The sequence below is a fragment of the Toxorhynchites rutilus genome, chromosome 1, assembly GCF_029784135.1.
Source record: "Toxorhynchites rutilus septentrionalis strain SRP chromosome 1, ASM2978413v1, whole genome shotgun sequence".
NCBI classification, from domain to species: Eukaryota; Metazoa; Arthropoda; class Insecta; order Diptera; family Culicidae; genus Toxorhynchites; species Toxorhynchites rutilus.
Window position 1 is genome coordinate 191,574,389 of NC_073744.1, and position 144,179 is coordinate 191,718,567.

A 144,179-nucleotide genomic window follows, 5' to 3' on the forward strand; every position below is an offset into this window, starting at 1 on the left:
CAATGAGAATGATTTGCTACTCCCAAGCGTCATTCGGTGTGTTCTTTGTGCAATTTGGTTGGTTCAGGACAATCACGGAGAGCAACTACGAAGTGTACAGTCTACCCCAGCTCAAGCTCAATGAGGGAACTTCAATTGTGACTCTAGGTGAATAGGACCAGCGTATTTCATACATGTACATTAGGGTGGCAATGAATGTATGAAAAAAATTTCGTCATCGAATTTCAAAAACCGACCATGTACATTTTGTTTATCGGCCCCAAAAATGACGTTTGCTAAATTTCAGCTCTATCAGCCGAATGACTTAAAAATGCATAAAACATCGATATCTGGTGTCATCTCGAAAAAAAATTTTTGGCCGAAAATCGATCTTCTGGGACTTAGCCTGAATGGCAATGTAGGTATGGAAAAAAAAAATGATCGAATTTAAAGCCGACCATGTACGTTTTATTTATTAGCCCAGAAAAATGACCTGTGCAAAATTTCGGCTCAATCGGACATGATTTAGGGGAGCCTCAAAGCGCTCAAAGTTTTGATTTTTTGACCAGGCTCAACCTCAAAAGTCCCTTTTTTCGAAATAACACAAGATCTCGACGTTTTAGGCATTTTTAATCAATTGGAATCGAAAACATTTTTTTCGATTTCCCAAATTTCATGTAGGGTAACACGGAGTGATTTGGACCACCCCTTTATCTCAAAAAGTACGGCTCAACTTGGATTTTTTATAATGTCATTTTCTTTTATTATTGAACCGTATGTAACTTACGTAAAAAAAACTTTGATAAAATTCGACAGGTGGAAGGAAACGGTAGCATGTACACAACTAGCACTTTTTAGCACAAAAGCACTTTGATTGTCAAAAAATGTGAGTTATCCGATCGTGGTTTTAAGGTTTTTCCCGCTGATTAAACAAACTTTTCGTGTATTGTGCAGTAAAGTTCTATTCGTCTACAGAAGAGGAACAATTTGATTCAGCGAAACTGTAAGTTCGGTAACAATAAATGAAATTAATTGCATTTTAATTTTTGCATGTTGTGGGGGGTGACATGGACACGTTTCTATGGGGTGAATTGGTCCTACAGGTTTGAGACTTTTCTTTGGTCTAATTAATTCCAGATGCCACTGAATTACAAGAAGAGGATGGACAGACTACGTTGGAAGAAGGAGGAGCTTGAAAGAGCAACTCAGGCCATCAAGAACGGATTTTCTTTGAGACCAACAACGAATATGTTTGAAAATGCTCGAACAACAGTGAAAAGATTCATGCAAAATTCGAGATGGTGTCAATCCAATTTTTCTTGTCTGGAATCTGGCCAAGACACCTGGTATCGATACCAAAACACTGTTACTGATTGTAGCATTATCCCAAAATACTTTACATAAACATAAGTATGTTTTTTTCGATGAAACATACACTGGACCAAATCACCCCGCATCAAATTTAAATGTCCAAAAATCATCTCTTTTATTTTATGATATATTTGTTAGTTTGAAGCTTGATATAACAATTCAACATTATTGATTGTGAGAAAACAAGTGTAGCTCAGTATACAATGTGACATTTTTTATTTAGATCGTATTGGTTTGGAAATATTAGCGATTTGCTTAGGTGGTTCAAATCCCCCCTGTAGAGTCTTGGAGACAAGCTGTATTGACCTTGATAATGAGATACTTTGGATAGAAATAGGAGACAGAATGGGAGAGCGAGAGATACGGGGGAGAGTAGAGGGAACAGGAAAAGTGACCGGACGCAAGTGACTTCGGGAGCTAATTGAGACTGTAAAATAAAGAGTGAAAGCACATAAAAACAAGAATTTATTACTTTTATTATCCGGAATAACTTTCTATACCCCCCCTTTTCCCCTACTCTCCCCTTGGGAGATTTTCGAGGGTAAAAAATTCAAACTTTGAGCGTTTTGAGGCACCCCTAAATCATGTCCGATTGAGCTGAAACTTTGCAGATGTAATTTTTTTGGGCCAATAAGCAAAATGTACATGGTCGGTTTTTGAAATTTGACATGACCATTTTCGCTGCCACCCTAATATACAAGTTAACACCGAGATGACTTCATTATCGCGCAGCGTCAGCATAGCCACCCATAAACATCATCCCAGACAAAGTGCAGAAGATCATAAATTAGCCATCCAGCGGACAGGCGGGCGATCGAGACATAAACATTGACCAGACGGATCGGATCGAGAACGGAACTTTCCCAGGAAATCGATAGCATGATTTCATCATGCTATTTCACAACGACGCATCACCAAATCAATATAAATAGAGCAGGGCCATGATTGTAGAGTTCAGTTCTAGTTCTAGTTCTAGTTCTAGTTCTAGTTAGTTCAAGTTTAAGTAAAAAGTAGAGCATAGCTCTAAAGTAAAAATATTTTTTTTTCTTTTATCTTAGAGAAAGAAAATTAACTTACATATTATATTATTATTATTTTTAGTGCTCTCATGACCAAGTGTTTAGCGTTCCACACTATCATGACGTCGGTTCCTTTAGCATAATATTTTCCAATGTCCATTTTACCAAGTGACAGCTTAAACCACTTAAATACACATACACAATACACCTTTATCCATATGTTTTTTCAACTAATTTCAATTTTTATAGTAAAACAGTTCGTTATCTTGAACAACAATAAGCTGAGCTACAATATTCTTCGAAAAGGAACGGCATAGGGACGCATGAAAATGGCATATTTCTAAGGATGACCGAATTCGAATTGAAGATCCTTTACTTGTCTTCAAAGTATAATTTTGTACAACCAGTTGAAAACAACAAACTTTGAATATTATAAAACTGTGAATTCCAAAGATGAAGAGCCGTTTAGGCTAAATCAATTGATACGTATAACCAAATTTATAGAACATTTGTTAATGTAAATAAAAGTTATTTTACTACTACTATTCGAATTGAAATTTAAAAAATAATTGTCGAATAAGAAATCTCACTCAAACATAAGCAACCTACGATCCGAAAACCATAGCCCGGCGGTTTTTGGAAGAAATGATAAAGGTCTAAAATCATCTTGATTTGTGTCTTAGCTAAACGAAAATGACAGCATTTAAATATTCACCAATTTGTTTTCATCAACATAACCTCCGAAAAACCGATGTGAACCGCCGTCAACAAAAACTGGCGAATCATTTACGTTTCAGTGAATGAATCAATACCTTCTTCCTGTTTGTTCTCGGTATTTATCAACAGCTAGTGGTTCAAGAAGCATGTCTAAGGAAATACAGCTGTACGAACTCGCCGAACAGGACTACAATGTCCTGGAGGAAAAGATTTCGGCGAACCCGGGACTAATCACTATGAAGGATACAGTAAGTAGACACTATTATTATAGGGTGAAGTGATGATTATTGTGCATAGTGATTCAATTAAATCCATGACATTCGAACTTGTGTTTCAGAATGACCGCTTCCTGTTGCACTGGGCAGCTCTCCGAGGTCGAGAGCTGCTCGTGGAGGAACTACTGAAGAAGGCCCCCGACCAGCTGGAAGCCACTGATGATACCAATGCCACTCCTTTGATTCTGGCAACGCTAGGCGGACATCTGGGTACCGTTCGATTGCTTGCAGCGAAAGGTGCTTCGGTAAACCATAAAAATTGGCAGGGTCATTCATCTCTTCAGTACGCTTGTTCCAAAGGACACACCGAGGTGAGTGAGCTTCGGAATGAGAGTCCGACGAATCTCCATCATCTACTCAATTTTAGATTTGCAAATTTCTCGTGGAGCATGGGGCTGACATCAACATCACCGACAACCGTAGCGACACACCGTTGCATCGGGTCGCGTCACAGGGCCGGCTGGAACTGCTACGGTATCTTCTGGAGCATTCCGCTAAAGTCGATATCCAAAATGCCGAGGGAAACACACCGCTGGCTATTGCCTGCGAGGATGAGCAAAATTCTTGCGCCCTGTTGCTGGTAGACCATGGTGCTTCCGTGACGGTGCAGAATAAGGAGAAAAAGACACCGCTTGACCTGGCGAAGCCAGGTTTGCGACGCAATCTGAAGACGAAGCTCGGTATTGCGGATGATGAGTGAATGGAAATAAAAAAGCGTTTGATTTACTTTCGTTTGAGTTTTATTTTTGTCGAAGTCAACTTACAACAATTTCTTATACTCTAAGTCATTACGCAGAAATTCGATTAATAAGATAAGGGATAAAATCTTCGTCTTTTCTCTTCTAAACTGATGTCGGGAACATTATTCCTTTTAACGGTGCCTAAGCGCTACTCTTCTTTTGTTCGCTATTCTACTCATAAAAATCACAGAAAAATTTGAAACACCTACGAGTTTACTTCAAAGCAGCTCCTCCCTAAACCGGCGTCCAATGTTCCGCAGTCCAGATGAGGGCATGCATGTTGTTGGAGCGATCCTTCAGCAGTGACTCCTTAAGGCGTTTGTCCTGAGGAGTAGCCAAAGGAGTCGTAACCTGACCGGTCGTGAAATCGGTGTATCGATCGATCAACGATCGATAGCCGCGGCCAATGGTGACCAGCATCGGACAGGGTCCACCATACAGAGGAACTATGCAGCGCACATCTTCTTCGAACGGTCGGAAGATTGTGACTGGTCGTAGCGTTTGCTTCTCCACGATGATAATGCAGCCCCACGTTGTTCCGATGTAGAGTTCGCCGTTGAAAGCTGCCATTGCTGAGATCTGGAACGATGTTCAGTGGATTACATTTGCTTCAAACACAAAATCACAGAACTCACCTGACACTTGCCGGGACTAAGATGTTCATCTATGGCAATACTCTTCAAACTCTCCGAACACGGCACAAGCTTGGAACAATCCAGCCTGTTATCGATCTCCTTTTCGGTCGATTTCCACTGGTACAGAATGCATCCGGGTGCCACGTAAGAATACACACAATCTTCCGAGGCATGTAGCTGGGCAACTGTCAACCCTCGGGTCGGAATCGGCGCCTGGAAGTGTGTCAAATGATGCTGCCCGGAAACGTGAGAGTTTTTCAGCAAGAACACATTAATCGCCCCATCCGTTTCGCCACACCACAGCTCGCACTCGTTTTCGTTTTTCCACAGTGGACAGACACTGTAAAGTCGCTCACCGGAACCGAGCTCGGACAGAACGAAGCTACCTTCCGCCGAGACGGATGTGCTGGGCGTTAGCGTCGAGTCCAGCAGGAAAAGTCGACCATTCTCGAGACCCGCTGCAACACGATTAAACTTCTTGAGGTACACGAGTGCGACTACCGGCGAAGGTTGGGCCGGTTCCAGGGCGTAGGAAAATTGATGAACGCAATCGGACGCGTCGAAAGAGTAGATGTTGCCTTCGGCATCGCCAATCCAGATCGCACGCTCGACGGCACAAGCCGTGGTTAGTTTCATCTGTTTTACCTGGTGCGGAGTGGTAGGTAGCGAAGGGTAACCACCTCCACTCGCGGATTTCACTGGGGTCGAGATTTGCGGACAAAGTATTCGATGGTACTGTTGCCACCCTTTGATCGAACCCAACAGTATGTCGATGCGCGAATTGGAGCAAGCCAACCACATTTCGTACCCGGAGATAACCGTATTGTCATCGATACTGGCTATTTGACAGGCGATGCCGTCCAACACGTTTCCCATATGGTTCAGCGAGATCACATCGATGAGATGGGTGAACTCCGGAGCGCTGGCGATCGACACAATCTGACTGGCCGAAGGTCGTACCTTCGGCTGCTGATCCCAGCAAAGCACCATCAGATCCAAACAGTACGACGGGAAATGTGTTTCACGCTGCGTTAGCACTGGTCGGCCACCTTCCAGGATGCACTCCTTAACGGCCTCGTGCCCTTCGAAGGGTTGCCGCAGTGCGATCAGTTCGTAGAGGAACATCCCGAACGAAAAACAGTCCACTTTCTCGGTGTACTCTTCCTCCCCGTTGTGACGCATGATTTCCGGTGCCATGAAGCCTTCGGTGCCCCCGAAGCCCTTGGAACCGGAGGGTAGGGTGATACGGCTTATACCGTAGTCTGCCACTTTGATGTGAACCGCATTGGATGGTAGGTCATCTCTGGAATTATCATACATACTGATTAAAATAGCTAGAATAGCAAACAATCACCCCTATTCTAGGATCCGATAGAATCAGAATTATCCGAAGGGAATGCATTCTGCAATCTGATCGACTTCATTTTAGCGGGATTTGATCGGAAATGATGCGCATTCGACATTCGCAATTAGTCATCAAGTTTCGTATTCCACGCTTTTAGAAAAGTAGAAGGGTGAAGTAGCGAGACTTACGATTCAATGTTTCGCTTGTATTCAAATTGTAATCCGCTGTTACCGCATTCCGCATACCAGCCAACATATGGGTATATACACTGTATATACACTCGTTATACGATTTAATGTTTGCTGGGATGCTTGAATATTCCTTTTTGAACCTCTAAATCGGCAGCCAGTTTAGTTCAATCATTCAATAATTTTCGATACGTATTCAATATCATATCCTACAAGATAGAGGAGTGTTGAGCACAATATGATTAAACAACAACTTTTCCAAAAAAAAAATCCATCAACGTTTAACCCTTTAAACCAGGCTCTCGTCGATGCTTTGGGGATGATGAAGTGTCGCCGTCTTTCAAGTCATCTCCTTTCCTTTGATTTTGATAAGTGCTATCTGTCGACAATTGTAGAATAATTCTTAATACGCATCGACTCACCTTGTCCGTCACAAAAAATGTGAGAACAATTAAGGAAACCAGACCATGGAGTAGAGATGAGCAAAGCAGTCGACTAAGTTGCTCTTTCGTTCACCGGTATGGTGTGAATTCCAGAATGCACATTGACAACACTGCCAGCTATAACTGTCTCACCATATTCACTCATCCCACAATTCGAACATACCCCGATCACAGCATCCCGATGAGCTCAGCCTGACAGCTGATGTGAACACATCACACAGGAAATCGGCCTCTTTCTCGTTTCAGCCGCAGCAGAGGTAAGACGTGTTACCGAGTTCCGGGGCAAGATAGTATCCCCCACGGAACTCGGTCATGCACAGGTATCAATATCGGTATTAAGAACATCATTGGATGTTAACTGGATCCTAACATACATACGCAGCTTCACAGCCATTCACATCCTGGCATTGATACCGTTAGAACATTCTCTAATTTGTATGGTTTTTTTCTTAATCACGCAATTTCTCATATTTTCGGCTCGAACTCAACATAGGTTCCGCCAAAGGTCATGTTTAATAATAGTTAAACAATAGAGAAAAATAGAGAAAATATTCCGTAATGACATTCCTCAACTTACAAAAACAATCCGATCATGGTTATCGCAATAACACGTACACGCAATAGGTCAAACAATGGATCGAAACCAATGATTTCTTTTTTCGATTTCCTACTAGAACTTTCTTTGTTGACGTAGGACTACGTCTAACCGGAAGATATAGGGGGTGAAATGGAAATCTAGGCACTGAACAAGTAGGAAAAAATGCAAGATTTGGAACGCTTATAACTCGAGCATTTCTCAATAGATCGCAAAGGTTTTTGCATCAATTGAGAGGAAATATATCTACGCATCTATCATAACGAATAACATTTCATTTTTCTTGAGATAAATTATTGAATAATTGTGAAATATCAAGCATTGTCAAAATGTACTATGTGCCCATTTTTGATTGGTCCATTTTGTACTCCTCAAATCGTACCGACCAAAACGGGCAACCAGAGCAGCAGCGAAATAGAATGAAGCACGATTGGAAAGGAAAAAGAAAAAAAAATGAACGAAACATTGGTCGCAGTCTCACACATGCGTAATTCTCGAGCCAGCCAGTCAGCTTAAAAATCCCCGCTCCGCTGCCGTAACGATCATTCTCATTCAAACCGTACACCACATCGGTTCGCATCACAACACATCAACAAACCAACCCAAGCAGCCATGTCTGGACATGGTAAAGGAGGAAAAGTGAAGGGAAAGGCAAAATCCCGCTCGAACCGTGTTGATCTGGAGTTCCCCGCAAGGGTAGCTAGGCCGAGCGCGTTAGTACCAGTGCACCAGTCCACCTAGCCGGCGTTATATAGTTTCGGCCACCGAAGTGATCGAGTTAGCTGGCAAAGCTGCTCGCGACGATAAGAAAACCCGCATTCAGAACAGAACACATTCGGTTCGGTGGACATCAAGACAACAGGCAGTTGCAGCGAGTGGCGAGTGGCAAACGCAATCGCAAAACGGCATCAGGTAGCAGAAGAAAAAAGTTTGTTCTTTATACAAACTGCTTTGGTGGCAAATCCAGAACAAGGCGGCATCGAGGGCGTTCGAAATGGTTTTTTTCAAAACCACGAGTACTGAGTTTTCTAAATTGAAACCATTCCATAAAACAAGGCGCTTTTCAGGGCCATTAAACCTTCCAAAAAAGAGTTTAGGAAATACAGTTCAATGCTTTCTAAAACATTATCCAAAATAATAATAAAACACAAATTGATTTTTTCATAATTTGTTTGCCAGGATCTGATGAGTATGTGAATTTGGCAGTTGTTCTGAGCTTATTGATAGTTTGGGACTTTCCTGATTATTCAATTTTCACCAATTCTTAAATTGTTTCCAGATTGAAAGTACAGTAATTTACATTTAGCTAATTGGACGGACATGTAATGCAACTTATTTAGATGGACATTTTTGTAAACATAGAGATCCAAATTATGACCCCACATTGAAAGTTCCACTGTCATCGCAAATGTTCAATTACAGGTTAAAATTGCCTCCAATGCGACACTGAGTGGCGCTTCGGCACGTCGCATTGAATGTAATTTACTGTACAACATGTCACAAAGCTGGATGGGAAGAAATTTTCCAACTGTGAAAGCTGTGGCGAGTGGCAAATGCAATCGCTAAACAGAAAGGTTTAGCCGAACAAGATGGGGATATCGAGTGATAACAAAACAATAAACTCTTTAGATTGAAGATAATTTTGTGATCCTGAAAAGGACCCTTTTTAGCCTGCATGTGAATACAACGAGCGAACAAATCGTAATGAATGTATTTTTTTGCCATCGCTCCCTTTTAACGCTCATTCGTTCGTCTCGTTGGACTCGCCCCTCTGGCTGAGTCTGCCGATTTGTCTCTATCCTGTGAGTGTGTACCGCTAGAGTATAAAACACGCGGACCCCAGAAAAATATCTTATTTTCTTTCAAACCGTAAACCCGTGTGGTTGTACGGCATCGGCATCGTGGACGTAACAAAGGAGGACAAGTTAAGGGAAAGGCAAAGTCTCACTCGAACCGTGCAGGTCTCCAGTTCCCTGTTGGTCGCATTTACTGATTGCTCCGCAAGGGTAACTAGGCCGAACGGATTGATGCCGGAGCACCAGTATTCCTAACAGCGATTATAGAGTCTCGGCCGTCGGAGAGCTCGAGTTGGCTTGCAAAGCTGCTCACGACAATCAGAAAACCCGCATCAAGAACAGAGCAGCTTCGGTTCGGCGATCATCAAGGCAACAATTAGTTTCAGTGAGTGGCAAAGTGTTTCTCCGGCACGTCGCCTTAAATGTAATTTACTGAACAACATGTCACAAGCTGGATAGGAAGAAATTTTCCAACTGTGAAAGCTGTGGCGAGTGGCAAACGCAATAGCTAAATAGCTGAATCTCTCATCCACGCAGTTCACACAAGCAGAGCTTGATCTGCTTAACAGAGGGTTGAATTATGCGGTTTCCCCCCAGTGTGCTCCTCTTGTTGATATAGTAAACAATATCGAAAGTGCTATCCAGTTTGACCAACAAGGGTACAAATCCGCAACCCGTCATAATGTTCAGCAATGTATCTCACGAGCAGCCGATAAACAGAACACCAACATCGAGCGTCCTACTTTTAATACCTGGTGCACGATCAGAATGTTGAAAAGTCGTGATGTGATCTACTCTCGTGCCGATAAGGGGAATGCTGTTGTGATCATGGATAAGCAGGATTACGATTCACGTGTCCTAGACATGATCGATGCTGGTCCATATAAGAAAATAAATTCAAAAATGGAAAACAAAAAGATCCCCTAAACGGCATGATCGAGGAAGCAAATTTGGCGAGACATAGTGTAGCACGGCTGATGGGTGAGGACAAACTCGAACGGAAATTTCATGTCCCTAACCCGATTGTGGCACAACTGTATTGTTTACCGAAGATCCACAAAAATCCTGTTGGAATGCGACCCATCTCCTCAAACATCCGAACGCCCACGGAAAAAATGGCCGGGTGGTTGGTGGAGGAGTTGAAGAAATATCCCGTAACCCACGGGAGAAGCATTAAAAATTCCGTGGATCTTATAAAACAGCTTGAAGGATTTAAGGTAAGACGCGGGGAAATTTTAGTTTCGTTCGACGTTGCAACCCTTTTCCCTAGCGTACCCGTCGTGGAAGCTTTAAAAAGTCTACGCCGACACTTAGAACGAAGTCGTGCGCCCCATCATTGCATCGATGCTTACCTTCTTGTTGCCGAAGTGTGCATGAAACAGAATTTTTTCGCATTCAGGGGAAAAATTTACAGGCAAACGTTTGGGTTAAGCATGGGTAGCAAACTTTCACCGCTCCTAGCAAACGTCTTCATGAGTGACTTCGAGGTTGAGATTGCAAAAGATAAACTTTTCCCTCGAACATGGATACGATATGTTGATGATATTTTCGCATCGGTGAAGGAACGTTACCTAGACCGAACGCTTGCCATGCTAAACTCTCGACACGATTCTATTTCATTCACTTGTGAAAAAGAACAAGATGGAAAATTGCCTTTTCTGGATTTAGAGATCACCAGAAAAGAAGACAACACTTTAAAATTTGGAATCCACCGTAAACCAACTTCCACTAACCGCTTCATAACAAGCGATTCCAACCATTTTGGTGGACAAAAACAAGCCGCCTTCCACTCCATGGCACACCGCCTTTAAAATGTCCCCATGGAAAAAGAAGAGTTTGCCAAGGAGAAAGAACAGATTTACAAAGCGGCTACAGTAAATGGTTATGGAAAGGAATTTGTCGAGAAGATTTTCCGAAAACACAAACGCAAGAAATACACACGAGACATCACAACACTACAACCGGAGATAGACGACATAAAAAGAATAACTCTACCTTTTTACCCCAAAATCACGAACCCCATCAAAAACACGCTCAAACGGCAAGGACTACACATAGTGTACAAAAGTGGGAATACACTCCGTGATTTATTGTGTAACCTCAAGGACAAGATTCCTCCCGATGAGAAATCCGGGATCTACGAAATACCGTGCCTAGATTGCCCCGCTGTATACATCGGGCAAACTCGCAGGAAAATAAAGGTACGCATAAGGGAGCATAAAACAGCGGTGGAGAACAACAAATCGAACGAATCAGCAGTAGCGGCACACACCACCAGCCTCGACCATAAAATCAATTGAACGAAAGCAAAACTGATTAAATATGTCCAAAATTCGTCACAACTTAACGCATGGGAATCAATGTTCATCAGCAACTCCCAGAAGCCGCTGATGAATGAAGACGATCCACGTATCACATCGTGCTTGTACAACTTGACGGAGCTGAGAATTCAGTGACTTATCTCTTAAATCTTCGGACGACTACGCAACACGTACGAAGATGTAACCAGTCGGACATTGTCCCGCAGATGGGCAGCTTCGCGCCCGAAACCGGTCGACATAAGGTAAATTTTAATTCGTTTAATTAAGTAAGAACAATAAGTGTTATGTCTTGTCTCGCGTCGCGTCTTATGAGTCTCGTGAAGTTCTTACGTTGCACAGCAATTAAAAATAATAAGTAAACAGGAAGGTTTAACCGAATAAGATGGGAATATCGAGTGATAACAAAAACACAACACCAAAGATTCTTTTCAGAACCATCAACATATTCATAAAGAGTAAACAGTAAACTAATCCATTTTTCAGGTAGATAGGTAGGTATTCACGTAGGAGAAGAAAATAAAACAATATATTTAAAATATATATTTAACAAAAGCTGTCCCCTTTGTATAGTCCTACGTCACTCCGGTTATACCCCCGACATTACCCACCCGTCTTTTTATCGAAATAAATTACAAATAATTTTTTTTGTATATGGAATGAACACATAAAGATGGGATGTAGGGGAGCCGCGGGTAGCACGGACAGTAGGGATATGATGGACAGGTGGTTGATTTGTATAGTTGCATTATGAATTTCAAATTTCTATTGATGGGAACCCTTTCTACATGCTATTCTAGAATATTTAAACCACCCTATGACAATGAATACTGATAAAATATGTAATAGGGGAACAAAAACCGAAAATCAAACATGATTCCGCGTGTGGATGTGATTTTTGCGGCTTCTGTCGAGCATTTTGAGTGATTGATTGCGAAATTGAAGTCGCTGATAGTTGTATTTCGGTTTGCGATATTAGGTATCTACGGAAAAGTAAATTCTTTCGTAAGTGGTAAATTTAAATTATTGAAATAATTGCACTGTGAGGGGAATACTATTGAACTCTTTTTTATATTGCTTTCTCTTTTTGTTCTATATCAGTTACTGGACGCACAAACACTGAGAGAGAGCGAAATTATTCTTCTCGCAAGCGATAAACTTCTACGCTTTGTATATTATTGGCCTGTCCATATTCCCCCCACTACATGTCCATTATACCCGCATCGATAAAAATGTTCTACTTTTCGGCTCGTTTTAATTTCAGTAAAAAACATGAAAAAACACATTTTTATAAAACATTTGGCTAATTATTTCGAAAACCAGTATATTGAACTATAAGAAACTGTTTTTAAGTTTGAAAACATGAGCTTCCAAAGACGCAATTGAAGTTTTCCTTAACATGTCCGTCTTACCCCCATCTCCCCTACATAATTTTGAAGCTCAAACTCAAAGTTTTGGAATATTTTACGAAGAAATTTTTATCTCGGTGTGTGTAGATGTAATGGACAAAAATGTCGAGAGAAATGAAAATTCGATTTTTGTTCTGTTTATTTGAACACAATTTTTTGCCAACTAATTCAATTGCGAATCCAATTACTCTCATCAACCAGCTTTAATTTGGTTCCTAAAACGTTCCTGTAGGACCTTTCAACACAGAAATATCTTCGTTTGAATAAAACAAATCTTTTTTATCTATGATGATTTTTTTAGATAATGATCGCATCACAAATCGAAAGGCAGGTTTTTTTGCACTTTTTTGAAATTGATGCAAAAATTTCAATATTTTTTCTTCGTTAACGCAACAAACAAATTATCTATCCTCGGGGCTGAGAGCAGCCACACCAGAAAGTACAATCGTAACAATCTCAACTATTTAGACTTGTGTTTAAAAATGATACATGATGACTCTTTGTCATCATCATCACAAAACCGGTTGTATCTCGGTATTGATTAAAGGTACAAACATGTTTTTATATCAAAATGCATATTGTTCTTTTCAGAGAAAATTATTTCTTCACAATTTTGATGAATTTTCGTACTTTTCTTTGGATACCCTTCATCAAAGTTTGGACTCTTTGTCGATCAACCTCAGCGGCTTCATGTCTGCAGCAGGTATGGACAAAATCGCATCGAAATTCGTTCAACAACACTCATTCACAGATAAAACTCACCCTTCTATTCTCCGTTTATGCCTCACTTTATTTGAGACAGAAAACATTAACCTATCCTCTTCGCAAAGTTCATTCTCGATTAGAACGGAAAAATACTGTCTCGATTCCGCTCTTCTATTCTCAGAAATTTTTGCATTCCCTCATTTGCCTCATTTGCTTGAGCCAGCGAGTGTCTCTGTAAAATCATTCGTTTTTCACCCAAATAGTAATCATTGAGCCTCGATCGCGGCAGTAAAATACAGGTAGATAGTTGAAATCGAGTTGTTTCCTGTGCACTATTGCAATGACATTTTTCTGTTTCTAGTATGAAACGATCTAAGCTAACGCAAAAGACCATATTAACGCAAGTTATTGATGAGCGGGAAGGTGGATTTCATGTGCACTTGAATGCTGACAAAGGAAAGGTAGAAGCGAAAATAAATCATACATACACGCAAATTCAATCTATTTTGACTCACTTGTTATTTAGTTTCGTGCGATCCTTCAATTACAATTAACAATTGCCCAATATTATTCGATTGGACGGGGTACAACTGAAGCACCTTTCGACTGTAGTGGCAGATTGCCAAATCTGAACTTCGTGAGCCTGAATAAATGAAAGGAGATGTTTCTGCAGGCACTCTTCCCTGTACATTTTCGAGTCCATTGTCTTGTTTGTGATGAGAACCTTGGTTTTCTGTCCACAGCTTGAAAACCCTTGCCAAACCAAGAACTTCCTGAAAAATTTATCAGTGAAAACGAATGTAAATTTTCCGGGGACATCTCCTCTGGCAGTGGCCTTATAGAATTCCAGACCTGGCACGAAAATTACGATAACCTTCTCGCTTACGGATTCTCCATATGGTACTTTGATAGAGTTGTGTTTTTGGCGATGTCGTATTCCAAGGGTCCCGCGTTTGCCTTGATTGTTCTCAACACCTTCAACCTCAGCTTCCGATCATAAGTTCCACCCTGAAGCATCCTCTGATCCATTTGAACAACAATTGTACATTCACGGAAACGTTTCTGCACTTCATACACGGTCGATCTAGCCACATTCGACGATTTTGCGAATTTAGCACCTGACCACGCCGGATTTTTAATGGGGGTATCCAAAATCAAATTTCTTCTTTCGGCTACCATCCTGCACAACAAAACAAAACAAAATTTGTGGACTATTCACCATGTAGCACTATTCACAGTTCAAATTGCAAACTCAGCAATTCGTCATCCAATGGTACACAGAACATTCCTTGAAGAAGGGAACAGATTTCACAAAATGAAGAGAAATAACAAATCACTAACAATCGTTTGATAAATAATCGCGATTTTTCAAAGTTTTGGCTGGCAAAACTAAAAAAATTGCAGAGTTCTAGAAACATCAGAACACATAATAATGAACTGCTCTAAACTTGGCTCCCTTCGATAGCATTTTCAGTTTGAACAAAAACAGCCTACTGATCTGCGTAAACTGATAAATCATGAACTGCATCAAGAAGTAACAGACATTCGACAGCATTGGTGTAATTTTGATTATCGGCGTTACGGAAACCACAATCTTAAAAAAATATTTTTTTCAGTTCTTCCGTTTTCCGGAAAATGACAACAAAAAAATCTAAAAATCACCAAACAAAAACATTGGCCAAAACCTAAATTTTTGTTCCTGTAGGAGGTTCAATCCATTGGTTTTCTTCCTACATCACAATATGTGATCTTTCATAAAAAAATAATACTGTAGGAAAGTTTGCATACATTTGATTTTTATGAGGATTTGTTTTTTTTTGTTAGGTTATGTGAGTAATTTATTGCCTAATAAAGTTTTACAAAATTGAATGAAATTTATGGCAAGTGGTAGCCAATGGGCTAGGCTATCATTTGATGCCAAAACATTACCATATGGTTAATGCAAATTGCGGACAAAATTTAATTTCCAATTAAATAATGGTTTTCGATCGAATTGCAGATTATGTATTTGCGTTCCGTTTGGATAATGCTGATTCGATTCCAGGGTTCCAGAATAAGGGTAATAAACTACTTACGCATGCGGTTCAGGAAACTCCCACACCAGGATGTTCTCCGCCTTCAGGTCCCGGTAAATGACTCGTCTTCGGTGAAGATATTCCATCGCCTTGGCCGCCTGGAGAACAAGCGACTGGAAGCAGTAGGGACCAATGCGAGCGCCACTTCGTCGGAAGTGGCGAAGCACCGCATCCAGCGCTCCCTTCGGAGCCAAATCCAGCACCAACGCGAGAGGCTGGGTACAAACCCCTATCAGCGGAACAATGTTCGTGTGACGCAGCGTCAGAAGCACTGCCAGTTCTTGTCTCGCCGTGCAATATGCTTTACACGAATGTTGTAGCGGATCTCGTTCCCACTTACCGAGTGCTGCTTTGTACGCAATGATGGCACTTTGGCGGGCCCGTGGCCCGGGCGCAACCGGTTGCAACATCTTCATCGCCACCGGAATGACGGTCTTCGATCCGCGAGTTTTGCAGGTCGCTTTGAACACAAAGCCGAACGCACCTCGCCCCAGCAAGGGCCCCCGGTTCACCTCCTCCGATTTGATGAGATAGCTCTCCGAGAGATCCAAAAAATTCTGGAATCAGTTATCAGATTACATCAGATTTTAGTATTAAGCTATCCTCGACATACCACATCCGGTGTGATTCGACTCAGCTCGATCTCCCCGTGGATCGGACACGCAACCGATCGCTTATCATACGCCGCCAGTATGCACTCCTCCACCATCCACGAGTAGCTCGGGGGTCCAGGCAAATCCCCTGCGTTCACCAAAGGATGACCCTCGATCGATGTTGCCCGGGAACTGTCGGCCGACTCTTGACCCACACCCGAGTCACAGTCCGACCACCCGACCGAGTCCTGGGACTTCCGCGTAGGAACCAAATCATTCAATATACCCGGCAGTTCGTTCAGTCCACTGGATTCACCAAATTCCATTCTGCGATCGAAACTTAACCGTTTGTAGGGCGGTACAGGTCGTTGTCCACCACTCGCCGCACCTCCCATCGAGGGCCTCACTTGCGAGGGAAAATTGGGCACGTGTCGATCCTCGCAGGCACGTAGACATTTTGGACAAGGCACCAGTCGAGTCACCAGGAAACGGCCCTCGGAGGTATGAACAAAACGCGTACCCAGCGTTGGGTACCAATCTTCCAACAATAGATCGATGTGATCTACACTCAGCGCCAACAATTGCGTCACGCACTGTATGTTCGCTTCGATCTCTACCGAACTGAGCTCCGCTCCAATTTCATCCAGTTTGCGCACTTTCAGTGCGCTGCAAGGGAAATGGATCTCGAGGATGGAAGTGGAGGTGAGATCAATGTCGCACCAGATACCGTCCTGCTTGAGTTTGAAGCGGTTCATGGGGTTTCTATAGGGCGAAGTGGGACAAGCCACGGAAATCTCCCGCATCTTGAACACCAGCGTCGATCCGTAGTGGAGGGCAAGTCCCGTTTGCCAGACTGCCCAGTGCGAGGAGAGATTCAACATTTGGTTGATGTCCTGATCGGCGATGGCTTCCTTTGGGACCGGGTAGAGGTTTCGAATGGCTTCCACTACCTGATCATCGGCCAGGACTCGGGTAATCAACCGTGACCAGAAACCGGATGGAAAGTAGGACATCAGGAGGAGTCGCGAAATGGCTTGATCCGAACGAGCCTCCGTTTGAATATCGCATGCGTTGCTAAGGACCGGTGTTTGTGGCTCCGATTGGATCGGTTCATAGAATGCAAAATTGGTGTTCATTGGATTCCGTCGGGTACGCATAACCCATCCCTTGGAGCGGGTGGCAATCTGTAGGGGGAAAACGAGATATTTCAGCGGTCATATTGAGGTATGTGCACAGAAAAACTTAGCCAAAGAAAACTCGCAGTAGAAATTCATTTTAATTTATTAATTTAATCATAATGAAAAATGCATTGTTGGTATGTTTTTTAGTTATTTCTTAGTTCCTCCTCTATTTTCGTCACGTAATTGTTAGAGTAGACCCTCCACTTCAGGTTTGCCCAAAAATACTCGATGGGATAGTCTACGTCAACGTCATAGTCAACGTGCTGGTTGGAATTTAACCGGTCGTCGATCATGACAGCGAGGTATTTCACTGCTCGGCTCTAGACGATGGTTATCCTCCGACCGAGACTTCTGCCGCAGCACATCTTGCTTTATGATGTGCCATCTGGAGCTTTACAATGTACATCCAGCTGCCGATCTTGTCTACTGCCAACATTTTCACTTCCTGGAGCATCTCACGGATCACCATTGTTACAATGTTGTCCGCGAAACCTGAGATCGTAGGTTGGGTAGCCCTTGGGTAGCTTCAGCAGTAGTAGTACATCGTCGTACAACCTTGTGGAACTCCCACCGGGTGTTTTTTCACCGGGTGTAACCTTTTGCCACCGCGATGAGTTCTTCGTTGGTGACTTGTGCGTTCTCGGCATCGTTCTCACCGTACAGTGTGGGTGGCGCGTTGCGGAAAGAGTCCATTCACGATGACCTCAAGTTCTTCCGGACATCATTCCATGGGAGTCGTTGAACCACGGAATTTCGCCATCACGATTCGATTTGCTCCTACGTATCTCCCATTTCAAGGCGGCTCTGGTCGCTCAGAAGCACGCGCGGTGCTCCTCTCTTTCTACATCGGTTTGTGCCCTCTAGACTCTTCTTCTGGCTCGTAGACAGTTAGCGCGGAGGATGCTGAGTGTCTCGTTCCACCAGTAGGCTGGACGTCGTTTATTCGTCGGGTCCAGTCTTCTCGGCATCGCTGTGTCACATGCCCTCATCAATATTCCTGTCAGCTCGTCGGTGCTCAGACTAGGTGTTCTGCTGTCTATGCGTAGTGCTTCGACGAAAAGATCTTTGTCAAAAACCTTCGTCCTCCACTTCCGCTCACAGGTTCTTGTTCTCCGAATCACCGCGGGATTCCGTTGGCCGACACTACACAGAATTGCCTGGTGGTCACTATGTGTGTATCTCTCCGACACTCTTCAATTCGTGTTTGTCGCCAGTGATGGATTGCAGAAAGTTACATCGATGATAGATTCGCGGCCGTCCTTTCGGAAGGTGCTGCTGGAGCCTACGTTCAGAAGTGTGACGTCCAGTTCTGCGAAGGCTTCTAGTAGGCTGTACCCCCCGGCGTTGGTACATCTGCTTCCTCATTCCTCAGACCAAGCGTTTACTGGCTTTCGGCCGCTGACCTCATCCGTGAGTACGTCCAGCATCTCGTGAAACTGATCTGCCGACCATCTTTGGGGTGCACAACTACACATGAAGATTCCGTTGATTTCTCTATCAATTCTTGAATGGGGTACCTTCCCATCACCAGTATTGCAGCCATCCCTGCTTTATTCGCCGCCCAGTTTCCGTTATCGCGAGGAACTCAATACGGTTCTGCGATCATTGCAACGTCACACTTAGTTTCCATTATCGACATCCACAACAATTGATGTGCTATGTCGCAATGATTGAGGTTGATCGGGGTAACCTCCATTACTGTGAACTCGCCATCGCCTTTTTGTACATCGGACATTTGAAGCTACCTGTGACGTGGTCGTTTCCGTCCTTCTCATTGCACAGCATGCACCTCGGTTGTTTTGTGCAGTTTCTAGCAACGTGACTCTCCTCGCCACACTTCCTGCACAGTTCGGATCTGTCCAGACCATCGCTTTTTCTCGCCTGGTGACCGAACCCCATGCATTTAAAGCATCACTCCATTTGCTTGGTCACACAAGGGGTAGCGGACACACAGACCATCCCACTGTTACTTTACCCTTCTCCACCAGTTTGTTCGCAGCTTCTCTCGAGAACCGTATCGAGGCCGTTTGTGTCCCACTGTACGCTTTTCTCAACCGGATTGTCATCGGCACACCACCCGGGTCACAGTGTGATTGCAACGCACTTTTCAGTTCTTACACGGTCGTAATCTCGTCCTCGTCCTCGTCCATCGAGTGCCGGTATCCCACTCGATGGTTGACTCCTGGGAGAGAGCTGTCACTTTCGCCTCCTCGCCTAGCGACTTCTCTACGAGTTGTTTGAAAACAGAGCTCTTAACCGCTGGATCTTTTCTATGCTCGAAGAACATCTCGCCTTTCTGCGTGCGCCTAGTTTTCACGATGTTCTCGCCCAATGTCTGCAACTCTGGTTCTTCTCTCACTTTCCGAAGGATTGCTGCATACGACACCCCTGCTATCACTTCAACGATCAGGGCATCGCCCATGCTTCGCTCAACTCGAGGCACGAATTTCTTCTTCTCATGTTTCGCTTTCTTCTCTTTCTGTTTTTTACGTTTTTCTGTCTGGTTATCGTACGCCATCCACTGCTTTCGCCTTCTTTCGTATTACTCAGATTGTCGTTCTTGGCCTTTTTCAGGTCTTGTTCTTCTCCTGGGATGTCCCTCCTTCTCTTGTCCGATCGCGGGTTCAGAGGACTCTTCGGTGTCTCCAGTATCTTGACGGTTCTCTCATTGGTCTCGAGCAGAGTTTTTTCAGCACCCTCTGCTCTCATCTGCAGCTCCTTTTGCTCGCGTTCAGAAAACATGACGGCGGATCTGATGCTCGTCACAACCTGTTTTATTTTCAAATGGAGATTGTTTCTGTCCTTTTCGTAAAGTTCGTTGACCTTCTTTCTATGGTCCGTGATGTTGAACCTCCCAAGTTGCAGCCCTTTTTGGGATGCGCTTGAAGTCAGCGAAAACAACTGGCTTTGTACGGAGCCAAGATCTCCCTGGAGTGATTGAGCAGCAAACACTTCTTGAGGTTTTGTGTTGCTTGTACTCGTTGTGGCCACTCGAGTGACAGACCTCTGCATTCCTCCGCTTCTCACGAACACGTACTCCTCTCTACTTCTCGCTCCTCTGAACTACTTCTCTCTCTTCATGCCATCCTCCAGTAGTCAAATACAAGCGATGGGATAAGCTTAACCGAAGAGATACTTAAGTAAAAACAAATGTAGGGTTACTAATGGCGGGTTTACATTAGGGAGATCTACAGCTATAGATGGATTTATTCACGTGAAAATAGGTGTAAACGGATGAGAATAAATATGATACATTTATTCGAGGTATATATAACTTGAATAAATTCAACATATGTAAACGTTTGTGAATTTGTCACTGGTGAGAAATCACTAAAGTTGGATGCAGTTATACTTCAGGTGAATAAATTCACCGAAAATATGAATATATTTATTATAGAAGTTCACATTAGTGTAAACGGTTGATGCGATTTCTATAAATCTCATCATTTTTCTTCACATGAATATATCACTATTCTAAACCCACCCTAAGATATAGGGACAAATATAGAATAACCAGTCAAATTACTGTGGCTAAGTTTTACTGTGCACATAGCATCATTGCTTTGGGATACATACCTTGACTGTCACTAATCTCTCCGCTGAGCAGTCCTCTTCTGCGGGTAGAAGTGAAGGAATGAGTAGTGTTCGAGCATCCCACGAGAGTGCAACTTCAAATTTGTTTAACAAGCTTACAATATAACTGTAAAAATAATGTGTCGTGAAACAATATGAAAACATAATTTCTATAAAACAACTCACCCCCGATTGTCATTCGTTCCCAGACAGGAACTTTTGAACACGTGCTGCAAATCATCCATCTTCATCACTCCGGTCCGCGCGAACGGATTAATCTCCCGCACGGTGACAACGTGCGCCAGCATATCACACAGCCACTGGGGATCCAGGAAGTACAACTCTCGCAACGTGGCATCGTCGTAGTGCAGCAGCACCCCATTGTCGTGCAGAAACATCGTCGCCTGGTTCAACTCGGACCAATCGCGGAAGCCCTTAAAACCTCGAAGCTGCATCTCCTGCGTTACCATCTGTCGATAGCGCTCGGCATCCAGCACCGGATCGGCACCAAACTGTCTCAGCGTGGACGCAATCGTACCGACGACGTCTTCCAGCGCTAAATAACTCGCCGGGACACGTTGATACAGTAGCGCTTCCTTGCATCCGGGTGGACGCAGTGAAAATGCTGTGTCGTAGATTAAATTCGCTAGCAGTTTGATGTTGTGGCCAGTTTTACAACTGACCTCGATTGAGTCCAGTACTCTTGGCAAGCCTATCTTTTCCGCATCCGACACCGCGATAAATCGATCACGGATAATCTGCTGCAGCTCTTCAGCTTTCTTTGCCGGCAGAGTTTCCCCAACCGCATCGTAATGGGTTCCAACAATGATAACGGGGGAATTTGGTGCCCTAGCTTGGATGTTTCCCAACCACTGCAGAACCTCTGCCAGTCCTTTTCGACCATCAATGATCCTCCACAACACCAGGTACAAACTGCGTTTTGATAGGAAGTACTGATGAGTCGCATAGTATTCCTTCTGTCCTCCGAAATCCCACGTTCTAAACACCACCGGTCCGTGCGTTGAGTGCCCTCTAATCTTCTTCTCGCACACCCAATCCCCGATGTCCACCCCAACCGTTGACATATTGATCCCCCGACTTGTTTTCGTGTTTATATTCTTGTGTCCCATTCGCTTGGCCCAATGATCAACCTGTTTTTTGTTCCTCGAAGGTCCTTCGCTGCGCAGCTGATCCAATAAACTCGTTTTCCCAATCCCCTGCACCCCGACCACCATCAGCTTCATCCTTGCGTACGGCCGGGCATCTTCGTAGACCGACTTCAAGTAACCAATAATATCCATCGTTTTGTACTTCTTGCTGTCAATCATCGACCGGAGTGGATCCTGCAGCGAACACCCTCGGGTGTTCAAATTCCATAATCTCGACAGCAGTCCCATGTGGGGAGGCAGCTCCGTCACGTCCATATTTCCGCTGATGTTCAGCACACTCAAATTGGTCAACTCGTGAATCGACGGAGGAATCTCCTTCAACGAATTGTTGCTAATATCCAGCATCGACAGATTGGGGAAGATCAACCTGGACTTCGCCACCCCAATCAAACTCCACTCGGCATCCTCCGATTCGCCAAGGGTGGTCACATCATCGGTCGACAGTTGAATTCTCGTCAGCGAATTATCTGCCAGAACCAGCGTCCGAAGCGATTCCAGCCGAAGATGTCGCCGGTGAGCGCAGACACTCTTCAACACTGCCGTCCGGAGGGAGGTTATATTGTTGGAACTTGTGGATGTCTTCACAACGGTGACATCGTTACAGTACGATATGGTGGAGCTCCCGCTGCTGGCCACCGAGCTCTTGGAGGAATTCTTCTTCGGTTCCTGCGGGTTATAGCACATGAGATGTGGATCCGAGGCGGCGATCCGTGGAAGACTGGGCCAGCAACTAATCTCATTATGCCCCAAATCCAACTGTTTCAAGGACGCAGGATAGCTGGTGACATGACCCATCGATCGCAGACTATTGTACGACATGTTGAGCCGAGTTAGATTAACGGCAAGACACGGCAGTGCCAGTGGAATGCTGGTGAACAGATTGTTGGCAAGATTGAGACTGCTCAGTTGGGAGACGGTGTTGTCGTTTTTGGAATCGGGTAGCCGCAGCTCCTGGTCGGTGACCTCGAGCGATTTGGACCAGATGTGGTGCTTCACGATTTCCAGACTCGCCACGTGACGATTGCGGGTCAGCGAATCGGCGCCGCTGTCCTCGTAGCCCGAATAGCCATGGAAGACGCACGCTTCGGTCACGGGGGATGACATTTCGGCGGCATCTCCGGCGATTTCGGCCGCGTTGGGAAGCGAAGGGAGGTCCTTCAGGAAATTGAACGCCACGTTGAATTCCTTTAGTTTCGGTGATTTCCACAACTCGAAGGGAAGCTCTTGGAGTTTGTTGTTTGACACGTCCAGTATCGTGAGACTGGGGAGGAGGAAAAGTCGCGGTGGAATATACTGCAACCGGTTGTCCTGCAGGTAAAGCTCTTCCAGCACGGGGCAGTTGTACTCTGGTTGGGGAATTTTAGAGCCTCGACGTTTCTGTTGCTGATACACAGAGTTCGGATCGATTTCCTCCGGCAGTGGAATGCGATCGATTGTGTTCTGGGCAGCGTTAAGATATCGGAGACTGCCAAGAGTGAAAATCTCCGGAGGCAGATGGGAGAGGCAGTTGTACGAGATGTCAATACGGGTCAGAGCCGCTAGGGATAGTTGATTGCAGCGTGGATGACCTTTGAGTTTGGGATTGCACTGGAGGACAGCCTCACTAAGCCAGGACATTTTGATCGCCGGTAGATAACAATTATTGCTGTGCCAGTTAACCATTGTGGGGGTGCTGGGAAATAGAGAATTGTAGGTGAAGCTTCCCACTATCGGGAGAGAGCTGTATTCCGTCTCTTGGGCGAAGGCCTTCTTGTTGATCTTGTAGTCTGGATCGGCGTGTGCTTTGATCGAAAGAAGTCGGCAAATGATTTGTTCGTCCTCGTTTTCGATTGCCATACTAAGCGCAATTGATTGATCATCCTTGGCACCATATTTGAGTAGCAGATCAACCATGGCAAGCGACTTTTGACGGGTTGCTTCCGCTAACGGAATGTTTGAGAAGCCATAAATTTCGTCCGAGGATCTAAAAGAAACGGAGTATTAGAATATCGATTAGTGATGAAATGGGTAGTAGTTTGCGCGGATACCGGACTATGGTTACCATATCTACAGAATAATCTGTATTTATACAGATTTTTGAGATTTTTGAAGAATCTGTAATTACAGATTACAAATTTTTTGTGTTTCATACAGAATTTACAGATTTTTCAAAATAACGTTCCTATATTAGTTATAGCTTCATGTCAATATTTTTTCTCCATCTCTCCATTTCTCATCACATTAAATCGCATAACTTGGCATATACTAAGTCACATATAAAGTGAGATCGAATCAAAATCATATATAATGCCGATCAAAGGATACATTGTGTATATCTAAAATCGTATAAAATGCGAAAACCTCGATTTTATTTATCACTACATATTAGATTTCGGTGTAACAATCACCGATTTTATGATGTACACTATCGTAAAATCGATTTATACGAAATTATATATGCATATCAGAAAGTGGATGCCACGAAAACATCACCGTGGCCAGTGAAACAATATTTCTAAATGAAAATAGTTAAAAGATATCGTGGAAGATCCAACTACTACTCTTTATAAGCTCACAAAACTTTAGTCTTAAATAAAAATGGCTGCACTCAAAAAGATAATACACTGAAAATAATTCTGATTCTGCAAAAAACTATTTCTTATGAAAATCAAGACAAAGGCTAGATTGAGAAAAATTAATCAGAACGTCCCAAATAGATCTCAAAATCAGGACAGATGGTAACCCTATGTATAAACGCTAGTTAAACGATTTAATGTTTGCTGGGCAGTATCAGTTTGATGGGAAAATGACTTATTTTCATAGCGCTCAAGCAACACTTTATTTTGAAAAAAGTTATAGAGAGTAGTGTCAATGGTACTACCGCGTTGTTGACGTAAGACCATAGAAAAGTCTTATTCAATTCGCTAGTTTTTTCTCAATTCGGATATTTTTTCGAAACTAAAGGTAATTTAATTTTAACTGTGTAATATATTTTTTAATTCTGTATTATATATCTATTATTCTCTAACGGGAGTGCTGCAAAATTGCCAGTAAGCAAGCATCATCTTTGCTTTATGAGCCAGCTGTTCACTCTATTTTGCTCGGAAACGGATCCGCTTCACAACGGTTTGCCTTTTATTAGGTCGTGGTCTTTTCATATCGTGGGTAAATGTCTTTTCATATCGTCCGTCGTCGAGCAACCGGGCATGAATTCGGCATGATAACTCCTTACAAATTTGTTTCCTATTGGCGATAGACGGCGAAATAGGATCTGAGACAGAACTTTGTAGGCACCATTCAGGATCGTGATTGCACGGTAGTTCCCACAATCCAGCTTGTCACTTTTTTCATAGATGGGGCAGATTACCCCATCTTTCCACTCCTCCGGTAGCTGCTCGGTGATCACTCTGTGCATACTCTCTATAAGTTGGAGCCCACGAGGAGCTCTGCTGCTTCGGGGTTCTGAAGCTCATTAATGGCCTCCTTAATATCAGCCATCGTCGGGGGCAGTACGCCGTCGTTGGTAACTTCGCCGGTGTAGTCTTTTTCAATGCCGTATTGGTCTCCTGTCTGAGCGCTGAACAGGTGTTACCTCTAACATTCGATCACCTCGTGTTCGTTCGTCAAGATGTCTCCTTCCTTGTTCCTGCACATTTCGGCTCCCGACACAAAACCTATGTACGAGGCGTTTAATTTCTTGAAGAACTTCCGTGATTCTCGAGAACGATAAAGCAGCCCCATCTTCTCACACTCTTTTTCTTCCAGGCGGCCGAGATAATACCAGATCTGGCTTAGGCTTCCTGAAGAAATCGGATTGTCACCGCTGCTGTTGTCGATCGCGTTTGAAATATTTCGAGGCACTTCGAATATGGGGCGACTACAACCAAGTATGTAGTGCATTCCCTCGAGCGAATCTGCGTAATCCAAGTGTATTCTCTTCTCAGGGTCCATCCGCTCGCGTCCACGACTAATGTTGAAAGTGTGGTGATGACTTAGTTGTACTTGCACAGATATCGTACCGACGAACATGGTCTTGAATGTCGTTGTCGATGTTCGTCCAGCCTGACCTCGGTGAAGCTGCTTCAGAATTCGCTGATTGTAGAAATGCGGCACAGCTATGCGGTCCTTCATCATGATGCATTCGTTGACCACTGATAGAGACTCATGGCGAGAATAGGATGCTTTGAGTATTGGATCTTCGATCTTGCGAGACCATCAATGAACTGGATAACCTGTTGAAGGATTGTGTCTTTCTTGGTAGCGGCACATGACCATCTTGAAATTCACTGGCAGGGATGTGAAACATTCTTCAAGACGGCGGCGAAGACATATTCGTCCTCGAGCTTTTGATAATTGCTGATCAGCCAAGAGAGCACATCCGCGTATCTAAACTTGTTAGTAGAGATGTATTCCATATCAAACACTTTGAGGAATGGTTGATGAACCGTCTGCAACGTAAACTTTCGTCCAAGCAGCATGCGACGAAACTTCGCTACTGCAAAGACCAGGGCTAGTGCTTCTTTTTTCCACCTGCCTGTAGTTTTGTTCTGTGCCGGTCAAAGTTTTCGAAGCGTGTGCAATCGCTTTGAACTGACCGTCAGGAAAACGATGCATGATGACTGCGTCTATCCCGGTCTTCGAAGCGCTACCTGCTGCTATCAACTACAGTGATGGATTGTAGTGTGTAAGCAGTAAGTCTGACTGTAACACTGCTTTGATGGATCAGATTTGATACCGTCAGTGTTGATGAGGAAGCCCCAGTATCGGATTTCGAATTTGTAGAAATTTCACTCTTCTGGACGTAAGCAGAACCCATACTTCTGGATGCGTTTGAAAAGCTCCCCCAGAACACGATCATGCTGTTCTCTGTTTACGCTGTAGATGATGAGGTCGTCGAGAAAACTGCCGTGCGATCGTTTTGCTCATGAGCTGTTGGAATGTACCTGATGCGGTTTTCACTCTCGTAGGCAAGATGTTGAACTGAAACAGCCCACGGTGTGTGTTGATGGTTAGCATCTGCTTCGAGTCGTCGTCGACTTAGACTTGGAGATAAGCGCCCGGCAAATCGATGATACTAAACACTTCACTCCCCGACAATTTTGAAAAGAAGCCGTCGTGTATTGGAAGCGGATAGTGGGTGTTTCGAGCAATGCATTCAATCCTGTTGAGTAGTCTGCACAGACTCTAACTTATACTCCCGGATTCCTGACCGAGACGACGCCCAGTCAACATAATCCACCGGCGTGATAATATTAAGTTGTTGTAGTCGGTCGAGTTGCTCGTCGACTTTCGGTACTGATTCGATAGAATTGAAACGATCTACCTGAATATAAATGTTGGTTAGTGGTTTTGCCTATACATCGAAAGCGTTCATGAAGTTCAGACCGATCAAGTTCAGACCCTGCACTGATGTGACGTAACAGGTTCCGCGTTGTTGCTCCTGGTCAATCTGCATCGGGCAGGGCAATTTTCCGAGAAGAGGCGACTTCTCATCGGACGCTGTGTTTGCTTTGTGTTCGAGTTGCGTACAAGCAGGAGAACCACATATCTTCCATGCTTGGTCGGAATTGATGCTGATATCTGAACCACAGTCGAGCTGAAGTTTAACAGTATGACCGTTGAATCGAGTTGTCACGAGCTTCCGTCCAGTGCACAGTTGGTTAAGCGAATGGATGTTGTTTGCTTGTATTTGCTGTTTTTTTCTACTTCTGTTGTTTTTTTCATAAGCGCCATGTCATGCTTAAGATAGCCGCTAACATTCCGTGATGAGTTTCTACATTAACCTCTCTTCCAGCTCCGGACTCTAGCTTCGATAGACGCGTTCTGACCGACTCCTCTGAAGATTGCATATCACAGTACTTTGAATTGGTCAATTGTGAGATTAGTCAAATCAAAGCCTTCACACTGACGTTTCACGATTCCGGCGTTGGTGACCTTATAATCGGCATCGCTTTTCACCACCCGGAGGCAATCGTAATGTAACGTTTACTGAATAGTGATTTTTGCTACCCGAATATCAGATTCAGCTTCTAATCGGAGGTAAATTCCGGTGGGTGTTGCGGGAGAAAATAGTTGGTAAATTTCTCGCGAACTGGAACACTTAAATTATGCAGCAGCAACCGTACTTTCGCTGCGTCATCCAGTTTCCTGCCGTCCGCACTGAAGGTACCCTCGTATTTATTGAACCACCGGTCGAATGTCATTCCAGCAAAATTTCTTGATCGTCGATGACAGCGATTCGACAATCTGTTCCGCGCTCCGCTTAGCTGCCGGTGATACCTGCTGTGTGGAGAGACGCTACAGAAGAAGCAACAGACGTGTATTTTGATCCGCCATATGTTTAATCAACTCTTGTGTAGGAGTCTCCACGAAACCTGGAAAGTAAGTCTTTTCGCCACCTTCAGCCATTTGCATTACCGAAATTCACTCAAAATCATTTCAGTCGCAATCCTCGTCGCCAAATCTTTTGTGTTTGGTACAAACACAACCTATTTTTCAATGGAAACTCAAAAATCTTACGTTATGGCGTTACGACTAACGTATGTTGCAGGGCTGTGGCTAAGGGGTGGTAGCATATAAAGTAATCATACTCACTTGGGATCATTGTGATCCTCAACGGCTCGTGCCACCACATTCGGGTCGGCTCCGTTCTGCAATAGAAGTGTGACCACATCGAGAAAACTACCACGCACTGCCGCCAGGAGCGCTGTCTCCCGCGCTGCTCCACAAAGGATGTTCAGATCCAACGGACAGCTCATAACAGTGCCCTCGTTGCGATCCGTTCCACTGTCTCTCCCCATACTCAACCTGGACATGATCGACTGTATGCCGAATGAAATCCGGCGATTGGTAGGGCTGAGAGGATTCCCGGAGGGTGCAATACCCAGCTCTGGACTACGTCCATTCGACTCGTTTCCATCCCGATCAATTTCCAGAGTGTGACGGATGCATTTGACTTTCCAATTCAGCAGCAACTCCACCAGCTGCCGATTACCGAGAAGGCAGCTCACGTAAAGTGCGGTTTGACCGGTCACGTCCTGAGTATTGGGATCGAAAGCTAGACGCCACTCCAACTCGCCGCTCGGATTTCTGGAATGGGGTGATTTGGTTCTGTTGGGTTTGAAGGGTACCGAGGGGATTACGTTACGAAATGATGGAATGAGGATGATTGGAAATAAAACCGTCGGAATGAGAGAATGACAAATAAAATAATGCAATATTATTTTCACAAATTTGTATGATGAATCTACCTGTACGAGCTCATCAACTCCTCCGGATAGGTGTACTTGATGAGTAATTCCACAACCGAACAGTGCCCATTGATACAGGCCGCATGAAAGGGCAACCATCGTTCCACCGTCAGTTGCTGCACCAGCTCTGGAAACCTCTCGAGCAACAAGGAGGCGACCCTCGTGTGTCCATTGTGCACCGCCGTGTACAAAGGTGAGTATTTCGTTACCGCATGCGCTCTCCCGTCGGCACCGGCATCCAACAGCAGTCGAACGATGCGTTCCGATCCGTTCTGGGAAGCCCTACAACACACAACACATAGCAAAAAAAAAGACTCCGATTAGAGCGTATGGTGATTCCGGTAACCGTGAAGACCTACACGAAAAGCAGTGTATTTGCGCCACCCGGAGACATATTCACGATGATCTCCCGCTCCGGGCCAATGCTGTCCAGCAGAAGCTGAACGAGAGTTTCATCGGACGAAGACACCGCTTCGCGGAGATTTTTGTGCTTCTGGGATCGGATTTGCTCACGGGTATCTGTGAACAAAATAGTATCGAAATGTGATGTTAAATGTAATCATTGAAGAATAGTGAAGCCACGCTAATGAGGGGTGGGAATGTGGTACTTAATTCCATTCGTACGAAACATCACCTGTACCGGCTGTTAGCCGGTTTATTGCTATAACCTGCGTAAATGCAAGCGGTTTTCGCGGTTGACTGCCTACACGATCGGAGTCAATGGTGCGTGACTGAATTGCTATTATTAGCTGCGTTTTGTGAACAGGTTTGGGAAGAAGAGATAAATAGTTTAATTAAATATATATGAACGGAACATCTGAGTTCAGTCATAGCTAAAATGATGTGGAGCCATTATGTACAGTCTGATTTATTGCACAACACACGAGTTTAGCGTTACAGCATATCAAAAAATGTTCATATAGCAATTACTTATTTTTTAACAATCACAAAAATAGAAAACTAAATCCTGTAAAACGAACCCAAAATTCCAAGTCAATGCTTGACATGGCAGCCTTTTGCTGCATTTACGTAGTGTAGGCTTCGGTTCCTTCGACACATTCAATTTTTGGGTTGTTTGTGGGGAGATTTTCTGTCATTTTTTCATAAGAATCTCTTCTTCTTTCTTCGTTCTTCCTATTTCTACTTTTTCTTCTTTTTCGTTTTTAATCTTCTTTATTCTTATTTTCCTTCAATATACTTTTTCTTCTTCTTCTTCATTCTTCTTCATTCATCTTTTTATTCATTCTTATTTCTTCTTCATTCTTCTTTCTTTTTCATTCTTTCATCTTTCATTCTTTCATAATTCTACTTCGAGCTGCCATTGGCAACCCCAGTAGTTCGAGGGCCAGTTACTGTGATTATATGCCTTGTAAGTGGTTACTATTTTTGCATGTTCATCTTGGTTACTCGGGCGAATTGAACGATTTTTTCGTAAATCATCATATCATTTGTTTAAACATGTCCTTCTAGGTTAATTTTTTTAATCAAAAGGAAAATTGCATTCGAGGGGGAAACGCACAGTTGGGTTCCTGCTAGGTTTAGAGGTCCCTGCAGCCCTTACGAGGTAGGAGCCGATAAATGTAAGAATAAACGTCAGCACAATCAGAGCACGAGTTAAAAACCTCACGCTGATTTGGTGTTACGCGTCAACCGATGCTTCTGGTTTGCAGGAGAATGAGAGCTTTCACAAGATTCACCGGATTCACTTAGGCGACTTGAACGCGAAAACTGATTTCACTGACTTGGGACACGTCATGGGCGCCATAGCGAAGAGAAAACATAAACATAAAACAAAAACATAAAAAAAATCAAAAACAATTTAAAAAATAAAAAAAATTAGAAAAAAACACAAAAGTTTAAAAAAAGTTCTAAAATGAAGAAAAATTTAGAAAACTTTTGGAAAATTTTCAGAGAAATTAACAAAGTTTAGAAAAAACAATCGGAAAAATCAGAAAACATTAAGTTATTTTTTAGTAGAAAAATACAGTTCAGAATATAAGTTCAAAAATTCAGAAAATTCGGAAAAATCTTGAAAAATAAGGAAAAATCATAAATAAGAAGATTAAAAAAAATAGATAAACTCAGAAGAAATTCAGAAAAAATCAATAATTAAATAAAAATCATAAAAAAGAAATAGAAAAAGAAAAAAAATCGAAACATAAAATAAATCGGAATTCAGAAAATACAGAAAACTTCTAACGAACTGCAAAAGGTTTAGATGAGTTCAGAAAATAAATCAGAACAGTTCAAAAATATTTAGACGAATTCATAAAAATGCAGCAAAAAACGGGAAAATTCAGAAACTTTCCAGAAAACTACGAAAAAAAAATCGAAAAAGTTAAAAATATCAGAAAGATTTGGAGAATTTAAAAAAAAATCACGATTTCCTTTTGTTTTTGTTCTGTATGTTGACTTTATGTTGCGCGTCGTTGTATAATAATAATAATTATTATTAGATTGAAAAATCAAATCATACGTTATATTCTTTTTTACCTCATCAAGCTGCCTACTAACTTGTGTCAATAAGAGAATCAACTCTTCGCTTCCTTCAATAAACTTCAATGTGCAATTAGCAATAATAAGTTAAAATAAACAAAACTAGCCGATACTAGCAATTGGTTGACACAGTATCTATATAGTGTAATACTAATTGAAGATAGAAAAAACTAAATAAAAACTAAAAACTAAATAAAAATCTAAACTAAAAACTAAACTAAAAAAAAAACTAAAAAACTAAAAAATAATAAATAAATCGAGTATGTTCTTCTTAATACACCGCACAAAAAAATCGCACAAGAAGAGAAAATCGGATAAAAAAATCGCACAAAAGAATCGCTCAAAAACAGGTTTGACTGTAATCGTAAATGAACGAAAATCAGAAAAATAAGAAAACAATTAGAAATGAGTCAAAAAATACCGGAAAAAATCTGAGAAATTCAGAAAAATACTTAAAAAAACAAGACATTAAAAAAATAGAACAAAACAAACAAACATGAGATATACCGGAATTTAGAAAATACAGAAAACACGAAACGAACTCGAAAACGTTGAGATAAATTCAGAACAAAACACAGAAAAAGTCAGAACAATTCACAAAAAAAAAGATACACAAAACAGGAAGGTTCAGAAAAAAGTGAAAATTAAAAAAAAATCAGAAAAAATTAAACGAAATCAGAAAATTAAAAAATACAGACAAATTTAGAAAAAAAGGAAAAACCAGAAAATTACAGAAAAGCTAAGAGAAAATCCGAATAAATTAAAAATATCAGAAAAAAAATAAATTTAAAAAAATCTGACAAATCAGAAAGTTCTGAAAATTTAGAAAATTAATAAAAATATAGAAAACTTTTTTTTTTAATTAAGAAGAACCATAAAAATACAGTAAAAGAGAAAAAAAAATGATTTAAATAAATTCAGATAAATTTTAAAAAATACAGAAAAATGCGAAAAGACACAAGCAATTAAGAAATATCTAAAGAAGTTGGAAAAGTCAAAAAAATACAGAAACATTTAGAAAAGTTCATAAAAAAATATCAGAAAATTCAGAAAAATTTCAGAAAGGTTTCGTTATCTAGTTTTATTCGCAGCGCATTAATGCCCCCAATCAGAGGATGAAACATGTAGCTGCAATGCACGAAGATTGGCGACACTTTGGTACGGTTAATCTGCATTGAATAATCTATGCCTTCTGACTTACAAAATCATTAGCAGCGCAAATGGGCGTCCGAAAGGATGCCATGGGCTTCAATTTACTGCCTTCCCAAACTTACGGAAGTATTAATCGTCATCAACATCGGTGTCATTAAATTGACGTTCATGACATCCAATATGAGTTTTTTCTCTGCTGTGATCAGAGATGCCAACCTACCTGATTTTTCAGGATTTCCCAGACTTTTAAGCTCTTATCCTGATATCCTGATAGATGCTCAATTTCTTCAGATTTTTCTGAATGATCCTGATTTTTCCTGATGATTTATGATCTTTTTACTTTATCACAATAAAAAGTATTCGTTATACATATACCGGGATTCTTGTCAAAGTTTTCCTGATTGAAATGAGAGCTGTCAAAACATCCTACATAAAAAAAACTCTCCGGTCCTCACTTGTATAATGATCGCACTTTCTTTCGTTTGTTATTTATTCCGAAGCGATTTACGTTATCGGAGGTACAGTTGAAACTAAGCCTTCTGTCACGTCCAGCTGCCCGCATGGACTCTTTATATTCTCTCCCAAGGATGGCTCAATTTCAGCCTTTCTATATTAGCTAGTAAAGGAAAACACACTCTTATAGGTTACCTAACGAGACGGCGTTTATTAGCTCGATTCTGACCTACTTCCCTAGCTCCTATTTTGTATTACAGTACTCACAGGTGTATTGGGTATTGTGTCAGGGCCCACCACTGCCTCTGCATCCGCTGGACCAGTTCCAGACCGAAACGTTGCACTGGTTAGGGGTGTTCTGTATCGCCGTATCCTCCGCCTCTTCTGGACCAGTTTCTAACCGGAATATTGCCCCGGTTGGGTATAAGAATGCTCCTTCTTTCGGTTCGATATCTCCTCGAACTCTCGTTCCTTGACTGGTGCACAGGAACCGGGATGTTCCACTCGTTTTCGTTTGTCGGCACAGTTATTGCTAGCGCGTACCACAGAACTCGCGCACAAATGAACTCCGACGTTTTATCTAGTGGAGTCTGAACACAACTTTTCAGACAGCTTTATCAACGATGATGGATGGAATACGTCTATTCTCTATCTCGTGTCTCAAGCAAGTGCCATCTTCTCCGGCCGGAAATTCCTCCAACTAGCCGAGTAATAATTGGGATCGATTTATCCCGCCAGGAATCCACTCGTACCAATCGTAAAGCCTTTTTTTTGTGTTGTGTAGTGTTGTGGTTGCTGTATATAAACCCTGGTTTCGTGTAATGTTTGTTGCCTGTGCGCCGTCCTTTTAATTCTAGCTAGCTCGTCTTTTATTAATTAAATTTTTATTTCGTTTCATATAGGTTTTATTTTTATCAATTGGGTGCATAGTTTCATTTTTGTGTAAATGTCCCTAAGTAGCTTATTTATTTTTCCCATAGATGTGTGTTTTGCTTTTTTTTTCCTATATTTTAATGCCGTGGGTTGAAATAGAACCCCGAACAACATAAACGAACAGGTGACCTGTCACACAGTGTCGACATTGATTAAAGTCTGAAATTGACGTACATTTTCTATCGAATTGGCACGCTCGAATTCAGTTTCAAATCGTTATATTTCATATGAAAACCATTACTCGGTGTTAGGGGAATGCTTAAAACACGTAGCGCGTTTATTCCACCTGAAAATCCATTAATATTTTTGCTTTACAATATCAGAAAATGAAGCTCAATGTCGTCAACGTCAATTGTATAAATGAACATTAAGTATAATTTTGCGAGATATTTTTTTCTCTCACTTTAGAATCTTATGTCAAGGATTACAGATTGTTTTCGCAGCAAATAAAATCCAAATACAACAAATCGACGCATAAAAAGCAGGAGAAGTAAGAACATGTAAGGATTTTGTTAAATAAAGTGCACTCATCATTAAAAATTGCTCTATTTGTTGAAGAAAATATATGAGGTTGTTCGGAAAATTCGTGCCGCTATTGATGATGACTAAATAGCTACGTTGATTTTTTTTTTCATTCTACCTGATTTTTTAAAATAATAGTTGGTAACTCTGGCTGTGATGATATTTTTTGGTCATCAGGATCAATCTTCTAATACCATCAGCACACTAGACTTCTATGCATACTGTTGATTTTGATAACTATTTGCTGCGATACAGTCGATTGTTTCAACGGTAGAGAGGCCGTGAAGTACCTAAAATATTAGTTTTTTTTAGAGAAATTTATAGTAAAAAACTTTTACAATGTTTTCTACCAGTTGATGAAATTCATGAGTATAGCAAAGAGAAACACTTTCCTAGCGTGGTTTAGGACCACCGGTCGGTTCAGGATTGGATCGTTCGACACTAAGCCCTGAACTTCATCGAATTCTAGGAAACAGATTCGCGGTCAAAAGAATTCAAGCACTTTTTTTTATTAATCCGTTTATTTTTACAGGCTCAGTTACATAAGTTTAAAGGAGTTAAACTCTTAACTACATTTCTACTAGCATATATTAACACGTTTCCTTAATTCTATGGTTAATAAAATAGGAAACCGATTACTCGCGGTCGACTCGAGTTTAGAAGGGTGACACATTTTCATTAGGAAAAGGATGGGATGTAAGGAGATGTGTGTTCACACTCACACTCACATTCACATTCACGTTCTCATTCACACTGACACTTCACACTCAGTTCTTAAAACTATCCTTACATCTAATATGTATTTAAAATTTAACTTATTGTAATGTTAGTAGGAAGGGAATCGATAGCTCGTGAAGGACGAAAAGGAGGGGAAAAGGAGGTAAGAACAATCACACTCGAAGATCGATAGCTTCATGGAAAACATATATTTGGGACATGTAATTAAGGTCTAACCGAGCCAACACATCTCTCACCGGCACATTGGGCTGCTTTCCTCGAGCCGTCTAACGAATAGTGATTGGACATGAGTCGGGAGAAGGTGCGAATAAAGTCCCGACTCAAGTCCAGACTTTTGAACCACGGTTTGAGGCTAACCTTAGGGATAATTGAGTGGAGCCACCGACCCAATTCATCTTCGTTCCATTTGCGTTGCCGATGGTACTTTTACGGACTAAAGAATAAAATTCATTGAAGGCGATTTGACGCTGATAAATGTCGCCTTCAATCGCACCCACCTTTGCTAATGAGCCAGTCCTCTCATTACCCGGAATTGAGCAATGTGAAGGGACCCAGACAAAGGTGATGACCTGACAGCGTCTGGGTAAAGCACTCAAAATTACTCGTATTCTCTCAAGGAAGTACGGCGAACGCTTTTCTGGCCTCATTGAACGAAAAGCTTCGCCAGAGCTAAGACTATCCGTTACAATGTAATAGTGTTCAACAGGTCGTGAGGCGACGTTGTCCAGCGCCCAGTGAATCGCTGTCAATTCAGCAATATACACTGAGCATGGATTCTGAAGACTGTGGAAGGTGCTAAAAAATCGTTGAACACTCCAAATCGTGTAGACTCTTTCATAGAGGACCCATCAGTAAAGTACATATTATCACAATTGACACGCCCATACTTCGCACCGAAGATCGTTGGAACGAACCCCGATCGAAGATAATCTGGAATTTCCTGGATTTTCTCCTTCATGAACAGATCAAAATGTACAGAGGAATTGATGTAGTCAGGAAAACAAACACGGTTGGGAATATACGAAGAAGGAACAACCTGCATGGAGATGAATTCATTATATGTACTCATGAATACCAGGCGATTAGCTCGATGAGCTGTTTAAAATTTCCGATCACCTTACACGGGATGAGGAACCGAAGAGATAATAAATTGAAGCGATCTTTTAGTGGGAGTACGCCTGCCAAATCCTCGGGACTCATGAGTCGAATCAGACCCTAAGATACGTGAATGACATAGCATGAGTGATCGGTTTACCCAAAAGTTGAAGCTTTGGTTTTGCTAGTCTATGCTTCCTAGAAAAGACGACCATCTCTGTTTTCTCCGTGGAGAAATCAATTCCTAGACCAATCGCCCAGGTTAAAAAATTGTTCAAAGTATCTTGTAAGGTCCTTGCAGATTGGATTCGTTTGATCCTACGACAGACACCACTCCATCATCTGCAAGTTGTCTTAGGCTGCATTTTTGTGTAAGGCAATTGTCGATGTCGCTTACATAGAAGTTGTACAAAAGGTAAGCCATTTGAATTTCTGAAGAAAGCAACGCAAGACAATCATTCGTCCCCTTGCCCCTGCGGAACCCATACTGTGTATCTGAGAGTAGGCCATTCGTTTCAACCCATCGATCAAGGCGAAACAATATCATTTTCTCCAACAATTTCCGTTTAAAGGGTGTGTCACATCAAATTGCATCACGGAAAAAATGCTGTAGAAATTCGCCCAGTAGACCGATCCTTTTGAAAATTTTAGACAGTAAAATAAAAACTATTAAACAACTTTTGGCATTTTCTTTTTATTCATACTTCGAGCCCAAGCCCGTATGCTTGCACCTTCTTCTTTACCCCGTCCATAAGGTTCTGTACAACGTCAGGTTGTAGTTTTTTTTTGAACAGAAATCCATTTTCTCTTGAAGTCCGCCTCCGATTTGACAACTTTTGGGTTCTTCCGGAGGGCCTGCTTCATAATCACCCAATATTTCTCTATTGGGCGAAGCTCCGGCGCGTTGGGCGGGTTCATTTCCTTTGGCACGAAGGTGACCCCGTTGGCCTCGTACCACTCCAACACGTCCTTTGAATAGTGGCACGAAGCGAGATCCGGCCAGAAGATGGTCGGGCCCTCGTGCTGCTTCAATAGTGGTTGTAAGCGCTTCTGTAGGCACTCCTTAAGGTAAACCTGCCCGTTTACCGTGCCGGTCATCACGAAGGGGGGCGCTCCGCTTTCCGCAAGAGCAGATCGCTTGCCACACCATGTACTTTTTGGCAAACTTGAATAGTTTCTGCTTGCGAATCTCCTCCGGAACGCTGAATTTGTCTTCTGCGGAGAAGAACAACAGGCCCGGCAGCTGACGAAAGTCCGCTTTGACGTAGGTTTCTTCGTCCATTACCAGGCAATGCGGCTTCGTCAGCATTTCGGTGTACAGCTTCCGGGCTCGCGTCTTCCCCACCAGGTTTTACCTTTCGTCGCGGTTAGGAGCCTTCTGAACCTTGTATGTACGCAGGCCCTCCCGCTGCTTGGTCCGCTGGACGAATGAACTTGACAAATTCAGCTTATTGGCGACATCCCGGACCGAACTTCTCGGATCACGTCTAAACTGCTTAACTACGCGCTTGTGATCTTTTTCACTGACGGAGCATCCATTTTTGCCGTTCTTCACCTTCCGGTCGATGGTTAGGTTCTCGAAGTATCGTTTTAGTACTCTGCTGACCGTGGATTGGACGATTCCCAGCATCTTACCGATGTCCCGATGTGACAACTCCGGATTCTCGAAATGAGTGTACAGGATTAATTCACGACGCTCTTTTTCGTTCGACGACATTTTTCCAAATTTACGAAAAATTGACAGTGAAGCATGGCCAACGTGATCTATACACTCTTATCTGATTATAAGCGAAAGCTGAAGATATAATTCCTAAAAATTAAATTTCTACAGCGTTTTTTCCGTGATGCAATTTGATGTGACACACCCTTTACAAGACAGTATTGAAATACAAGCGCTTGTGAGATGTAATAAGTTCGGAGGAGATTCGGTCGTTCGACAAAATTCTACCGTCTACACAGTATGAAGGTCCTCGGAATATGCATGAATATTGTTAAGATCCAGACTTATTTATTACATTTAATCCCAACAAAGAACGTAATCAACGTCAAAGTATGGAATTGACCTGACATACGATCCGCTTAACCTCTTTACTTACGAAGTGGATGAAAAGTACTGAATTCAATCGGATTCGAAAGGTCCATTGAACTTTTAGCGGTATCATCTGTTATAGATCACGAATGAACGATAGAAAACCGAAATTGTTTTTCTTTTCACATGTGCACATGTGAAAAATCACTGTCATATACAAACATTTTTGACATCAATTCCGTGATCCGTGAATTTTTTATCAATTGTTGTGCGGATAATTTTTCGATACACTGTAGCTAGATTCGCTGAATTCATATTTCTCGTCGCTACCGGTTAGCTTGAGCATTACATATGGGATCAAATGCAATCATCCAAAAATGCACTAGCCCACCATCCGAATGGCCTCTAAAAGCTCTACCAATAATTGAATTCTGGCATGATGTTGGTTCATCTGCAGCTTCGTCATCTCCACACAAAAAAAAAAAACAGAAATGCACACTTTGCAATTCTGCTCGTGTGCATCTATAGAAACCGGAGCACACGAGCCTGCGACGGCAAACGAGTGTGACCTGACCGTATGGCATTGTGTCAGACGAGAAAAATCGATACTCTTCAACTCCCACTTCGTTTTGTGTCACTTGTTGGAAAATTTAATTTTCGCACCCGATAATCCTTGTTCTTTTTCATCTTATCGTTATGATTGATCAATACAATGCTGCGTTGACTGCGTGGCAGATAAGACTCTGTACCCAAGGGGGTAGACATTTTACCTGGAATTTTCCATGGTTCAATGACCTCATCCACAAAGTAATCGCAAGCATCGAGGGCTCGTTCCGCACCAGATTTTGGCACCTCACGGAACTTCCACGACATTTTTCACTTCACTTTAGTGTGCCCTGCTTCGATATAGTTCCGATCAGTAGATTGTTTAATTGAAACCGCTCCTGTTTGTGTCACACATTTGAACGCACCACTAGGTCACACCCTGGAAAACAAATTGGTGCAACTTCCAATGAGCACGTTTTTCAGGCACAATCAAAACCGTGTTCCGCGCGCGCGATTACACTTCCGTTTTTCCGATCCGATTTGCACCAGACCAGCAAACTGACTGAGCGCTGAAAAGGATCTGATGAACCGCGTCCAGCGCACGGAACACACACGGGAGAAGAAAAATCGATAATCATCATCAACCCCGACGACGATGGCGTCATCGATGCGAGTCAAACAAGCCATGCTCCACAAAAGTAACGAATTAACCCGAGCGTCCGCGTGGTGCACCGGTATCACGTGGAGAAGACACAGCGTGATCAAAACAAAAAACCACACAAACAAAGCCCCTCTCTGCGCACCTTCGGTAGGGGCACATGGAACACAAGCCGGGTGTAGGAGAAAGTTGGCATGCGCAGTCAGAGGGTTGTTTTCCTCGTCGCAGGAGGTGGGCAGTGAGCAGGCGCATAGTAGGCCACGCGGTTCCGTTGATTCTTCTTCTTCTTTTTGGTTTTAAGAGGGTTTAAACTTTTCAGTTCATTCGCCTCTACATTTCCGTTGATTGTCACTTTGTTTACAGCGCTCTTTCATTGAAGATTTTTTTCTGCTGTTTGATTCCAAGGTATCTTCTCCTTTTCGAACAATGGTAATGCGGAGGGTAATCCCTTGAGAGGACGATGCTGTGTAGTTGAGCTGAAGAATAGTGTTACTAGGACAACGGGACTAGACGGCCATTGTTGAGGTTGTGTTGTGCATTGACTGTATGAGATGAGTACGAAATTATGTTCACAGTTGCATCTACCGTTTTGACTCATATTCCGAACACCTCACTTTTAAATGTAAATTAACTGAACTATAATGTTTGAAATAATTGAATCATGAAAACCCCGACATTATTTGGGGTATACATTTCCGTACAGATTCCGTAAAAAAAAAAGCTTTGTTCAGTTTTTCATGGTCATGAACACCTCTCCATACGTTTTTTTCCATTGTTCGAAGCAGTGCTGAAACTCTTCTTTTGTGATCGCGTTCAAAAGCCGCGCCGCTCTTTCCTCCGCCTCTTCTATGGACTGAAATCGGGTACCTTTCAACACGGATTTGATCTTGAGGAATAGAAAAAAGCCGCATGGGGCTAGATCTGGCGAGTACGGGGCATGTTCGAGCACTGGAATGCCCTTATCGGCTAAAAATTGCATCACTGACTGCGCGTTATGGGCAGGTGCGCTGTTGTTCGTGTTTTTTGTCACACATGATTTCCGACGCGCACTATAAACCACGTTCCATTCAAACCACTGCTGCTCGCAAACTACTAAAACGCGTTTTCGTACGTTTATAGCAGACACTTCAAGCTACCGAACGCACTATTCGTTTATCCCCCCACCCCTCTAGGGCGTCCTCCAGTCGTGCAGTCTCGTTTTTAAATAGCCATACCTCGTATGAGCTTCAGCAATAGGTCGTATGAATTAAAAAAAAAAGTATTTACTTATTCTGCCCGTTTCCAAGTGAAGTAAACTTTCCTAGTACAGGGTTTTCCAACTTTAAATTCCGGAAGTAAATTGAAATAAAACACACTTAGAATTCGAATTTCGATGAAACTTTTATTTCAAATTAAAGTTTGGTTTATGGCTTTATGTGTAATACAACATCATTCAAATGTCCACCTAGGGCTTCCTCGCACACCTTGATCCGGAACTGGTAATTTTCGATGGCTTTTCGACACATATGGGGCGATATCTCGGTCATAACTTCACGAATGTTGTCTTTCAAATGTTCAAGAGTTTGCGGAGAGTTGGCATAGACACGGTCTTTCGCATAACCCCACAAAAAAAAGTCTAGCGGGTTCAAATCGCATGATCTGGACGGCCAATTGGCATCACCAAAACGCGAAATTATGCGTTTAGAAGGTGCATTTGCATATGAAGTAGAATTCCGATTGTATTCCGAACGTAACATGATTTATAACATTTATAACACATGCGAATTGGGGCTCTTTTGGTATCAACAAGTTCTTCCGCATAGTAACTCGATGTTGATAATTCCTTAATATTTTACTTCGTTGATCGTATTGTTTTCACATATTCACGTTCGTTGGCCGAGGCATTTTGATTGAATGTAATACTTTTCCGTTTACTGTTTTTGAAAGCATAGGCAGCCATGGCAGTGTTCCGAGCTCTGCAATACAATTTGCTTAACCAATGTTAAAGTTGCTAGAACTTACATTATAGACCCATTAAACGTAAAAATAATAATTGTATTGATATCAACACAATTTTATTCTATTGATTTTCATGACATGAAACGCTATGACTCAGGAATAACATTTTATTGAGTGGTTTTGATAGTTCTTTCCATGATGTTGTCTGGCATCAGTATCGAAAAAATAACGATGCTTTTACCTATACAAACAAAACCATTGACGAAAATTGAAAAATGAAAAGTTAACTTTCAGAGCACTAGCTCGAGTTTCCCGACGTTTTTCACAATACAGTGCGACAGCAGATGAGAATTTAATATCTTGTGAATAATCGATTAAGTTTGGTTGATATTACTTGATGGGAAGTGTGCGAAAACGATCATTTTATTCACACTGTTTCGCAAAATTATTGATTTCCGTGCGAGGGGTGAGGGAGGGAGATGAAAGAAATGAGCGCCATTGTGGCAGCCATTTGTGGCTAGCTTCCACCTTCACACCCAAAAACTCCATCATTCAATCAAATCGAGTGCGATTAGCCTCTCCTTCACTCGGCGCGACGCTTCCAACGCTTTTAACACACTTTGATAGACTCTCCTGTCTCTTCCTCTTGCGGTATCGCACCGCATACATCCCCTGCAAATGCAGCGATATCTTTTATGATCAAAATCAACCTCAAGATATCGTCTTTCCTGTTTGGCGTCCGATGATAGAATGTGGCCAAGCACCACCATCGCTCACTTAATATAGCCATATTGTTAACGTTGTAGCGACCGCCTATATTTACTCATAATCTCTTTTTCGTCCCCCACCTTCACGTTGTCCATACGTCTCGCCCGTACCCGTGGTTGCTTGTAATGAATAGCTGTTCGCTACGGGAACGCAGACAAAATGTATGGGAAAGTAGGGAATCCTTTCTTCCAATTTTTCATCAATTTGAACTTTATATGAGCCCGTAATGTGTAGCATATAAACAATTGCTGAGGATATTTCCTATCAATGTGTGTATTTGGAATCCATTCATTAATGGAGGAGGTATTAGCGTTCAAAAACTGTACACTTTTTCACACTGAAATATTGAAATGGGCCCCTATATTGAACGGTTAGACGTAGTTCTACGTCAAAAACGTGTTCATTCTGCATGAAAATCAATCAATTTTTTGATTACTATTAAACTATTAAACGAAGCTCAATGCCATCAATGCGGATTGTTAGCGTTTTTAACTTTAAGCGCAAGATAGCAGCATTAAACATAAATCGGATATGACATCAAAACGAATGAATGTTATTACAGATCTAAAGTATGCTCATGAGCACACTTGATAATTACGAAGAACTTGAAAAATGCTGTTTTATTCATACGAAATCAACCAAACATCCATTTTCGAAAAGTAAATACTTATTTGTTACTTTTATTCATACCAAACGTAGTAAAAACTTAATCTCACTGCTCGACTGCTCGATTGAAGTAAAGTAAAGCTGAATTTTGTTTTTATTCATATGTCCTAATATGTGGGACCAAGTGCTCCAGTGGCCGAGTGGTTAGCGTCATAACTAACATGCCGGGTGTTCGGGTTCGATTCCCGTTCTGGTCGGCGGAATTTTTCGTCAAAGAAATTTCCTCCGACTTGCACTGTGATCACGCGTATTCTAGAGCTTGCCACTCAGAATGCATTCAAGGCGTGTTATTTGGCATAGAAATCTCAACTAAGTACTAATAAAAATGACGCAAGTAATACTACGTTGAGACGGCGAAGTTCCTCTAGGAACGTTAGTGCCATTGAAGAAGAAGAAGATGTGGGACCAAATTCGACCGGACTTCATTTTTTGTTTGAACACACGCGCTGTGATGTCATGACAATGCATTACGTTTTGGCCTGGAAATAGCAAAGGCTGTGTCAGCGTTGCTCACGATAGCGCCTAGCAAGTGACGCTTTTGTAGATTGTATCATAGGAAATGCTGTCGTTCGTTCTCTACCTTCGCATTTCACATACATGTCAACCCTAAATTGTTGGTACAGCTCACGACCATGTCGAATCATCATATGATACACATAAAAATCCGTCGAACGTACACTCTTGTTTGTTTCATCTCCTTTAACCGCATATTCATAAATATTCAATCAAAATGAGAAATGATATTCATATTGATACATAATAATAATAGTCACGCGTATTCTAGAACTTGTCTCTCAAAACACATTCAAGGCGTATAGCTTGGCAGAGAAATCTCAACTAAGTACTAATGAAAAAATACGCAAGTAGTACTACGTTGAGAAGGTGAACGTTAGGAACGTTAATGACATTGAAGAAGAATATGGAGAGAGTCGTATCAACGGTATGTGTCATCGATGAAGACCAGATTATTGTATTTTTCATTGAATCACAATTTCTCGCGTCACTGTGCAGCCGCCTACCATGAATCCAGCAACGCTTGCGCATCGAACCTATACACGTGCTCTTCAGCTGGTGTTTTATCAGAAGCGTTTTGAAGAATTTTAATAATTCATTGTGCTCATTCATAAAGGCTTCCAGTTCGCCGGCGATACGCCTGGCTTTAGACGAATTGAGGTTACTTGCGCATGTTACATGTATCTACCATCTGTAAATTAACAGTGTAAATAAATTCGTTCTGTTTGGAAAACGAACCACGGTTAAATTATTTGAATATTGTTTAAACAAATATACTAAAATCGCGATTAAAAATAGGGAATGAGGGTTACAATTTGGGGTTATAAATATGGTTTGAAGCCAAATTAAAAAAAAATAGGCTATTGCGAAACTGTACCATTTTGTGTAATGAGCCAACAAAGCTTAAGTGTTCGGAATTTGAGACAAAACGTTATCAAAAAAATTCAAATTGCCTAATCGCCAATCGAAAAGTCCATTCAGAACCCCAAATTGCTTACATGACATTATGTAAGAATACACCATAACATGGTGTACATGTCGTATTCAGAATATATTGAACACACCGTATATCCTATTATCAAAATTGTTTGCGCAAACGAATCCCTCGATCTGAACTGGAATCGCTCTGGATTTTGCCACCACAAGAGTATATATCTCCTTTGGGTTGACGATGGTGCGGCGGTTGAAAAAGTTTTAAGATCATTCCTATGAAGTACATCACAATAACTCACCTGCTGCTTGCTTGAGCAGAACCACACACTCCTCGTGTTCACTGCGTTCAGCCAAATCCAGCGCCGTCAGTCCGTTCTTATCTTTGGCAACGAAGGAGGCTCCCGCATCTAACAGCACCTGGATATTTCTCACGTGACCATGCTCAGCACTTAAATGTAGGGCAGTCTGCAACGAAATAAACCCCCGTTAATCTCACCTTGACCAGACCCAGCCTTTCCAGTACCCACCTTATTATCGCCGCGCGGTCCACAAGTAACGTTAACATTGGCCCCAGCATTCACCAGCATCGGTAGGCAGCGTGAGTCGGCGGTTATGGCCGCCGCATGGATCGGTGCTCGGCCCCACGAGTCCAGGCAATCGATCAGGTGGACCTCCTCCTGCAGCAAATCCTCCAGCAGTTCCACATTGTCCCAGAGAGCGGCCTTTAATAGACGAAGTTTTTTGTCAATCACCAGATCTAGCAGTCGCAGCTCGTGGATTTTGCGACAGAGCAACATTGTGGGGGCTGCGTCCGGCGTCCGGCAATGGTCACCAATTCACGACTACTGCCAAGTGCCGAAACAGTGGAAATATTGACGCTATATTATCTCGAGTTTTGTGACGCCAACGGGTATCATATTACTCGCGGAACCTCAAGGGGATTAGACGAGGCACACACAGAGGAGCATGCCAGCCAAAAATCAAGTATAATGACCGGTAATGGGCAAAGGCGCTTCGGTAGGTCGATGGAATCGGAATAAGTGTTCAGATGGGGCTAAATAGGATTAGACGCTTATTTTGCGATGAAAATTCGCACATGTTGCATAATTACATAACTTCAAAGCATCAATGGATGTAAATGTACAGTTAATTCATACAGAAATGCAGTATGTGAAAGAATTTATCCTACTGTTCTTGCACATGTACTTTATTTAGTTTGAAAACTGGGATATTTATAAACTAATGTGTTTGAAATTATCCTCACCTCACCTCGTATGTGATTTTCTGAGCTGAGTCGGCAACCCTGCCGAGTTTGAAAGCTCATTTAATATTGAGTTTGGTTCATTTAATATTTTTCTTTTTCACTAAAGATTAAAACATCATTACAATTATTGAAAATCACATTATTAGATGTTCAGCATTGTTAACCGTTTTACAGGACTGAGTAGGAAAACTATTTGTTCGTTAAAAATAACGACAACAATTTTGCATTATTTCAACAGAAAAATTGTACTACATAACCTCAATCTCTAGCATCATATTTTCTTATCGAAATTAGGAATGCATTGAATTCTCTTATTGATAAAAGTATTCGAATCACTTTCGTTTGGATTCCTTCCCATTGCTCTATTCCTGGTAATGAGAAAGCGGATACACTTGCAAAAATGGGTAGTATGCAGGGCAAAGTTTTTGAAAGACAAATAGCGTATCGGAAATTCTTCTCCATTTCCCGACAGCAGTCACAAAACCAATGGAACAGAGATGACCTTGGGAGATGGCTATAATCTATTATTCCCAAAGTTTCAACGAAGGCCTGGTTTAAAGGGTTAGATCTTGACAGAAATTTTATTAGAACTATGTCCAGATTGCTGTCCAATCATTCCGCGCTAAATGCGCATCTCTTCCGCATAGGTCTTGCTACTAACAATTTATGCAATTGTGGTCAAGGATATCATGACATCGAGCACGTTGTTTGGTCATGTAATGAATTTTGCAATGAAAGAATTAAACTGGTTGCCGATTTAGAGGCTCAAGGAGTACACTCACGCATGACAGTTCGCAATATCTTAGCTACTCGCGACCCTAATTTTATGTTCCCCATATATGTCTTCCTAAGAAGCGCTAATGATATTATTTAGGTCACATCTCCTACTCCCACTGTTCATTCTCCCTTCCTTTCCTATTACACAAGCAGAACTTAGTACCCGTTGAGATAAGATCATTACAGGAGCTATTAACATAACAAGGAGGCACTCACTACCAAAGGATACCGTTGCTACATCAACTGGCGATGTAGTTGTTACGACCCATCACAGGCACTGTTCAAGACAATGATAATACCGACGAGGTAACGAAGGAATATTTTTTTTTTTTTATATATTGCACTGTAGTTTTAGCTAATTAGACTTAAGTTAATAATTATGTAGTTATAATATATTCAAATAATTTTAAAATGTATTGCTTGATGGTGGCTCTTTATCCATTTGAGCCTAATTAAATCAATAAAGGAAAAAAAACCTCAATCTCTGGAGACCCGTAAATCGGATAAGACCCACTGCCTTGTAAGACAGATATAAAAACTAACTGTATGACACAAATTTCAAAATACTTTGTACCAGCTTTGAGGCAAATAAACAGCTATCAAAACGCAGTGGATGACTTTTTTTCCTGGCCTCTCGCGACAACTTTTATTAATCTGATATCATTGTTTTATTAGGTATATATTACTTGACAAACAAAACAATGGTTTCAATTGCACTGTTTTCTGAATAGAATCTGAAAACTGATGGGAGTTTTTCTAGTGGGTCGATTTCATTCATTTTTTTATATTGGACGAATCGCCAGAACGATACCCATTCCCGTAAGCAACTGATATATGCGTTGCATTCTTCGCGACTTCACGAAAGACTTAGGTCCACTAATTGGCTTATAACTTCGGAACAGAGCATCGGACAAACCTGGGACAAAAACTACAGTGAAGTAGACAGCTCAGAGAACATTCAATTCAGAATTATTTTTTTTTTATTTTTTCAAGTTTCCATAGTGTACTACCCCCTGAAGAACGTGAAGATTTTATTCACGTTGTCAGAAAACTTCGAAAATCCCGATTGGGAAGTTGGAATTGACGGTAGTATCAATATGCAGTATCACCCTGATGTCGTCTATAGACGACGCTCGTAGCGAAAGGGTTTAAAGAGCGTCTAAATGTATCCCTGCCATTGTTTAATGTTTCACATACAGAGCTGGTGTGGGGTTCCCCCGCAATACGGACACATAGGTTCCTTATGTTTGCAAGGTTCGTCCACATCGTTGAACATCGCTCCTTGTTGACACAATGCCGTGTGACCAGGGCTCTGCATAGACATAGTCAACTGAGGATAGTCAGCTGACTATCTGACTGACTATATCCATAGTCAGTTAGTAATGACTTTTGGCTTTTTCACGCAGTTTCTCCGCCAAAACGACTGAACAGTCAGTCAAGCGTTTAGTCGCTATCTCCCTCTACCGACTCGACTATATCATGTCATTCTTCCCAGTCAAATTGTCCTCATTGCATTTTGAAGTGACTTCCCCCAAAACGAATTCGTTCCTCTCTTTTTCTCTGTCCCATGTACATGTGCATGCATCGATGTTTGAGTTCAACGTGGTTTGACATACGCTACAGGTGAGCTAGATTCTTTTGTATCGTACACGAAAATTACTTACACGTATAAAATAAGGTGCAGTATGTGTGCGCTATTTTGCACGCCTAATACTAACTAATACTAACGCGAGGACCTTCATAGCATACTTGATAAATGTCTAAGTTCGTTGGATTGAGTTCACGATGGGTAGACAATAAACCGTCCATTGATGAGATAACTTCTTTTTTACATCAGAAATCATATTTTCGTTCCTCTTTATATGGACGTAAGAATAATATTGCGTACGCGGGTATGAATTAGTGTCAGGGGGAAATGGAAGTGTGGATTGAAGTCAGTTGAATGAAGAGGCAGATTTGTATTCATTAGTCGAGTCAGTTAAAATAACCACTGACTGGACTAGTTCACCAGTCATCCTCGCAAGTCAACGCTAGTCAATTCATTTTCTAGTCAAGTCACTTTTTGTTGGCGGCGACTGCCGAAGCAGTTCTAGTCGGAGCGAAGCTGCTAAGAGTAGAGTCGGTCCTCATTTTTCACCTTCGAAGATTTCGGGCCCTGCGTGTGACACACTGACTTACAGTCAAGACATGTCATGAGTTTAGGGATAAAAAGTCTCACAGGTAGCCTCAAATTATATATCAGCACGTAGTCAGAGAGGGCAGAATCAGAGAGTTTTTATGAAAAAAGTGAACGTTTATAACTATTTTCGCTAAGAACGGATTTTGATTATTTGCCTTCCAATCGAATCGTAAATTCTCTAAAATTTGTTAAATGTGCTAAATATTGAAATTACACGATCCGTAAATGGTTGAAACAAAATTTGGAAGTAATACAATTTTCCCATACATTTACTCTCTGAATATGTGTGCTTTCATACTCGTGTAGTCAATAAAGGGCAAATAATTTAACTACTAAAGAGTGTCCACGATGAAATTGCCACACACAAAATTGATTCGCAAAATTCGAGTTTTCATCCGATTGCCATCAAATTTTCAGGGATTGAAAAATAACTATTAAACTTAATTTTACCATTTTACTCGTATTTTACTTACAGTCCATACGCAAATGCCCGCACCTTGGCCTTAACCCCGGACATAAGATTCTGCACAACCTGTGAATCAACCGTTTTTTGCATGTAAACCCATACTTTCTTCAGTTCCTCGACTGTCTTCACTACCTTAGGTCGTTTAAGAAGGTGCTGCTTCATAATCGCTCAGTACTTCTCGATGGGGCGGAACTCCGGAGTGTTGGGAGGGTTGAACATTTTCGGCACGAAATTGACCTTATTGTCCGCATACCACTTCAGCACAACCTTGGAGTAGTGGCATGAGGTCAAATCCGGCCAGAAGATTGTTGGGACGTTGCGGGCCTTCAGGAGAGGAAGCAGCCGCTTCTGGAGGCACTCTTTCATGTACACCTGTCCGTTCATCGTGTCCTGGGTCACGAAAGGTGCACTCCGCTTCCCGCACGTGCAGATGGCTTGCCAAACCAGGAATTTCTTCGCAAATTTGGACATCTTCTGAGTGCGGACATGCTCCGAAACGCTGAACTTATCCTTGGCCGTGAAAAACAGGTTGCCGGGGATTTGTTTGAAGTCGGCCTTCACATATGTTTCGTCGTCCATGATGCAGGTTGTGCAGAATCTTATGGCCGGGGTTAAGGCCAAGGTGCGGGCATTTGCGTATGGACTGTAAATAAAATACGAGTAAAATGGTAAAATGAAGTTTAATAGTTATTTTTCAATCCCTGAAAATTTGATGGCAATCGGATCAAAACTCGAATTTTGCGAATCAATTTTGTGTGTGGCAATTCCATCGTGGACACCCTTTAGGCGCAACATTCATACACCACTTACTTTGCGACGCTGAACACCAAGCGAGATCATTGCGGAGATCATTCTCAGATGCTTACTATCTTATAGAGGTTATGAACTGCAAACAAGTTCGAATGAAAGTTTGTATTCCGTTTGGGTTCGAGGAAATATGAGTTTTCCACAGCAATTAGGAATTTTTAGACTCAAATGTAAATGTAACTAACTCGATTTAAGTAAGAGAAATCTTTGATAATTAATATCTCAAAAACTATGAGTCGTATTGAAATAGTGTCTTAGAAAGAGTTATAAAGTATTGGTGTTTAAACGTGAAAAAATATACATTGAGAATAAAAACTAGTATTATTTTTTTTATTTACGAAAAAAACTGTAATTTGTAATATCTAAAATATGTATTTTTTAAATTTTCTTTCATATAAAATAGATATAAAATGAAGATTCCAAAAATGAGTCCAAGATGGAAAAACTGTTTTTGACGAACTTTATGGATTCTCGAAACATAGAATTTTTGTAATAGTACCAGTAAGTTTCTTCGTTTTATTTGATGTAGGACTACGTCTTACATTACAAATCAGACAACAGGTCACGTTTTTATGAAATAAAGTTAACGTTGATAACTATTTTTGCTATACCACACAATTCCATAATCTGCATATGATTGAAATTGACGCAAAATTGGAAGCATTCCCATTTCCCCATACATTTGTTCTGTCCATTTGTGTGCTTTCCCGAACAGAGCTGTCAATAAGGGGCAACTTATGCAGTCGCTAGAATAGAAACAACGAAGGGGGATAGCGATAAGAGAATATTTGCTATGTAAACTCTAACCTTGCATAGTAAGTAAGCTGACGCTTGCGTATAAGTATTGCATCTCTTCTGAGGAAAATTCTCAGAATCTTTCTGCGCCCGAAACAACAAAGGCTTATTCTGCTCGTTTAGTGTTTTATGTTTCCCCTCGCTAGAGGGAACGCTAGAGAATATTTCACATGAAGTGCATCTGATATTCGCAAAAAATATCCGAAATGATAAACCAACAAATTAAAATAAAAGATTGCGTAGTGCTACGTCGTAAGCGGTCGTGTCTTGGATACAGCCCCTTGATTTTTGACGTAGGATTACGTCTTTCGGGAATATATTGGGATACAAATTGAAAATCGAAAATCGAGTACATCGTGAAAATTGTCCAATTTCAAACGCTTATTGCTCAGTCATTTCATGATGAATTGATGAAATTTTTGCGTCAATCGATTTCGGCACTCCACAACATTTTTTTTATATTGAAGAAAATAATATATGTCATGAAACTAACTATCGAACAATTGAAAAGTCTCAACCCCTATCCTAACGGAAAGACCCACTTCTGATTTGTTGAAATTGACGACACATGCGGCGAGTCCCTAACAGAGACATCAAAACCAAGCTGCCTGGCGATAATTGGCATTGCAAAAACATGAAAGTAGGGGGAGCTTTCGTTCCTACACCCAAACTAGTGTTGGCAGAAAAAATTTCATCTTTGGCAGAAAAGATGCCATTTCCTGTGCATGAGTGTCAAATGCGCAAATAATGAGCTATTTTGAAATCTTAAAAATGGTTTGTATGTATGCGTGCAGACATCTCTTTCTGTTTTCTTTTCTTATTTCATTTGGGATTGCGCCAAAAAAAAAATTCCATACGATGTCAATGGGGATCGAACTTAGGCCGGCTGGAATGCAAAGCTAATTTACATGACCACGCTATCCACATGGCTAATGGTGATTAAGAAGTTGTTCAGCAAATACGTGATATTATTGCACCTGATTATAAAATAAAGTTGGGAGGTGTTTTCTAAGAGTAAAAAAGGAGCGCATGAAGGAGAACAATATCTATCTCGGTCTGGGCCGTGTATGTGGCAAAGCATGCGGAAAGCTTATTTGTCTTTTGTCTCGCTCGCTCGTATTTATCTTATATTGCTGTACCATGTATATTATACAAATGCTTACCAGTAGGACATTTTCTGTTATGTTATGTCTCATTTAATGTCATAAATTTGGATGACAAAACATGAGCTAAAAATCAATTTTTGGTGTACCGAGATGTGTTCCCTAACAGAGACATGAAAACCAAGCTGTCTGGGGGAAATTCGGCATCGCAAATATATGCAAGTCGGGGGTATTTTTATATTGCAAGTAAGGTGGGTGATACGATTAATTCTAGCAAATAAAATTTAAATTTGGAACTTTAATGTTGGTTGCTTCGTGAAATTTCATATCAATGACCGATCGTGTATTGTGAAAAATTTAGCACAAGTGTAATTGTAAAATAGTGTATGGTAGCAATTGTGTTAAAAATGACTTGATACATGGAACGATTTATTTCAATTTTCATAAATAAAAACCAAGGTGTGTTCCCGCTCGAGAACGGGTTGTTTGGTTTCAGCTGTCTGTTTTGTTCTGTTCATTTTCACCCAAGGAAAGTTTATACGGCGAGAAAAATTGGAAAAGTGAAGAAATATTAGAAAAAGTGATTTCCCATATGCTCTACATATAGTATCAATGAGGTACATATAGAGGTGGAGCAGTAGGCGAAGTGTATCTGTATTGGCAAGCCAAATATCGTGTCGTCATTATTTGCATTCAATATGGAATGTATATGGAAGAAACAAAACAATATTGAAAGTATTTACGGTTGCATGATAATTTAAGTCACAATTCTCATGAAATCATTCAACTGGTCGTTTTTTAACAGATGACAATTATATCGTGGCATATTTCGATTATTCATGTAGTAAAAAGGTCCAGAGAGCAGTCGTATGCTTAGTTCTCGAAAGCAGTAACATTTTCGGTGAAATTTTGAATAATTGGCGATTATTATCTCACAACATACACACCGACACTGAGAGTCTTCGAAACATCAACTTCATAACGGTAAAATAATGAAACTTCGTTTGTTTCTATGAACGTGGAGGAGTGAAAATGGCACATGAAAATATCACTTTTATCCGTCTTTTTCAACGTGATTTCACAAATATTCACTTCACGCTATAACATTAGCCTCATATTCAGCGGGAGCTCTACAAAAATGTACGTTTTTAATTGATAAATTTCTTCCTGAAAATATCATTTTTACATGGATGCGGTGGGCGATCAAAGATAAACACAACGACTGACGTCACTATTTGCGAAATAGTTATAGCAGCGCATGCTATGTCGCTCGAAACTCGAGCGATCTTCATTACCTCTTTTCCAGGACATTGATATAGTATTAGTTGTTGTTAGTCCAATTAAAATTCGCATTGGGTTGAATAAACACTCAAAAAGGAAAAAATTCAAAGAAAAATACCTGTTCCATTTCAATTATGTTTTCTCTACATTAAAGTAACATGTTTTTACTGATGAGAAAAAATGATAATTGTGCTCGGTATTGGTAATTATCTTATATTACATTGGTGAGTTTTTTTTTCTTTATTTCATCCAAACATACCACAGGAGGCATCTCGTCTAGGATCACTAAGTTCATCACATCTCGTTCCATTTCGGTATCTTTTATCTGATACGCACCATCCAACGACTTTTTACCATCCTTCTGTCACCATTACTCGGTAAACACTGGTGGAGTGAACAAACAATACCCAACATCTATCCAAAACGGGCCTTTTGAGGGCCACCAAATCATCATCAAAGAGTTTAACAGTGTAATTCTTCAAATATATCCAAAATCAACAGAAAACTTAACGGAATCCTACGTCAACTATGAGGTCGTGTTTTGGACACAACCCTTCTGTGACTTTTTTTCAAAAATTAATGCCTTATTCTGCAAAAATAGTTACAAATTTAATATTCAAAGTATTGCCCATCGCTAGTCACAACTTTTTTTCACATATATTCAAGTGTTTCTGAAATGTTTATCAAAGAAAAAATTAGGGAACGCAAATCAAAACAAAATAATTCTCTGAAGATGTACAAACCAAAGTACTCGAAAAATTAAGTGTTTCAAATTTCAAGCTCCAATAGCTTGTCACTCGGTCGATGTTGTCGACTATGCTCGGTATCTATAACAGTAAAACAGAGCTAACGAGTAAAATTCTTATCGATTCGATCGCTATAATAGGGTCTATTGCGTCTCTCACGAGATCGGTTGTTATGTTGATGCTTTGGGCATGAGAAAAATCGCAGCACGACTAGTGCCAAACGAGTTCAATTTTCTTCGAAAATTTCATCGCAGTTGAGTGGCTGAAAATACGCTAGAACGACCAAATTCTGATTCCACGTTCATCCAACGCATAATTATTCTCCAAATATGGCCCCGTGCTACTCTTTCCTATTTTCGAAATTCAAATTACCGCTTCGAGAGACCGTTTTTCAACAGCATTAATAACATAAAAACGAATTCGCTTCGTAAAACGGAGTTGCCCATAGTCCGATTCTGAATTCCGCCATGTAAAAACAGGAAGTGGGCTATATCTATGGTATAACCGCAAGGGTGACGTAGGACTATCGTTGATTTAGAGATCATTTGTTTGAAGTTGAATCTAAATCCATCCTGAATGAATGAATAAATAAATATTTGGGTGACTTCAAAAACGAAAGTGTTACTTTGAAGACTCAAGGTTTTATGCATCCAATATTGGATACAAAAAACCTTGTTCTGAAGAATAATCTTCAGAAGCTTTCCTGTTAACTGCACTTGATTGACCAATCACAAAACCAAATGTATGTGGTCGCAGTATTATATGGATAGAAAACATTAAAATAAACTCGCTTGAATGTAATTTTCAATTCCAAAGGGAACTGGCAGATTATTTTTCAGCAACGATCATTTCTTTCCAGGTTTCCTCTCGATAACCAGCAAACGAAAAGAGTTGCGCGCGTGTATGTGTGTGTGTGTGGCGGCTGCTTCTATGTCTTCCCGAGGAACCGTATTTCGATGCTGATACTCTCTTGGTCACCTTCTCTTCTCCTTCTGATCGATCGGCTTTTCTGCGCTCCCTCACAGTTAAAACAAACTGATTGCATTTCAGGTCAGGTCAAGCCAGGTAATGAATACCTCGATCCCTCGCCGTTCAGCTCGTTCAGTAACGATGTTGTCTTGTCGATGTCCTCAGGCGTCGTGCACAAATTACGTAACGCAAAAATCCGGATTTTGAACCTCTCCCCCTTCCGTAACGCAATTTCCTATCTCTAATAAACAGAAAGTAACGCAACATCTAACCCCTCCCCCCTTATCGCGTTACGTAATTTGTGCACGACGCCTCACGAAAAATGAATGGGTTTCACCACCAGAATATCATTTCAGTATGCTTTTCGTGCGTGATTGAATCGAGAGAAGGTGTGGTTTACGATGTCAATTTGGAAGGCAAACTAGAGGAGAATGAACTCTCTGAGTATGAAAATTTCGGCGACTGAGCAATAATCGATTGAAAATTATATAATTTTGGCGATACGAAACATTTTCCGTTTTTCATGTTATGCATCCATTATTGGATACGAAAATATCCTACTGATGGGAAAGAATAATCTTCAGAAGCTTTCCAGCTAATTACACTTGATTGAAAAATTACGAAATCAAATGTATTTGGTCGCTGTATTCGCCATATAATTAGAAAACATTAAAATAAACTCTTTCGCATGGATGTATTCTTCAATTCCCAGGGAACTGGCAGATTATTTTTCAGCAACGGTTAGATCTTTCCGGAATTTTCTCGATGCTGTATGGCATCCAAACGAAAATTCTCGTTTAAGTTTGGCCTGCAAAAAACTTTTCTGAACTCTAATCCATCAAATTTGGAGCCCTGAAAAGAGCCGTTGATTATATGCTAAGCTAATATAGCACCCTCTCCTTGGATTCGACGGGCCAGCTGAATGTCCTTGGGCATGATGTGACGCGTTTTGCATGGATAGCACACAAATTTGTATCTTCGAATAAGCCTCCTGCAGCGTCATAACCGCGGAACTTTGGAAGCGCAAGTCGGTTTTGAAGTCCTGAGCTATTCCACGATCCAAAAGCTGCAAAGGTAGCTTGCGGATCAGCAATTCGGTCGACTTCCGATAGCGATGAATTTCACGCAAAGTTCCCGGTCGATAGCGATGTGGCTTCTTCACCTATCCTGCGGCTGGTGCGCTTATCCGAGCTGCTTTCGTGTGCCTTACCACTGAAAGACTAACCTGCTATCTGCTTGGTCCCAAACAAACGAGTCGTCACGGTGCGAGAGTAGAGTAAGAAATGAACGAAAGCAAAGGAAGCGTCATTTTATAACCTGTTTTCGAAGCTATCATTAAGCTATTGAAACAATTTTCCGACTCAATAAATAGCAATCATATAACTCTTGGACATTTTATCTTTTGTATGAAATGATTATCACTGTTCCGTTGATCCGAAGCAGAATGAATCACGCTTAAAGAAGGAATGGTTTTTTTCTTGGAATTTACTCAGCAAAAATAATGCCCTTTCCCAACACTTAAAAACGACAAACGGTAAACAGTTTCATCAAAGTGATTTCTTCGATATGGGGATATATTCACTACATCATGTCATGTATTTCATATTCTTCATTATGAAATCCATATCCATGGCACCTATCGGTATCGAATTATCATCGACACCACGATTTTCGCTAAATGCTCCTTTCAGTTCGGCCTGTAATAAACTTTTCTGAACTCTAATCCATCAAATTTGGAGCCCTGAAAAGGGCCGTTGATTATATGCTAAGCTAATATAGCACGCTCTCCTCGGATACGATGGGCCAGCTGGATGTCCTTGGGCATGATGTGACGCGTTTTGCATGGATAGCACACAAATTGGTATCTTCGAATAGGACTCCTGCAGCGTCATAACCGCGGAACTTTGGAAGCGCAAGTCGGTTTTGAAGTCCTGAGCAATTCCACGAACCATATGCTGCAAAGGTAGCTTGCGGATCAGCAATTCGGTCGACTTCTGATAGCGACGAATTTCATGCGAAGTTCCCGGTCGATAGCGATGTGGCTTCTTCACGCTTCCTGCGGCTGGTGCGCTTATCCGAGCTGCTTTCGTGGTGCCTTACCACCGAAGGACTAACGAGCTGTCTGCTTAGTCCCGATGAAACGAGTCCTCACGGTGCGAGAGTAGAGTACGAAATGAACGAAAGCAAGGGAAGTGTCATTTTATAAAACATAAAAGAATCGAATGTAAACCCCACCCTCTTTATTATATAAGCTTACTGTATACTCACGAATATAATATGGGTGGGATTTAGATTCTATACTTCTATGGTTTATAAAATGACGCTTCCTTTGCTTTCGTTCATTTCTTACTCTACTCTCGCACCGTGAGGACTCGAGCTCGTTAGTCTTTCGCAGACAGCTCGTTAGTCATTCGGTGGTAAGGCACACGAAGTCAGCTCGGATAAGCGCACCAGTAGCAGGGTAGGTGGAGAAGCCACATCGCTATCGACCGGGAACTGTGCGTGAAATTCATCGCTATCAGAAGTCGACCGAATTGCTGATCCGCAGCTACCTTTGCAGCATTTGGATCGTGGAATTGCTCAGGACTTCAAAACCGACTTGCGCTTCCAAATTTCCGCGGCTATGACGCTGCAGGAGGCTTATTCGAAGATACCAATTTGTGTGCTATCCATGCAAAACGCGTCACATCATGCCCAAGGACATCCAGCTGGCCCATCGTATCCGAGGAGAGCGTGCTATATTAGCTTAGCATATAATCAACGGCCCTTTTCAGGGCTCCAAATTTGATGGATTAGAGTACAGAAAAGTTTTTTACAGGCCGAACTGAAAAGGAGCATTTAGCGAAAATCGTGGTTTCGATAATAATTCGTTACCGATAGGTGCCATGGATATGGATTTCTTAATGAAGAATATGAAATACATGACATGATGTAGTGAATATATCCGAAGAAATCACTTTGGTGAAACTGCATTATAAAATTATTTGTGTACGAATGCCGCAATCGATAGTCGACTCTAATTTGCTCTGGGTAATTTCCTCGGAGGACTCGATTCCTCCTTTGAACATTAATAATCTCTTTCTGGCAAAACGAGGTGGTATGAATCACATTATTTGAATGATAGAATGAAGAAGTTTTCTGCCAATTTCCTTCAACCTCCAAACGTATCTTTCTCCCGTTTGTCGTTTTCGCGTTCGCTAATCCTTTCTCACAACACCCATTTCTCGTTTGAGAAATTGTTGAGTAAACATTGTTTGCCAGTGCGCGTAGAGCGGGAATTCCTAAAGATTCATTGCACCTCTAATAAATTGCCGAAAGACGTGGTCTTACGTTGATCGCACTTGATTGAAAAAATCCAAAACGAAATGTATTTGGTTGCAGCATTATATGAGTAGAAAGCAAATAATCGCTCGAAAATGACTTGATTTTCGCGATGTGAAACATTTTCCGTTTTTCATGTTATGCATCCAATATTAGATACGAAAATTTCCACTGATGGGGAAAAAATATTCAGAAGCTTTCCTGTTAATTGCGATTGATTGAAAAATAACAAAACCAAATGTATTTGGTTGCAGTGTTATATGGATAGAAAACATTAAAATAAACTCTTTCGCATGAATGTATTTTTCAATTCCCAGGGGAACTGGCAGATTATTTTTCAACAACGATGATAGCAACGAGAATTCCGCGCGTGTATGTGTGTGTGTGTGTGTGTGTGTGTGTGTGTGTGTGGCGGCTGCTCCGATGTTTCAAGCGGAACCGTGGCATCACTCTCCTCCTGATGCGATTCCCTTTTGGCCTTAGGTGCACAAACAGGCTCTTGGTGACACCGTTCATCAGCGTTTTCATGATAAACGAAATTAGCTTCACAACAACAGCGACAACATGCTCCAATCGCTGTTCAATCATAACTGAGTGGGTTTACGAGCGGCGCTCGCTTATATACCGATTGGTGATTTCAATAGCCTGTTTTGAAATCAATTTTAAGACTATTGAAACAAGTTTTTGGATGAAAAAGTAACAAGTATATGACGCGTAGACATTTTATCTTTCAAATGAAGTGTTTATCATACCATTTCGTTCAGTTGTTTAAGAGCTATTAACGCTCAAAATCTCGGTCTCCAGCGTAACGCTTTCGTTCTCGAAACTTTGGTTTTACACCCCGGTATAGAAATGGAAGACGTAGTCCTACGTCAAAATATTTGCCGATTATGAATGGTGAACTCTTTTTGATTGATATCCATAATAAGATTGGGGAGGGTACATACACATCATTAATTCACCCGTTTACACCCTTGCTTATCGGTTACACCCCAATCCAAGCAGCGCGTTGATCGATTAGCTAGATAGTGAAGCTGAACCGATTCGCATGTATGTTTCGAAAATTTTTACAGAAACACTCCAACAGCACGCTCGATCAAGCAAACTTTATAACGTTGGAATGAAAATTGCGACACAAACCGGTTTCCCATAGCGGGGGCGGCTTTGTCTCTGCGATGAGAACTTAGCAATAGGTAAATGCATTGAGTTTCGGTAACGATACCATGCATCGAAGCCGTTAACCCCACGCTCATTTTATTATGATGCAAAATTTGCCGGTATATCGTATCGTATTTTCCGAAACGGAGTGTTTCCTAGGGTTGTTGGCCAATTTTCGATTTATCGAACTTGGACTTATTTGAGTGCTTCACTCGTTAAATGAGATCGCACGGTTTTGAATGTGGAATGAACATTTGTGGCATTGAAACAATTACACCAATCATCGAGATAGGAATTTTCACAGCAATTGAAGCGCGTTGATCCACTTTTTTTCTTATTTATTCCATGCAACGATCCAATGGCAATTATCTTATTATCATTTGCTTCATTCGGTGAAGCTGGCTCGTGTCTTTGGCGCCAAGCAGAGTTGCGATAGGAGAAACACTTCCTAAACATTGCTAATTGGGCACCAATTGAGGCATCTACAAAAATCAAGATCATAAAACAATTTACCGTCGAGGTTTTACGGGGGTAGACAATGATGAGAAACTAAGTGTTTTTACACAAATCATAAAGAGATTGAAGACAAACGCGCGCCTGTTTTGAGTTCAATGTTGAACGACTCAATTTGATAATATTGATTTTATGTCTTCATATGGGTTTCTGCTGTTTCCTTCCGACTTGATTATCGGATTTCCACGAAGCATACGAATTAATTTAACGCTCGGGTAGGTTTCTCGTTTCAGGGGTTGATCACTTATGAGGCTTCTTAAAATAGTACTCCCTCTCATTCGGTCTAATATAATGGCTAAAGCCTCGGAATGCTCAAGCTACAGAGTATAACAATGTATTGTTAGGTTCACACGCTGTTTCTCCTGCGTGAGTGAGTAAATTACGCCATCGATAGTGAAAACCTATCCCTCGATGCAATGAATTCCTAAATGATGTAAACAAATCACACACCTTCTTTAGCTCGCACGATTATAAACTAAGTCATGGTCAATTTATATTCGCCAATCCAATCTATTTCGAGTTGAATTCAACAGTCACCCACTCAAGGGGAGGCTTGAAAATTTACAACGCCGACAACGTAATACAGAAAATCGATAACCTCTCATCACATGGATAACGCAAAAGATGGGAGCTGTGAAAAGGTTCAAGGTCCCTCGCCCTGCGCCACTGCCACTGTCGGAAAAAGGTTCAGCCTCCCACACGTACCTGGTGCAGCAATCTTCCGGGAAAATCCTCGCTCTCGGGCGACGAAGGCGTGGAGGTCATTTTAATTTAGTACTCAGCGTTGACGATATACTGTAATCCACTTCGCGGGGAGTGTTAATCCATTATTCGCACAAACACACGGTTCTTCCCGAGCATTAACCCAGATATTATACAGAGAATCACAAACAGCAGCACGAACGCACGCAGATGTTTATCGGGCCTCCATCCTACTTGCTTCCTCGAGCATCGTACTTTGACACACAACACTGATTTGGGATGAGAACCACCGGAAGTAGTCAATTTGCGAAAACAACACGCTCCACCGACTGTCGAAGTTGATCCAAAGCACCGAGCTCGAGAATGGGTGAAAAATTGATTGTTTTCTTTCCCGTAGCTCGCGTATAGTATAATCGCTTCGAAGCCGAACTCGACGATTGCGCAGGTGTACCGAAACTGAAGCTATGCTAGCAAAACATATTGTGGGCCACAAGCATCGAGTGGGAATGCAAAATGAGGAAAATAACACCATCAAACACACAAACGAACACCATTGAAGTCCTTTCTATCGAGTGTATCTATGGATTGTTTTGACGTTTTCTGACCCAACTGATGCATTTGTGACGGCTTGAGGATTCAGATCCGCGGATAAATAACAAGCGTCGCGACACTTTACTGGATTTCATTTCGTAGATTTTATCATTGCGGAACCAGAACAAACATTCCTCGAGCTCGAACCAGAACAAACATTTATCTGCTCAAATAACGAGTTTGAGTAATTTGCAACTATTGTCGACTTGTGTTTGTGAGCAAACACCGTCAGCTGATTTTGACAGCTGGTAAGTAAACGCTGAAAAGTTCGCGTTTCACACGATAAATTGAAATGAATTAAATTTCATTTATAGCGAATTCGTTTTTGTTCAGTTTCAACCTCAGTGCCGCACTAACTGCTGTAAAAACGTTTTTTTATTCAGTCAGTTTCGCACTCAGTGTCGCACTGGTTCGCCCCGAAAGCTGTTAGGCCAGGCGCAAATTGAGAAGCGTATAGCGCTCGTAAGCGAACACGTGACTACCAACACGACTCATACGTGCCACAAACATAGCGTGGTGGAGCGCATATTGAGTCGCAGTTTGGTGTAAATAACATGCCACTCGCATACAATGACTGATTAACACAGAGTTGCGCGATATATTTATTTACTAACACAATCACCCGACCAGTACAGCCATACAGTGTCAAACCCACGGCGCTATATGATTGTTCATCAACACAACTACCACAACCGGCATGACCAGCACGAGAAACTGTGGTTCAGCCACAGCGTCGCGCGAGTCGTGTCTCACGAGCGCTCCACCATCTCGCGTCATCTGGCCAATTTGCGAAGTTCTATCTGTTTTCATTAGCCACAAAAACAGGCGCTATATCGCGCCAAGTTACTCGCGCTATATGCGTCTCAATTTGCGCCTTGCCTTAGTTTCGCACTGAGATGTTTCACGGGTAGGCACTCGGGTTCACCAATAAAACTATACCGAACTGTCAAGTTCCGAGTATATTTTGGAAAATCTAAAAATAAAAACTATGAAGATGAAAAACCTGCTGCTTTTGCTTTTGTATTATTGGAATCGTAATCCAATTCGGATTCTGATTTTGAAAGTATATTCGAGCAGACGGCATTAAGCTACGTGTGCTTTCATTGGGAGGCGAAAATAATAATGGATATTCAGGTGGAATAAACCTGCTTTCAAAATCAAAATTATGAATGAAAATTTACTTTAACGTATCGAATATTTATTTCATGCGATGAAATAAGAGGTTTTTTTTTCGATATCACAGAAACATATTGAACGAAAACTGTGGCTAATGATGATTTTATATTATAATAGTAATTATTTGTGGAAAAACCAGGAAATGCATCGACAAATGGTTAAGTAAGTGTCAGAACTACATGTTTTAAGTAATAAAACAATATGAAGTGAAAACATTCATTCAAACTTTTATATTTTTACACTGCACTTGGCCCTGCTGATCTGATAGAGAATAATTTACCTCCCAAGCATTAATATCGCCATTAGACGTCGACACTGTACATTTATCGTCGCGAATATAAACCAATCAGACTATATAACGCACACCAACAAAACACCGCATTCGTGAAACTGAAAACGTTTTTTTATTACAGAGTCAGTTTGGCACTGACTCAGTTTTAAAAACGAATTCGCTATTAATTACTTCTTTATTGTGTAACGACAATTCTCGCGTAACTTTTGAAAACGTCCTAAGTAACAAATGTAAACAAATCGAGTTCATAGATTCACACTATTAGTTATCAATCATTTAATGCATTGAGAAAACAATCGTTCAAGTATCTATCCTTTTCACCTTTTTATCGCCGATACACAAAATGACCAATGTACAGATTCGAATTTTAAGCACTCGACTGTTACTTCGGACGCCACTTCCCTCTGAGGCTCGATACATCCGAAGTAACAAAGCAACCAATACAACACGAAATCGCACTTCGGTCATTTTGAGGTTTTGTTATTTTCGGGTGTTGATATCGTTTTTAGTTCAATTCAACGAGTTATAACAATAATGATCTGCTTTTAGCACGAAGTGCAAGTATTTGGATCGTTGTTTAGTAGTTATTTTCAGATTCTCATCGTGTAACGTTATTTGTCCAATGTACAAAGCGGGCAGTCGAAACGTCCAATGTAACATTTTTCGCTCGAAGGCTTGAATTTCTAACTAAAATCACATGACAACAGTTACGATTGGTTTTTCAGAGTTATTATTGACTGCTAGTGGTAAAAGTAGTGATAAAGATCGATTCCTTTTGAAACAATATTCCGATCTTCAACTCCGTTTTTCTCGAGTTGATGTGAATGTTACATAGGACCTTTTCAAAAGTTACGCGAGAATTGTTTAAAAGTAGCAAAGAATCAGTTTTGACGTGGCACTACGTCTGTCGTTTCTGTTCCAGAGTGCAAACATTAAATCGCATAACAAGCGTATATATATAACATTATATGCCCCAAATTTTGGTTGGCATATAATGCGCCTAACTGGCATATGCATGCAAAAGTGGAGACCATATACATACATGGCAAATCCCAGCAAACATTAAATCGTATAATTTTGCACGTGCCAAGTCTTACAAGAAATCCGAATAAATCATAATCGCATATAATATCAATCAAAGTATGTATCGTGTATATTTGAAATCGCATTAAATGTAGAAACTCGATTTTATATACCATTATCAAATTAAGTCGCAATTCGGTATAATAAACATCAATTTTATGATGCACATTGTCGTAAAATATATTTAAGCCGCATCATATGCGTATATTACGCTGATGCAGTTTGTGTGTCGTATAAGCGTATAATTTAAATCGATTCAGTACTGTAGTGAATCGTGTTGCATGCTGAAGAAAATCAAGAAAACAGTGAATCATATTAGATCCTAATAAAAAACATATTACATCATATTGAAATGTCAATGAAATGCTGATGCGCTCGAAAATGTAATGGTAGTCCTACCTTGCGGTTATATCAAAGATACAACCCATTACTTGTTTTTGTGAAAAGTTTGATGAGTTTTTGGAAAAGACAAACACACTTTCAATGTGAAAATTATGAATAATAACACATTGCTGCATCAAATAAATATTATGTGAGGGGCTCAAAATGAAATTGTTGTAAGTGACATCATCGATTTCTCTACATCGACTCTCTCTTTTGGTCATCACTTAGCTGCAAACACATTCTCAGCTGTATTTCACAATGTGGAAGATAGGTCAGAACCTCATCTATCGGATTCTAAAGCAAACTCAAATTGGAACGTTTTTCCAACTGAGTTATTAACTAAAGAGAAAGTTGATGAAGAAAAATCGATCGAGTCACTTACACCCCTTTCCTTCTCAGCCCCTCATGTGTAACATTTTTTTCAGCGTAGGACTATTTTTAACAGGAAGGTGTGTTCAAAACATGATTACTTTCTTCAATTTTTTTGACGTAGAACTACATTAAACCATTACGATGTTTCGGATGGAAAAGGTGTATAGATTTTTAACGTTAATATCCCTTTAAATAATGGATGGATTATTATTGAAAATACACAACTTAGCAGGAACAAGGCAAATATAATGAAAATAGTAACTCAAGTATATAAAAATAGGAGTACCGGTAAGTTTCTTAATTTTTTTGACGTAGGACTACGTCTATACCGGGGTGTAAAATCAAAGTTTCGAAAACGAAAGCGTTACGCCGGAGACCGAGATTTTGAGCGTTAATAGCTCCTAAACAACTGAACGAAATGGTATGATAAACACTTCATTCGAAAGATAAAATGTCTACGCGTTATATACTTGTTACTTTTTTATCCAAAAACTTGTTTCAATAGTCTTAAAATTGCTTTCAAAACAGGCTATTGAAATCACCAATCGGTATATAAGCGAGCGGCGCTCGGAAATCCACTCAGTTCTAATTGAACAGCGATTGGAGCATGTTGTCGCTGTTGCGGTGAAGCTCTTTATTTATCATGAAAGCGCGGATGAACGGTGTCACCAAGAGCCTGTTTGTGCACCCTAGGCCAGAAGGGAATCTATCAGGAGGAGAGTGATGCCACAAACGGTTCCCTGGGAAGACATCACTACACACACATACACGCGCGGCTATTAACAGGTGGTTATCGAGTTGGCATAAACCACTGGTGGGCTTCCAGTATCGAGGAAAATGTGGAAATATCTAATCGTTACTGAAAATAATCTGCCAGTTCCTCTGGGAATTTTCAAAATATATTCATGTGAAAGAGTTTAATTGAATGTTTTCTATCCATGTAACACTGTGACCAAATATTTTTCAATCAAGTACTATTAACAGGTGGTTATCGAGTTAGTATTAACTGGTGGGCTTCCAGTATCGAGGAAAATGTGGAAATATCTAATCGTTACTGAAAATAATCTGCCAGTTCCTCTGGGAATTTAAAATTACATTCATGTGAAACCAAATATGTTTCAATCAAGTGCTATTAACAGGTGGTTATCGAGTTAGCATTAACCACTGGTGGGCTTCCAGTATCGAGGAAAATGTGGAAATATCTAATCGTTACTGAAAATAATCTGCCAGTTCCTCTGGGAATTTTCAAAATATATTCATGTGAAAGAGTTTAATTGAATGTTTTCTATCCATGTAACACTGTGACCAAATACATTTGGTTTTGTGGTTTTTCAATCAATCGCAATTAACAGGATAGCTTCAGAAGATTATTCTTCCCCATCAGTAGGATATTTCCGTATCCAATATTGTATGCGCCCGCAATCGATTATTGCTCAGTCGTCGAAAGTTCCGAGCTCAGAGAGTTCATTCCCCTCTAGTTTGCCTTCCAAATTGCCATCGTAAACCATCGTAAACCTTCTCTCGATTCAATCACACACAAAAAGCATACTTAAGCGATATTCTGGTGGTGAGACACATTCATTTTTCGTGAGGACATCGACAAGACAACATCGTTGCCTAACGTGCTGGAGGAGGTGGACGGCGAAGGATCGACACATACACGCGCATAATTCTTTCCGTTTGGATGCCATTCAGCATCGAGAAAGTTCCGGAAAGATCTAATCATTGCTGGGAAATAATCAGCCAGTTCCTCTGGGAATTTAAAAATACATTCATGTGAAAGAGTTTATTTGAATGTTTTCTATTCATGTAACACTGTGACCAAATATTTTTCAATCAAGTACTATTAACAGGTGGTTATCGAGTTAGTATTAACTGGTGGGCTTCCAGTATCGAGGAAAATGTGGAAATATCTAATCGTTACTGAAAATAATCTGCCAGTTCCTCTGGGAATTTAAAATTACATTCATGTGAAAGAGTTTATTTTAATGTTTTCTATCCATAAAATATCCATATAATACATTTGGGTTTGTGATTTGTCAATCAAGTACAGTTAGCAGGTTAGCTTCTGAAGATTATTCTTCAGAACAAGGTTTTTCGTATCCTATATTGGATGCATAAAACCTTGTGCCTCCAACGTAACGCTCTCGTTTTCGAAGTCTCCCAAATATTCATTTATTCATTCATTCAGAATGGATTTAGATTCAACTTCAAACAAATGATCTCTAAATCAACGATAGTCCTACGTCACCCTTGCGGTTATACCATAGATATAACCCACTTCCTGTTTTTTTTGAAAAATTAATACTTTATTCTGCAAAAATGGTTACGAATTCAATATTCAAAGTATTGTCCATCGTTAGTCACAACTTTTTCCCATCTTTCTGGCAATTCACGGATCCCTTAGCGGAAATAATCGACCGGTTTGCCGGCTAACCACAAATCAATCCAATTTTTGACTTCATCAAAATTGGAGAAGTGCTGGTCAACCAGGCCATGTTCCATCGATCGAAAAAGGTAGTAATCGGACGGAGCAATGTCTGGAGAATAAGGTGCGGGGGGGGGGGACAGCTATGGGACCTACAATTTCTGCGTTTTCAGCGTATGTTTTGACCGGTTTCGCGACTTTTATCGCGTCCTTGTCTTTGCTCGTATTGTGGCCGTTTTTCCTTCAGAGCACGGCTCAAACGCATCAATTATCGTCGGTAGAGGTCCCCCGTAATGGTTTCATTCATTTTTAGCAGCTCATAGTACACCACACCAGCTGGTCCCACCCGGGGTTGGATAGTTTCCTTCGGCAAGCGATGTTTGGATACCCATCAGGAAGCTTTCTTGGCGATTTGCTATTAAAATCACTGCTGGAGAATCACGCGACGCACTTCAGTTTTAATTTTAGGTTATGATTTCTATGCTCATGATTTTCTATGCTGGCTACAAAAAGGCGGCCATCTTAGCAATCCCTTGGTCCCTCCAAATAGACAGCATAACCTTCTGGCCGTGAATATTCCGCGTGGTCGTCGATGTTGATGCATAGCCCGGGTATCCATACGTTGACCGACGTTTAGGATTGACGTAATGGATCCACTCGCCAGTAACGATTTGTATAAAAACCCTTTCTTTTATGCCGTTGAAGCAGTGGTTTTCACGTGAAAAAAGGCGTTCGACGTCTCGTGACTTCAATTCATACGGCACCCAATGTCTTTTAAACGATCTGATATGGTTTGCTGAACAAGTGTATCTGCAAGTTCTTGTTGCGTTTGTACGGATCTTGATCGAGTAAAGCCTCCAATTCTTCATCTTCAAACTTTTTTGGCGGTCCGGAACGTTCTTCGTTTTATAAGTCAAAATTACCACCTTCAAACCATGCAAACAACGTCTGACACGTTCGCTAGTTGGAGCATGGTCACCATAAACTTCCACCAAAATACGATGACTTTCCGCAGCTTTTTTCTTCATCATTTTACTACGATGTAACACTCTCGTTGGTACGAAATTCGACATATTCGAAGAGGCAAAAACTATGTTGCTTACGCTTCAACTTTTAGACATATGCTGAAAAAGACGCGCAATGACAGTAGCTTTCCAACGATTGTCTGGAAATTTGATTTACTGGAATAATAATCAAGTTACGTCATCTGTTGTAAAACCGATAAAACTTACCGGTACGCCTAATAATAGTATAAACGAATAATATAGGTTATTTTTTTCGATTCTACTTGCCACTCACGTTCTTCCAGACAGCAGGCGTCAGCTTACATCATATGGTTTGCTTTTTCGATGTCACGTTTCATCGAGCAATACATTGTTTTACTGTGTGCTTTGATTTTTTAGCAGCAATCACGATTCGGCAGCAACCCAACTAGCAGCCAGTCAATGGCGGCGGTGAAAACGTGTCACTCAAGGTTGAGAGTTTAGGTTAAGTTTTCTAAATCGACATTTTTTAAGGTTAAAGATAATATAAAAATAATGAGATTTTGTTAGGCATATTAGGAAATTAATAGAATATGGTCTAATAAGGGTCAGGACTGTGTGTTAAACGCGTTTAAAGAACAACGATATGTTATTTTCAATAAAGTTCTATCAATTTAGAGCTGCCTCCAGACGTGTCTATTTACTTCAGTCTTACTCCACGATTTGATAGATGTTGACACTGTATCCTTGATATCGCAAATTTTACATAACGTACAGTAAATCAATATCACGCATTGATGGTAGTTTTATGAAGGTTTCTTTTATTTGCAGTGGAAAATGCATCTGATAGTCATCATTTGCTTTTGGAATCCGAATTTTCAGAATATTGAAAGCGTTACCGAAGAATACTGTTTCATCTAAAGAAGTAGTCCCGTGTATGAAGGTGATCTCGAAGAAGATACAGAGTACAATATGCGCGGTTGACGGTTACTTAAAAAGCGAAACTAATGACAGTGAACCGGTTCGGTTCAATAGTTTCATACGGAAAGCAGACGAAACGTCTTCCCTGAAATCACAGAAGAGATGCATCATCATGCTCGGCTTACTATACCTGGCATCCACTGTGTCGTTTATATGCTTACACGGAGCAACTGTGCCCATCATGCGTTATCGCTATCGTACGCAGGCTGACCGTGCTCTTCTACCACTCGGTGAACGCTTTGCACGAACCCTTCATGCGCTGTCGTATACACCTCTTCCTCAGGCAGACGAGACTGTGCTTCTACCACACGGTGAATGCTCCGTATGCACACTTTATGCTTTCGCTCATACAATCATACGGAATCACCAAAACTCAGATGTGTAAATAATGTCATAATGCGGTCGTGTTGTAGTCAAGGATTTCTGAATTTTATGTAAAATGGTTGTCTTAGTTTTGTTATTTTACTTACGTATCCAACTAAACTACAGATCAAATATGTACATGTATTGCTTACAGATAATTATTACATTACAAAATCAGTCATTCGTAACATGCGCAAATAACAAATGAGAAAAACTCGCTAAACAAAATATAGTACATTATCTTCCAACCCATCAACCACGTACTTTATCCACGTGGAATGATACGCAACGTTAGCGAATACCCCAGGACTTTCAGATCCACAGCCGATGCTCCAAGACATAAGGCCTGCCAGTGTGTAACCTCCATTCACTTCACACACCAAAGGACTCCCGCCAGATCCTTTGCAGGAATCCAGACCCGGAGTTCCTCCGGCACAAAGAACACTTTCATGCAGTTGAAATCTGCGTCCAAGAGGCGAACTTTTCTGCATCCTCGTCTGACAGTGATTCGATTCGATGAGATTCATCCCCACGAACCGCTGGATGGGCTCTTCTCGGTCGGGATTCTTTGGAGTCGCACCCCAACCCGAAAGAAGGCAGTCACTTTCTTGGAAATTATCCCCAGTGGATGGAAGGCACACCGGACCGACGTTTCTCGCGGAATCGTTGAATGAATTGTTGACTATAAGGATGGCAATATCGTTGTACAGTGACCCGGAGTAGTAGTTGTGGTGAAGAACGATCCGATCAACCGCTCGCACCTGATTGGGAAGTTTCTCCTGGCTATGGCGGCGATCCCAATCGCCTGCTGTAATTCGGAAGTTTTTCGGATGATTGCGGGCGCTGAAAAAAAGGAGAAATTGATAATGAATTTAGCCAGAGGTCGGTTATTGTCGTATGGGTATTACTTGGCGACGCAATGACCAACGGTGACAACCGCTCTGGGTGTGACCAACGCTCCACCACATTTGTACACGAAGGACCCATTGTGAACTCGTTCTTCGATGTAAACCGTCCAGGGGAACTCTCCGAAGCTGACCGCGCCACTGCGGTGCTCCTCCAGACTTTTGCCGTCATCATCCGGAAAGTAAACGCGGCTTGAAAGCGACATCTGACGGCGACCACACTTTTTCGCTTTTTGAGCTTGCGACGGTTTAGAGGTGGTGGGAGGCGTGGGTTTCGTGACCGGAGGAGAAGGACTGGCAGTGGTCGGAACTGTTGCGGGGATGGTTTCGAAGATGAATTCGGCCTCTGGCTCAAAGTGTTGCGGTTGACCCCCTGCGGTAGGGTTATTGAACTGTTGCAGGAGAGATGATATTTCGTTCAGAAGGGCCAGATCTGGAATGGCTTGCACTGGTGTAGCATTCAAAGGAAGGTTTAAGTTGATAGCAGATGCTTCGTGTTGTGCACTTCCGGCTGATGCCGAAGCATATGAAGACGAGGTGTGATGCGTGGGAATGATGAGATTACGCCTGCAACACGTGTACTCACGTCCACAGAGACCATCTCTAAAAGTAGAATGAGTTTATTTAAAATGCATTGAACATGGTGATGGGCACATTACACATTCAATATTTTTATCAATATCACCAAATATGATAGCATATGGATAGGAATAGTGATCTCGTAAGTTGTACACTGAATTTTTTTTATGCGACTGATGCGTGGGCGAAAAAAAATCGCTTCAAAAAAAATCGCGTAATTTCGAGCAGCTCGATTAAATAAAAATCGCATAATGTCGAGAGAATCACGTAAAAAAGATTGCCTCATCACTGGCACGCGCTCGTCATAACCACACTTGCCAATGCTCTCGCGCAAAATAAAATCACGCAAAAAAAAAAGAATCCAGAGTATAGAAGAGTTTCAAGAAATATAAACAAGCCGCGAGAAAAAAGAGCTTATACTTAGATTGGTGTCTAATTACGAATCTACGTTATTCTGATAAAAATCCGAGATTTGTTCATTTGTTTCATTTCTTTCTTGTTCAAAAATGTTATGATCGCAGATAATAAAAAAATTATAGGAGGTTGTGTCCAAGATACGACCGCATTGTTGACGTAGAACTACGCTGTTATATTATAAAAGTCGCTTGTTTAAACCTTGGGATATTATTCTATAATGCTGTGAAATTTTAGAAACAACTGTTTAGTAGAACAATCTCTGAAATTTTTTTTATTGTAGAATCAGTTCACGATAATTGACTGATGATTCATTCTTGCCTTCGTTGAACAATACACTGGCTGATCGTATGTCGCAATTTATTTCATGTCAATGCATTGAAAATTTACCTCGAACGCTATTCCGGTGGCTTTTTTCGCAATTGACATAGACTCGGTTACAGTCGATTATATCAATATATCTTTGGCACCGCGAGGAAACAACAACAATAACAACACTTGCAAGTATCAAATATCATGCTACATGTTATTTAGTATTGCCTCAGTGGAATTGCACCTCCAGACATCGTTCGTACAACGTAAACAAAACGCCAAAAAAGCATTCGCCATAGCATGCATACAGAGCCATACATTGGTGGCTTGAAACTACTAGGAATATAAACACTTCTCATCATTTTGCGCTATTCTCAAAAGAAACACTTGTGTTTATATTACTGGCCTCGAAAAAAGTTGCATTACTTTTGCTACTGGCAAGCGAAACCTAATCACATAGAAAATTCCTGAACGACATTCACTTTCTTGGTGATTAAACAAGCATTGTTCGATGCGAAGGCCCGGTTCAGTGCAAGCGCTTTTCACTGCACCAACATCGCGTGCATCATTAGATGACGCTTGCCTCGAAATTTTATTGCCCCCGGCCATGCGTTCGTTTTTTGCAGGGCTCGAGCCAGCCTTCCTCTTCTTCTTGCTCATCACACACTATACGAAGCGTCCAATTTATGACGCGGAAATAAAAACACACGATACGAATAACGCGAAAAACGAACTGGAAAAACCACACGACGATATCCAAGTTGAATTACCACTGGTGGGGTCCAATCTTAGATCGAAGCGCAGCGAAAGCAAAGGGAACTGGATTGCTCAACAGTCCGATGCCGAATGAAAGTTTGCCTCAGCGAGATCCAATGTTTATACTCTAGGCAAGTATTCCCCTTCATTCTTCTTCTTTTCCTTTGTTCACGGTGACTTTATATCCTAAGATTTCCCCTTCGTTGGTCGTCGATAAGTTGCTCGTTATTGACAGCTCTGTTCGGAAAAGCACACAAATGGACTGAACAAATGTATGGGAAAATAGAAACGCTTAAAGTTTTCATGAATTTTAACCATTTACAAACCAAGGGATTCTAATGTATAACATATTAAATAAATATTAGGGAATTTCCGATTCGTTTAGTAAGTAAATCGCCAAAATCCGTTCGAGGCAAAAATAGTTATTAACGTTAACTTTATTTCATAAAAACGTGACCTGTTTTCTGATTTGGCACCCTTAATGAAAGACGTAGTTCTACGTCAAAGAAAAGTTTAGCCAGATTGAACCAATATAAAAAAATGTCACCTAGAGTATTGTTGCCTCTTAAATTTTTGTCCTCCATAACCAAGTATTTCTCAATCAATACCTCCTTTTCATGCTGTGAGACTATCTTTGTTAATTTCAGATTCAGAACCTTTAATTAAGTAAAAAGACGGGTGGGTAATGTCGGGGACATAACCGGAGAGACGTAGGACTGCACCAAGGGGTGTCCATTATTCGAATATCATGGAGCACAGATCCCAGAATGAGCAGCTTTTCATGTACAAAATTACAGAAAAAAAATCAAAGGATAAAACAAAACCTCGGCCCTCAGCAAACACTCAAACGTTTAGATTCAAATACGAAAAAATCCAAATTTGTCGTGCAAATGTCGTGCGGTGCAAATGTTGTAGGAGTTATTGTTCAGCCGGCAGCGAACACACAGTTGATGGCAAGCATATCGTAATAGGAATTTACCGTCTGGTATCGTGATATAATTGGGCTTTGCACTCCTCATGAATAACTGTGTTCTACTAGTCAAGCCCTTCATTTCATACCCATATTGATGGGGTTTAGAGAAAATATGTAATCCGCCATTTTGTGGTGCCGGCCATTTTGGATTTGCATTTTTCATAAATAACTGTGTTCTACTAGTCAATCCCTTTCATTTGATACCCATATTGATGGGGCTTTGAGAAAATATGTAATCCGCCATTTTGTAGCGGTCGCCATCTTGGATTTTCAAGATCATGAAATATGCAGTTTTATAATGACTGCAGAGATAAAGGTGTATTCCAAATTTCAGATCAACCGGTCAACAGGAAGGGGTTCATATTCCAATTAATGTGGTACAGCGCTATAGACAAGCATGTTACATACAAGCATATCACAGCTAAATAAATCCGTCTGAAAACTCCAGCATTCGATCAAATCGAAAGCGATTGGCCTCTCCTGCATTCGGCGCGACGCTTCCAACGCTTTTAACACACATCGAAAAGCTTTCCTGCTCCACATCGCATAGAAACTCCTGTTTCTCCCTCTTGCGGTATCGCACCGCATTCATCCCCTGCAAATGCAGCGATATGTCTTATGCTCAAAATCAATCTCAAGATAGCGTCTTTCCTGCTTGGCGTCCGATGATAGAATGCACCACCAACGTTGTAGCGACCGCCTATATTTATCCATAATCTCCTTTTCGTCCCCCACTTTCACCTTGTCCATACGTTTCGCTCGTACCCGTGATTGTTTGTAATGAATAGCTGTTTGTTGCGGGAGTGCAGACGAAATGTATGGGAAAGTAGGGAATTCTTTCTTCCAATTTTTTATCAATTTGAACTTTATATGAGCTGAGAACCCGTAATGTGTAGCATATAAACTATTGCTGAAGATATTTCCTATCAATGTGTGTATTTGGGACCAAAATCCATTCATTAATTGAGGAGGTATTAGCGTTCAAAAACTGAACACTTTTTCACACTGAAATATTGAAATGAGCCCCTATAATGAACGGTTAGACGTAGTCCTACGTCAAAACCGTTTCACTCCATCAATAAACGGCCGATTTAAAATTATTATATCGACTGCGTTTTTTCGCAGTTTTGCCAACTGAAAACTAAGTTCCCTTTTTCGTCATGTCTCGCTCTCTGTCAGAATCGTACTGTCATCCGTTCAGTGTGAAATGAAAAGTTGTGGATAGTTAGCGTAATCGTGGAGTCTAGTGACAAAAATGAAATTTTGTTAATATTTCTTTCTCGATTCATCGATTTGTTACGCTACGATCGTACTTCATTAGCTGTTTAACTATTGTGTTTAGGTTTCAACAATGGTGAGTGCCGTTCTCAAGCCACAAATGTTGTATTAGCCGGGAATCGATTCCGATATCGAATCATGCGGTTCGTCACGATGATTTCAACCTTGAATCGTGTATTTTTTATTTGCAGCAACGACTGTTCCGGCCGGGACGCTCGGTCTTCCGCCAAGGGAAGGGCCCGGTATTGGCCAGCTGCCGGGCGCAGCAGAATGCGCCCTCTCTACATCAGTGTGCAGTGGTGAGTCCGGAAGTCGTGCAAGTGATTGCGACTGTTGTGATGTAACATCACCATCACATCACAGATTGAACTGACATAAACCCGATTATTTCCAGTGCTATTCGTCACGGCGGCCAGGCTTCCTGTCGCGAGTGATTGATAACATCAAGCAGGAGATGGACAAAAACAAAGAGATGAAGGAGAATCTGAAAAAGTTCCGCGAAGAGGCTCAAAAGCTGGAGGAATCCGAAGCACTGAAGGCGGCCCGACAAAAGTTCAACACCGTCGAGTCGGAGACGTCAACAACGGTCAAGGACAACCTGGAGAAACTTCGGGGGAAAGTGTCCGAGGTGCTGGATGAAGCTGCCAAGACAGATATCGCCCGCAAGGCGGGCAAAATTGGCGAAGAGATCGGTCGAACTGCTAAAGGGATGGGTGAAACGATAGCGGAGAAAGGTCAGGAACTGGGCAAGAGTGGGGCCTTCAAGGGGATATCGGAAGCGACGAAAGCGGTTCGGCAGGAGATCGACAGTCAGGGTATTTCGGCACGAGTTTACCGAGCGCCGGAGCGACTCCGGAAGAGAATCGAAGTCAGTATGGCCGATTCGACGAGGGTTTTCGAAGCGAACACGGAAGCGTTTGGAGTCGAGCTGCATAAAGATAGTAAATTCTATGAGAGTTGGGAGAACTTCAAGAACAACAATGCCTACGTGAATAAGGTGCTCTCGTGGAAGATAAAATATGACGAGTCGGAAAATCCGATGATTCGAGCCTCACGGTTAGTGAATGATTGAATTTCAAAATGCATTCTCAATTCAACAATGAATCATTTCAGACTCCTCACCGACAAGATGACCGATGTAATGGGGAACCTTTTCTCCAAAACCGAACTCTCGGAAACGCTCACCGAGATATGCAAAATCGATCCGAACTTCGACCAGAAGCAGTTCCTACGCGATTGCGAAAACGACATCATCCCCAACATCCTGGAGGCGATGATTCGGGGCGACTTGGAGATCCTCAAGGATTGGTGCTTCGAGAGTACGTACAACATCATTGCCACGCCAATCTCGCAGGCCCAGAAGGCGGGATACTTTCTGGACTCGAAGATTCTCGACATCGAAAATGTGGACCTGGCGATGGGGAAGGTGATGGAGCAGGGACCGGTGCTGATTATCACCTTCCAGACGCAGCAGATTATGTGCGTAAGGGACAGCAAAAACTCGGTGGTCGAGGGTGACCCGGAGAAGGTGATGCGGTGTAATTACGTGTGGGTTCTGTGCCGGGATCCGACCGATCTGAACCCGAAGTCGGCGTGGCGGTTGATGGAGCTGCAGGGAAACAGCACGGAGCAGTTTGTGTAGATAAGCGCGTTATGAGAGAGAATGAAGGCGAAGAGTTCATTCCACGGACAGTTGTTCATTGGTTTGGTCCGTGGAACTGGAACTCGCGGTCTCGTGTTCTGTGAGAGCCTCTTCAATCCTGAATTTTCGAATCATCTGCTCAGGAAAGGGAGGCTACGAATGATCGAGAATGAATGTACATTATGCTTAGTTTTATTTGATAAGTTTGTAGAGATGCTCGCTATATTGAATGTATGCGGAAGAAAAGAAACCTCCAAGAGTAGCGTAGACTCAATAAATGATAGCTACTCATTTTATCTCGAACAAATAGTTCAATATTTCGATGACAAAAAAATCCATTCATAGTAGATGCATTTCAATAGATTGTAATCGATTCAAAACATTACACGAACACATTACTGCAGACATAGTTCCGGATTCATGCGTATCCTAAAGTTTTTTCGTATATTTTTATCTAATTGTTTGTTATCGACAATCGACTCGAAAATTTGAAATCCGAAAATTCATCTTACCTTCCCAAGGTTCCCCCAGCTGAGCTCCGGCATCGGTCGCTTGGTACGCATATGCAATCTGGTGAGTCGTTCGTTGTATCCGATAATACGTTTTCGCTCAGGCGAATCGAGTCGATATCGGTTTCCTGTTTGCAACGAGAAAAAAAAACTATCATTAATGGGTCTGATCACAAACGTCACCTCACGGTGAAAACGATATGAAGTGCATTGCATACAACTCATTTCGTTTTCACCGTGAAGTGACGTTCGTGATCAGGCCCAATGCCTAAGGTTCACACGCACTGACGAAACTACCCATGCAGCATCAATCATAGGGCCCTATTATACAAATCGAGGCGATAAGAATTTTGCTCGTTAGCTCTATTTTACTATTATAGAAATCGAGCAATTCGATAGCACCGAGCGAGTGATAGCTATCGATGCAAGTGTCAGAAATTTTCGAGTTGTTTGGTTCGCTTTTTGCATATCTTCAGAGAGTTATTTTGTTTTGGTTTGCGTCCCTGATACTTTCCTTTGGGAAACATTTCAGAAACGCTTAAATATATGCAATTTTCAACACATGTTCGTTTGTTTTGATCAGTATTTATTTTACGGTGCTGCCAGAATAGTCTATACAGGGTAAGTGTTCAATACATCATTATTTATATTAATCATATTGTAAATTACAATGCAGAATTTACTTCCAGCGCATATTTCAGTGGCTGAAAATGAGTGGACAGACAAATCACCACCAGTACGACTCGTTGAACCAATGAAAGCGAATGTAAACATTGTTCGAGTTTTTCTTGGAGGCAGTTCAAATAGAATCCCTGTTAAGGAAAAGTGAGAGGAATTCAGTGAGGAGATTTTCTTTTTTATTGCTATACTATACCAAACTTTCTATACCATATGCTAAAGCTGAAATGTCTTGCAAAACAATAATGTTTTTTTTAAATTACAGATTTGGATTGATATGAGGTGAAAGGTAAAGAAAACACTAGCACACAACATGCGAAAATTTAGGGCGACAGGTGGTGGCCCAATAAAATAAAGCTATTGACGCCGCTACAACGAGAAATCGACGCTAAATGAAAATTACATGCAAAAAAATCGTTTTGCTAAAAAAAGTGGAATTCATGCGTGACTCCTTACGGAATTCCATCGACTGCAGTTGTGAAAATACATGAAAAAGTTCATTTTATAATAATAATATTTTTTGTAAAACAAATTATTCCATGAAGTCGGTTTTTAATACACATCCATGCATGCATTACACCCATTAAGCTTCATTCGTAGAGGGAATATCAGTTTTCTTCAAAACATAACCATATTAACACTTTTGGAAATATAGATATTTATAATTTTCATAGCCGATGTCCCAAAAAAAGATTTGGCATCCTTTCTATAGTGCTTTGTGGAACATTTCAAACTCGTTTCAAAATATTCCATTACTGCCACTGACATTCGAGCAGAGTAACGAATCGAGCTGTTTTCCTCGATTTCTATAATTCCAGATTTTACTCGGTGTGATAGTGATAGTGATTGTATCGAATCCTCGATTCGATTTCTATAATAGGGCCCATAGTAACCCATGAGTCAGCAGAAAAAAATGACAGCTCTATCAGTTGAACCCTAACCGCGATGGCGAAAACAGTGAAGCTACTCCGCTCAGAAGTGTGCGCGTTCAGAGAACGGTACCCCACCGCGTCGAAAACGGACATCGTGCTGCACTTTGTGGATGCCGGATACGCCCGTTCCCGCATTTACAACATCTTGGCACCATTGGATAACAATCAGAGCATCGAAAGAAAGTCCAGTTCGGGACGGCCGACGACCCTGAGCGACAAGAAGCTCCAAAGGATGCTGAAGAGGAAGTTGAAGGTAAAAGTGACTACATAGCTACGTGCGCTTGGCCGGAAAGTTGGTACAACCGGCCAAATAGTGAAAAAGTACCTGGCAAACATGGACATACATGTCAGGAAGCGGAAGTTCCGTCCACTCAGAGCTGCAGGCAATGGCACAGCGGCAGCGACTGAATAAGATGGTCAAGTCGATTTTCCCGGCGAATGATGTTTATTTCACACACCAAGTTCCCCAAGAAAGTGCTGCTGTGGCTGATAATCAGCGAGAAAAGGATGTCAAAGCCGCTCTTCTTTAGCTCCGGACTGGCAGCGAACAGGGGAATTTATAATGCGAAGTGCCTACCGGAAGTTGCGTCGTTCATCAAGAAATATCATAAGGGCGAAGACGCGGTGCTCTGGTCGGATCTGGCGTCGGCCCACTACTCGAAGCGATCGTTAGAGGAGATGGAGCGGCTGAATATCGATGTGGTACCCAAGTCGGCGAACCCGCCCAACGTCCCCCAGCAGCGTCCCATCGAGAATTTCTGGGCAAACCTGAAGCGTAAGTTCTACTCCAACAATTTTGTCGCGAAAACTGAGAAGGAATTGATGAATAAAACGAAGAAAGAACTCACAAACATGCCTACATGCATGTTTTCGTCCGCCATGGCGAATGTTCCGGTTAACTGCCGGAAGGCCGCTCGCAAGGGCGTAGATTTTTTTTGCAAGTAAGCTAATATAATTAGCTTCCTGTATGACATATATTACCGAGGAATCACCCAACGTGCTCTGAGAAGCCGAATCACCCTTTCGTTACTGTTGGTAGGTCAATGGGGAGATGCTTATTGCTGTACGACTGGATGTGAGTACCGTGCGTGTGTATGTGCATCAAGTATATGCATACATGCTGGGATATTATTGTGAGGCTTAAAAGGCGATATTGGCAAGGTTATTATTATACCTTATGGTGCCACACACTTCCATGAGAATTTTATCAAACTCAATTATCTGTCTTAGTTCCTTTCATCACCATCCGAAAAAGTCCATTTTTTTATGCAAACGTTACCAAAATCACGGTTTTATCTCTACATAATAGTCAATTAACTTTCACTTTAATGTTGAAATATTTCACTTTTGCTTGAAACAAACCATATTTAAAACATTAAAAAATTAATTCCGAACTGTATATAATCGAGTCTAAAATTGTATATAATCGAATCATATATAATCGAGTCCGACCTGTATACAGCCATTCCATGTCAAACCTATATAGTGGTTCTTAGATTTTCGTCAAAAGTGGTAATTTTGTTCTTTATCGCAAAACATTAAACCCGTATTTTGACATAGGACTATGTCTTCGATTTCTTTATAGGGGGGTGACTCTACGAAAAATGTAACGATTCATTAAGAGTTTTCAAACGCATATTACTCAAAGTTGTTATCGCGACACATGTTGTGCTTTATACCATTGGACAGCAAATTTATCCAGAATTTTTGGCAAGAGACATGAATAGTGAATATAGTAAAAAAATAGTTAACAGTTTGACAATTCAAATGGGTATGTTTGTTTTCGATTTTACTAGTCTCGTTTTCCCCCACAACGCAACGAGCAATCTTTTTGCCTCCAATTAGGCGTTAACTCATAAAGTGATTAGATACGTATTATGAATTATTCTCGATTGGCCGATAATAGGCATTTTTTGATTTGTCAGAATAAATGGAGGGATGATCTAGGAATGATCTTGAAGATGATATTGGATGATTTCACTCTATATTCCCCAAAGTTTTGACGAGAGCCTGGCTCAAAAGGCTAAGCGTCGATAGAAATTTTATTAGATTGAAGTTTAGGTTGTTGTCCAATCAATTTGTGCTCAATTCACGTTCAACGTGTAGGTCTTGCTACTAACAAATTAATGGAATTGTGGTCCAGGATGTCATTATATCGAGGATGTTTTTTGGTTATGTAAAAAAAAGCAATTAATGAATTTAACTGGCTGCTGATTTAGAAGTTCAAAAAGGTATACTCACGCATATGTTCATGACTTCCATTTGATGTATCAAAAAATACAAAAATACAGATTTTGAACAATGAAAAAACTCAATTCAAGTTCAATTACTACACACAATCACAGTCCAATGTCAAGATCGCGTCCGTCCCTCTAGGCCCAGACCCATCAACTTTTTCTAATTAGGGTGACCATTTCCATTTTAGGGTGGTCCAACAAACCAACTTTTTTTTTAAATGACTTTTTTCAAGAATTCATAACATTCGAACTACTACATTGATTTCGTCTACCGATATATCGAATTGAAAGCAATGAGCTAGTGTTCTTTGCAAAAATATTACACTTTCAAAAAATGGATTTTGTTTTCATAATTGTTGATTGTATTTGTTTTTCATAGTTTATATGTTTTCGGGACTAGGGGTGTTATATTTTTCTTGTGTATTTTTTGTTGTTTTTGAGTTATGATTTTTCAAAGTTTAGATGTTTTGGTTGCAACAGCATAACACGTTGACTGCCACGTCAGTGACCGGTGACTGACACCGAGTTTTCGCTCAGTCTGCGTCAGTCACTCCTGACTGACAGTATAACATATGACAATGAAAGTAACTAATGTAAGCATATAAGGTTATAAGCTATCCCTTTCGAACAGAAATACCTTCCACTACGATAAGGAACGATGGCCTTAATACGTTTAAAAATTTCCATAGAGTCGCTATAAAACCGTGGCACTCAACGTGTTAATGAACAGACAATGGGAACATGGGAAATATATTTTTTTTGCAGGTGTAATATTTTTCATCGTGTATCCTTCAAATGGGTTAGATGACATAACGTGGTAGAATCCGGTACCACATTCTTTTCAAAAATGTACACAAAAATAACATTACTACCCTTTTCTTCTGTTTATTCAATCAAGCAGAAGAAGACAAAGAGTCATCATGTACCATTTTTAAACACAAGTCCAAATAGTTAAGACCTACATAAATATAAGCCTTAGTCAAATCAATCTATGACTCTAAAAATATATTATACATAAAAATAGCATTATCTCCTTCGTTACCACGTTGTCCGGAACATTGTTTGTAATAACTTTATAGCCCGGTAAGATCGCGACTACTCAAGCTTTCATAATCTGATATACGTGAGTGTACCCTTTCGATCTTCTAAATCAGCAGCCAGTTCAATTCATTAATTGTATTTTTACATAACCAAACAACATGCTCGATATTATGACATCCTGGACCACAATTACATAAATTGTTAATAGCAAGCTCTACACTATAATAATGTGAATTGAGCACGAATTGATTGGCCAACATACGATACAATAACTGATAAATACCTATTATCGGTAATGGAGAATAACTCATTATACGCCTCAACTCACATTGTGAGCTAACGCCTGAATCTAGACAAACATATTGCTCGTTGCGTCGGGGAGGAAAGCGAGTGGTTAGTGCAATCGAAAGAAAACATACCAATCGTCAAATTGTTTTTTGACTATACTCACTGTTCATGTTTTAAGCAAAAAAATACTGGATAAATTTCCTTTCTAATGATATATAACACAACATATGTCGCAATAACCATTTTGAGTAATATGCGTTTGAAAACTCTTAATAATTCGTTACATTTTTCGTAGAGTGACCCCCATATATAGAAATCAAAGACATAGTCGTATGTCAAAAAATATGAAAAAATATAGGTATTTATGGTATATATAGGTACCGAAACCATAAATGATGGTAATGGCCCCGCCACCTTTTCCTGCAGAAGTTTAAGCAAGACGAGTTATCTAGAAGATTTTTTTTCTGCAGCTTTGAAAACAGTTTAACAGTTAAATCATGTAAACTAATAGCAGTACCGGTAAGTTTCTTCGTTTTCTTTCAAAAATTGATGCTTCATTCTGCAAAAATGGTTACAAATTTTATATTCAAAGTATTGCCAATCGCTAGTCACAAACTTTTTCCCATCTTTCTGGCAATTCATGGATCCCTTCGCGGAAAAAAATCGGCCGGTTTGTCGGCTAACCACGGACCGATCCAATTTTTGACTTAATCAAAATTGGAGAAGTGCTGGTAAACCAGGCCATGTTGCATTGATCGAAAAAGGTAGCAATCTGACGGAGCAATGTCTGTAGAATACGGTGGGTGGGATGGGACCTCCCATATCAGCGTTTCCAAGTATGTTTTGACCGGTTTCGCGACATGCGGTCGAGCATGTTCGTGCTGCAAAATAACTTTATCGTGTCTTTGCTCGTATTGTGACCATTTTTCCTTCAGTGCACTGCTCAAACGTATCAATTGTCGTTGGTAGAGGTCCACCGTAATGGTCTCATTCGTTTTTAGCAGCTCAAAGTACACCACACCTAGCTGGTCCCACCAAATAGACAGCATAACCATCTGGACGTGAATATTCCGCGCGGCCGTCGATGTTGATGAATGGCTGGGGTATCGATGCATTGCCCGACGTTTAGGATTGTCGTGATGGACCCACTTTTCATCGCCAGTAACGATTCGATGCAAAAAACCCTTTCTTTTATGCCGTTGGAGCAATTGTTCGCAAAAAACGGCGTTCGACGTCTCGTGACTTCAATTCATACGGCACCCAATGTTCTATCTTTCGGATCATTCCCATTGCTTTTAAACGATCTGATATGGTTTGCTGAGCTACTCCAAGTGTATCTGCAAGTTCTCGTGGCGTTTCTGACGGATCTTGATCGAGTAAAGCCTCCAATTCTTCATCTTCAAACTTTTTTAGGCGGTCCGTAACGTTCTTCGTCTTCCAAGTCAATGTTACCACTTTTAAACCGTGCAAACCACGTCTGACACGTTCGCTCGGTTGGAGTATGGTCACCATAAAGTTCCACCAAAATGCGATGACTTTTCGCAGCTTTTTTCTTCATATTGAAGTAATGAAGTAACATTCATCGCAAAAATCGTTGGTTCCAAATTCGACATACTCGAAGTGTTTACGCTTCAACTTTTTGACATATACTGAAAAAGACGCGCAATGACAGTAGATTTCCAACGAAAGTATGGATTCACTGATTCACTGGAATAATAATCAAGTTACGCCATCTGTTGTAAAACCAAAGAAACTTACCGGTGCACATATATAAAACAAATACAATCAATAATTATGAAAACAAAATTTATTTTTTATTGCAAGTGTAATTTTTTTTCAAAAAAAATATTAATGCCTTTGCCAATGCCAATGAGCCTTTAATTTGACTTATCGAATATTGAAATCGGTATAGTAGTTTAAAAGTTATGATTTTTTGAAAAAAGTCATTTTTGGAAAAAAGGAGAAAAAGTTTGTGTTTTGGACCTCCCTTAAATGGAAATACAGTCAACTCTCCCTTACTCGATGTTCTGTAACTCGATATTTTCCCTAACTCGATGAATTTCATGGCACCTTTGATTTTACATGCATTCTTCTCTCCCTAACTCGATACCTCCCTTTTACTCGATGCCTCTCTTACTCGATGTTTCATTTTTCCATGGATTTTTACCTCGCTAACTCGATTGATTTTCGCGTACTTGTTTTTGTGCGTTTCTAGCTGTCATTTCAATTGCTCTTGAAAGTGAAGACGAAGTGTTCGTATTATCAAGGATTTTTTTTTCAAGTATGGAAAACCAGGGAAAACCTTTCAAGCGAACGATTAAAACGCTAACCATAGCGCAACGTTTGAGCATCATCGAGCAGGTCGAAAAGTATGGGCGAAAGGTGTCTGAAGTTGCAAAAGATTTCAGTATTGCACAAAGTACGGTGTCAACACTATTCAAGCAAAAGGAAACATGGCATCGGATGGGAAAATTGAATGTGGACAATAAGCGTATAAGGTTGGTTGGGAACGAGAAGCTGGAACGGTCAATGGAAATTTTTGTCAATCAAGCCAGAGAGAATAATTTACCTCTCTCAGGTTCTATTCTTCGGGAGAAGGCTTGCGAATTTGCCCAGAAACTGGGAATTCCCAATTTTAAAGGAAGTTCTGGATGGCTAAGTAAATTTTTAAAACGGCAAAAGATGACATTTCGGAAGCTATGTGGCGAGAGTGCCAGTGTAGATCTCAGTGTAACGGACAACTAGATTTCGCAAACCCTACCCAGTATAATCGCCGAGTATGATGCACGTGATATCTACAATGCAGACGAATCAGGACTTTTCTACAAATGTTTGCCAGACAAAACATTTGCATTTCGATCAGAAACTTGCCACGGAGGAAAATATTCGAAACAACGTCTGACAGTCATGTGTGCAACCAACATGAACGGAAGCGATAAACTACCATTGCTGGTCATTGGAAAGAGTAAAAACCCACGGTGTTTCAAAAAGAAGAAATCATTACCAGTGATATACGAGAGTAACACCAAGGCCTGGATGACCTCTATTCTTTTTGAGAAATGGATTATGCAACTTGATGAAAGATTTTCCAAAGAAAATAGAAAGGTATTGATTCGGGAATTATGTGTAATGGGAATGTATCATACTTATATCTCTTTCTCCTCAAAGGTGGTCATGTTCGTTGATAATTGTACAGCGCACCCAAAATCTCTCCAACCAAAGCTTAAATCGATAAATTTGCAGTTTTTTCCACCAAACTCTACTTCAGTAGTTCAGCCGCTGGACTTGGGCATAATCAAGAACCTGAAACAGTACTATCGCCATGAATTAAATAGTAAAACGAAGACTGCTAGAAATGGAGGATACAACGGTATTTTTTTCCTGTTTACATTCATGTTATTCAGCACTCATACTGTATTCAAATATACTCTAGGACCCTTCAGATATATCGGTATCGGATGCAATTGAATTACTTTCACGCTCTTGGATAAACAAGGTTAAATCTGAGACTGTTCAAAATTGCTTCAGGAAAGCCGGATTTTCCATAAATGATGATGATGATATTCCGCTGGCAGAATTAATGCGTCGTGAGCTTGCTGCTGTCGACAGTGCAGTACCATTCGATTGTTCATCGTCATTCGATGAATATTGCGAAATCGATCAAAACGTTATTTGCTGTGATCTAATGACTGATACCGATATACTGGAAAGTGTTGAAGAAGCTGAAAAAAACGTTGAAAATAGTAGTCCTATGGAGTTAGAGGAGGTTCAGGAAGTTTCAGCCGAAAACTTCTTTTCGTGCTCATAACAAAAGACGAGACATACTTGATGCTAGAATTCAACGGGTACTTTACGTTCCCCAGGTAAGCGATGACGTCGAATATATCATCCACTTCAAGTTCTCGAAAAAGGTCCTTCTCTGACAGACGTGAAGGGAATGTCCAAGCCGCTCTTCTTTCGAGTCATATGGTGAACGGGTAGATATATAGTACGAAGTGCTTACTGGAAGTTGCGAAGGTGATGTGGTCACAAAAGAGACAGTCGACAGTCGACAGTCGACCACCAAAGCCACGAAAAGGTAAAAGAACGCGCTGACATACAGCTATCCATTGGTCATGGTTGAGGTTCAGGCCAACTTCCATAAGACCGCCCAGCGCTTCACTTACGATACTTCATCAACAACCCTACCTCTTCCTGTCGAGTATACACTAGTTCTTCGGACTTATATAAAACGTTAAGCCCTGACTGAGGTAGGGGACCAAAGATGAACTTTTCGTCTGACTCACGTTGATCCTTGCGGATCAATAGGGGGCTTTTATAGAAAACATTTTCCAATTTTGTTGCTGTGGCTTCCAGTTGACACTCTCTAAACAAAAAGCCCACTGTCGGTGCGATGAAGCCAGCTCAAAGTATAATTCTTTGGATGCACTCTTGAACAGTCTGCCAAATAAAAGTTTTTTATTGAGGTTCATCCATTTAAGAAAATCAACATAATCAAGTTGTAATATTGAAATATATTGATATTGTTGGACATTTTCGTTTCTTTTGCCAAATGCGGGACGTAATCTTACGCGGGACATTTTGTTGAAATGCGGGACTGTCCCGCGTAACGCGGGACGTCTGGTCAGTTTAATTATATGGGTCTGATATGGAATGACTGCAATGACGTACATATAGAGGTGGAGCAGTAGGCGCAGTATATCTGTATTGGCAAGCAAAATAGTGTGACCTTATTATTTGCATTCAATATGGAATTTATATGGATGAAACAAAACAATATTAAAAGTACTCATGGTTGCATGATAATTTGAGCCAAAATTCTCATGAAATCATTCAACTGTTTGGCGATTATTCTCTCACATCATAAACACCGACACTGAGAGCCTTCGAATCATCAACATAGCGTTAAAATAATAAAGCTTCGTTTGTTTCATGGAAGTGGGGGAGGTAAAAAGGGCACATGGAAATATCACATTTGTCCGTCTTTTTCGACTTGATTTCACAAATATTCACTGCAGGCTATCACATTAGCCTCATATTCAGCGGGTACTCTAAAAAAAATATTTTTTTAATTGACAAATTACTTCCTGAAAATAGCATTTTTACATGGATGCGGTGGGCAATCAAGGATAAACACAACGAGTGACGTCACTGTTTGAGAAATAGTTATGGCAGCGCATGCTATGTCGCTCAAAACTCTACCATCTTCATTACCTTTTTTCCAGTACATTGGAATGACTGTATACGAATCCAGAATTCACACCTTTGTAGTTTCGTACACTCATTTAAAGCGGACCTTACACGGTCAACTTTATTGACAATATGATGACATTTGAGATCATAATGAAAGCTGACCATGGCCGACGACGCAGAAATCCGGATTTTCTGATTTTCGAGCATCAATATCGTGGCATTTCATATGGATGCATGATGTTGACGTTTTACCTCACGGACTTCCAGACTGAGCTGCCAGATATGCAAGCGCACATTTAATTTTTGTTAGTCTTTTTTGCGATTGCAGTTAAAATTTATAAACTACTGAAATTGTAGGAATCATAAATGGAAGCTTTTGGTTTGGAAAACTGATACTTTGAATAGCAAAATACGGTACTTTTCACGATACAAATCAAAACTTCAAAGTAAACTGACAATGTGATGGTGAGAGAGTGGATGAAACTTAACAACGTTTTAGGAATTTTTTAACATTGAATTCGGTCATTCTTTGCGCTAGTGAGCGGGTTGTGTGTTTCTTCACACTCCGCTATAAAATTTGGAGAATGAGAAGATCTGTTAATTCAAGCTACAGTAGAATCCCGATTATCCGTGGAATAGTCGGGCAAACTCACCGCGATTAACGAAAATCGCGGATGACCCATTAAAGGACAAAAAAACGCAAACACGAAAAGAGATGTTTCAACATAAAAACTATGTTCTATCAATACAGAAATCAATCAACTATCCATCTATAAGGTCGTGTACATCAGTGGCTAAATAATGTAAAAGCCATGACCACAACAAAAGTGCATGGGCCTACCACTCACTAACAAATTCCGGAAAGGCCTATTGATTTACTATGGAACTCGCAGTCACGAATAATCCGCAGGGCGGATCACCCGCTCGCGGATAATCGGGGTTCTACTGTCATAGTCTCATTTATGGAATAAAAACATTTGCTTGCAGATAAAATAACTTGCATATATTTTCGCAAACTAAAATAATCTGGCATCTCTGAAACTGAAAGGAACAGTCTGTATTTGTGAAACGAGTATTATGATGTATTTTTGAGAAGAAAAACCGAATTCTAAAGTGTAAATTATGAATGAAAATCAACTTTTACGAATCAAATTAGTATTCTATATGAATGCAAATCACTTTTTTTCTGCAAGTGGTGAGAAAATTCCATACAAAAATTATGTCTGAAATTGACGTTATATTATAATAATACATTTTAGTAGGAATATCTGAAAATTCAGGGGAAATAGGTTAAGTTAAGGTTAGGACTACGCGCTTCAACTAATTAAATAATACCAAGTAGATATTTTCATTCAATTTTACCAATTGAAAATTGCTTTTTAGCCTTCTAATCTGATAGAGAATAGTTTGGATCCCAAACTCAAATGTCGCCACTAGCCATCGCGGATATTTTCGTTGTCTTGGGTTGAGGGCGATATTGACCGTGTAAGGTGGAAAAATATTGATTGAGGTTAGATGTTGAAAGCCTAGCTGTCACGATATTGAAGACACTTATTGTCAATCCGGTTGATCGTGTAAGGTGCCCATAAGACTCATCTGTCAACAATATCCGATTATAAATATCATAAGTTCCATGCACATTTTTGTGTGTTAAAAATGATGGATTTTGTGTCTATGTACTGTGGTTTGCGGACATAATTGATTTTCGTTTTGCTCTAAACTAACAATACGCTTCCAATTCACATAGCATTTGATAGAAGTTTACGACGAGTATGCTCTCGACAACTCGCAATGTTATGGTGGTTCAGGAAGCATAAAAGTGACCATTTTTATGTGAGGAACGAGGAACGTGCGTAACCACCGAGTGTGTTTGAAGATGCCGAGTTGCCAAATTTATTAGACTAGACGATGACCAAACAAATATTCGCAGACAAATCAAATGTTGGCCAAGCAACGATTTTATACTCCAAAAAAAAAATTCCAATATCAGAAAAAGCAAAACAAAGTGTTTTTTTTATGACAATGCTCCGTCACACCGAGCGCGACATATTTTTTTCAGTTTGGAATTGCCTGATAGATGGAGAAAATGTATAGCTTTCAACGGTACTTACTTTGAATGAAACCTTCTAGACCATTTACGGACGATAAACTTGTATTTTAAATGAAACGGTTTCAAATGCATACACCTGGTAACATCAGAATTACCGAAACTTGTACAATGAAAATGATTTGTTTCTTCCTAGCGCATTTAAGTGTGTTCAGGTCAATCAGGAAGAGCAATTACGAAGTGTAGAAACTATTCGAGGTAAAGCACAAACCCAATACCATGAAGAAGCTGATCAGCCCATGAAGGTACATTTTGAACAGCTTACAATGCCAATCAACGGGGAGAGTTCAACAAAATGCTGGACAGAAAAAATACTATTCGCGGAAGGGGAGTTTCCTTTCGAGTATTTCACGTTTTTTTGCTTTTATAAGGAAACGCTGTTTGGTAGTATCGTGGGAATCACAGCACTTCAAAGTGTGTCAAGAATCTTTCACAATAAAGCATTTATTATTATGACCAGGCGGTAGTCCTTCCCTCTCGGTGATTTACTGGTCAATGAAAAATAACATACACAGCATGAATCGCCTCTTATCGCAACTCGAATCGAAACGCCTTGATCTTGCGAGAAAGCTCAATACACTCTGCTACGCAGCATCATCGCTTGAAAGTAAAGCACTACAACAACGGTCGATTCACTCACATTGTTCACCACGATTGCCTTAACGTCCTTCTCCTCACGATAATCTTCAGCCTTCTTAATCAAATTTGAGTTCATCCACCAGAAGCTGCCATCGATTTGGGCACAAGCCGTCGGTAAACCCGATGGTCCAAATATGCTCCGACAACACATGATCAGCAGTAGGGCTTTCGAAACCTCCAACACACTTCCCATTGTTGAATTTCACTTGACCACACGCACAGAAAAATAAGAAAACAGTTAAACGTTCTCGATCTTCTTTTGGGAAATGAAGATGCACTCGCGGAAACGTTCGATTTGCACGCGCGACAAAGTAAACCTTCTTCGATCAACTGAACGGGCAGCATAGAAGAATTGCAAAATTTATTAACTATCAATTTTATGCCCCTCGCGGTCCGATCCTTCCTACCCTCCGCTCACGACGTTCGGCCGATCGAATTAAGTATACCTCCGATCGGTGAGACAGAGAGCGAGGCGCCTCGCGCCACTTCCACACGCTGGAGAACTCGCACGTTAGTAGTAACCTTCAACCGGGCACTTGACTGACTTCTTCTCGGTGACGAATTTGGAATTTGGGAATGCGCTGCTAAAGCTGCGGCGAGAATGTAGAAGATAGATACTGCACAGCAGAGAGAAAACGTAAACGACCTTGCGCAACTGCTGCTTCTTACTTACTTAGCGGGCAGAAGCCGGATTTTGAATTTCGAGCACGGAACTATTACGGCATGTCCCCGGTACGATGTTAGTCATACGCGAAAACATTCAATCAAGGAACTGGACCTAATGATGGAATAATTATTCTTGGGGATTCGAGATTCTGACTGGACTTGACTATATTTAGGTGGTAGTCAAACGTGAGTAGGATGAGATTGGTGACAAATAGATGGGTTATTTACCATTTTTCGATAAGAATTGTCTCAGCTTTGTCGGAAAGTTGCGCATGGTTTCAGAATGAAATGAAGTAATATATTCTTCATACTTTGAATACACTCAATTGATTAGAATAATCCCACTTCATTCTTTCCTCAAAATAGTTATATGTCCATCAACCTACCAAGAGGATATAGTCACGAAAAACTGCAGGCTTAGCGATCATAAAATACTTTTAATTAATTTGAAAAAAAAATCGAAAATTACTTATTATTGAGATTTGCACTGGTTTTTTCAAGAATAGTGTTCGGATAAGTTTTTAGACAGACGAAAAGACGCTTTGATAACAGCTTTTACGCAGCTTCAAAATTATAATTTTTTTTACATTCCAATTCGGCAATTAATTCAATTGCTTACTTTGCAGTGTTCCTTCTCTGAAGTTCCACCCAAAACCTGGCTATCTGACTACCTATGCCTTTCAAATCTAGCTGGAAATATTTAAGACGAATCCTGTACAATCCTGTGTGGTACAGGTCGGACTCGATTATATACAGACTCGATTATACAGTGACTCAAATCCGTAATAGTGCTCCACCATGCAGATCTATTTTCCCTACTTTTGATGGTCGAGAACAAGCTTTCGGAACATTCTATTTAGATAAAATTATAGTGTCATATATGTAAAAATCTCGTGTCACCATGTTCGTGGTCAAACTCCCTCGAAACGGCTCGACCGATTTCTGTGAAATTACGCACAAAAAACTTGGTAGACATAAGAATAGGTCGTAAACTATATATGATACAGCTAGAGTACCGATTAAAGGGTGTGTCACATCAAATTGCATCACGGAAAAAACGCTGTAGAAATTCGCCCAGTAGACCGATCCTTTTGAAAATTTTTGACAGTAAAATAAAAACTATTAAACAACTTTTGGCATTTTCTTTTTATTCAGACTTCGAGCTCAAGCCCGTATGCTCGCACTTTCCTCTTTACCCCGTCCATAAGGTTCTGTACAACGTCAGGTTGTAGTTTTTTTTTAACAGAAATCCATTTTCTCTTGAAGTCCGTCTCCGATTATACAACTTTTGGGGTCTTCCGGAGGGCCTGCTTCATAATCGCCCAATATTTCTCTATTGGGCGAAGCTCCGGCGCGTTGAGCGGGTTCATTTCCTTTGGCACGAAGGTGACCCCGTTGGCTTCGTATCACCCCAACACGTCCTTTGAATAGTGGCACGAAGCGAGATCCGGCCAGAAGATGGTCGGGCCCTCGTGCTGCTTCAATAGTGGTAGTAAGCGCTTCTGTAGGCACTCCTTAAGGTAAACCTGCCCGTTTACCGTGCCGGTCATCACGAAGGGGGCGCTCCGCTTTCCGCAAGAGCAGATCGCTTGCCACACCATGTACTTTTTGGCAAACTTGGATAGTTTCTGCTTGCGAATCTCCTCCGGAACGCTGAATTTGTCCTCTGCGGAGAAGAACAACAGCTTATTGGCGACTTCCCGGACCGAACTTCTCGGATCACGTCTAAACTGCTTAACTACGCGCTTGTGATCTTTTTCACTGACGGAGCATCCATTTTTGCCGTTCTTCACCTTCCGGTCGATGGTTAGGTTCTCGAAGTATCGTTTTAGTACTCTGTTGACCGTGGATTGGACGATTCCCAGCATCTTACCGATGCCCCGATGTGACAACTCCGGATTCTCGAAATGAGTGTACAAGATTAATTCACGACGCTCTTTTTCGTTCGACGACATTTTTCCAAATTTACGAAAAATTGACAGTGAAGCATGGCCAACGTGATCTATACACTCTTATCTGATTATGAGCGAAAGCTGAAGATATAATTCCTAAAAATTAAATTTCTACAGCGTTTTTTCCGTGATGCAATTTGATGTGACACACCCTTTACTTTACAATTAATTCCGATTAGGGTGGTTCTATGCCAAACAAAAAATTCTAAATAATTTTTTTTATTTTTGATTTTTTTTTCTTAAATTTGGCTTCAAAAATATAAATAACTTGAAATTTTCACCACGACCCCCTATTTTCAAGCGCGATTTTAGTATTTATGTATCAAAAAACAAATAATTAAATCGTCGACGAATTTATATACGTTATTAAATGACAGATGGTGCTACAACCGCTTCTTCGAGCTTTCATTCACATATTGACGTGGGACTACGTCTAACCGGAGTATATGGGGGGTAAAATGAAAACCTAAACACAGAATATGCAGGAAAAATTGAAAGATTCCTAATGCTTATAACTCGAACATTTCTTACTGGCTCAGAAAGATGTTTGCATCAATTGATAGGGAATATTTCTACGTATTTATCGCAATTAATAAAATGTTATTTTTCATTAAATAAACAATTGAATAACTGTAAAATGTTAAGCGTTATCTAATCGCCCTAACTACTTCGTTTTGATTGGCCCGATTCACAGTTTCCCCAACACAGCCATCATAACCAATCAGTCTTGGGGAAATCAGCATTTCAAATACATGGAAGTATGGGGACTCTTGTTCTCACCGAAATGTGTTCCCTAACACAGACTTCAAAACCAAGCAGTGTTGGAGAAATCGGCATTGCAAATACATGAAAGTCGGGGGTATTTTTGTTCCGACTGAAATGTGTTTCCCTAACACAAGCTTGGAATCCGTGCGTGGGGAAATTGGCATTGCAAATATATGTAAGTCAGGTGAATTGTTTTCCGACTGAAATGTATTCCCTAACACAGACATCAAATTCATGGAGCGCGGGAAAATTGGCATTCAAAATTCATGCAAGTCGGAGCCATTTTTGTTCCGACTGAAATGTGTTCCCTAACATAGATTTCAAATCCATGGAGCGTGGGGAAATTGGCATTGCAATTTCATGCAATTTTTGTTTCGACTGAAATGTATTTCATTAAGGTGAAGGTGGAAGCCAGCCACAAATGGCTCATTTCTTTCATCTCCCTCCCTCACCCCTCGCCCAAAAATCAATAATTTTGCGAAACAGTGTGAAGTAAATGATCGTTTTCGCATACTCCCCATCCAGTAATATCAACCAAATTCTAATCGATTACTCACAAGATATTAAATTTTCATCTGCTGTCGCACTGTATATTGAAAAACGTCGGAAAACTCGAGCTAGTGCTCTGATAGTTAAATTTTCATTTTTCAATCTTCGGCAATGGTTTTGTTTGTATTGGTGAAAGCATCGTTATTTTTTCGACACTGATGCCAGACAACATCATCGAAACAGCTATAAAAACCACTCAATAAAATGTTATTCTTGAGTCATAGTGTTTCATGTCATGAAAATCAATAGAAGAACATTGTGTTGATATCAATACAATTATTATTTTTACGTTTAATGGGTCTATAATGTAAGTTTTAGCAACTTTAACATTGAGTAAGAAAATTGTATTGTAGAGCTCGGAACACTGTCACGGCTGCCTATGCTTTCAAAAACAGAAAACGGAAAAGTATTATGTACATTCAATCAAAATGCCTCGGCCAACGAAGAGAAAGGTTAAGGCTCTCCAACGTGAATATGTGAAAACAATACGATCAACGAAGGGAAATATTAAGAAATTATCAACATCGAGTTACTATAAGGAGGAAATTGTTAATACCAAAAGAGCCCCAATTTGCATGTGTTATAAATTTGCTCATGTTACGCTCGCGTATAATCAGAATTTTACTTCATATGCAAATGCACCTTTTATATATATTTATATTTGCAATTGTTCATCGGAACATGTCGTTCATACATTTCACTTTAGTATTGAATTGTTATTTTTTTTTTCAAATGTATTCAAAGACTCGTGTCAGTGAAGCGCCACACAGTCTGATAAGTGAATTGATCTATTTACGTGTGCTTTGCTCTTCTCTCACAAACACTATTACCCCATTTTTACATGTAGGTTTACCTATACTACTACAATGACTAGCTTCCACCTTCACCTTAACACAGACCTTAAATCCAAGGAGCGTGGAGAAATTGGCATTGCAAACACATGTAAGTCGGAGGCATTTTTGTTCCGGCTGAAATGTGTTTCCCCAACACAGATTTCAGAACCAAGGTGTCTGAGGAAATTGGCATTGCAAATTCATGCAGGTCGAGGGTATTTTTGTACCGACTGAAATGTGTTTAACTAATACAGACTTCTAAACCTAGGTGTCTGGGGAAATCGGCAATGTAAATACATGCAATTCCCACGTCAACCTTGCGGTTATATCGTAGATATAACCCACCCATTTTTTTATCTTTAATTCGTCTAAAGCCAGGTGCATCGCCGGCAAGCTGAAAGCCTTTTTGAATGAGTACAATGAATTATTAAAAATTCTTCAAATCACACATGCTCGGATTGTAAAATGATAATCACGCTATTGATCGAATGCGCATTTTGAAAACGTTACTGGAATCATGGTAAGCATTGAAAGGAGAAACAATAATCCGGAGAATGAAATTTTTTGACGAAAAATTCCCCGGCCGTTTTGAAAAAAAAAAAAAACAGACAAAACGGATATTGCATAAACATTAAACAACGAGATCTCACCACAATTACTTCATTCATTATGAACGTTAATTCTCATTTCGAATCAATACTTATGAACATGCGGTTAGAGGAGACTAAACCAACAAGTGAGTGGGGAGTGCTCGATGGATTTTTATGTGTATTGTATGACGACTCGACGTGGTCAGGACAGCGTCATTCTACGATGTCGTGGGCCGTCGCAACAATTAATTATCGACGTTTACTCGAAGGTAGAGAGCGAACAGTTGCGATTCGTACGAAGCATTCATTCTCTTACGAGACGCTATCATGAGCAACGCCGACACAGCCTTCGTTATTGCCAGGCCAAAACGCAATGCATTTCCATGACATTATAGCACTTGTGTTCAAACAAAAAATGGTGTCTTCAATGTGCTTCATTACAATATTACACGTATTCGATCTCACACGTTGCATTCGGCTGAAAGGTAAAAGCGAGGATTGCCTCATGCACCCAATTTTAGTTTGATTTGTTGACAAAGTACGCCCAGAGGAAATGAATAATTTAATTCCATCTGGAATTCCAAATCCGTCCTACTCAAGTCCAGCCGAGTTGTGAAAATGTTGCAATTTTATCCCACAATTCGTTATAAACGACATTGAGCTTCGTGTTCCATTTCTTTGAAGCGAAAATGATGATAGATTTTCGGGTGTAACAAACACGCGATCCCGTATCAAATACGTGTTCTATGTAACAGTGTAACACATTATCTGTAATTGGGGAAAAATCTTGTACGAAAAATATTATATCATGGATTAAGTTATGACGGAAATGTGAGGCTGTTTAGAAAAATAGTTAAGTTAGTTATGCATTTCAAGTATTCTAATAACATCGAGTAACAATTCTTTACATATCTTTAGCATTTCACCTTTTACATTTAGGCCATCTACACATTACGCAACCGCAACCCGATCTATGTTGGCGATGTCAATCGGGTCTCCAACTCAGCTCTGCACATTGAGGCAACTCAAAAGTGATAAAATCGTTAAGTTTTCATCCGTCATCATGCATCACACGTCATTACGGTAGCTGAGATGTCATTTCTTCAATTACCCCAGGAAATCATATGGAAAGCGAATTATTAATAAAACAGTTTGTTTTCAAAAAATCTGTTTTGCTTAGGTTTTTCCTTAATTCGAACGAAAAGAAATAAAATCAAAAGCATCAATATATACGTAACTTTTCAACACTCTCATTGATATAAAAACGAGCAGCTTTATAGTACAACATTTGTGTAGAAAAATGCTTCCAATTCAGTCCAATATTCATATCAACTGCATGAAACAGATAATCATCATCACTACAAATTTAGTGATTGCATGAAAAAGACAACAAAATATAACGTGTTGCTCTTGGGCAGGCGACTTTAATAATATTTCACATAAAACAAAAACAAATGATGAAATTGAAACATTCATGTTGAACATTTTATCGCTAGCGAATTCGAATGTTTGTTAAATTCTCGCAGTAGTGCCGTAATGTTCTCATGTATCACCTCCGACATGATCTCGGTAGTGGTTAAATCAGCATCCATTGAAGCATCACCGGGACTGTGCTCAGCTATGGTTCTGTTCTCTCTCCCTCTATTTCATTCGTAGATCCGGTGTTAATTGAAGATGCATCATTCTAGTGAATCGTGTCATGCGGGTCTAGAAGGCAGGAAAGTTGCGAGTTATTTAATGAAACAATGTTTTTACCGGAGTGCTCTCTCGTAATTCACGATCTGATTCATTGTTTTTAAAGTGACCGACTACCCCGAATCCATACATACACACGAATGTATGAAGAGCGACCGCCACAATAACTGCGTCTTGCTCCGTAATATTTTCACCTGAAAACAATAAAACAATATATGAAATTGTATATCAAATGAGTAAAATCCTTACATTTCATTCGTGTTTTTGTATACTAGTTCAATTTTGGAAACAATGTTTGGTATTGCCACTGACAAATACCGAAACTCAACGAACGCAGAAATCGAAATGTCAACATCAATTGAACGAAAAGGTTGCCAACACACATCGCGCGCGACTCGACATGCTAGGTTGAATCGAAAAAGTTGGTCCGACCAAAGTTGCCAGTTGCCTAGTGTGTATGCTCCCATTTGATTACACATGTTCTCAACTTTTTTGACAGATTCGTTAAGTTGCTTTCCAACTTAGGTTGCCTAGTGTGTAGATGGCCTTATAGATACAATGAATTAAGACAATGAATGGTTTGTTTATTTTAATTTTCGTCTGCAGTCGTCGTCTGTAGCACTCCATTTCTCAGTATGTAAACAAACTTTCGTTCAAATCGTTTCATTCGTTCTATTTTATTGATCGCATTCGATTAATTTTATAGATCATAAAATCATTCAAAAACACTTACGATACATTAGCGACTTTTTATTTGACAACCAAAATATTCACTAGGAATAATTTATATGGCAGAACAACGTTTGCCGGGTCAGCTAGTAGTGTCATATGAGAGTTAAAAGGTTTGCTATCTGTTTTCAGAATAATTTATTTCTCTAAAAATGGCGAATGTATGTGCTGATGTATGAAAATTGACTCAATTTTCATACATCATATAAATTGACTTCACAATATCGCATATGTGAAGGAAACTTTGAGCATTTTAATAAGAACAGCTGGTAGTTCAACAGCGAATTATTTTGGCATTGTGAATGAACATTTTTCGAAGTTGTGAACCTGAATGTAGTGAGCTACGAAGAATTGGGCAAGCTCCGCAACACCATTCATCTCTAGTCACGGGCCACGTCACTTTTTGGCTTAGGGGTATATTCATTGCTTTGTTTTCGTAATAGCCTGACTCTCAAAAGTTTCAGGCAGTGTTGAAAAAAATCATCTTCGCTAAGCTCATATGCATAGATTTTCGGGCTAGGTATCGAAAACCTATATATTCCAAACGAAAATCAAAGTGATAGATCCAGACAACCAGTGAATATGACCAAATGAACTTTGCTCTTCTCTCACAAACACCATTACCCCATAAAGAACACGTGGTTTCACCTATACTACTACAATGGCTTCGTTCCATCTTCACCTTAATCCAACATGCGAAAAATGTGATGGCTGTGGCAAGATGTATAGAAGTATTACTACTAGGTGGGCCAATCTGCTAAAACCACTCTGCAGTCATCTTGAAAGTCTACTGTGTTCTGTTTACAAACAAAACACAATACGTTTTTTATAACCAAATTGCCATGCGATACGGCCATTTACATTACAGACGTCTCTTCATTGAAAACGAATGATTTCAATAGATCTTGTTGATCTTTTTTTTGACGTAGGACTACGTCTAACCGGAAGATATAGGGGGTGAAATGGAAATCTAGGCACTGAACAAGTAGGAAAAAATGCAAGATTTGGAACGCTTATAACTCGAGCATTTCTCAATAGATCGCAATGGTTTTGGCATCAATTGATAGGAAATATATCTACGCATCTATCATAATGAATAACATTTCATTTTTCTTGAGATAAATAATTGAATAATTGTGAAATATCAAGCATTGTCCAAATGCACTATGTGCCCATTTTTGATTGGTTCATTTTGTGCTCCTCAAATCGTACCGACCAAAACGGGCAACCAGAGCAGCAGCGAAATAGAATGAAGCACCATTGGAAAGGAAAAAGAAAAAAATGAACGAAACATTGGTCGCTGTCTCACACATGCGTAATTCTCGAGCCAGCCAGTCAGCCTAAAAATCCCCGCTCCGCTGCCGTAATGATCATTCTCATTCAAACCGTACACCACATCGGTTCGCATCAAAACACTTCAACAAACCAACCCAAGCAGCCATGTCTGGACATGGCAAAGGAGGAAAAGTGAAGGGAAAGGCAAAATCCCGCTCGAACCGTGTTAATCTGGAGTTCCCCGCAAGGGTAGCTAGGCCGAGCGCGTTAGTACCAGTGCACCAGTCCACCTAGCCGGCGTTATATAGTTTCGGCCGTCGAAGTGATCGAGTTGGCTGGTAAAGCTGCTCGCGACGATAAGAAAACCCGCATTCAGAACAGAACACATTCGGTTCGGTGGACATCAAGACAACAACAGGCAGTTGCAGCGAGTGGCAAACGCAATCGCAAAACGGCAGCTGGTAGCAGAAGAAAAAAGTTTGTTTTTTATACAATCTGCTTTGGTGGCAAATCCAGAATAAGGCGGCATCGAGGGCGTTCGAAATGTTTTTTTTCAAAACCACGAGTACTAAGTTTTCTAAAATTCCATAAAACACGGCGCTTATCAGGGCCATTAAACCTTTCAAAAAAGAGTTTACGAAATACAGTTCAAAGCTTTCTAAAATAATAATAAACACAAATTGCTTTTTTCATAATTTGTTTGCCAGTATATGATGAGTATGTGAATTTGGCAGTTGTTCTGAGCTTATTTATGGTTGGGGACTTTCCCGATTATTTAATATTCATCAATTTTTAAATTGCTTCTAGATTCAAAGTACAGTAATTTACATTTAGCTCGACATTCAGCTAATTGGACGGACCTGTAATGCGACATAATTAGTTGGACATTTTTGTAAACATAAAGTTCGAGGTCCAAATTATGACCCCACATCGAAAGTCGACACTGTACCACTGTCATCGCAAATGTTCAATTACAGGTTAAAATCGCCTCCAATGCGACACTGAGTGGTGTTTCGGCACGTCGCATTAAATGTAATTTACTGTACAACATGTCACAAGCTGGATGGGAAGAAATTTTCCAACTGTGAAAGCTGTGGCGAGTGGCAAACGCAATCGCTAAACAGGAAGGTTTAGCCGAACAAGATGGGGATATCGAGTGATAACAAAACAATAAACTCTTTAGATTGAAGATAATTTTGTGATCCTGAAAAGGACCCTTTTTAGCCTGCATGTGAATCCAACGAGCGAACAAATCGTAATGAATGTATTTTTTTGCCATCGCTGCCTTTTAATGCTCTTTCGTTCGTCTCGTTGGACTCGCCCCTTTGGCTTAGTCTGCTGATTTGTCTATATCCTGTGAGTGTGTACCGCTAGAGTACAAAAGGCGCGGGTCCGCTGAAAAATATATCATTCTCTTTCAAACCGTAAATCAGTGTGGTTGTGTGGCATCGTTTCACATCACATCGCATCAACGGATAGGTGCCGGAGCACCAGTATACCTAATAGCGGTTATAGAATTTCGGCCGCCGGAGTGCTCGAGTTGGCTTGCAAAGCTGCTCACAACAATAAAAAAAAACCCGCAAAACCGAACAGAACAGAGCACATTCGGTTCGGTGGCAACAACTAGTTTCAGCGAGTGGCAAACGCAATCGCAAAACGGAAGCAGTTAGAAGAAGGAAAAAGTTTGTTTATACAGACTGCTTTGGTGGCAAAACCAGCCACCGTAAAACACGGCGCTTTTCAGGGCCATTAAACCTTTCAAAGAAGAGTTATTGAAAGTTTTTCACAATACCAATGCATTCTAAAGAGATATAATATGACATATAATATAAACTGATTTATTTTGTTTATCTTGTTCTTGAACTTATTGGTGGTTGGGGTCTTTTAAATTAATCATTCAGTTTTCACAAACCCATGCATGGTTTCCGAATAAAAAATGGCTTCAAATTACAACACATTGTATGCAGGATGGCATTAACGAATTTTCTCGGTAGCAAGAACTGCTTTCTTTGGTTGATAACTGATGTTGAAAAATGAATGACGTTACATCTGCATTGTATAGAAAAATAACTAAGGAGCAACATGATGAGCAATGTATTTCCTTATTCTTCTTTCTTTGTTTTTAAGAGGCTTTGAACTTTGCAGTTCATTCGCCTCTATGTATTTCCTGCTGCTCTGTTCTTATTTTAAAGGGCTTTAATCCGAAGGTCATTCGTCCATGTATTTACTGTTGGTTTTTCAGAACGCTTATAGCTCGTTTATTTCTCGACAGATCGTAGAGTTCGTCTCCAAAACCTCAGTTCTTTTTCATTTTTATTTACTTTGTTTGCGGAGGCTACAAATCTTACAATATATTCGTCTCCGTAACACGGAAACAGTTTAAGGTACGGTAATGTGCTCAATAGTGAAATATATGATAGTGAATGAGCTGATGACCACCTATGCATCCCCTATCACAGCCATCATTTTGATTGTACGATATGTGCATACGCCGAAAGATGCCCGGCGTTGAACATTTAATAAGTACAAAGCCTTCGGAAAAAAATCAAGAATTAACTATAAGACAGCGAGAAAAAATTGAGAAAGTTTGTAAAAAAAAAACGCAAAAACACAACACCAAAGGTTCTTTTCAGAACTCCCAACATGTTCAGAGTAAACAGTAAACTAATCCATTTTTCAGGGAGATAGGTAGGTATTCACGTAGCAGAAGAAAATAAAACAATATATTTAAAATATATATTTAGCAAAAGCTGTCCCCTTTGTATAGTCCTACGTCACTCCGGTTATGTCCCCGACATTACCCACCCGTCTTTTTGTTTAATCGGGCTTTTTCAACGCATGAAAACAAAAGCACGGATAAAAAAGCAGATTCGCTGGAAATTGGAGATATAATCCCGGTTGAAGTAAGTAGTTATTGACCATCTTCGTTAATGTTTGTAATGTTTACATTTGTTTGCTCTGCAGGCATTTTCACATTCGTTTTTAGACCCGGTCCCACAACGAGTGGTGCATTCTTTTGGAGCTTCTACATATCTACAATATCTCCCGTAACGGCTCGTGATCTGCGTTTTTTAACGGAATGTTTTAGATGGACTATTACTCCGGCACTTCCACCCTCAGTGGCCAGTGGCATCCCAGAAAGACGGGTGTCGCGTCCCTGTACTGAGCCCAAATCATACGCTGAAACGCCAGATAGTGTTGCTACCAGCTAAAGCTAATGATCGTTCGTTCAATGGTGCTGCTGCTGCAGCTGCTACTGCCACTCCAGCCACAGTACTGTCCAAATATGAGGATGACCAGTGTATCGTACCAAAAATTGACAGTCGCAGAAATTTTGAAACGGGAACAAGGTTTGAAGAATCTTCAGGGAGAACTTCGCAACTGTAAGCTCACGAAGTGTGTTTCGGACGATCTCAAAAGCAAACGCTTTTATTTGGCGTTTATATCGCTTTAAGCTGTAAATATATTTCATTTTACGAATTCATTATTTTAATAATTATTAAATATTTACATTTTTCGTTCCTTCTTGGTTTTAAATTCAATTTTCTCCGTGATTTAACAAAAACAATTTTTTAATAAAATTTTGCTCGCACTCCTGTTTACTTGCTTTTTAATGATGGCTTCTATTCCGGATGTTTTTATCATTGTTGACATTCGTGACAGCTTTGGCAACGTCACTGTTACAGTCCTTAGTTAATGATGTGGCTGTGTTCTGCCCTGCGGTCTTCTCCCGCAACATCCCCCGCCCCGTATTGCTGGTGATTTGACCCAGCCATACCGTTATCCTCAATTTCAAGGACCGCCAATTTAGTAACTGGCCTCTGTAGAATACCGCTTTTAGTCTGTATATCCGCTCTACGAATGCGACCATCCTTTCCAGGATACACCCTAATCACCCGTCCTCTCGTCCAACTATTCCTCGTTGCTTCATCTACTATCAAGACTAAATCTCCCACCAATAGTGCCTTCACCTCTTCTAGCCATTTACTGCGATTAGCTATCGTTGGAAGATATTCCTTGGTCCAGCGTCTCCAGAACTGGTCGAGTAGAACCTGCACAAGATTCCAATTATTTTTAAGAGCAATACGTTCGTCGGTTGGTGGTTTTGTTGGTTGCACGACTCCTGACGAACTGAGCAGCAAAAAATGGTTTGGTGTTAGGGATTCCCCATTACATGGATCAATCGGAATATACGTAAGCGGCCTCGAGTTAACCATCGCTTCCACCTCAGTGACCACAGTGGAAAATATTTCGTCATCCGGTTTTTTTTGGCAATGAAAGAGAAGTCAATGCTATTTTCACAGTTTTCACCATGCGTTCCCATGCCCCACCCATGTGGGGGGAAGCAGGAGGGTTGAAATGCCATTGGGTAGCGGTGTTAGTAAATGTATCAGCGAGTTTTTCGTTAATACCCCGTATTTCTTTGATCAATTCATTACTTGCGCCGCGAAAATTTGTTCCTTGGTCACTATATATTTCCTGTGGAGAACCTCTTCTGGCTATAAACCGACGGATTGCAAACTTGCAGGATTCTGTAGAGAGAGAGCCTGTTATTTCTAGATGAATTGCCCTCACAGTCATACAGGTGAATAACGCTATCCATCGTTTGGTATTTGATCTACCGAGCCGAATCAGGAATGGCCCGCAATAATCTAGGCCTACAAACGTAAATGGCCTAACGTATGGTGTCAAACGGGCTGCTGGTAGTGGTGCCATTCGTGGAATTTTCGGGGTAGATTTATATACGCGACACCACATGCATTCTTTCGCCACTTTGCGAACGACCACTCGCATTTTACAAATATAGAAGTTCTGTCGCAATTCGTTCACTATTGTTTCTTTGTTATTGTGTCCGAATTTACGATGATAATAGTTGACTAGCAGCCTTGTAACATAGTGGTCCTTCGGTAGGATAACAGGCTTTCTTACTTCGTAAGGCACACATAAAGCCTCGCTGATGCGGCTATCAGATCTAATGATTCCGTCTTCGTCCAGGTACGGTGAGAGTTTGTATAGTACACTATTTTTATTCAACTGGCTCCATTTCTGCGACCCATTTCTTTGGAATTTTGTCAATTCCATGGAAAATCCTTCTGCTTGAACTTGTCTGTAAACATAAGTCTCTGCTTTTTTCAAATCCTCTTGCAACAATCCTTGAGGATGGCTTATCGACGTCGATTTTTTACAGGTGCGTGCGAAGGAGAAGACGAACGCCACTGCTCTGATCAATCGTTCGTATTTGGAGAAACGTTCGAAGGTGATAAGAGATTCAACTCTCTCGTGTTGATGTACGCGACCCATACGGATTTCCTCCTTTGTTTCTGTCACAACGTGTTTCGAACGAGGCCAGCTTTCTTCATCGTCGTACAGGAATTCAGGTGCTTTGAACCAACGAGACTCGGAACTGGACACGGAGTTCTGGTTCCATTTTGTAGCCTCATCAGCTACATTCATCTGTGATGGGACCCACCTCCATTCGGCCATGGTTGACTCGCTCAGGATTTCTCCTACTCGGACGGCAACGTACTGTTTATAACGGCGATGGTCCGAGCAAATCCAGGACAGAACAGTGCTAGAATCTGTCCAGAATGTACGACGCTTAATTTCCAGGGTGTGAGAATCTGTGATCATCTTCGCCAAACGGACTCCGATTATAGCAGCCTGCAGTTCGAGACGGGGAACGGAAAGGGATTTCACAGGAGCAACTTTGGTTTTTGACGATACCAAGGCACATCTGACTTCCCCTCGTTCCACAATTCGAAAATATGCTGCGCTTGAATAAGCTTCCTCGCTTGCATCTACGAAGACGTGGAGCTCCATATCATTGTAGTTACATCGATCGTACATGGGAAAGTAACAACGTGGAATCGTGATCAACTCTAAACATCGTAAAGAGACTAGCCAGCGTTTCCACCGAATATATATTTCGTGTGGCACTGCTTCATCCCAATCTAAACCACATTTCCATACATCTTGCAGGATAATTTTCCCTTGTATTACCAACATTGATATTAAACCAAGAGGGTCAAAGAAGCTCATAACGAAGCGAAGAATTTCCCGTTTAGTAGGCGGAGAATCGCGCTCGAAAAGAGTCTGAACTACATTGCGATCGCCGAAGGTAAATTGAAAAGCATCTTCTTCCATAATCCACTGTAGACCAAGGACTCGCCCGCATTCACTTGTTTTATCGACAGTAAATTGCTTGCATTTGTCTGTCGCATTTTCTCCCATCACTTCCATTAACTTCTTGGAGTTCGACAACCAGTTTCGCATACGAAATCCTGCCTTTTCGTGGATAGTTCTCACTTGCGTCGACACTTCCACTGCTTCGTCCACACTATCAAAGCTGCTCAGATAATCATCCATATAATGATCTTCTAGGATGGCCTTGGATGCTCTCGGGTATTGTTGTTCGAATTCTTTAGCGTTCAAGTTTTTCACGAATTGTGAACTGCAAGGGGAACACGTCGAACCGAATGTCGCTACGTTCATCTCATACACATCGATGGGAAACGAGGAATCATTCCTCCAAAGAAATCTTTGCGATTGGCGATCAGAACTGCGAATCAGGACTTGGTGGAACATTTCCTGAATGTCGCCAGTAACTGCTATTTGTCGCTGACGAAAACGAAACAGGACACCAGGTAATGATACCAGAAAATCTGGTCCTTTGAGAACCATACTGTTGAATGAAATTTGTTCTGTCTTCGCTGCTGCGTCCCATACCAGGCGTAGCTTTTCTGGCTTTTTTGGATTCACTACTATATTCAATGGCAGAAACCAAACTCGTCGGGGATCTGATAAATTTTGTTCCTCTACTGTAATCTTGTGCGCATATCCTTTTTGCAGATATTCTGCTATTTGCAGCCTCACCTTCTCATATAGCTGTGGATGCTTATTCAGTCTACTCTCCAAACAGAATAACCTGCGTTCAGCGGTCGGACGACTGTCTGGGAACTCCAAATAGTCGTATCGCCAAAGTATCCCCGTCTCGAAACGGCCTGTTTCTGTGCGCGATGTGGTTTGCTCCAAAATGACACGAGCGCGTTGATCATCCGCAGATTCCAACGTACGGACAGCGGATACTCCTGCCCCCTCAATATTGAAGAAATTTTGTACAAGGTTGTGCAGATCTTCGTCGTGTGATCGCGTGCATACGTGCACATGACGATGGTCGTGTGGATCATCACCATCTCGTATGCTTCCGTGAATAGACCACCCTAGTCTGGTCTTCGCTGCCACTGGTTCATTTGATTTCCCTTCTCGTATTTTCAAATTGGTGATGAGGTGAGTGTTGTTCAAGCCGATTAGTATAGACGGAAAAACGTTACAATAATCTTCTACTGGAAGTCCGCGCAAATGCTGGAATTGAGTTTGCATATCGCTGAACCGCAACGTTTGTTTCGGAAGTTTTAAATTAGTCACGGTATGGACATCTCTCAACGGGAACTTTTTATTGACTTCACGACCAGATATTGTTAATTGAAGAACACACGAATCGGCTTCTCTACGAGTCACATTGCCGGTCCACTGTAGACAGAGAGGATCGGCCTGACCCTCCATTCCAAGCTGATCAGCAAGCTGCTTGTCTATTAGTGTCAGCTCCGATCTATCGTCTAAAAATGCGAAGGTGTCGACGGAAATATTTCTTCCATATATTGTGACGGGGACTATTCTAAAGAGAACGCATTTTCCTTTCTCATGATGTAGGGTGACTGTTCCAGACGTTGTTGCCGGTTTGGTTTTTTCGCGCAATTTTGTTGAGTGGAGAAGTCTGTGATGCCTGTATTCACAGCCATCTATGCCGCACACAAAGCTCTTACAAGGTCGCTTTCCATGTGGCACTAAACAACGTCGACACAAATGGTTCTGCTGCACTGCTTTCCAACGACTGTCGACATCAAGTTTTTTGAATTCGAAACAATCTTTTACTTTATGTCCAATCCTCTGACATACAGGACAAGGTTTTTGTTGGTTGTCAGAATTATTGAATACATTGCTGTTTTCTTCGATGACATGCGCGTTGATGAACCTTTTCTCTTTTTGCTGTTCATTTTTGTGGGAACTTTGAAATACGGGCGGAACTATGTGGCTGACTGCTGTGACAATCGTAGACATAAACTCCCCAAACGTGGCTAGATCTGGTGATTCGAATTGGCGTTGATATAGTGCCCAATCTAACCGTATATTTGTCGGCAGTTTACCTACTAACTCATTCAGCAGCATGGGATTTTTCAAGAAATTTTCCATTCTCACTGCATTGAGATGAGCACATAAATTCTGGACTATGAGTCCGAAATTCAGCAACGTCTCCAATTTGTCCGCCTTTGGCGATGGGGTCGATCGTATTTTATTTAGAAGATTGTTTGCAATTATTTCGGGTCTCCCATTGAGCGTGTATAGGGTGGAGAGAACATTTGGGACAGTTGACGGATGTAAAAGAAAACACTTTACGGCATCGAGAGCACAGCCCTTAATGCTTCGTTGCAGCCTCATAAGGTTCTCCGAATCTGAATATCCACATATTTGCGTAGAGTTGTTGTAGCTGGTGATGAAGATTGGCCAATCGGAAGGGTCTCCACTAAATATCGGTAACTCCTTTGGAACAACTTGGCGTGCGGTAAGTTGATGGGTGCTCGGTCCAACATTGACATTAATAGGTGTACTTGCGGCTAACGATGTGGAAATAATAGGTGGTTGATTATTTAAAATAGTCATAGATGGCGTTCCGTTATGATCACAAATCGCTGCACTATGCATAGGATTGGGTGCAACGGAGGACGGGTGTTGGTGATTATGATACGCTCGAGGTGTTGTATAAGTCAATGGATGGCAATTTATTGTTTGCATTGAGTGTAATTGCGGATACATAGAATTCGATTGAACATTTTCTGTACACTGACCTGCTGGTGGCTGAACACTGGATGTCAGGCATGCTCCAAACAATGGACGCGGTAGGCTTACCTCATTCCTTATTGACGCTTGTACGTCGGTTGGGTTCGGGGGATGTGCTATAGTAGGTTGTGTAGAGTAACATAAAGATGATATGGGCTGCATCGCTGACTGCTGAACTGCATCGATGTATACCCCGCGCGGTGTCTGCTTCTGTATTTGCCACGCCTGACAAATCTCCTCCGACTGTACGGGAACTCTCTGTACATTTGCGGACGATGCCGCTCCTTGCTGCGAGTGAGTTGGATATTCACGCTGACGATACGGTTCTGATGACGTTGCATGGTGACTCTGCAATCCTGCTAATTGCGTTTGCTGAGGGAGAAGTAGCTGATTCCCTTTGGACGGAGTTAATTTAGTTGTTTGTTCGGTAGCTGGATACGTTGTGACGTCAGTTATCGGTTTGTCTGCTTGCGACGGGACAACAGTCGGGATGATTGTATTTCCGGAGACTGTTTCCGATGTCTTTATTTGCTGAACTTGTAACCACTGTTGCACCTTACCGGTACCACTCCTTGCTGATTTCACGCTTCCGCAATCACTGTCATCCAATAAACTCTGCATCATGCTGAACTTTTTGGATATAAACTCCTCCTCCATTTGCTTCTTTTCTTTCCTCTCCTTCTCCTTCCGCTCCCTTTCCTTCTGAATGGCTCGTTCCTTGAGTGCATTTTCCTTCTCTTGCAGCTCCTTCTCCTGTTGACTTTCCTCCTTAAGTAATCTTTCACGTAACCTCTTTTCCTCTTCCAACTGCTGTAGCTCGATTTGCACAGTCGCCGCTCGTTTACTGGATGACGAAGTTCTACCGGAAATAGAAGCTTTCGAGGTCAAAGCGGGACACAGTTTGCAGACAAAGTTACTCGTTTTCACGGAATCATCTACGCCAGCGCATGAGTAGTGATACCACTTGAGACACTTTTCGCATTCCACCATATCTTCCATAGAGTCTGGGTGCGAACATGAGTTGCAATTTCTCGGTGTCGATTCCAGATTAGGTTGGTTATCCTTCTTCGTTTTCGGATATGCTCCCAGCTTCATTTTATGCGTGGACATATCTTCTGTTTCCCACGGCTGAGAGTGTCAAAACGATGTGTGCAAAAGAAAAATCTTAAAGATTTGTAAGCTCACGAAGTGTGTTTCGGACGATCTCAAAAGCAAACGCTTTTATTTGGCGTTTATATCGCTTTAAGCTGTAAATATATTTCATTTTACGAATTCATTATTTTAATAATTATTAAATATTTACATTTTTCGTTCCTTCTTGGTTTTAAATTCAATTTTCTCCGTGATTTAACAAAAACAATTTTTTAATAAAATTTTGCTCGCACTCCTGTTTACTTGCTTTTTAATGATGGCTTCTATTCCGGATGTTTTTATCATTGTTGACATTCGTGACAGCTTTGGCAACGTCACTGTTACAGTCCTTAGTTAATGATGTGGCTGTGTTCTGCCCTGCGGTCTTCTCCCGCAACAGCAACGAAGAAACTATGTTGATGTTATTGAAGAAGTTGAAACAGTCTCAACACGTAATGATTATGGAAAATTTCATCGTGACTTCAAGTAATACAAACATGAACAACCCTCGAGCTTCGATACCAGTCCCCTAACGAAAGGGTTACTCAGTGCGGTCGCATTTCCAGCTCATTCGAAAAACATAATGTCAGTTAATACAAATCCAGTCAGGTAAGACTTTTTTACTTTTCGTTTTCACATTCATCCTTCCATTTCAGTCATGGGTCACCTATCAATATCGCGAAACCTCTTCAACGTTTACTTTTACTCCCGGGAGGTACTTATTATACTGCGACATATGTTACCTATTGGAGCAATCCGAACAGGGTCCAATCTAATCATCACACCGTCAGTGACGATAACTCCTACGAGCGCACCTTCGAATAGTGTAAAACTCAAAGCTGGAGAAAACCTTGCTATAGGTATAGTATTGGGTTGGTAAATGACTGGACTAAGCGTACCATCGGTACTTCGCGTACCTGCAGGCATAAAATAGACCCCATTCGTGGTCCTTAGCTTCCTGTCCAGTAACTCCTATCCCTACCTCCCCGTGGTACCGGCTGGGGTACGAGTAACCATAGTGAAGATCGGGTAACCAACCCCGGTGGGATCTTGGTCGTATGCTGACAGGGAAGGGGGCCTATCCGAGCGTCTGTTCACCATGGAGGTGCGGCTCAAAACAGCGTCTGATCCCCATGTTAGGGGCGGCTGATCACTGTCTTCGTGCCAGCGGGGACTCTAAAAAGAGCTGTGCACGACGGTCCTCCGGCGAGACAGGGGGTTGGTGCAGGCCCTGCAAGCCATCCGTAAAAATAAAACGCACAGGAAAATTCACAAAGAAATTCGAGACAGGACAATCGGACTAGACCTACGCAAAGAACACGGACTAGAGATTGGAAACTCGGAACATGGAACTGCAAGTCTCTCAATTTTCTTGCGAGTACCCGAATTCTTTCGGAAATATTGAGAGCCCGCAATTTCAACATCGTAGCGCTGCAGGAGGTGTGCTGGAAAGGTTCGATGGTGCGATCGTTCCATGGTGGATATACCATCTATCAGAGCTGCGGCAACACACACGAGCTGGTTACAGCTTTCATCGTGATGGGGGAGATGCAAAAACGGGTGATTGGTTGGTGGCCGATCAATGAAAGAATGTGCAGATTGAGGATGAGAGGCCACTTCTTCAATATCAGCATTATCAACGTTCACAGCCCCTATCTAGCTAGCACCGATGACGATAAAGAAGAATTCTACGCGCAGCTAGAGCGTGAATACGATCGCTGCCCAAAACACGACATCAAAATCGTCATCGGTGATTTGAACGCTCAGGTCGGCCAAGAGGAGGAGTTCAGACCGGTAATTGGTAGGTTCAGCGGCCATCAGCGAACCAACGAAAACGGCCTAAGACTTATCGACTTCGCTGCCTCCAAGAACAGCCTCCAATACCGTTACACCTGGAGATCACCACAGCAAACAGAAACACAAATTGACCACGTTTTGATCGACGGTCGGCACTTCTCCGATATCATCGACGTCAGAACCTATCGTGGCGCTAACATCGATTCAGACCACTACCTGGTGATGGTCAAACTGCGTTCTAAACTGTCAGTCGTCAATAACATAAGACACCAGCGCTCACCACGGTACCACCTACGACGACTACAGGAGCCGAACGTTGCTGCAACATACTCGCAGCGTCTTGAAGCTGCGTTACCGGCGGTAGACGAACTGGATGCTGTTCCCCTGGATGAATGCTGGAATCAGCAATTAGCAGCACAGCAGAGACCGTCATCGGGTATGAACAACGAGGACAACGGAACGAATGGTGTGACGACGAGTGCCGAGCGCTCCTGAACGAGAAGGATGCAGCACGCGCAGCCATGCTGCAACGAGCGACTCGACAAAACGTGGAACGATACAGACTGAAACGAAGGCAGCAAACACATCTCTTTCGGGAAAAAAGCGCCGCCTGGAAGAGAAAGAGTGTGAGGAGATGGAGCTGCTTTATCGTTCTCGAGAATCGCGGAAGTTCTTCAAGAAACTAAACGCCTCGCACAAAGGCTTTGTGCCGCGGGCCGAAATGTGCAGAAACAAGGAAGGAGGCATCTGGACGAACGAACGCGAGGTGATCGAAAGGTGGAGGCAGCACTACGATGAACACCTGAACAGCGCGCAGACAGGAGACCTAGACGGCGTTGAGGAGGACTACACCGGTGCAATGAACAACGACGACGTACCACCCCCGACGATGGGTGAAGTTAAGGAGGCCATTAATCAGCTCAAGAACCACAAAGCAGCTGGTAAGGATGGCCTCGTAGCGGAGCTCTTCAAGGGAGGTCCGAGAAAACTTGTAGAGTGTATGCACCGGTTGATAGTCAGGATCTGGGACACAGAACAGCTACCGGAGGAGTGGAAGGACGGGGTAATCTGCCCCATCTTTAAAAAAGGCGACAAGTTGGATTGTGGGAACTATCGGGCCATCACAATCCTGAATGGTGCCTTCAAAATTTTGTCTCAGATCCTCTTCCGCCGCCTATCGCCAATAGTAAGTAGATTTGTGGGAAGTTATCAGGCCGGATTCATGCCCGGTTGCTCGACGACGGACCAGATTTTTACACTGCGGCAGATCCTCCAAAAGTGCCGCGAGTATCAGGTCCCTACACACCACATCTTCGTCGACTTCAAGGCCGCATATGATACAATCGACCGACGACAGCTATGGAGGATCATGGACGAAAACGGCTTTCCCCGAAAGCTGACAAGACTGATTCAGGCAACGATGAACGTGAAGCGACCCTAATTCCTCCATATATGTATGTAGAGACGCTTGGAGAATGCTTCGCTCCATTTTTTCATATTTCATTGAAGCACACTTGCGCTTTGTCGTCAAGATCCAAAAGTGCATCACCCTTGTCGAAAATCGAACACTTCTCTAATTACATTATGTTGTTACCGAGTCTACATTTTTTTCCGTACATCAATTTTTATTTATTTTTGTTATTTTTGTACGAGTGAAACAAATCTCAAGTTTCCATTCGGTTCGTGGCAGTTCAACACACACGGGACATTTTTTGATTACTCGGCGCATAATTATTTATCGGCTGATATAGCGGGGTAACTCCAAGCGCCTCCCCAGAAATTCGAAGGTAGAAGAATTAGTTTGTAGAATTAATTTCGGAAAAATAGAAGAGTCGAGAGTTGCACGCTAAAACGATTGGTCGAGTTTTAGTTGTATGAAAGAAAGCCAAGACCGTTCAGGCAACGCTACAAACGGTGTGCGGTGCAGTGTGCGGATCTCAGGTGAGCTGTCGGAATCATTTGAGACTCACAGGGGACTTCGACAAGGCACAAGACTCTCCTGTCTGCTCTTCAACGTGGCGCTGGAAGGTGTTATGCGGAGAGCGGGCTTCAACATGCGGGGCACGATTTTCAACAAGTCTAGTCAGTTTATCTGCTTCGCCGACGACGTGGACATAATCGGAAGAACACATGCGACGGTAGCCGACTTGTATACCCGACTGAAACACGAAGCAGGGCTGATTGGGCTTGGGATCAATGCGTCTAAGACTAAATACATGCTAGCTGGAGGGACTGATCGCAACAGAGTTCTTCTTGGTAGTAGTATTGTGATCGACGGCGACGAGCTCGAGGTGGAGGAGGAATTTGTCTACCTTGGCTCGTTGATAACAACTGACAACAACAACAGCCGTGAAATTCGAAGACGCATTGTCAATGGAAGTCGTGCCTACTATGGGCTCCGCAAATCCTTGAGGTCCAACAAACTCCGACCACGTACGAAGTGTACCATGTACAAATCCCTAATTCGACCGGTTGTTCTCTATGGGCACGAAGCATGGACGATGCTTGAAGAGGACTCACAAGCGCTTGGAGTTTTCGAACGCCGAGTGCTCAGAACAATATACGGTGGTGTACAGGAAAGCGGAGTATGGAGAAGGAGAATGAACCACGAACTGGCGCAACTCTACGGCGAACCCAGCATCCAGAAAGTCCAGGCTGGACGAGTGCGATGGGCAGGGCATGTTGCAAGATTGCCGGACAGCAGCCCTGCAAAGATGGTGTTCGCATCGAATCCGGTAGGAACAAGAAGGAGAGGAGCCCAGCGAGCGAGGTGGTTGGACCAGGTGGAGCAGGACTTTGCAAGAATCGGTGCAGCCGGGAGTTGGAGAACTGCAGCCATGGATCGGGACTATTGGCGAAAAATTGTGAAGAAGATTTAATCTCTCAATGGGATGTAGTATCATTATAAATAAATAAAAAAGGTATAGTATTGATTGTATCTGATGCCACAAAGTTAATTAAAAAATCGTCCACAGATGCCACCGCTCAAACCCAAAATGCACTTCATTCCGAATGGATGCCACCGGAGGTGGCTGTTGGATGATATACAATGATTCCGTGGATCAGGCAATGAGCTATTTTAGAAGGGAACAATACGACGTGCTTATAGAAGATTACTATAATATGCTTTCCCCGGAGTTCCTTCCAGCTGTGGGGACAGAAGGTGGATGTCGTCTTTTGCACATCAATTACAATTTGTCGTTCGGATTCTGTTTCTCCTTGCGGCACGAACACATATGTAACGAAACAACGGGACCATTTCTTGAACAGTATTTCTAATAATGATTCTCTGTCCAACAGATATTTTGGTTCAACAACACATGGTTCTAAAGGACATCCGTGCAAGAACATGCAAAGCAGGGATTATTATAGTGATACACTTTCTCATTGGGAAGAGAAATTCTGTGAGTGCGCGTGCGAGTGTGGTTGTAACGAGCGCGCACCGATGAAGGGGCAATCTTTTTTTTACGCGATTCTCTTGAAATTACGCAATATTTTCACGCATTTTTTGTGAGCACATCAGTTGCGTGAAACATAATTCAGTTTACTTATTATTATCATCCTTCACTTACTAGAAGTGATACTGATAGCAACTGCATGTGTAATTACTGGAAAGGTTTGCCGACCAACAGACCTATTAGTAAACTTGAGGTATGGAAAGTATCGTGTTTGGGCATTGTGTACTTCGAGTTTGGTGTCGATTTACCACCGCTCGTGCAGAAGCGACCAAGGTTACAGTAAAACCTTCCGGAGTAAAAGGTTCATTGCACTGATTCACAACATCGTATATAACAATGAACAAAAGTTGATGGTTTAGAAAGGATACCAAGAAGGATAAGCTATGCTCTTGAGTAACATTGAATATGCTGATGTGTATGAACATCCGGATGAGGACGTTGAGGACCGGCAAATGTTTTCCGATACGGTCGAGATGCGAGCGGGAAGAATTATTGCAGAATTTATTAGAAAATTAATTTGCTATTTCGCAAAACCGATGGGTCGGAATAAGGTGATCGATGTAAAATTCAGCGGGGATGATAGTGAAGAGAAAAATCTATAGACCAGAAAAAAGAGTTAGTGAAAAAAAATGTTCATTTAAGTACGTTAAACGTTTTTAATTCGAGCAGTAACGACACTGCTTTGCTCATTGATAAATAATTGAGCTGCTATTTGGATGAATAAGTGTGAACATACTATTTCGTAAATTTATAAGTACATATTTAATAGAATTATGTATTTAAAAAGAAAACTTTAAACTTTTTTTATATAAACATTTATGTATTTCAGTATTTTGCGGAAAATCGGAACAATTATCTGAATAAATATAATTCAATTCAGAATATTCATCTTCGACATTCAAGATTTTATTTATACCGAGAGATGATTCTAGTTTAATGATTGAAAAATCTATATTTAGTTGTTCGACATTTTTCTACGTTACAATGTCTAAAAGTATTGTATTAAAATTCATCATCATAGTTTTATATAAACGATCATAGTTTTATGATTATATTAATTAAGACGTACGTTGCTATTTATAATTAATCAGTTAGAAAAAATCGTGCTTATCGCGTCTATAGTTCTTTAAAATAGCTTAAACGATTTCATTGCTTTTTTTTATACTTCATTAAAGAGCTGCTGGTATACTTGCTCTCTCAGTGGCCGAACGAGAAGAGAATGGATGGAGTTCAGACGGCTACAAACCACCCAGTGACTGTTTCCCCGACGGCGGAAAAAAATCAACTGATTGGTCATTGGCGGAGGCTATGATAAACTCAACAATATGGTAGGATGATCCGACCGACACCCGCCCGTGTTCGGAGTTACCGACGCGACTGACTTCGTGGGAACCAGATTCAGATGCCAATTGTTCAGCAGTACAATTAGAAAAAAAGGAGAAACATAGAAAAAAGCCTTCTGCATGCTCACACAAAAACCGAAAAAGGGTAGCAAACATTCTATGGTTTCATTTGTGAATATGTTATTTAGAGTATATCGATAACCAAATAGCCTTGAAGGGATAGAGTCGCTTGGTGAATAGACAAATAACATTTGAGAAAACAGACGCATATTATTATTCATTCTTCAAGCTTGTTTTATTTTCTGAACTGAATGTTTACTGCACACTACTCGGTTTTCCCGACGATTTTTAAGACCGATTGGGTCACTGCACTGAACCTGAAACGAGATGCGCAGCGTTAGGAAACCTGACGAGAAGGTATATATCTGTGCCGATTACTCAATCGGCGCTAGAAGCAAACTAATCCCTCCTAACGTTCGAAGGTATTTTTACCAAACTTGTTGACGAACGTGTCTCCAGTATAATAAACCATTCCGTATCTGTGAGTAGAAGAGGATGATGAGTTAAAAAATCGGTTCACGCTGCTTCGCGACTACTGTTACCATTCACGACTGAAGAAGAGCCGATCCAACTGGAAGGAGGTCAAATACTTCGATTACTTAATTAACGCAAATGAAATCCACGACAGTTTCAACCATCTCCCAGATGCCAGCTCCAATTACGACTCCAATTACTGCTCGCGTTGGTTGTCACCTGTACCAAATTCCATTACATGGCCGCCGTTTCACGCTGTAAATAGATCATCGTTAATCGAGAATTGAAGAAATATTTTTTGTTGATAGTTCCTCACGCTTTATTTTGTTTTCTGAATAGAACAAAACGAAATAGTTGAAAAAGTTTCGCACATATGTTCGTATGCTCATATGTATTAGTGACCCCCTTCCGCATTTTTTGTAAACAATCCCCTCTCACACTCCTCGCTACTCACCACTCCCCTCGCTAACTTACTGAAGATACGGACTCACCTTAGTAATACTTCTATACATCTTGGGCTGTGGTATGATATTGAATGTAATCCAAGGTGTCCTGATTCAAAAGTCTTACTATTTTCGACGAAAGCGCTCAGTGTGTCATTGCGTAGCTTTGACATCGTCAAGGTAGTTCATTAACCGCGGATCACGCGAATGTTTACTATGAAGATGATCAACCCGCTGAATTTACTCTTTTTAAGCGATTGCCAGAAAATGTTTATTTTCCTAGCAGTGGTTCGACAGCTGAATATACCATCAAATGTCCTCTGCCGTTCATTATCAAGTTTAAACCGCTCAACCGTTCAATTGCAATAAATAAAAACAAATGGATTTTCCACAAAGCCGGGGGGGGGGGGGAAACCCCAATGCTTCAACGCGCAAATCCAAGTGAGCGGTGCGACGAGTGCCATTCACCACCACTCGTAGCCGAGACTGAAACCACCAAACCACCGAACTGACCTAGATCAAGTGGCCGACGATGCGAATGGCATTGTTAGCCACCCCTCGCCAGGGGGATTGTTTTCAGTTCACCTTCGCCTCTTCAAATAATTGATCCCAGAAAAATGCAAACCAAACGAGAAATATAAAATAAATTCAGCCATTCAGAGTAGTGTTTCTGGCGAAAGTATTATTTCGACTTTGTGCAAAATCTACAACCCAACTGGGAGCAATTTCGGGGGGCGCACGTGGACCGGTTCCGCCGCCGTTATTCTCTTTTTTCGTGGAGGAGCGTATAAAAGCACACTTAATTATCCGAGTTTCTCGACCATCTGCGTTCGGTTTTCCAATGCAACCGAGCAGCTCCCCTCGAAGAAACACGTTCTGTGTTTCTGCACCACTGTTGTTCTTTCGTATTACGTATCGGCGATGCTGCTGGTTATGGAGGTAATGGACTCTCGCCGAACCTGCTGAACCTACCTCACAAGAGCAACTTTGCAACCAATATTTTAACCGCTGACTATTCTGACCAAGCGACCGACCGACCGACCGGTGGAGTGAAGGTCAACTCGAAAGGTGTGTCAGGATCAACACAAGCAAGGCGGCACTTTACGAGAATTGCTTTTTGCGAAGAGAATGGTTCGAACGTTGGTGTTGAGCGAAGATACGCTTTTAGGGAAATTACAATTTGATGATTCAAAAATTGGTGGGATAGTTTTTATTGTGTGTGGTTGCATTCGATCTAAAGGCCATCAAATCTATGCGCTCTAAAGGTTTGCGGAATGATAGAAATTTTCAATAGTCCACAGGACAATGGTTGAACTATAAATTTATCAATCACAACAATGCATTACTTGGTTTTATGATTATCTTGAGATCATCGTTTTCGTCTTATTTCTTTTCGCAATCAACAGTATTTCGTTTTAGCTTCAGAAAATTGGTCGGATCAAACTTCTTGGAAACCACAATGATACCATTGGTCGAATTTCTATAGAGATAGCTTGAATAGTCGAACCAGAAACGAAAAGGCAGCAACCCTTTTCTCAAGATTGAAATTTCCAGATACACACTTAAATGCTCTTTTTTTATAGTGCATTTAAGAAACTGAAACATTTTGATGAAAAAAGTCTTAAGTTTTTGTTTTTTTAATGTCTTCCGAGCTATATCTGTAATTGGTTCATTTGTTCCTAATATCTATTCACAATCGAAGCAATGAATGAAATGTTTGTTAATTTTCGCATTGAACCCATTTATTTCAATCATTCCTACCATATTATTGATCATCTTGAAATTGACAGTGTTTACCCTTTATAATATTGCCAGTCTAGCTCACCTTTTATTTGGTTTTGTGTTTCCACGAACTGTCTCCTTCGATAAAAGCCATCGTTTACGGATGAATGAACCAGACTAGTCTTGCCGTTACTTCTGGAAACAGAAGCCAATGTCAGACTACACATCGCACAACCGAAAACGTTTTGGTCTGCTTGATGGTGATCAGTCTCAGCTGCTTCAGTGGTGGGGAGTTTCGAAAGTTACTGTAATTAAATATTGATTGAAACAATCACTCTCACGGCTGTGAGGGAACGGCTTCGGTTGATGATGCCGCGGGAAGTTTTACATATCAACATTTTAATTATTTTCCACCCACCTCGTTTGAATCAATATTTTAATTTCCTCGGCGCACGTGCCCTTAGGCGCCGGCAGAACATGTGATGTTGCGATGATATCGGAGGGATACGTACGTTAGGGTATCCTTTCGATGGTATGCGGTATAGAAGCTGTCGTTTGTCGTTTGTTGTCACAGGGGAAATTAAAACGTGATTAAACCTTTGTAAACACTAACTTTGCGTGACAATTCTGACATTACATTCAATGACGCGTGAGAGATGCAATGTCATGTTGGAACAGAATTTGTCACTCAAATTGACCAACCATTCTTCGTAGCATTGTTTAACCATAAAATAATTTTATTTTTGACGTAGGACTACGTCTTTCATTTCTATACCGGGGTGTAAAATCAAAGTTTCGGAAAAAGAAACGCGAAAGCGTTACGCCGGAGACCGAGATTTTGAGCGTTAATAGCTCCTAAACAACTGAACGAAATGGTATGATAAACATTTCATTTGAAAGATATAATGTCTACGCGTTATATACTTGTTACTTTTCGATCCAAGAACTTGTTTCAATAGCTTTCAAAACAGGCGATTGAAATCACCAATCGGTATAAAGCGAGCGCCACTCGGAAATCCATTCAGTTATAATTAAACAGCAATTGCAGCGTAGCATCGCAGGAATGAATGGATGTTTCCCTAACACAGACTTCAAAACCTTGGAGCCTGGGGAAATCGGCATTGCAAAATGGATACGAGCAGCGGGTACTTTTGTACTCGTTTGCGTTTTTGCAAGTCAGAATATTTTCCTAACACAGACTTCAAAACCATGGAGCCAGAGGAAACTGGTATTGCAATGTAGATGCAAGCAGCGGATACATTCGTACTAGTTTGCGCTTTTGCAAATCGGAATGTTTCCCTAACACAGACTTCAAAACTATGGAGCCTGGGGAAATCGACATTGCAAAATAGATGCAAGCTGCTGGTACTTTTGTACTCGTTTACGCTTTTGCAAATCGGAATGTTTCCCTAACACAGATTTTAAAACCATGGAGCCTGGAGAAATCGGCATTGCAAAATAAGATGCAAGCAGCGGGTACTTTTTTACTCGTTTGCGTTTTTGCAAATCGGAATGTTTTCCTAACACAGACTTCAAAACCATAGAGCCTGGGGAAATTGGCATTGGAAATGAGATGCAAGCTGTACGCGCTTTGTACGCGCTTGCGTTTTTGCAAACCGGAATTTGTTTTCCCAACACAGATTCCGGAACCAACTTATTCTTAGAAACTTAGAAAATCGGCATTCCAGATCTCGGCAGTACTTTTTATACCCCTATGCATTTTTACACTCCGGAATGCGTTTTGCTAACACGGTATACAAAAGCGGGTACAAATGCAACGCTTTGGCTCGGTTATTCAAGACTGCATGCCCCTTCATGTCGCCAGCTCACTAAACTTCTACGCATACCGTTTGATGATTAGGCAAAATGTTGATAACTATTTGCTGCGATAACCACTACCATAATGCATGAATTGACCTAAATTGAGATTTGTATGCAATGAATGAATGCAACAATTCACGAATTCACTATTGTTTCCTTCATTCACTAGTTTAATCAATAATTTAATCAACAGCTTTGCGCAGCGGCGATATCGTACACAATGAGGAACATTCGAAGTGTGATTATTGCTTATTAAGAAAAACACAAATGATTACTAAGCCAACGGCAGTCCTACGTCAACCTTGCGGTTATATCATAGGTATAACCCATCCATAGTTTTGTTTTTTTTGATTGTTTGGATATTCTTTTCAAATACATCTCAATGTGTTTTGTGGGTGGATTGGTCCAAATTAAGACGCATATTAGTCTTGAGACAAAAGGTACTTTGTAAATTTATCGGGTAAATGCGTGTACTATGTGTATTAGGGTGGCAATGGATGTATAGGAAAAAAATAATTATCGAATTTAAAGAACCGACCATCTACATTTTGTTTATTGGTCCAAAAGAATGACCTGTGCAAAATTTCAGCTCAATAGGACATGATTTAGGGGTGCCTCAAAGCACTCAGAGTTTTGATTTTTCGATCTTCGAAAATCTTCTAAGGGAGGAGTAAAGGAAATTTAGAAAATCGATTTTTTTTCGATGCCAAATGACTTAAAAATGCCTGAAACGTCTGGTGTCATCAAAAAGTCGATTTTCGGCCAAAAATTTTTTTTCGTGATAACACCAGATCTCGACGTTTTATGCATTTTTAAGTCATTTAGCATCGAAAAAAATTTCTATTTTCTAAATTTCGTTTATTTTTCCCTTGGAAGATTTTCGAGGATGAAAAAATCAAAACTTTGAGTGCTTTTAGGCACCTCTAACCGCCATAGTTCTTTGATATTATCGAGGCATTGCCGGAGCCGCGGTTAATCTTAGGTGACTTCAACTCCCATGGAACAGCATGGGGGTCACTCTACGATGACAATCGTGCCACGTTGATTTATGATCTGTGCGACAACTTCAACATGACAGTTTTAAATACTGGGGAAGCAACTAGGATAGCCAACCCTCCTGCACGGGCAAGCATGCTAGACATATCTCTCTGCTCTTCTTCATTATCCCTGGATTGCACATGGAAGGTAATCCAAGATCCCCACGGTAGTGATCACCTACCAATAATTTTATCGATCGCCAATGAATCAAAATCTAGTGAGTCAGTCGATATTGCGTATGACCTCACGAAGAATATTGACTGGAGAAAATTTGCAGAATTAATATCTGAAGCAATCATTTCGATGCATGAACTTCCTCCCCTTGAAGAGTATAATTTTATATCAAGTTTGATTTACGATAGCGCACTTCAAGCTCAAAAGAAACGTGTACCGGCTACCACTTTCCGACGTCGTCCTCCATCACTTTGGTGGGACAGGGAGTGTTCAAAGGTCTACCTGGAAAAATCATCCGCTTTCAAAAAATTCAGGAAAACTGGATTAGTGGAATGGTTTCGAAAGTACCAAGCTCTAGAAGCCAAACTAAAAGGTCTGATTAAAGCAAAAAAGCGTGGATATTGGCGGAAATTCGTCAATGGTTTGTCAAGGGAGACCGCTATGAGTACTCTTTGGAATACGGCTAGGAGAATGCGTGGCTGGAACCATACCAATGAAAGTGAGGAATACTCTGACCGTTGGATTTTCAAATTTGCAAGGAAGGTTTGTCCCGATTCTGTTCCTGCACAAAGCGTCGTACACGATATTCCGCTCCAATGCGATTATGAGAATTTTTCGATGGTAGAATTCTCAATTGCCCTCCTCTCATGTAACAATTCAGCTCCGGGGTCGGACAAGATTAAATTCAACTTGTTGAAGAATCTTCCCGACTTGGCAAAACATCGTTTGCTGAACTTGTTCAACAAGTTTCTGGAGCTGAATATTGTCCCGCATGACTGGAGACAAGTGAGAGTGATAGCCATACGTAAACCCAACAAGCCGGCTTGCGATCACAACTCGTATAGGCCGATTGCAATGTTATCCTGTATTCGCAAATTGTTAGAGAAAATGATTCTACTTCGTTTAGACAAGTGGGTCGAAACGAACAATTTGCTGTCAAATACGCAGTTTGGCTTCCGCCGAGGTAAAGGGACGAATGATTGTCTCGCGCTGCTATCTTCTGAAATCCAAATCGCATTTGCTCGCAAAGAACAAATGGCTTCCGTTTTTCTCGATATCAAAGGGGCATTTGATTCAGTTTCCATGGAAATTCTCTCAGAGAAGCTTCATAATCGTGGACTTTCACCAATTCTGAATAATTTCCTGTACAATTTACTGTCAGAAAAGCACATGAATTTCTCTCATGGCAACTCAAAATCTTCTCGTTACAGTTTTATGGGCCTACCGCAAGGCTCCTGCCTAAGCCCCCTCTTGTACAGTTTTTACGTCAATGATATGGATGATTGTCTAACTAGAGACTGCACGCTGAGACAACTTGCAGACGATGGAGTTATTTCCATCACGGGTACTAATCCCGTCGCTCTGCAAAAGTCGTTGCAAGATACCATGAACAATCTGTTCACGTGGGCCCTCAAGCTGGGTATCGAATTCTCTACGGAGAAAACTGAAATGGTCGTTTTTTCTAGGAAGCACGAACCCGCCCAATTCCAGCTTTACCTATCCGGCAAAACGATCCAACACTCTATGTTTTTCAAATACCTGGGTGTATATTTTGATTCTAAATGTACCTGGGGGAGACACATTGCGTATTTGAAACAGAAATGCCAGCAAAGAATCAATTTTCTCCAAACAATAACCGGAACATGGTGGGGTGCCCATCCAGGAGACCTCATTCAGTTGTACAAAACAACGATATTGTCAGTGTTAGAATATGGCAGTTTTTGCTTCCGATCAGCTGCCAGGATTCATATTCTCAAGCTGGAGAGAATACAATATCGTTGCTTGCGTATAGCCATGGGGTGTTTGCATTCGACACATACGATGAGTCTCGAAGTTTTGGCAGGAGTACCCCCGCTTACTCTTCGGTTCACAGAATTATCCTACAGATTTCTCATCCGTTGCAAGATCATGAATCCATTGGTGATTGATAACTTCGAAAATCTACTCCAACTGACTCCTCAGTCAAGTTTTATGTCTTTATACCATGAGTACCTTACCCATGACGTGCACCCTTCACCAGGCATCTCCAACCAAGTTTGCTTCCCATACTTTTGCAATTCCTCTGTCATTTTTGATCTGTCCATGCGATAAAAAATCCATGGAATACCAGATCACCTACGCTCCAATGTTATTCCGTCGATATTTTCGGAAAAATATGGGAAAGTTGGATCTGATCAAATGTTCTTTACTGACGGTTCATACATAAACGGGTCCACTGGCTTCGGCATCTTCAATGAAAATTCCAGTGCCTCTTTCAAACTCAAAGATCCTTGTTCCGTGTATGTCGCAGAAATGGGTGCGATATACTATGCTCTAGGGATCATTGAAACACTGCCCATCGACCATTATTTAATTTTTTCAGACAGTCTCAATAGAGGCAATCCGCTCAATGAAAGTTGATAAACGCTCATCTTATTTCCTAACAAGAATAAGACATCTATTGAGTGTTTTGGTCGAAAAATTATTCAAGATTACCTTAGCATGGGTTCCCTCTCATTGCTCGATTCCGGGGAATGAGAAAGCGGACTCGCTAGCTAAGGTGGGCGCTTCAGAAGGCACACTTTTTGAAAGGCAAATTGCTTATAACGAATTTTTTCACATTCCTCGTCAGGACACACTCGTTAGTTGGCAGCGCATGTGAAGTGAAGATGAGTTCGGTCGCTGGTTACACACGATTATCCCTAAGGTTTCGACGAAAGCTTGGTTTAAGGGATTGAATGTCGGTCGTGATTTCATTCGCGTGATATCTCGGCTTATGTCCAATCACTACAACCTAAACGCGCATCTCTATCGCATTGGGCTCGCAGCAAACAATCTTTGTGATTGTGGCGATGGCTACCACGACATCGAGCATATTGTCTGGACGTGTATCCGGTTCCATGCTGCTCGCTCTCAGCTCTCTAGAGCACTGAGAGCAAAAGGCAGACAATCGGATATCCCCGTCCGGGATATCTTAGGTGATTCTTAGCCGTGATTCTGATCTTCTGCTTCATCTATACCTGTTCCTCAGAAACGCCGATGTCAACGTTTAATGATGTTTCCTTCGTTGTGTCCCTGTTTCGTATCCCTCCTATCTGATCTATAAACTTTTACTTAGTCGCGGCAATACATACACACACTCTTTACAGATACACGGGCCAAAGGTTGTGCAGTCCACTGATCATTCAACAAGAGCCAAAGGTTGTACCGCTCATGACAACTCACACGAGCTGATGATTGCGCCGGCTAGTGACCATTCTATCCTGGATTCCTCGAGTCGAGAAAGACGCACCACGCTAGATATGGGGTACAGACTAGGGGGGCGTCGCTGATTAATGGTCAGCTGCATCCCAATAGGAAGTATCCCGTGTCGGGCACACGTACAGAGCATTGGAGACAGCAACATCCCAATTACGAGAACACTTGTAATACTAACCTCGAGCCGACCGCGAGTAATCGGTTACATATTACTAACATAGATAATAAGAAAAACTGTCAAAATATTGAACTCCGGCCCCGTCAGGCTAACGCCATATGAGCCTTGATAAAAATATATATTTTGGAAAAAAAAAGTTGACATTTTAAACGCACTGTTATACAATCTAAGCAGCAGTATGCATTTTATAATATTTCACGGAATCGATTTTAATTATAATTGTATCTCGAGAACGGTTAGTCCTAGGATAAATCGTTATGTACAGTTTTTCATGCAGATTCCATGTTTTATGTTACTTTTCTCATATTGTAACGATATCACAAAGTACTGAAATTTCATGAATTTCCAAAAATTCATAGCTCCATTGTGGTGAGTTTGCCACGGCAGCAAAATTTGGTTGAATTGGAGGAATTTTCCAATAGATGTATACAAAATACCGTTTTGTCTTAAATTCCGAACACTTAAGCTTTGATGGCCATTAAACAGTGTCTCATTACTCAAAACGGTACCCTTTCGCGAAATTAAATTAATTTTTGGATACAATGGAGCCTTCTTTTTAAATACATATTCATGGTGAGAAATTAAAAACATGTTCAATCACTTTTGTCTCAAATTCCGAACACCATTTTTGCCACTGACGCATATTCCGAACACTTTAGTGTCAAATTTCGAGCAGCAAAGATGCATTAAAAAAAAAATCATAACTTTTGAGCTACTGGACCGATTCTCTTGATCGATATATCAAATTAAAGCCAATCAGCCTTTTTTGGAAAAATGTTATACTCACAAAAAATTATTTTGCTTTTGTAATTATTAATTGTATTTGTTTTTTATAGTTTACATGGTTTTGGGACTAAGGGCGCTATGTCGGTATCGATACCTGTAAATGATGTTAAAATGAAGTCTATAACCAAGAGAATGTCAAGGTTTTGATTATTAAATTATTTATAACATTAAAGTTCAGAAAATTCACAATGAAAAATAAAGTGTTCGCAATTTGAATCATGCGTAGAAAGTTGATTCATATTCCGAACACTAATTTTAATGAAGATTTCTGCATAAAATATCGTTTTTTTCACCCATTTATTGTAGATTCATACAAATTATAGCACTTACCATGAACACAACAAACAAAATAGTTGAAAAAACTACAACATCTGAAAAATTAACGATGCTTGTTTTTACAGAATTTGCTAACGTAAAAATTTAATCATTGGTTTTGACTGTCACTTTTTCCAAATGCTCAATATTATATATTATAAGCTGTATCGATACTGGTAAATGATGTGAAAATGAAGGCTATAACCCAAAGAATTTCAGGGTTTTGATTAGTCAGTTATTTATAACATTAAAGTTCAGTAAATTTACATTTGAAAATGAAGTGTTCATGCGTAGAAATTTGATTCATATTCCAAACACTACATCAATATTAATTTTAATGAAGATTTCTGCATAAAATATCATTTCTTTCACTCAGATATTGTAGGTTCTTACATTCTCTAGCACTTAACATGAATACAGCAATCAAAACAGTTGAAACAACTACAGAAACTGAAAAATGAACGATGCTTGTTTTCTACGGAATTTGCTAACGCAAACATTTTATCATTGGTTTTGACTACCACTTTTTTGCAAATGTCTAATATTATAAATTATAGGCTGTATTGATACCTGTAAATGATGTCAAAATGAAGCCTATACCTCAAAGAATGGCTGTGTTTTCATTTTTCAATTATTTATAATATAAAAGTTTAGTAAATTTATATTTAAAAATGAAGTGTTCAGAATATGAGACAAAACGGTAATATCGAACGAGGGATGCTTTGAGATATAAAAGCTTTAAATTTGACATAAATGTTTTAGTACAATTTTTCAAGAGTGCATTTAAAATGTTATTTCTTCTGAATAGTTCATAAATTTTTTAAAAACTTTGCAAAACATTATATTTTAATCAGATATCTGATTTTGAGTAACGATATTTTGAGAAAAGTTCAATGTTTCCGCATCTGCTCTGCTCAGTCGTAATTAGAATTTGTCATATGATAACGAAACTTATGATTCTGGATAGTTGCCATCATCTATAAAAGGTATCAAAAAAATCGAAGATGGTCGGACCCTTTATTTAACTCAATTCGCTTGTTCATCACACTTCGAATATTTATGCGATAGAGAAAACGCGTTCACCAGAGCAAGTAGAATAATGTATCTCGGCCGATAAATTCACTGACCTGAACGGGAGTCGTACCCGAAGTTTCCGGCCTGATATATGTGACCCAAGCCAGTTGGCCACGGAAGCAAAGCGCCCCCTTGTCTCATACATAATAGTAATTTATCTAGATATGTTTATTTCATTCCTGTCCAGCTATGCGTGGTACGCTAGTAGGCCGAGAAATAAATAAATCTATCCTAGAAGGCTAGTAGCAGTAGTAGTAGCTAGTAGCTACTGAAAAGAATAAGAACTGTATCGAAAAGTAATTAGTAACATTATAATGATTCAAGTCAAAAATGGGTGAACTTGTTTTAGTGTGCATGCAGGCAAAAGTTTGTTTACATGTTAACAAAAGTTTGTGCAATCGATTCATTCCGTTTAAGTTGTTCGTTTTCGCTATCACTAGAGTTGATCTTGAGACAAGAAAGAAATTCGGCACAATTGGTGTACTGAAAAGTGTGCTATCTTCATCCAAATCGCAAAACGGTTTGAAGTGCACCACATAAATGTGAAAATTATCATCTACAAGTATGACAGCGAGTTCTCCTTGAATAATATGCCTCGATCCGGTAGAAAACCTGGTTCCAGTCAGCCTATGTTTGATCGTACAGTACAGGACTTACATCAAAGGACACCGATCGGTATCAATGCGTGATTTGCCTGAATGTTTAAAACTAGCATTGGAATGATTTCAAGAATCAAGGCCAGGAACTCCTTGAAGACATACAAAAAGCGCATCTAAGAAAACCTCAGAACTACAATATCGAGCCAAACTGAGGGCACGGAAACTGTATAACCGGTTCCTGGACACCAGCAACCAGTGTATCCTGATGGACGACGAAACATACGTCAAACAGGATTCAAGAACGCTTCCAGCGCCGCAATTCAACACGAAATCGGTGGGGGAGGAGGTAGATAATGCTGAATGCACTAGCGCGCTGGGAAAATTTGGAGAGAAGGTTCTAATGTGGCAAGCTATTTGTACTTGTGGTCTGCAGTCTCCGATTTTCTTCACAAAAGGTACACTCAATGCTCATATTTACAAAGGTGAGTGCTCAAAAAAAAAGATTGCTGCCTCTCTATGAAAAGCATCAGACTTCCTCTCTCTTATTTTAGCAACAATCATTCATTATTATTTCAGCAAAAACAAATCATTCATTATTATTTCGAAGAAATTCTCTCACTTTACTGTTGACCGCTATTCTAGTGGCGCACACATCCTTGAGTAATAGTCTTAGTCAGCGGATTCCATCAATTCTTCATCTGACCGATATGACTACTCTCTCCATCTTCAGCTTTCGCTTCATTATCGCCCAATTCTTCACTAATGACTGGAACTGAAGACAATTTAGTTGAAGCTCTTTTGGGATAGACTCGATGAAATGGTATCGTTGTACCATTGTAACGTGCCCTGGCTTCAATTGCAGCTGTTTAGATCTACACAAAACGTAACTGTACCATCTTATTGAATGGTAAAATCCGTTTGTTGGGGTGTTCCCTTCTGTATACTTCCAAACGCACAATCTTATCAGTCACAAAAATGTTGGTTTTCCTTCCGAAAGAACAGATCCCTCGTCAGACCATGAAACTGTGGTAAAAATGATGAATGGTCTCCGAAAGAATACTTTCATCGCATTACATCCTGACTTTCCAATTGAACGTAAATTTTCGGAAAACTCATGGAAGGGAAACATAATATTACTTCGATTAGTTTCTCACAAATTTCATCATGATCAGATTGGCTGATTACCCACTCAAAGACGTCGGAGCAGCCCGGAAATTTCACCGTAGACAGTCATTTCCGAGCGCAAAATCCAATATTCTTCTTCCAACAAAGCAAGTCTCAAATATCACATAATCAGAAGAAGCTTCACGAGTTCCACTTGTTTACCCACCAAACCAATTAATACGATTGCATGTCGATTGCGATACTCGGAACGAAACAAATGACAAACATTCATACGCGTTTGTACAGCAGGGAGGTAAATCGGAAACGTGGAACGACAAAGCGTAAACGAGCACCAAGCTTCTCGATGTTATCGCGCCGTTTCCGTTTCCGACGCACAGAAATGGTAAATTTTTGCGTAAACAACGTGTGCGTTCCCTACCGTCTCGCTCCATATTTGTTGCGGCATTCGAACGTTGCTTGGAGAGATTAGAAGCGGGATTTAGGCTCGAGCTTTAGAACGTAACCAATTGGGTTTCAAAACGCAAACTTCGGTTTGAAATGACCATTAGTTAGTGAAGGATACAGCAAATGGCGAAAAGTCAGGCTTGCATCACTAATTATGCGTGATGTTTCGAAGGAAGGGCCGCGGGGTGGAACTTTGTGTCTCTCCATCATTTGTACTCGTAAAACTCGAAATACCAATTCAACCTTCTGTGTCGATACATAAAACCTTCTTCAACGCGTGTACACTCCACTATAACCCTCCCATCGGACGAGAAAAGCTTCTGCTTTTCTCAGCGATCAAAAGTTTATTATTTTGACTACACGTCCCGAAGGAAGTAACGAAACCGACGGACAAACAGATCCGACGCCGGGACAGGGTAGATGAGGGGGAAGCCGAAACCTATCCTATTTCCCAGATGATTTATGGCGAATACCTGAAATAACCCGACCCGTCCTCTTCCAGCACGCGGGGCCTCAGCCCTGTGAGTCGGGTTGGGGGATAATAAAATGGAAATGGCAGCTTTACATTTCGCAGGCGAAGAAAAATACGACGAGGTTATGCTTTCCGATTCGAATACATATATGAAGTGCACTGCGATTCGTGGTGTCAGAATCCGTTCCGCCGGAAGGATTCAACGTCGCTTTGGCCAGTCTTACCGATTCATTTTGGTGGAGATTTATGGATGAAATTCGGTTCACTTAGCCCGGCAGAGCTTGTGGGGCTCGCGGAGATGGAACACAAAAAATGAAACTCATCAGTTAGTAGCCGAGTTAGGTCTCAGTAATGCTTTTTTTGTCATTGGAACTGAACTCGTTCTTTTCTATGCAGGGTTCTCTTCAAATAAATTACAGCACTTAATTAAAAACCAAAAATTGGAAAATTCCTGATATTGTGCTAATTCTTTTCCCAAATCTGCATGATGGCCTTTGGTCCGAAAATGAATACAGTTTGATGTTACGCTTTTACTTGGGCAATCGTGACCTGACGATTCAATCGAAATATCCTCCGTACTTTGAATATCATTGTAAACAGTTTACCCGTACTAAAAAAATAGAGAACATTTGCGTAAAGCTTGGACCATGTAGAAAATGGACACTCGGCGATAGCTGCGCTCCCAGTGGTCGGATATCCAAATTTTTGTTCCGCCCAAAATTTATCTTTCGTTATCACATCCACGTTTTCTTACTAAGCGCTGTTCATGGGTCCAATCGCAGAATTATTCATTGATTGATCTTCTAATCTACCCTTTAAAATTACCTTTTACTATAAAATTCCTAGTACTTCTACCAAAACTCAACATTATAATATCAGATTATTTTCAGACACAAATCTCGTTCAAGATTTTTCAACCACTTGCAAACAACATGTTTCTCCGTTACGTTACATGCCAAATTTGGTTTCATTTGCTTGATTAATTCTCGAGTAATGCAGAAATTTGTGTTTCATTTGTATGGCAGCCCCCACTTAGAGAGGGAAGTGGAGAGTGTAACCATCATAGAAACATTTATTGCACCCTAAAACCCCTACATGCCAAATTTAGTTTCATTTGCTGGATTAATTCTCGAGTAAATAATGCAGAAATTTGTGTTTCGTTTGTATGGCAGCCCCCCCTTAGAGAGGAGGGTGGAGAGTGTAACCACCATACAAACAAAAATTCAGAAATGGATTGCATTGGTGTCGCAGTCGAAAATACGATCATGGTTTGTCCACTTTTTGAATGCTCTAGTTCAAAATAGTCTTTTTCATGATTCACAGTAGTTTTATAGGATACTAGCTAACCCGGCAAATTTCGTCCCGCCCATTTACTTGATTAATTCTCGAGTAATGCAGAAATTTGTGTTTTATTTGTATGGCAGCCACCCCTAAGAGAGGGGGGAGGGGTATCTAACCACCATAGAAACATTCATTGCATCCTAAAGTTTCCGTATGCCTAATTTAGTTTAATTTGCTTGATTAATTCTCGGGTAATGCAAAAATTTGTGTTTCATTTGTACGGCAGCCCCCTCTAAGAGAGGGGGAAGGAGTATCTTAACACCATAGAAACATTTATTGCATACTAAAACCTCCACATGCCAAATTTGGTTTCATTTGCTTGATTAATTCTCGAGTAATGCAGAAATTTGTGTTTCATTTGTATGGCAGCCACCCCTAAGAGAGGGGGGAGGGGTATCTAACCACCATAGAAACATTCATTGCACCCTAAAGTTTCCATATGCCTAATTTGGTTTAATTTGCTTGATTAATTCTCGGGTAATGCAAAAATTTGTGTTTCATTTGTACGGCAGCCCCCTCTAAGAGAGGGGGAAGGAGTATCTTAACACCAAAGAAACATTTATTGCATCCTAAAACCTCCACATGCCAAATTTGGTTTCATTTGCTTGATTAATTCTCGAGTAATGCAGAAATTTGTGTTTCATTTGTATGGCAGCCCCCCCTTTGAGTGGGGGAAGGACTGTCTAACCATCATAGAAACATTTATTGTACCCTAAAACTTTCACATGCCAACTTTGGTTTCGTTTGATTGATTAATTTCCGAGTAATGCAAAAAATTGTGTTTCATTTGTATGGCAGCCCCCTCTAAGAGAGGGGGAAGGAGTATCTTATCACCATAGAAACATTTATTGCATCCTAAAACCTCCACATGCCAAATTTGGTTTCATTTGCTTGATTAATTCTCGAGTAATGCAGAAATTTGTGTTTCATTTGTATGGCAGCCCCCCTTTTGAGTGGGGGAAGGACTGTCTAACCATCATAGAAACATTTATTGTACCCTAAAACTTTCACATGCCAACTTTGGTTTCGTTTGATTGATTAATTTCCGAGTAATGCAAAAAATTGTGTTTCATTTGTATGGCAGCCCCCTCTAAGAGAGGGGGAAGGAGTATCTTATCACCATAGAAACATTTATTGCATCCTAAAACCTCCACATGCCAAATTTGGTTTCATTTGCTTGATTAATTCTCGAGTAATGCAGAAATTTGTGTTTCATTTGTATGGCAGCCCCCCTTTTGAGTGGGGGAAGGACTGTCTAACCATCATAGAAACATTTATTGTACCCTAAAACTTTCACATGCCAACTTTGGTTTCTTGGTTAATTTCCGAGTAATGCAGAAATTTGTGTTTCATTTGTATGGCAGCCCCCCCTTAGAGAGGGGGGAGGGGTCTCAAAATATCACGAAAACCTTCCCCGGCCCCAAAAACCCCTACATACCAATTTTCATGTCGATCGGTTCAGTAGTTTCCGAGTCTATAAGAATCAGACAGACAGACAGACATCACTCCATTTTTATATATATATAGATTTTTACGGATTCACATGTTTTAAAGGTTTATAAAGTACACCTTCTATTGGTGTCAAAGCGCCCCTCATTTGAGCTAGCTTTTAATCAACCACCAGGTGATTATTTGGTACGTATTCAGACCTTTTCTGGATTATAACACTTACAAATATTGCTTGCACACCTTTTGGATTAGATTAAACATATTAAAAATTTTAATAATTTAAAAAATTTTAAAATATTTGGAAAATTAGATAATTTAAAAGTTCAGAAAAATTTAAAAAAAATCTGAAAATTAAAAACAAAAAGATCGAATAAATCAGAAAACTTAGAAAAAATTTGAAATTCAAAAAAATTTAGAAATGTTTAAAGCTAAGAAACTGGTAATGTAGAAGAATAAATATTCCGAAAATTTTAAATTTCAATGAAAATTTGAAAATTTCTGGATATTGAAAGAATATTTGAAAATTTCTGAATATTGAAAGAAATTAGTTGAACAAAAATAAACAAGAACTAATTGAAAGTTAAATACAGAAGTCTGAAAACTCGGAATTGGGAGTTGACCGAAAAATTGAAAAACTAAAAATTCAGAAAATTTCTAACTTCAGATAGTTTAAAATTCCAAAAATTTAAAATTAAAAGAAAGTAATCACATTGAAAGTTGAAAAAAAAAATTAATATTAAAAATCCAGAAAAGTAAAAGAAAAACAAATTACAAATCTCAAGAAAATGTCAATTTGAAAAATAGAAATTTAAAAAAAAAATAGAAAATTAATAATTCTGAAAATAGAGAGTTCAAATATTGTAAATAATGTAATAATGTAAATAATGCATCTCGATGACCTCAATTTTGATCATGGTTTGTTCAATGCGCTGATGTTTGTTTGTCCACATTGTTACTATGGCAGCCGCTTGGAGCGCTTCAGTTTGTTTGTGTTGTCCTTCGTGCGTAGCAGAAATAAAGTTTCTCTCTGTTGAGTGATGTTCACCTTTAAAATGCCCAAATTATAAATGGATCAATATGATGACAGTAAGCTCAAGCAATGAGAAATGCAACATCCTCTTGAAAATTCGAATTTCTTCATTCAAAAATAATGATTTCTAAAAACGGACAGATCATGACTGATGGGGCTTACCCGTTCCTTTTCCACCGTCTGTATGCGTCGGCCCAGAAGGATTGATGTAATGAAGATTTCACCGATGTAAATGGATTTTGATGGCTGCTTGTTGGATGGTTGTCGAATAGCTTGAATGATGTCGTCACAAAACGTAGAATTGCCAATTTTTTTATTTTTCCTGGTTCTGGTGAAAGAAAATACGTCTGACTTCTGTCGTTTTCCAAGCGAATATATATATATATATTTCATAGCCTACTTGCAGTTACAATATTAAAATGAAAATTCATGGCATACTTCAACTATGATAATTTTGCGGACAAACCATGATCAAACACTGAATAAACCATGATCATAATTTCGCTTTGAGGAAATTCTTAAAAAATCATTAATATTCTTAGCAACTAGAGACTTGTGGCATTTCAACATATCCAAACTCGTGTTGATTATATGTGATTTTCATTAAGAAAAAACGATTTGCATTTATCAATCGCGTGAAAACACCTTAAATCGGACAAATCAAAATCATTTACCCTACATGTTCTTTATTCAGACTTCCATTTACAATATTTTCTTAAGTTAAATATTATTCCTACGGTACATGTTTCTTTTTAGCTGTTTTTTATTCATTGTTGTGTCAATTAATTCGCAGTGCTGATCGTATATACGCATCATGCGATTGATAGGAGCGTTGTTTGCATAATTTGTTCTGGATATTTTGGTTAGAAACGAATAGCGTGTTCTTTGTTGACGCCCAAGTACACAGAAATTTAATTTTTCTAGTAATTCAGCTGATTGTACTCGTTGCAAAATCAGATCATTAACAAATGAAAGCATTGCAAACTTACGGCTTTACTTTAGTGCTTGGATGTTTATGAGCAGGGTTGCCACATATACAGAATATTCTGAATTTTACAGATTTTTCGCCAAATTTCAGATACAGAATCTGCATATACAGAATTACAGATTTTCAGCAAAGATACAGAATTAAGTGCATACAAAGATATCTTGATTTATAAAAATAATAAAAATAACGCAACGAGATGGTTTTCGTTGGAGACAATTGTGAAGCAAAATCTCGAGCGATTTGAGGAGCCTAAACTATTCTTTACGTTCCAATTTAAGTATGACCATAATCAATCCGTCAATCGTATATTAACTCATTTAAACGATCCTATAACTGAACCGATTATGCTGTTCCTCAACTTGGTTCTACCGCTCATCAATAACGTCAATCGCACTTTTCAATCAGAATGTTCTCAATTTTACGAACCTTAAAAAGAGACAAGAATGTTATTGTTGGTCATGTTGGGTAACATATGTTTGAAAAGCAACAATTCGTTGATGCTGACATTGATGTTAACGATTTTGAAGACTTTCTTAAAAAGCCTGAGGATGTTTACGTTGGTATCGATGCAGAAGAAACTGAAAAAGGATTGGATGCAGCTAGGAAGTTCACTTTCAAATCGGTTTGTCGTGACTTCTACATTGAAGCAGGTAATAGATAAGGCTTGGGTAACGAATTCAGGCTACTTAAGTTGAATCTTATGGTGCAAAAATTGAGGGTCTCAGATATAACTTGTTCCTAGCTGTCGGATGTCAAAAGGCATGATGGTAGATTTTTGTGTTCATTGGGGTCGTTTGTAAGACACTTTTTGATGACATTCATCAGCGTGTATTGAGCGAATATTTTCGCTTTACAATGCCAACAAAACAATGACCGGAAATCGGCTGGCTCTCACAATTATGGATTCTATTTTGAAAGCGAAGAACTATATAACGGCTCGAAGAGAGCATCAAGGATGAAATTGACGGAAAATTTTACGGCAAAGTCCACCAAAACATGTATAAACATTATATAATACAGAGGAGAAAAACTAATCTATGACTTTGTTTTATTGACACGATAAATCGTAAATAAGTTGATATAATAAGATAAGTTCAAAGTGAAAATGGTCCTTTATTTTCATTTTTTTCCATAACTTTTCGATACATATTTTTATACAGATTTTTTGACTAAAAATACAGATATAAAGATTTTTTTGCGAAAATTTTACAGAATTAAGTATGGTAACCCTGTTTATGAGCATGCAGCGTGCTTCATATGAAGGAAGTGCAAATGAGATCCAATTCAACTTACAAAGTGCAAATAAGAGAAACTGTTTCTGGACTGACTCAATGCGTTCTTCATGTACGACCATATACGGGTTCCAAACGATGTTACAGTAGTCCAGAATGGGCCTTACGTATGTGATTTACAAAAGCTTGATTGTGTATGGTTCCTGGAAGTTATGTGAGAAGCGTTTGACGATGCTTAACACACTATTTGCCTTATTGATTACAGAGTTGTAGTGTTCTATGAATGTGAGTTTACAGTCCAGGACGACGCCTAGATCTCTAACTATTTCCCTTTTCTTTACATTTTGATTTCCAAGGCGTATTATTTTATTATTATTTATTATGATTTTTTCTGCTAAATGTAATGGAGTTTCATTTTTGTACATTCAGTTTTAGTAGATTTTTATTACACCAAGTATGGAATACCAATTTCCGCGAAAAGCTTCATGTCGTCTGCATACCCAGGGGCATTTATACGCTTGAGAACGAAGGAGATGTCATTTACGTACTGGATGAAAAGAAGAGGACCAAGATGAGAGCCTTGTGGTGACTTTTACTGGATTTGAATTTTGAACAATTTGTTCACGATTTGTTTGTTAAGTATTCAGCCAATTTAAGAGTCCTTGTTTCATTCCATTTTTCTGCAACTTTAAGGGTAGTAATGGAATGTCGATGCGGTCAAATGCTTTATTGAAGTCAGTGTAAAGGGCTTCTACGTGTTTGCCATTTTCCATTGCATTCAAAATAAAAGTCACAAAATGTCAACAGATTAGTTGCAGTTGAGCGGCCTTTATCCCTCCTTTACTCGCGTGCAAAATCGTAACACGTATACTCGCGCACGGTGTGACAGACCGAAAATTTAACTTCTCTGTAATGTTGCCATTGTGTATTTTTCAAGCTTTATCGGCATTTATTTGAAGAAGAGGGTAAGATTGAATGAAAAAACTCAAAAAAATATGTTTTCTTCGTCTTTATTATGTTTTAATAGTCATCTAATTCAGCCTCCTCAAAACAGAATAATTTTTGATACTCCAACACAAATATCGAAATTCGAATTTTTCACTGTTATTGATTAAAAGTAAGCAACTGAATATAATTCATGGAAGTATAAAGAGCTATAAAATAACATTAAAACGTATTAATCGATTGTGGTTTCATTGAAGTAAGAATCAGAACATAGCATAACTGCATGCTCGAAACAAACATATTTTTTACATTTCATGCAGTTGTTGCGTGTTTTTCGGGTCTTTTATCGAAGAGAAGAATGTATAACAACCTTCTAGATAATTACCAGATGATAAAGGTTCTGGAATATAAAGTTTGCATATTTCTAATATTCTTTGTCTCTGTATTCTTGGTAAACTAAGAATTAATACCTTTTTTCAAATGGGACATAAAAAGATGATATAAAAGGATTTCTAGTAACTTCCTATTTTTTCTTGTTTTCTTGTCGATATTGTACATTATAAAAAAAAATTTCCCCGAGACTGTAATTGTTAAAAATAATTATAAGCCACCGATTAGTTTTTGAACGCATGAATCTAACGACGAATATATCGACGAATAGTTAATATATGGATCAGTTCAATCCAGTTACAAAAGGGACTGAAAACAAATAAGAATAGTCCGGTAATGATCTTATGCATTATATTCTATAAATATTCCACACGCCACTAACATTAATTTATACATTTCATTCAACAATATTCTAGAATATGAAAAAAGGCACTTGTCCAAAAAAGTTACTCCTATACTCGCGACGGTGTGTCAGACCGAAAGTGTTAAAAAAGTGGCACACGTCCCCTTTGTACCAACACATGTGATATGCTAAACGATGACGAACGACGAATAACGAAGCTAGAGAGAATCGCAAAGCCGTAGTGTTGATATTTTATGAGAAATGAACGAATTATTGATTTCTCGGTCTGACAGACCAATGCGCGAGTATAGGAGTGTTGAAGAAGCCATGTTGCATACATGTTATTCTATTCTTTACTTGTTGGAAGACTTTTTCATTCACTATTGCTTCGAATAGTTTAGGAATGCAAGAGATAATGGCAATTCCGTGATAATTACGTACGTCAGATTTAGCGCCTGATTTAAATATACACCCAAAATAGATTTTTAGCTCATGTTTTGTCATCCCGATTTATGACATTAAATGAGACATAACATAACAGAAAATGTCATGACTCACAAATACTGGTACGCATTTGTATAATATACATGGTACAGCAATATAAGATTAATACGAACGAGCGAAACAAAAGACAAATAAGCTTTCCGCATACTTTGCCACATACACGGCCCAGACCGAGATATATATTGTTCTCCTTCATGCGCTCCTTTTTTACTCCCAACTTCATTTTATAATCAGGTGCAATATTATCACGTATTTGCTGAACAACTGCTGAAGCATCATTAGCCATATGGATAGCGTGGTCGTGTAAAATAGCTTTGCATTCCAGCCGGCCTTGGTTCGATCCCCATTGACGTCGTATGGACTTTTTTTGACGTAGGATTACGTCTTTCGGGAACATATTGGGGTACAAATTGAAAAACGAATATCGATCGCATCGTGAAAAATGTTCAATTTCAAACGCGTATTGCTCAGTCATTTCATGACGGATTGATGAGATTTTTACATCAAAACATTGCGGCACTCTACAACAATTTTTCACCTTGAATAAAATAATATATATCATGTAATTAACTATCGAACAATTGAAAAATCTCAACCCCTATCCAAACGGTACTGATTGGTCGAAATTGACGTCATTGCTTTTTCGCCTGCTTCGCTTCTTTCGTTCCCCGATAAGTCAAATATTTGCATGTCGAGCGAGTGGGGGGCGCCTATTTCTCACATACCAACTGATATAAATGACAAGAGGGCGGAGGTGGTAGCGCTGGAGTAGAATAGAGTAGAGTTTTCAAACGGCCTTTCTCAAGGCTAGAGACGAATGAACTGCAAAAGTTTAAAGTCTCTATAATACAATACCTTCCTTCCTTCCTTCGATTTCTCATTCTCGTTCAACGCTCAGATCGGCAAACATCTGGGCTTCTAGTGTGCAGTGCTCTACAAATCAACCAACACCATACGGTGCGGCAAAGGAGAGGAAGCCGTCGGCAACCAACGATGGATGCGGTGCGGCAAAGGGAGCAAAGAAGAGGGAGCAGCGGAGAGCATCGAATTAAATCTAGTGTGCATTGCTGGTGCGCTCCTCTTCACATCAACAATTGGATGCGGCAAAGGAGGCAGAGGAGCGAAGTGCATTGCATCGCATCGTATCACACCCGCTATCCGTCGTTTAGCTCGTCGTGGTGGTGCCAATCAAACCCTCGCAAATCGACGCACAGAAGCCGATGGCGCCAAAGTCAAGGAAAGCATCAGCGAATCCGTAAAAGCTACCGCTCCCAAAACTAAACTGCTACATCCGACTGAAACGCAGCATATTCCGTACAACCCATTAAACCATTCCAGTCCTTCTCAGGACTATCAATTTGTTTTGAAACAAAAGAGTTTATTTTACTGTTTTCCACTTACCACAAAAACTATATAAAACCGATCAAAAATACTGTTTATTTTTACATTTTCTACTAACAACTAACATGGAACGTATCACGTCAAAAACGTTCTTTACGTTCATTCGTCTCTAGCCCTGAGAAGGGCCATTGCGAAGAAAACTTGTTCATACTCTTTCTCGACCTACCTTTAGAAAGACATTTTCATTGTCGCTCAACACTCCTCAGCAAACGAGTCTGCTTTCGGCGGCACCAAGCGACGCCATGAGCAATATTCATTTAGGGTGACAGATTAATCTCCCATCAAACTAGCAGTCCCCAAGGGAGTTTTGAATTGATAAAATTTAAATGTATTTGTTTTTTGACGTAGGATTACGTCTTTCGGGAATATATTGGGGTACAAATTGAAAACCGAAAATCGAGTACATCGTGGAAATTGTCTAATTTCAAACGCTTATTGCTCAGTAATCCCATGATGGATTGATGAAATTTTTGCGTCAATCGATTTCGGCACTCCATAACATTTTTTATATTGAAGAAAATAATATATGTCATGAAACTAACTATCGAACAATTGAAAAATCTCAACCCCTATTCTAACAGAAATACCCAGAAAAGAAATAACCAAGCTCCCCGGGGAAATCTGCATAGCAAATACATGAAAGTAGGGGGAGCTTTCGTTCGTTCCTATCGAAATGTGTTCCCTAACAGAGACATCAAAACCAAGCTGCCTGGGAGAAATCGACATTGCAAATACATGTAAGTAGGGGGAACTTTTGTTCCTACCGAAGTGTGTAGGGAGGAATTTTAATCCCACCGAAATGTGTTCCCTAACAAAGACATCAGAACCAAGCTGCCTAGGGGAAATCGGCAATTCAAAAAAGGAGAAGGGAGAACTTTTATTCCTACCGAAATGTGTTCTCTGTAATGTAATTCTTCAAACATATCCAAAATCAACAGAAAGCCTAACGGAATCCTACGTCAACTATGCGGTCGTGTCTCGGACACAACCCTCCTGTGACTTTTTTTTGCACAATCCCAAATGAAATGAGGAAAGAAAACAGAAAGAGATGTCTGCACGCATACATTGAAACCATTTTTCAGCTTTAAAACAGTTCATTATTTGCGCATTTGACTCTCCAGCCCACTCAATGGCATCATTTCTGCCAAAGATGAGATGTATTCTGCCAACGCTAGTTTGGGTGTAGATACCAAAAAAAAATTGTTTCCATTTTTCTGGGAATATTCCAGTTTGTAGTGACATATTGAAAATGCAATATAAGGGAAGGGTGAGTTCCCAGCCAGGTTCTTCAGAAACACAGGTGCTATTCCGTCAGGTCCTGGTCCTTTCGTTCCATCTAATTTCTTTAATGCATGTTATATTTCTTGTTGTGAAAGATAGTTTACCGATATGTCATTCGGATATTCCGGTGAAAATGAAAAGTAGTCCCGACAGCGATTTTCTTCGGAAAATGTGGTATATACTTCCTGAAAGAAATTTGCAAAGAGATTATAAATTTCGTTCGAAGAATGCCCTACATCTTCATTGAGATGCTTCTGTGATGGAAAGTTATTGCTTTTGAGCTTAGACTTTACGTAATTAAAGAATTTCTTCGGACATGATTTGACTTCTGTTTCGACTTTTCTATTATACTGTTCGTGTGCACTTTTAATGGCAAAGTTTAGTTCTTGGGAAATATTCTGATATTCCAGCAAATTTTGATTACTGTTGTCTATTTTGTATTTTTTGTGTGTTTTTTTTTGTTTTCTTTTCTTTAAATTTCTTATTTGAGTGGTTGAATTTCTTCGTCTTCTTTTCTTCGGCACAAATTCTGATATTATGTTATTCAGAATTTCGTGAAGAATATGTACGGATAAGTTGACATCTCGTTCGCTGTTTAATAAAGTATGCCATTCTATGGCTTGTAGGCTACATTTGATTGCTTCAAAGTTCGTCTTGTTGTATTCCGGTACTTCTTCGTACTCCCAGTCGATGGGCAATTGTCTGTTACACCCGTTACCTTCCCGTTTAAAACGATGCTACGTTGAAATAAGGTTGTAATCCGTAACTGCGGAAGAAAAAGTGACACTTCCGTAACTTCTGGAACCATGTGACCAACCATGGAAATTGATCAAAAGAGTTGTCTTCAGAAAATGGGACTCGACTGCCAGACAAGTGAGTTGATGAGCCTTGTTCGGAGAAAACTGGGATATGGTAAGGAGTGTGGCTGAAATAATGGTCTTACAACTAGCAAAAAATCCACTAATGTATACCCGATGCATTCAAAAATTTAAAAAAATGCATAGTTTGGCTCTAACAAGATTTTCATGTACGTGAGCTACGAAAGCTTTAGTAGCTTTGAATTAAAATTCAACCCAAATGAAAGCTCGAATGACAGAGCATCAACCTCCGACGGAATCTCCAATAAGCTATAGACTACAGTAATGTTAAAGGAGAACGACTCCTATATCCTGTTCAACCAGTGCGACCGCTTGGGGGGATTGACAAATATTTTCGATAAACATTAATATCAATTTCCGAATTTCGTAGCACGTTGCAATTCGATGTGTGGCTTCCAGCGTATGAATACACAAATAAACATGTCATACACGCGATGTTTGACAGTGATTTTCTGCCACATTCGAACCCACGTCAGACTCCATCCATAGATGGTGGTGGTGGCGGAGTTCACGTACCTCGCAGCCACCATCCTCACGGCGCCAAGGTTTCGACACTTGGCGGCACTCGTTCCGCCGAATCCCATCAATCCTGAAGACATGCGTGACATATATTGTGGAGTGAAATTCGAGGAGCGTTTCCCGCTCCGCGTTCCGGGGAAGTACAGGCGTTGTTGTCACGCATGCTGGGCAAATAGAGCGTCGTTGTCTCTGTCCTTCCGCTTCGCCTCCGAGAGGATGTTGTCTTAATTAGGCCGGTGACAACAGGTGTAGAGTCAGACGGAATTGAGGAGTGCTAGCATGCTGATTGTTTGATCACTGAAACGCATCACTTAGCAAGTGAGTGTTTTAGCGGCCAGTTGAGAAACTTCCGCCAACATAAAAAAACTGTGCTATCCGAAAACAAAATACAAAAAACGCAGGGGCGAAACTTCCAACCAACAATCATCATAAACCTTCACAGATTCATGAGAATGAGAACAATTTTGGGTCGCAGATTACTTTTCGATTACGCAAGGATCCGGTTTCGGGGCGGGCGCGGTTTTACGTGGAAGGGATTTTTTCTCGTCCCAATGGGACGGGCTACCCTCCCAATGCCCTTCCATCAAATGAATGGACAAAGTTTGCTAAATGGTTTTAGCAGATTATTTCACCAACAAAATATTGTGGGTTCGGCAGTTTTTCCGTTTCGCCCTTGGTTCGGTGGAATTGATATGGGAGATCACTTAGTAAATAATCATAAAATTTCAGACACAAACCTTGAAGGGTACTTTGGGTGTTGGACCAATTGTTCCCTAAATGAGTCAATCATCGTCCCGGGCCATTAAAACCGACACTGGAGGGAAGAGGGCTCCTTGCAAGAAGGGGGCCGAAAACGTCCTCGAGTGCCACTTACCATCCATTGTGTCCATTGTTATCGGCCATTAAATTTCGATTCCCCCTCGCTATAATCTCATCCTGAAAATGGGCGAGAACACATATCACGATTTGAGTGGAGCCCGATAAAAACGAATCCATCACGTCTTTGTGTCGGTTGCACCCAGGGTTGCCAACTATATTATTCAAAAAACTGGAATATTGCTCTCAGCAAAACTGGAAGAAAATGATTTTGACGTAGAACTACGTCTTTCATTTCTATACTGGGGTGTAAGTTCAAACTTTGTAAAACGAAAGCGTTACGCCGGAGAACGAGATTTTGAGCGTTAATAGCTCCTGAACAACTGAATGAAATAGTATGATAAACACTTCATTCGAAAGATAAAATGTCTACGCGTTATATGATTGTTACTTTTTGATCCAAAAATTTGTTTCAATAGCCCTAAAATTGCTTTCAAAACAGGCTATTGAAATCACACCAATCGGTATATAAGCGAATGCCGCTTGGAAATCAACTCAGTTATAATTGCGCAATGATTGAGGTACGATCGCTGGAATGGATGGATGTTTCCCTAACATAGACTTCAAAACCATGGAGCCTGGGGAAATTGGCAGAGCAAATTAGATGCAACCAGCGGGTACTTTTGTATTCGTTTGAGTTTCTGCGAATTGGTATTTTTCCCTAACACAGACTTCAAAATCATGAAGCTTGGGGAAATCGGCATTGCAAAATAGATGCGAGCTGCGGGTACTTTTGTACTTGCTTGCGTTTCTGGAAATCGGACTGCTTCCCTAACACAGACTTCAAAACCATGGAGCCTATGGAAATCGGCATAGCAAATCAGATGCAAGCAGCGGGTACTATTATACTCGGATTGATTATGGATTTGATATGGTATGATACGGTGTAGTGGATATGATCGAAGTGGATATTATATTGCATATCGAAGAAATCACATTTATAAAAGCAGCGTTATAAAATTATTTGCTTACGAATGCTGCAATCGATCGTCGTTATTGGGAAGTTGGAATTGTTGGGAAGGGGGTCTTATTTTCGCTGTGTAATTCCGAGGAGGAATCCATTCCTTCTCAAGCGTTAATAATCCTGATCCGGATCAACGATGATTCCAATTGTCGGGGTTTGGGGAGTGGGTATTTCCGAGGAGGATTCGATTCCCTCTATGAACGTTAATAATTCTTTTCCGGCTAAACGAGATGTGATAATCACTTTATTCGAAAGATGAAACGTCTAAGATTCATATGCTTGTTACTTATTGATTGCTAAGTCGGCGTTAGTTCTACGTCCACCTTGCGGTTCTATCAAAGATATAACCCACTTCTAGTTTTTTATCCGTTCCAATGCTAGAGAAA

General features: G+C 40.6%; 4 protein-coding genes across 8 annotated transcripts; 2 read left to right on the plus strand and 2 right to left on the minus strand.

Moving 5' to 3' along the window:
• Positions 1–3,101: 3,101 nt before the first annotated feature.
• LOC129766929 (26S proteasome non-ATPase regulatory subunit 10-like) lies at positions 3,102–4,091 on the plus strand. Its single transcript, XM_055767529.1, has 3 exons — positions 3,102–3,334; positions 3,424–3,672; positions 3,729–4,091. The coding sequence occupies exons 1-3, from the start codon at positions 3,170–3,172 to the stop codon at positions 4,059–4,061; spliced, it is 747 nt and encodes a 248-aa protein (XP_055623504.1). The 5' UTR covers positions 3,102–3,169; the 3' UTR covers positions 4,062–4,091.
• Positions 4,092–4,106: 15 nt separating this feature from the next.
• Positions 4,107–61,676, minus strand: LOC129766904 (leucine-rich repeat serine/threonine-protein kinase 1). Of its 5 annotated transcripts, none has more exons than XM_055767511.1 (12): positions 60,880–61,676; positions 45,323–45,517; positions 45,095–45,260; positions 29,715–29,874; positions 29,356–29,637; positions 28,700–29,194; positions 21,144–24,089; positions 20,961–21,084; positions 16,224–17,387; positions 15,611–16,167; positions 4,737–6,039; positions 4,108–4,680 (listed from the first exon to the last, which is right to left on the minus strand). In XM_055767511.1, exons 1-12 carry the CDS (start codon positions 60,937–60,939, stop codon positions 4,336–4,338), a joined length of 7,797 nt encoding a protein of 2,598 aa, XP_055623486.1. In that variant the 5' UTR covers positions 60,940–61,676; the 3' UTR covers positions 4,108–4,335. The 5 variants fall into 5 exon arrangements, with proteins under 5 accessions (XP_055623480.1, XP_055623498.1, XP_055623491.1 ...); XM_055767507.1 differs by having other exon boundaries at positions 28,700–29,215; XM_055767505.1 differs by lacking the exon at positions 60,880–61,676 and having other exon boundaries at positions 4,107–4,680; positions 28,700–29,215; positions 45,323–45,592.
• Positions 61,677–69,640: 7,964 nt separating this feature from the next.
• LOC129762559 (phenoloxidase-activating factor 2-like) lies at positions 69,641–90,367 on the minus strand. Its single transcript, XM_055760951.1, has 4 exons — positions 90,014–90,367; positions 76,901–77,025; positions 70,438–71,037; positions 69,641–70,372 (listed from the first exon to the last, which is right to left on the minus strand). The coding sequence occupies exons 1-4, from the start codon at positions 90,203–90,205 to the stop codon at positions 69,748–69,750; spliced, it is 1,542 nt and encodes a 513-aa protein (XP_055616926.1). The 5' UTR covers positions 90,206–90,367; the 3' UTR covers positions 69,641–69,747.
• Positions 74,675–76,678, plus strand: LOC129762560 (mitochondrial import inner membrane translocase subunit TIM44). Its single transcript, XM_055760952.1, has 4 exons — positions 74,675–74,822; positions 74,938–75,045; positions 75,141–75,802; positions 75,860–76,678. Exons 1-4 carry the CDS (start codon positions 74,820–74,822, stop codon positions 76,386–76,388), a joined length of 1,302 nt encoding a protein of 433 aa, XP_055616927.1. The 5' UTR covers positions 74,675–74,819; the 3' UTR covers positions 76,389–76,678.
• Positions 90,368–144,179: the final 53,812 nt, after the last annotated feature.

Coding starts and splice junctions, on each gene's coding strand:
- LOC129766929 (XM_055767529.1), top strand. CDS start 3,170: ATGAATCAATACCTTCTTCCTGTTTGTTCTCGGTATTTATCAACAGCT. Junction 3,335..3,423: donor TAATCACTATGAAGGATACA/GTAAGTAGACAC, acceptor CTTGTGTTTCAG/AATGACCGCTTCCTGTTGCA. Junction 3,673..3,728: donor GTTCCAAAGGACACACCGAG/GTGAGTGAGCTT, acceptor ACTCAATTTTAG/ATTTGCAAATTTCTCGTGGA.
- LOC129766904 (XM_055767505.1), bottom strand. CDS start 45,592: ATGTTGCTCTGTCGCAAAATCCACGAGCTGCGACTGCTAGATCTGGTG. Junction 6,040..15,610: donor GAGTTTCCTGAACCGCATGC/GTAAGTAGTTTA, acceptor TGATAATTCCAG/AGATGACCTACCATCCAATG. Junction 4,681..4,736: donor TTAGTCCCGGCAAGTGTCAG/GTGAGTTCTGTG, acceptor ACATCGTTCCAG/ATCTCAGCAATGGCAGCTTT.
- LOC129762560 (XM_055760952.1), top strand. Junction 75,046..75,140: donor CTCTACATCAGTGTGCAGTG/GTGAGTCCGGAA, acceptor GATTATTTCCAG/TGCTATTCGTCACGGCGGCC. Junction 75,803..75,859: donor CCGATGATTCGAGCCTCACG/GTTAGTGAATGA, acceptor GAATCATTTCAG/ACTCCTCACCGACAAGATGA.
- LOC129762559 (XM_055760951.1), bottom strand. CDS start 90,205: ATGGGAAGTGTGTTGGAGGTTTCGAAAGCCCTACTGCTGATCATGTGT. Junction 71,038..76,900: donor GCTGGGGGAACCTTGGGAAG/GTAAGATGAATT, acceptor TTCTACTTTTAG/AGATGGTCTCTGTGGACGTG. Junction 70,373..70,437: donor GTTGGTCATTGCGTCGCCAA/GTAATACCCATA, acceptor CCTTTTTTTCAG/CGCCCGCAATCATCCGAAAA.